General features: G+C 45.2%; 3 protein-coding genes and 4 long non-coding RNA genes across 17 annotated transcripts in view; 4 read left to right on the forward strand and 3 right to left on the reverse strand.

Moving 5' to 3' along the window:
* GPC3 (glypican 3) overlaps window positions 1-2830 on the reverse strand; it is a 148945-nt gene extending 146115 nt beyond the window's left edge. For 3 of the 4 annotated variants that reach the window (XM_083796866.1, XM_083796867.1, XM_083796868.1), the window contains exon 1: window positions 2519-2830. In XM_083796866.1, coding sequence (XP_083652992.1) covers window positions 2519-2702 — 184 coding nt within the window. In that variant the 5' untranslated portion in view covers window positions 2703-2830. The remainder of the gene's footprint in view (window positions 1-2518) is intronic. The other variant, XM_083796865.1, reaches the window with a different exon arrangement.
* Window positions 2831-16951: 14121 nt separating this feature from the next.
* LOC310880733 lies at window positions 16952-50518 on the reverse strand. The gene is made up of 3 exons (XR_014571870.1): window positions 50072-50518; window positions 24198-37967; window positions 16952-22075 (listed from the first exon to the last, which is right to left on the reverse strand). It is a non-coding gene; the product is annotated as an uncharacterized lncRNA (long non-coding RNA).
* LOC310880734 lies at window positions 47571-50650 on the forward strand. Its single transcript, XR_014571871.1, has 3 exons — window positions 47571-48085; window positions 49537-49578; window positions 50514-50650. It is a non-coding gene; the product is annotated as an uncharacterized lncRNA (long non-coding RNA).
* Window positions 50651-55687: 5037 nt separating this feature from the next.
* On the forward strand, window positions 55688-82917 carry PHF6 (PHD finger protein 6). Of its 6 annotated transcripts, none has more exons than XM_083796948.1 (11): window positions 55688-55771; window positions 61123-61302; window positions 61502-61603; window positions 65202-65335; window positions 65653-65696; window positions 75028-75194; window positions 75370-75513; window positions 76735-76839; window positions 77660-77793; window positions 78412-78541; window positions 81800-82917. In XM_083796948.1, exons 2-10 carry the CDS (start codon window positions 61165-61167, stop codon window positions 78539-78541), a joined length of 1098 nt encoding a protein of 365 aa, XP_083653074.1. In that variant the 5' UTR covers window positions 55688-55771; window positions 61123-61164; the 3' UTR covers window positions 81800-82917. The 6 variants fall into 6 exon arrangements, with proteins under 6 accessions (XP_083653074.1, XP_083653075.1, XP_083653071.1 ...); XM_083796949.1 differs by having other exon boundaries at window positions 75031-75194; XM_083796945.1 differs by having other exon boundaries at window positions 55693-55771; window positions 78834-82917.
* LOC310880735 lies at window positions 82532-92560 on the reverse strand. Its single transcript, XR_014571872.1, has 2 exons — window positions 92149-92560; window positions 82532-89612 (listed from the first exon to the last, which is right to left on the reverse strand). It is a non-coding gene; the product is annotated as an uncharacterized lncRNA (long non-coding RNA).
* Window positions 91699-110642, forward strand: HPRT1 (hypoxanthine phosphoribosyltransferase 1). Of its 3 annotated transcripts, XM_083796950.1 has the most exons (9): window positions 91700-91857; window positions 94045-94151; window positions 95612-95795; window positions 101168-101233; window positions 102186-102203; window positions 104518-104600; window positions 106897-106943; window positions 108990-109066; window positions 109702-110642. In XM_083796950.1, exons 1-9 carry the CDS (start codon window positions 91705-91707, stop codon window positions 109747-109749), a joined length of 783 nt encoding a protein of 260 aa, XP_083653076.1. In that variant the 5' UTR covers window positions 91700-91704; the 3' UTR covers window positions 109750-110642. The 3 variants fall into 3 exon arrangements, with proteins under 3 accessions (XP_083653077.1, XP_083653078.1, XP_083653076.1); XM_083796951.1 differs by lacking the exon at window positions 102186-102203 and having other exon boundaries at window positions 91699-91857; XM_083796952.1 differs by lacking the exons at window positions 101168-101233; window positions 102186-102203 and having other exon boundaries at window positions 91699-91857.
* A 14440-nt stretch (window positions 110643-125082) lies between these two features.
* On the forward strand, window positions 125083-139647 carry LOC310880831. The gene is made up of 3 exons (XR_014571943.1): window positions 125083-133586; window positions 134708-134900; window positions 135026-139647. It is a non-coding gene; the product is annotated as an uncharacterized lncRNA (long non-coding RNA).
* Window positions 139648-142694: the final 3047 nt, after the last annotated feature.

Here is a 142694-nt window from a genome sequence, read left to right on the forward strand (position 1 = left end):
CAGAGTGTCACCAGGAACACAAAGCAATCTGAACAGCAAACATGAGAGAAGAAACAGACCAGGAAAAAATGGAAATTCAAGTTGTTATTTCTACATGAGAAATTATGCAGGAAAAGACAAAAGGAAGAAGAAAACAAAGACAGGCAGTGTAAGAAAAGAGAATTTAGCTATTATTGAACGTGAACAGCCGAGGCGGCTATCCCGGCGCAGAACCGCACGCTGGCTCACGGGCTGGCATGAAGTCTCAGCTGCAGAAAAGCCTATAAAAAGCACTCTCCCGTCACCCTGCCTTCGCTGCCCTCCAGCATAAGACGTCTCACGGAGCTCGAGCCGAGCTGCTGGCATGAAACACATCCTCCCACCCCTCCGAGGAGCCAGCCACAGCTGACAGACGTCAGGTCCTGCTGCTCCCTGCCACCATGCAGGCGTGCCAAAGCGCGGTCCGGAGCTGCAAAAACCTGGACCGCTGGCTGCGGTACCAGAGGAGACCGAGTCCCTGCTCGCTGCCTAATGCACGCCTCCAGCCAGCATTTCTCCCGTAGCATTAGTACCAGTCATGAAACAGCACGACACTTCCCTTGCTTTTTTTTTTTTTTTCTTAAATTAGGAGTATCGAGCTGACACAGCTGGGCTCCCCTATGAGAGCGCTGTGCCGACGTCCCCCCCAGCCCATACACCACTGATCCAGTAAAATGAAGCCCTGTGACATTTCTCCTGCATGCGCTGCAACTCTGCTATGTTTCCTAGACTTACACCTTCAGCCACAGCTGCTCATAATGCAATACGTGGGTACTAGAAGTCATGCTTTCCTGTTTGTGTTAAAAGATAAAACAAACCCACATTTAAAATAAGTTGTTTAAACGCTCAGTTTCTCCAGGCTAATATGATCTATAGGCAAAGGCTCCCAGAATCGATTCCGCGGTGATTTGTGACTGGGAACTCCAGAACTTTTTTTAATTGACAGATGTATGAAAGAAATAAAGCACTAAACTGAAGCCTGGAAAATAGTTCTTGAGTGATGCTCCCCTATTACTGAGATTTATGCAGCTGCTACTAGGAGAAGCGAGTGCTCTGAAGTGTAATTACTACACAGAGTCATGCAAGACGGGCCAGACCCAAGGTATAAGCAAGCAGTCATTGCTTTAATTATGATCAAGTTTATGTACTTAAGCAAATGCAAAATCCACTTTCAATTTGAAATGTGGGAACTTTATCATCGTAACAAGCTGGAGGCATTCACTTGCAACACCCGCCCTGCGAGGGGACACGGAACCAGCTACCCATGGGCTCTGTGATGAGGCGAGGGGGCTCCTTTCGCCTCCCAAAGACCGGGGCAGCAGCTGGGGCTCCTAGGGAGCCTGAGCACCGCTGGAGAAGCAGGAGGCCCAGGCGAAGGCACTGCCCCTGCAACCCCGCGGCAAAGCCTGCAGCAACCCCGCGGGAGCATCCCCGGCTGCCACCCCGGCGCCTCGCCCTGTGACACCACGCTCAGGTTATCTAGGGATCAAAGCAGGCGTTCCACTGCTTCCACAGGAGCAGGGAAAAACACTTCTTTGATTACAGGCAACAGAAAGCGTCATTTTAACAGCAATAAGAGGAGCCCTGTCCCCTCCCTGCAACCACCTCATCTCGAGGTTATTTCCAGCGCTGCCTCCCTCCCTGCTGACCGGGGCCCTGCGGGATGCGGAGAGAGGAGACGCAGCTCCTGCTCCCAAGGGAGAAGTAAGGAAAGCGTCCAAACCGTGGGAAGGGGGCACGAGGACAGAGGGACAAGGGTACTGAGAGAGACATCTAAACCCTCCCTGCAGAGCCAGCAGCTGTAGGTAAGCCGAGGCATCGCTATGGATGGCAGGACTGGGGACGGGCACCCACAGACACCCCGCACAGTGCCACCCCGCAGCTCCCTTCACCTCCTGCGCTGCAGCAGGGGCTCTCACACGTCGGGGCTGCGCGGCGCCGACCGCAAGGATGCTCTTCAGCCCGTGGCTAGGAAGAGCAGCCAGTGCTGGCGGTGATCTCACCGCACCTCCCCTGCCCCTTACCTCTTCCTTCGCACCCTCCGATCCCCAGCTCCTCAGGCAGGCACCCTCCGCTGCGCAGCGAGCCGAGCCCGGCAGCAATCCGGGCAGCTCCGCACCGCGACTATCGCGACCCTCCCGCCCCGTCCGCGCACCCTGGGGACGCTGACAGCCCCCGGTCACCAAAAACGCTGAGAATCCAGTAATTTCGCTCACATCTCCGAGCGGGAGCGAGGCACGCTTGCCGGCAGCCCCGCAGGTGAGGCAGGCGCGCAGCCAGCACCCGCACGGCGCCCGGGGGAGCTCAGCACCGCGCTGGCGGCTCGGCCCCCGAGGGGGCACCGCGCAGCCCCCCGGCACGACCCGACCCGACCCGGGGTGGGAGGCAGCGCCCGCCCGCCCCGTCCAGCCCGGGGGCTGCACGGCCCCAGGAAGGGCGCAGCGGGCACCGGCGCTAGCCGAGCCGGGACGCCACGGGCAGCGGGAGGGGGGAGCCTCACCTGGCACGGGGCTCTCGGGCACCCACTTGGCTCCGGGCTGCAGCACCTGGAAGGCGGCGCGCACCGGGCGGCACGAGGCTTCCCCCGCCGCCCGCGCGACCCCCGGCGCACTGAGCAGCAACAGCAGCAACAGCAGGAGCAGCGGCAGCACCGGCAGCACCGCTCGGCCGCTGGCCGACATCATCCCGGGGCTGGCAGGGGCTGGCAGACGCCGCCGGCCGCCCCGCCGGGACCGGGCTGCAGCGCGGCGGGGCAGCGCGGAGCGGAGCTCAGCCCCGCGCGCGCCTTCGCGCGGCGCCCCGCCAGCGCCGCCGGCGGCCCCGCCCCCGCCGCGCGCCCATTGGCTCCCGCCCCGCCGCGCCCCGCGCCCATTGGCCCTCCGCTCCGCTCCTGGCGGGAGTCGCCCCGCGCGCGGCGCCGCCCCGGCGCTGATTGGCCCCGCCGCGCCCCGCACCTGCCCCGCGGGGGCCGCCGCCGGCAGCAGGCGGGCGGAGGAGCCCGGTGCCGGGCGGCAGCAGTGCCCTGGGGGCAGGGGGGTGCTGAGGAGAACCCCGAACCCCCAGCAGCGCCTGCTCGCCTGCAATGTGAAGGGAGCAAAGCGGCCGCGCGAAGCGAGCAACGGGAAAGGACAGCGTTAATTGCACGGAGCAGTTCGTCCAGGCCGCGGCCGGGCTGCTCAAGGCTGCTTCTGCAAAATAAAACTAGGAGCGAGCAAGCATAAGCAAAAGAAAATAATAATAATAATAATAAAAAAAATCTCTTTAAAATTTCCGGCGCGAATACACGATCAAATTATCGCTGATAGGTTGCCACCAGCTCTTTCTCACGCTGGAGTTTTGAAGAGGGATGAAAAATGAAAGTCCGACCTGAGCGTTTGTTCTAAGAAAACGCCTGCCAGGGAGAGATTGTTAAAATATATTATGGATGTGAGACTAATAAGCTGGAATGTGCAACGTGTCTCGTTGGTTAATGGATTGCCTGAGCCCGTTGCTGTCCACAGACTGCGCTATTTATTACAGGTTTATTGTGGCTGGTAAGCACGTCTGACAAAACTCCCATTAGCCAGGCAGCACAAAGTCCCGCTTTGCAGGAACTCCGAGGGAGGGACCCAGAAATTTCATTTTGCTCCCAGGAGCAGGTGCTCCCCGGTGCAAAGCGCGCCCGATTTCAGCAGAGCAACGTGTGTGCGCGTGCCCAGTGACACAGGTGATGATTTATCCCCCACGTGCTCTCATTTCTCCAGGTTCTTTCAATGAAATACTGCCACGCGAGCGATGCCTCGCAAGAGCTGTGCTGCTCTGGATAGTTAACATACTTTTTCTGCATCTTCTCCATTGACTCAGTGACGGATTTGCTATGTTTATGCAACAGGCTGGGTTTCGGGTACAGTACTGCTTTGGGTTAGGAATCAATTAGGCTGAAATGCAAAACACAAAGGCTGGTATTTGAAGCACTCCTTTATACGCGCTCTTGCAATCTATATTATGTTTATGGGCTGAGTAACAGTTGTCTAGAAGGCATTCAAGCATATCCTGTATTCATCTTCAAACCTGCTGTGCGTATTTCATTTAAGTACAGCAGGCTTTTACTGTTCCAGGTAAGTACACAGATATTGTCAAGCACGCCATTATAGCAAAGAATTATATACAGTGCCAAATAGGCAGCATTTAGTATCTCTGCTAAGACTAGGGAGTGCTTTGAGATTTCCAGCCAAATTAGAAAACAACATTACTGCTCTTTACTGGATCTGGCTTCACAGTGGGATCTGTCATTACCTTGACAATGACTCCCTGCAAAAATAAAGTTTATTTATCAACAAGGAGGTATATCAGAAGGGAGTTAAAGCTTGTGGAAACGTACAACAAAACCTAGTGGCAGCTTTCTTTCAGCGTCTGTTTTAGGTTGTACCCAAAGTTTGCCAACAGAAGAAAAAATCTCAAATTGTAACTAAAGTTATTCTCCAGTGCAGCAAGAGATTTTCACTCATTTTCTGCAGTTTTCTCTCTGGCACTACTGACTTTCCTTGGGGTGATAATCCCAAGAATGCAGCTGGACGGGAGTGAATCCCATTCCATCCTTTGACCCAAAATATTACCATGCTCTGTGGTCCTGAGCCCAAAGGGCACCCCACACCCCTGCAGAGGCATTCCTCAGCAGCCGACTGCAGATGCTCTCCCCACCACAAGCACTGCAATGGCCCAGAGAAAGTCCAGAGCTGTTCCCTGAGCGCTGCACAACCGCGGGACTTGTCCTTCCAACGTGTGAGGGTTTGTCCTGGAGGAGAAAGCGAGCGACTTGCTCCAAGATCAGAAGCAAAGTCACCGGGTGAGTTGGCTGCCAGCAGACGTAGTAAGAGCCAAGTCGTTGTCTCACATCCAGGATGATAATTTCCCTTGTTACAACTGCTCACACCATAAAAATTTCACTTAATCATCTACCTGCCTCAAGCCTGTAAGTAATGAGAGGCAGGATCATGTGTAGCTGATTTTATCAAATGCTCTTACGAAGCTCTCCACTGGGAAAACTCTGAATCAATTAAAACACCAAGGAGAGATGTAGGAGAGGGATCCGTACTCCCCAGCAGATGCTCGCCAGGTTCTCAGCGCACTTCCCTCGCTCTTCCCCTGCCAAAGGGATGAACAAGCTCCAGCCCCACGGCAACACAGCCGCCTGAGCCTTGCCTACAGCAGAGGAAACCACCGTGGGGCAGGGGAGAAAAGAAGAACCTGTAACATCTCTTGGCACATCTCCGTGTTTTCGGCACATACTGGGCAGCCCATGTGGGCACGCTGTGGCTGGGTTTTCTCACCTCTGCTGTGATCCCCTTGTGCTTACTCTGGCCCAGCTGCCTCGCTTGAGATCTTGAATGCCCTGCTGAAACCAAGAGCTGCAGGTGCTGGCAGCTTCTCTCTGGTAAAAATAACCCTTTCCATCTTATTCTGCACCCTGCAGAAGCTGCATTTTCAGGGGTCCATAACCATTTGTGGAGGAGGAGAAGGGAGAAGCTCTTCGTGATATAGCAGTACTCACGCGTTGTTTGATGGAAAAAAGAAAAGTGCATTTGCCACGGGGCACTGGGAGGAATGATGGATTGCCAGGCAGCAAACATCCCTCCCCTCTTTGGCAGGATATTGTATTCCTTGTACCATCCAGGTATGCTGATAGATCCGTAAAGCATTAGCCTTTCCCTCACCCCAAAAAGCAGCGGCTGATAAATCACAAGCTCGGTGGGTTTGTTGGGAGCAGATCACACAGCAGAAGCAGCGAAGCTTTCAGAGAGATGCATCACTCGAAGACGCTGCCGATGCCAATAGAGCTGTACAGCAGGAGTGCCCAGACAAATCACTTTACCTGCCCAGAAAAATGAGACTCTTCGGAGCTGGAACTTCTTTCCAGTATGTGCCAGTTTCAGTCGCACACGCATCAGAAATGCCTGCCAGAGCCATGGAAAATCTCTGCCTTCAGTCCTGGGAGTCTCCCTTATTTACAAAGAGTTTGAAAAGTCTTCTCTCCTACTGCAGGACAGAAAACTTTCTGAAACTGCAGTAGATTTTATGGGAAAAGATCCCAGCCAGAACCAGACCTTTTCACACCAGCTCTTTACCATGGATAAGGCACAGGCTTTGCAGGGGGCAGCTAGGTTCACAGCTAACCTTCCAGTTACCTAAGAATTTTGCATCCTTTGTAAAATTAAAAATGCGCAGGCACGGCAAATGTGGCTTAAAAGCCATCTCTTCTCCAGCTCTCCCAGGGCTGAGCACAGGGCACAAGAAATCACTTTAGACACAGCCCTGCAGAGGGAATGAAAGCAGACGAGATGGGAGAAAACTATTTCACCATGCACTGCTGCCTCTGCTGGGAACACAGGGCAGACACCTCTCAAGCTGATATTTTCATTTATCATCTCCCAGTGATTAGTCAGCTGAAGAGATGCCGCCAGGAGACGGCACAGAAGGGATCAGCCCAGAGCGCTCACCTATGAAAATAAAGCAGTGCCGACAATTCCCAGCCCAGGGCTGTCACGCCACGGGCAGCCTGCTCGCCGGGGGAGCTGGGCTGCAAAATTAGAGAGCACCGCTCTGCACCAGCCCTGCTGGCAGCTTTGGGACAGGCGTGGGAGGCACTCTGGATTTAATTCCAGCAAAAAGCTGCACTCCTGATTCCCCGCTCCAGCACAGGCTTAATAGCACAGAGCAAGCTCTGCCAGCAGCTGAAGCAACAGGCGATGCGACCTACAGTCCTGTTGCACCACTGCACGACTGTACAACAAGTCCCACTGCACAACACGGAGAGCACACGCTTCGAGCTGGGATTTATAGCAGAACCAACAGAAGTTATATTGGATATATAAATTGCTCCCACTCTGAAGGAGGCCACAATGTATTCAGGTGCCTTTCCAGGAACACTTTTTTCCTATGCCGAGGCACCGCAGTAAAACCTGATTTATGCCTTATTAAATTATTTTAATGCTCAATATTGTATGCAAAAATTCTGTGAAGAGATATATTAGAGGAGTATATCTCCGAGACTCATGCAGAGCCTGTCTCTGGCCACATGTTAATGAGGTATCAGAAGTATTGGGGGTGTAAGAGCAAGCGGGTGACTTTTACACCCGTTAACTCAAGAAATTTTAGGGGTGCAGCGGTCCTGTCCCTCACTGACACGGCTCAGGAATCATTTGCTGGAGCCAGTAGCTCAGCACAAGGGAAGGACAGCCCTGCCCCACACCACCAGCTGCTCCCTTCTGCTTTGTCCCTGCTCCAGCCCCACCGGTTTTGGAGGCCAGGTCCCTGTGCTTATCAGGGGCTTTTTGGCTGCATCCGTGGCTCTGTCCTTCCGGAGGTGATGCCAGCAGCAGCCACACATGAGTCCCGGTGTGCTCCTCCTGCCTGGCCAGACTGGGAGCTCAGTGCATTGGGCTTCTCGTCATTAGCATCCCCGCCTGCATCTGCGAGGACAGTAATAAATCTCAGAGTGCTTTGCCATTAAGATTGCATCCTTCTCACGCAAGCCAAATAATCTAATAAGACAAAGCAAGATTTAGCACTTGCCTGTTTGAAGGCATTTTCCAAACATCAACTAATTATCCTGCTGGACACTCAGACACGTTTCAGAGGAAGCTTCGCCCTCTGTAGAGGAGGACAGCAGAAGGGATTTTTTTAAAAAGGAGCCTCACGAGGCATCCACATTTGTCTTATTTCCCATCAGTTACAGTAATGAGCCAGCTTACATAGGAAGATATATTTTGTTTTTAAATGCTAAAACATTTCTATACACAATGCACACGTATGTCAGGCCTCTCAGAGTTCTTTGAGGGTTGGGTTTCTTTCTATTATTGCCATTAAACATTAAGCAGAAATTGAGAAGCAGCAAGTGGGAAGCAGAACTAGGTTCTCCTGACTCCCCCAGTCTCCACAGACTTTCACAAAAGACTCAAACCCACACCTATGCTAAGGGTGTCTTGAGTAGAAATTCTCCTTGAATGCATGTCTCTCCTTGTGTGCACTTTTTGGGGACAGGAGGGAAATAAAGGGGGAGCGAGCTGCTGTGTTCAGTCGCCACCACTGCTCCTTCTTGCAGCTCTGGTGTCGGGCACTTCAAAGGTTTTCCCTAAACCTAGGGATTAATGCAATTAGGCTAAAACTCCACTTTCACGAAGAAGGAATAAAGCTGTTGACAAACAACTCCGGAGGGCTTGGCCAGCAATGGAGAAAGCAAATAGAAACGAGGCCCAGCTTGTTAGTGCCGGTGCTTTGGGGTGGTTAACAGCAGTCTCGTGGAGGTGTGGGGACCCAGCCAGGAGCACCTGGTGCTCCGCTGCGCAGACGCAGACCCAGAGCCCTAAGACACCGGTGAGAAGCAGCTGCTCGCACTGAGGCACCGCTCGGTGCGCATCTCCGGAGGAAACCCAGCCTAAGCGGCACTTTAGGACTTCATTTAAATCTTAGTCTAAGTGCAAGCATTTAGAAATAGAAGCGACCACGATTCAATGGGTTTGTTTTAGGAGAAACTGAATAATTTAAAAAATACATGCTTAAAGCCAAGTGAATTTTCCTCCCTGTGCCCCCCTTTCTCTTTCTGCGCCTTCTCCAAGGTCAGCGGTACATATCCTGCTGATTTTAGCGGGGTGGAGCAATCATCCTCTCAAGCATTTGTCCCAATTCATGACTTAGGCAAGAGAAATTACAGCAGGAGGGAAGATTTTAGGGAGAAAGAGGTTTGGCTGAGCTAGGAACCACTCTCACACGTGAAAACGGTTGAGCACAGGAGGCTTAGAATTTAAAAACCTCAGTGCCAAAAGAGACCAACGCACAAGAGATGTCTCTGCATCTTCCAGGGGATTAACATCCATTTAATACCACAGAGAAGCTGCATCATTTAGCAACTTCTGCCAGTTATGGAGACATTCAGGTTCATACCTTTCAACAAGCCTTTGACAACGGGGAAGCTGCAAATTCCCGCTACGTTTGCTCAGGCTGCTGCTGAAATGCCCGAAATCTCTGAGGTCCTGAGAACATGAAGATGCAACCTTCATTTCCAAATGGATTTCCACATTTATTAGATATTCCTGGTAGAAATGTATGAGTAACACAGATCCAATTAGTTCATTTAATAGTCTTGCATGATGAGATTGGCCTAACTGTCTGAGCAGAGGATTTTGCACAAATGAAAGAGCATTCCCATAAAATTGAAAATGTAATTTAGCAATTTGGAAAGAAAATCGACAATCTTTTGAGAAAACTAATAGCTTTTTACTGTGTAACATAAGCTCAACTATCTAGTGTGGGAAAAACATATAAAAGAGACAACCCTACCACTAAATGTAATAATAATAAAACCACCTCAAATTATTTCTCATTACCTCTCTTTGTTCATTTTCAGAGTCTCCAAAGAAAGGACTGCATATACTTCTGACTGACAATCTCAACGATTCCTCATACAGTTGAAACTAGCGTGCCCTCTGCAAGTTCCCACTGAAAATGAATTAATTAATTCAAAGCGTTGGGAGGGTTATCGATGCAGCCACCCAATTTCATCCCCTTGCCTACCTGCATGGAGTCATCCAGACTCAACCTGAAGACAACCTGGGATGGAGAACTGGGCTCTGCCTTCCCCATTCTTCCCCTCCGGTTCCCGCGCCCCCTGCTCTCCTTCCCCACCGGCGGGGTCCTGCCCGCATGGCCCCTGCACCTCCTGCCCTTTGCTGCTCGGGTTCCTCTCCAGAAGGTGCAGGATGCAAAGAGCAGAGCGCCCCGGCCGAAAGCACCCCCGTTGCCTTTAGGCTGCACGCACCGCAGCGCTGAGCAGCCTGAGGGCTGTGTACACCCCGCGTCCCACCTCCCCCAAATCACTCGCTAGCTTTTACTCCTCAGCCAGGGCAAGATGCTCCGAAAGACGGCTCCCCAGTGAGCACTGGAGAGCTCAGCTCTGATGAGCCGGTTTGCAGCACTGGGTATCCGAGGATGAGCGCTGCCCCCGGCACGCGCACCGGCTCGGTGATGCATGGAGCTGTTTGGCTGACCTCCCGACTGGAAGCAAAGTGCTTCAACAGCCGCTGAGAGCCACGGCTGGAGGCTAAAACCATGCAAGCAGTGAGAAGCAGTGCGGAGTGAAAAACTCTGCCAGTGTTTCTGCACGGGATTTTGGAAAGACCTGCAATTTCCTGAAAATTAATCGCATATCTGTCCTGTTTGGGTTGTTCGCAGCCCTCATCAGATCTTTCTTGAATGCTTCTTGTTTTTTTCCCCCCAGATTACAATGACAGCAGAAATCCAAAAGTTGGTCCCACAATGTGTATAATTACTTATTTCGGAGAAAGCCTCCCCATTCAGTACCCTGCTTGTACAGGTTATGTCTGCAAAGGGAATTAATTAACCTAGGCAGCTCTCTAGCACGTCCGTGAACCCACCGCAGCCCGTTTACAAACCTGCTTAGAAATGCTGGCTTTGCAGGCAGCCAGTCGGCCATAAATACAGCTGCAGATGGAATCCCTGAAAATTTAAATGGTAGTTTTGAACGAGAATAACCTGACATTTAATTCTGGGACAATAGCGAAATGTCAACATCTGTTGTGGAAGCACGGAATAATGATCAGCACCGCTTGCAGCCTTTAAGTGTGCTGCGGCACGCCGCCACACCGGGCAGCAGGAGGCACTTGGACAAAACAGCGCAGAGCTCGTGGCCTGAGGGAAAGAGAGCAGCAGGATCAGGCCCTGCTCTGGGCAGCTGCAGTTCAAGGCTAGAGAGCCCACGGCTGCAGCCAGGGCCTGCCCCACCTGCATCAGCTGGGTCACCGTCGTCTGTAACTGCATCGCCCACAGCCTGCACGGAGGAAGTCTGTAACTACCACGGAGACCTCAGACCGTCCCCTGTGACTTGCAAGAGCTTCACTGTGATATAGTCGGAACAAACCGAGGCTACCTTAGTATTTAATTGTAAGTTTGAAGTCTTTTACAAATGTGTATTCAAGGCTTTCACCTTTTGCTTCCTCCGATGACCAAGCACGCCGATTTCCATAGCCTGGTAGCTGTTGCGATCTTGGTCTGACATCTCCTAAATGAAACATCTCCCCTGTCACGGGGTATGGTGGTGGGGATGAGGCGAGACTGTACAAAAGCTGATGGGAGCAGCTGGAAACTGAGTCCCCTGCCCCTCAGCACACAGCAGGGGATGCTGGCGGGCGTCCTGAGCTTTGTTGCTCAACACCTCCACATCACAGACAGAAGCAGCCAACAGCCACCAGCGCACAGCAAATGCAGCAGCCAAAACCAGCCTGGAAACGTAGCAAGTAACGGTGCATTTTGGGCAAGACACCCGAACACCTCTGCACCACGCAGTGCTGGCCGCAGGCAGGGCCAGGTAGGTCCCTGTGTTTGCAGGACTGCACCTGGGGCTCCCCCCGTGACCCCTGCAGCAGCGAGAAGCGTCAGCTTGTCCCAGCAACAGGACGCTGGGATTGTTAAATCACCTCTTCCCCTCTTGGCTAAAAGAAGCCAAAGCACCACAGACTTGGTGCTAAGCGGGTCTTTGAGCTGCATTTTGAGCCAGGCCAAACCCTGAAGCACTCAAGGCCATCAATGTCATAGATTTTTTGATCTGAAGGAAAGTTACTGTAAGTAACCATTATGGGATGATGTTAAAAAATGGTCATTAAGCCCAGTCATCAAAGCAGTGGCACATTAGCAATGCTAGCCTGTCTGGCAGGCCATAAATACACAAATTGCCCTGGTTTTCCCCACTCCATGGTCACGCATCTACAGGTTTTAAAAAGCGATGGTCTCCTTGGAAATCCTACACTATCCTGGCGGATTCCTTTCTGCTCAGAGTCGGATCCAAAAAAGCACTAATCACAGCAGCAGACCTGACACGCAGCAGAATTGTCGGGTTTAACACATCTAAATCCCGCTAAAACAGAGCGGGGCCCTCAGGGTTCAGAAGCAGAGCAGCAGAGCCGACTCAGTCTCAGCACTTTGAGCCTTTAACCCTGGTTCCCCCAACCCAAATCCTGGCCCTGCAGAAGTCAGGGGAATTTTCTTGTTGACTTTCAGCCCTTGCATTTTGCCCTAAGGGCAGATTTCCCCTCAAAAGCTTTCCTGCACTCGCACCAACACCACACAACTCTGCAAAGAGATTTGCTGTGGATTTCCTTGGATTTGAGGCTGGTGTCAGGTCAGACCCTGGCACAGCAGCAGCTAAGAACCACAGGAAATCGGTGCACAGCACCCGTACGAAGAAACAGTGGAAATGTCACTCTTGTACCATAAACCAGGAATGCTGCAGCACGGACTGCAAGCCAGGTGCTAATACCCAGGAATTCCGCTGGGTTTTGGTTTTGTTTTGTTTTGGTTTTGGTTGTGGTTTATTTTTGTTTGTTTTGTTCCGTTCTTTCTCATCCACCTAGCTTATTTCTGTGCCTGCTGGTTCATGATTACATGTTTAGCAAGGAGCCGACTCGCTGCAATAACAGCAGATTTTCAAATCAGTGTTCCATGTGATGGGGTGGCCAGGATTTTGGGGCAGAGGGAGCTTTCCTTTGAAGTGCTGTTTTAACCTCCTGCTACCAGAGTGGCCAAGAAGGGGAAGGACTTTTCTCTGCCCAGCTCCCAGCTGCCAGCACCCACTGGTGGCAAACTGCCCACAGAACAAGGTGCTGTTGGGCTGGGCCCAGTCTGGGTACCGGGACTGCCAGGGACACAGAGCAGGGCGACCTAAAAGGGATTCAAGACTTCATCTCAAGAGCTCGCAGCACCCTGCAGAACATCACTTGTTTTTCTGCCTTGTTGTTAGCAGGATAATGGTGGGACCCCCTGCCCACCTCCCTGCCCAGCGTGGCTCTGCGCTTCCACTCGTCATGCACAATGGCAAGAAAAAGGCAAGGAGAAAACAAACCTCTTCCCCTCCTGGTAGAAGCCCAGCAGTTCAGTAGCAATTACTTAAGTCCCTCTGGAAGGGAAAAAAAAAAAAAAAAAAAAACAACTTTTTTTGGAAAACACACAGAGAGAGAAGAAAGTTGCCGTCAGTCAGCACAGCACCGGCGGCTGCCCTCCTGCCCCATCGGCACCAGCATCCCCCCAGCTCCCGCGGCCTCAATCCTGGGATTTAGGCAGCTCACGTCAGGGCTCACACTGGTATAACTACGGGGAGACCCAGGCTCGAGGAGGTCAGATTAAATGAGGACGAGCGAGGACAGGGTGACCCTGCCGCTTGTTTGTTCCATCCCCTTCCCAGCTTACAGGGCACATTTCTCCCACAAAACTGCAATGGCTCAACCGGGTTGAAGACAGTAGCAAAATATTTAAACTGGTAGCCGCGGTGTTGTCCCAAACACCTCGCACAGGAGTGAGAAGTGAATTGAGAGGAAAAGGGAGCCTACCAAGGGGACAATCTGCTTGGGTTTGGAGCGAACAGCGCATGCAGCCCCACAGGGTTTGGGGAAGGACGGTTTCTCAGCAGCTGACGACTACAAGGGTTGCACTTACTAACAGACCAAAAGAAAAACCAAAACCAAACCTCTTGCAGACCTTGTTCCTGTGGCTTCACTCTGTGCTGGAGGCAGCAACGAGCTGCTTGCAAAGGGACAAATATTTCACCTTCACACCCCTATCAAGTGAAGTTTTGAAAAACCTGCGAGAGGCAGAAGATTTATTTGTACCCTTGGCAAGCAGGATACATCCCACTGAGGGAGTTTCACACTGTATCTCCTGGCTGAATCGTTCCCAAGATAACTGATAGGGACATGTGTTTTATTGCAGTCACTATGACATTTCTGGCATTTTAAAATTAATAATAACTGGTAGTCTTTTCCCTACCAGCGATCACTCCACTGCTGGGCTTGGGCTTTATCCTCCTTTCTTGTTATTCTGCCACTTCTAATAATATGTTAACAGCTATTTGCTGCTCTAACACTGAATCATGAACAGGAGGATTTCCTCAGCCCCATAAATCGCTGTCTGCCCACTCAAGCTGCCTGTGAGAGTGAAGCACGTTGTTCACGCAAGTGAGGAAGGGTTTGGAGAGGATCAGTGCGAAGGAGTTTCCTCACAGCCCCTCGTGCTTCGCCTGCCCAGGGCACTCACCACAAAGCCTCCAGCGTCTCCCTTCAGCACCCCAAGCATCCTCGCACTGGCTTTAAGGCCGTGAGTCTTAAAACCGTGCATATGATTTGCTACACTGACAAACTTCCTCGAGCAGGGGTGATTGCGATGCTTGGATTGATTTTGCACACCCAGGCACCTTCTTCCCCGCCTGCTGCAGCAGCCTGGAGCTGAGAGAGCTGAAACCCAGACGGGTGGAGGTGCCCGGCCCTCCCCAGGCAAGAGCGAAATGGGCTGGAGACGATCAGCTCTGCGAGCTGGAGAGGATTTCTCGCTGTATTTTATTTAGAAACAGCCTGCCCTCATGTGGCGAATGGAAAATGAGGAAACCGAAGATTTTGGAATAAAACTGTGCAGCGAGCGTGCTGGACAGGGGACCACGAGCACCAACCGGCCACAGGCAGCTGCCCCTTGGTGAAAGTCACAGCCCCATCACCTTCAGCACAAAGCTTTCCCTCGCTCATTTCTGTGCCTGTTTCCCCTCCTGCGCAGCACCCTTCTCTCTAACATCCCAGAAGAGCCCTTGGGTGCCCAGCACGGCACCGGGGCCATAGCACCCGTCCCATGCCCACGGCAGAGCCACAGCCCCACGGCCCCAGCCCCACAGCACCGGCCCGGGGAAGGCCGCACAGAGTCGAGGCAAACCCTCGGAAGTGGCAGAGCACCGCGGCTCCAGCACCCAAAACGGGGGAAAGCCCCATTCATGTTCAGCGTAAGGGCAGAACTTGAGGTATTTTTTTTTACCAGACACTTTTCGTAACGCTGTCCACGGGAGCGCAGACTTGGCTCAGGAAAGCAGCCACGCTCCTGTCACAGGCAGAGGCTTCTGGGCAGACTCACGGAACAGCCTTTGCTTATCATGACAGGCGATAAAAGCTTTACCCAGAATCAACATGATCCAGAAGTAACAGATGCGAGAAGCCTCCCACGGCAGCACAGTCCCCACCCAACCAAATCTTTTTGCTGTCAGTGAATGTGAACGAATCTTTCAGAGCAGCGCGCAGAACAGCCGCAGCTGAGGCAAGACGCAGCAGCGCAGCAGGACGGGGCCAGACAAGCAAGGTAGGAGCAAGCACTGCGAGGCCAGGCTGCAGTATCGAGGAGCAGAGTGCACCAGCTGCATTTCAGCAGCTGGGACAGTAACTCGGAGATGCTGCAGGGCCAGGAGTGATACAGCCTGCAGCCAGCCCCGACACGAGCACCAAGACGCTCGAACACAATCCCTTGACACGCGAGCAGGGCGCATCACAGCAGCTCCCACCCCTAGGAACTCCTCGAGGTAACATGCCCACGCGTGGCACCGACAGCTTGCGCGTCTGCACGGTGGGACCCCAGGCGTTGGGTAGGACGTAAGCAAAGCGGGTCTGGTTCTGGTAGTGAAGAGCATCTCGGCCGTGTGGAAAAACCTAGAGACGGCCCTGCAGCTGGACGAGGAGGCGAGAAACCCAGGTGCAGAGCACCTAACCCCAGGACCAGCAGGGACAGGAGGGTCCCCACGCTGTCACGCCAAGAGGAGCACCGTGGGCTGACGCAGAGCCGCAGAGGTGGCATCTTCCCACCCCTCCCAAATCCCCTCGCTTTACCCTCCTGCTTGCGAAGCTCCTTGATGGCAGCCGGCACAACCAAGCACCAACAACCCGTCCCATCTCCATCGCACTCTCGCAGCTTTGGAGCATCCACGGAAACACCGAGTGGTGACAGCCCACTAAAAAATGAGGGGGGAAATGAAATAATGGGGGGGAATGCAATAGCATTAGTCTAGATGGCACTCTTTTTTTTTTTTTTTTTTTTTTACAGCCTGAAAATGCAGCAGCAGGGGAGTTTCACCCTAACACCCACTTTCTACCCTGGCAGCAGCAGGTTTTTCGCAGCGCAGGTCCGATGGGCAATGCTTCCTGGGGATGCCTCGGGAAGGCTGCACGAGCAGCTGCCTGCAGGATGCTCACACAGGTCTAATTGCACACCAGAGAAGCTCAGGGGCCAGATAATCCCTGTCTCTGGCCAACAACCTTCCAGCAGCTGGAACAGCATCGCAACACAAAATGCCCAGGAAAGAAACTATTAAAGGCAGCTCTGCAACCCTGCCTGCACCCGAGCGGAGGCTCTAATTCCATTTTATCTGCCTGTCATCACCTCCTAAAACAAGCCAGGCCCGTGTTTTAGTTGGAGAGCGCGGCGCAACTGGGTAAAAGAGGGTTTTGGTACATAAAAATAATTCTGAACGGGTCTGTTTACCACGCACTGCTGCCCTGGGAATGGCCCATCGGCTGGGCTGCGTCAGTGCGATACCAGGAGTTAGCGCGATGCTGTTTTGCGGCATTTACTGCGTTAATAACGTTGCACAGGCAGGTGGCAACGGCAAGCAACGTCCTTACCTTCCCCGCTGCTTCCACGCAGGCCTGTTGGTGGAAAAAATGCGCTCTCCCGATACAGCCCCTACTCCGCCAGCTTTATGTTTAATTTCTTCAGAGTTAGGCAAGGCTTTTACTGCAGGTAACACACTGAACAAGACTTGTACTTTGGAGATGAACATTTAACAAGGTTGTTTCTAGGGGACCGAAATTAAATAATTGTGGAAGTGCAAGCACATTTCCAGAAGAAGCAATAAAACTGCCTTTCTGTTTTCAGATGAAATCTCCCCAAAACAGAGGGTGAGTAGCCATCTCGCACTCCTTTCAGCTACTTTCCATACTGAACATGATAAAGAGATTTTATATTTTTTTAATCAATAAATTAAGCTCTTTCATACGTTACTCTTGATTGAACCCTAGTGTTTAGATGCAGCGTTCTTCACCTGATTTACAAGGCTTTCATAGTCACAAACATTATGGTAGAAACTGCTCCTTTTTTTTTTTTGAGCAAAACAAAGACTTAGGGTTTTGCATAAGCCCAAATAAAGGGCAAAGACTAAATTCTTTTCCTGTTGTTCTGTATCCTTTTTACTCCATATCAGCACAAATCCAGATTTTTCATCAGTCAAACCAGAAAACTTCAATCAGTGCAAAAGACCCTTTTAATTAAAAGGAGAGAGGGAGGGGGAAAAAAAAAAAAAAAAGGAAAAGGAAAGGCTATTTTGGCCAGTCCCACAGGCAGACCACGGTGAGCAGCACCAAGGGGCGACCTCGCACCTTCACCAGCTGGCATCCAAAGGACCACTACCACCCGGCACCCGTGCCCAGCCCCAGCACGGACACGGGCTGCAATGTTCAGGCCACTTGCAGGGATTTAAGCGCCCATGAAAAATGGATACGAGTGGACATCCTGCGAGCTGGTGCTACGTAGGAAATACGCTTTTGTTAACACAGCGCTGATGAGCATCAGCACGGGTGCTGGAAGGAGCGAACGCTGCTAACAAACAAGGAGATGTCCAGCTCCGGAGGGGGGAAGGGGGCTGGGTTTTTAGGGCAGGAAGATCCCAATTTCATCTTCATTGCTGCAATGAGGCTCCGAGCAGACAGGCGGGCCAACAAAGCGTGCCCTTTGAAGTCCCAAGAGATTTGTTACTTCTTTCAACTTCTCAATCCGTCCTGCCAGCCATTTGCTATTGCTCCAGGGGACCTACTTGGGAGCCAGACTTGGTGCCTCCGCCAGCAGAGAACAGCGCAAGAATGGCACTTTGCACCAAAGAGCCTATTTCCATTAAAAATAAATAAATCGCTTCACTCCAGCTCCGTATCACCAGAGTAACTAAATGGTAATTTCCTCTTCTATATGACTTTTTTTTTTTTCTATTATATGTAAAAGGAGCACTGGTGGTTTCCTTTTTTTTTCTTTGGCTCTGTGCTGCCAATCCCCAGATTTCATAAAATCCTTCAGCGAATGAAACATGCCTTCACAATCGATGCTTCCAACGGGAAAAGAGAATTAGCCAAATAACTGTCAACTTCTGATCCGCCCGCGCCAGCCGGAATACTGACCGCAGGAGTACGGTAACTTAAATCAATGGGTGGATGCAGAAAGTCAGCGAGCGAAGCGTGTCGCCGTGGTGCTCCGCCGCCGGTGATTCGATACCGGAGAGAAGCGCAGCTGGGGAGGGGACCGAGGACGGAGGCGACGCAATCGCTTTCTCAGCCAGACCCCCAGCTGCAGAAGGTACTTTAAAAACAAGTGGTATTTCAGAGGTATTAAGAATGATTTTAATACGCTTCCTTTAAGAGAAACGACAAGTACCCACGGGATGCTCCGCTAGATAAACACTGATTAGAGCTGGGAATAACCGCTCACATATTAAATAACAGAAAACGTTGAGCGGCAGGAAGGAGACTGAAATAATACGAAATATTCCCACTCTGCGAAAACAGAGCCAGCACTCGGATGTTAGAAGCCCTCTGAAGTTTCCAGATCGAGAGCTGTCTCTTTCCACGAGCAGCCCTCGCGCCTGCGTGCGCCCATACCTATTTATAAACTTCCAGTAAAAAGCGGCCGGTGCCAACTCCCGCCTGACGTCCCGCTCCCAGAAATAGCCGCGGCGACAGCTCCCGGACGGCCTCGGCCCTTCAGCACCGATGCCCGCATGGCCGCAACGCTTCTCGTGGAGAAAAATAAACAAACCCGTCCGAAAAGCAGCGCGGCAACCCTGCGCCGGCTCCGGGGCAGCAGCAGCAGCACACATGTGGCCGGGGGAGGTTTCACCACTTCCCTCCTTCGCTGCAGCAAAGCATTGGGGCGCTGCCCAAACGCCCACGCCTGCAGCCCATCGTTGCGGCCACGCTCGTGCCATCGCGTAAACCCTCTGCAGCCCCTGCTCGCAGCATGATCGTCCCCAGCAGCCTTAGGTGATACCAGCGGCATGCATTTGGCCTCCAAACCTGCAATGCGGATGTCCTGAGGGTCGGCCCTCCTTGCCACCTCCCTGGCTGGCGCTGCCCGCGGTGGCCGAGCAGCAGAGCCCAGCAATGAGGCAGCTCGCTGCCTGCGGGTGCCGGCGTGCAGGGGCTGCTCCCGGCAGAGCAGAGGATCCCACTTCCTCCCGGTGCCCGAGCCAGCGTACAGCTGCGGAAACGTTCTGCTCGCCTCGTCTAAATTTCAGCGATTTGAGCGGCAAACTTCACACAAACCACGCAAATCGCAAACGGCAGGCTTGTCATTCAGAACAGATTGGGTGGATGCTTGTCGAAGAAGCAAACACCTACGCTGTTAATAAATAGCTGTCACAAGCAGCATCAGGCAGCAACAACGAGCACCCCCCTTACCCAGGTAACTCGCCGGCTGCTGCCGAAGCCATCAAAGACCTCGTGTTTTTTTTCGGTGCCCATCTGGAGCTCTGGCACCGACTCAGCACGAGACACCGTGCATGTCCCCCGCTGCCCCGCAGTCCCCACGCCAGCTCTTTTATCAAGCATAGGCTGTACTGAGTGCACCGCATCCCTGCCGGTGTGAGCCCAGTTCACCCAAAAAGCACCCGTGTGCCCATGCAGGACCTGGGTCAGCACGCTGCAGCACGAGAGTGCTGGGCACTGCCCGGGCACTAGCAACACAAAGGCGGCACACCGCTGCGACGTACCCTGGAGCGCCTCCCAAGAGCGCATTAATGCAGTAACAAACCTCAGTTTCGTTCCTTGCACGAGCACAGCCCGACGCTTTTCGCCCGGCTGGGGTACGATGCGCTGGGGTGAATCACAGTCAGCACACGCTCCAAGCCATTTTCCCTCACTGTCAACAAGTGGAGCAACAAGAACGGCTCTACACTCGGGGAACATCTTTTCCTTCTGTCTGCACGGGGATTTGAGGTCCAGATTACAGCCCTCTGAAGCACAAGGAAGATTACAACTCGGCCTCAGATTAGATTCTGGTGTATAAAACCACCCAGCACCACCAGCTGCAAGGAAACCCTCGCAGGAGCTCTGCGATGGCACTTAAACTAAGCAGGAGCTGCTCTGCTCCAAACCTCCCCTCCGCAGCTGATTTCTTCTCCTGGAAATTCAAGAGCTTCTGGGCTGCCAGGGCTTCCACACCCACCTGCTGCTCCCCAAGTCCTGCAGCCAGTCCCTGCCACGTGCAACAACCCCGTCCCCAAGCTACTGGCTGCACTGGCCACAAACAAAGCCAAGCCCGCAAAACAATCCCCTTAGATCAAGGTATTTCAGTACGGAAGGAGGTTACCAACTCATTGGTGCTGCCAGTTCTGTGGTTCCAGATCATCTCAAAGAAAAAAAAATCCACAACTCTCCCATAACATGTGAACAGTTATAACAAGGCAGAAGAAAACCCAGCTTGTGGACATCAACCCTCTCCCCAGGACACTCCAAGGCACCTGTTAGCAGAGGAACCCCCAAAACCATTCCGCACGCTCCAGCACAGCCTTGATTTCAGCAGCTCAGCCCTCCCCTCCCAAACGCACCACCAGAGGACATACCCACCCCCAGCACCCCTCCTTGACCTGCCAGCATCCAGACCTCGCTGCTTGCCCCAGCAGCAACAGCCCCACAGAGCAGCAGAGTTCAGGCTGCTACATCCAACCTGCTCCCCACGAGCGGCTCGTGGCTTTTTGGCAGCCTCTGAAGCTGGGACAAACCAAGGTCTCCCCCTTCCCAGGAGCACTGCTTCGAAGCAAGCTGCTGCTCCACTCCTGGCTTCAAGTCGCACCCGGGCAAAGGCAAAGAGAAAAAATAAAAAAAAGGGTGTGGGGGGGCTGGAGTGTGACTATTGCTTCAGGACAATTCACTTGAGGATGCCCTTAGAAGCCAGCAAAAAGCATCTCCCATATCTTTGTTACTTGTCTACTGCAACCACATTGGACTGAGACAGGTTATTATACAAGTTTTATTTAAAAATCTTTTTATTTAGTACACCATAGTAATTTACATGTTCTTACAAAAACACTCCCCAAACACCCTTCCCTGGACCACTGCAACTGTCCAGGGATTCCCCCCCTCCTTTTCAAATGATAGACAAACCTTATTATCTGGAGAAGTTTTCTCTCTTCCCATCCCTTTAAGCTGTGGAGTCACCAGCAAGCCATTATGCACATTACTACAGACTGCTGTGAGAATTGATTACTGACAAAAGCTATGTTGTCAGCGATGAAGGTCTTGCGGTTTACAGATGGATACCGTGCAATTTTTCTCCTACTAAACTAATCAAAATTGCATCGTGATCCACCCGACAACAGCAAAACAAAGCTTACCAAACTGGCAAACGTTAAGCAGCGCAGCCTGAAGACAAGTCCTCCTTTCCTCCACAGGCCGGGACAAGTGCAATACTCTACACATAGCTACAAGTAATGCAACAAATCCCCACCCATGGAGAAACCAGCGCAAGGCATCTTCAGATCTTGACGGAAAAACCAGAAAGCTTCAAAACCCATTATTCACCACAGATTCACCACCACCACAGTCAGTTTTGCATGGATTTGCACAGCAATTTTAGTAAGCTGGGATGCAAACCTGCAAAACTGACTGTAATCAGTACCATCTTCTCCAGAAACTGCCACTAGCTAAGATGCACTTTATCTAGCAGTACTGTAAGTGCCCACATTACAGTAGGTCCGATTCAAAGCTACCTGCACTATGAGCACTTTGATACTGCTAGGACAAAACTATTTCCTGAGCAATTGCCTTCAGCGAACAAATGCTTTACCTAAAATTGTAATTGCTGAGCTAAGCCAGATGGATGCGTGGTTTTGGACGTGCAGGCAGCAGCTTGTGCCAGAAGGAGCATTTAGGGCAGTAGATTCTACGCTACTTCACTAACTGCACTAGATGCACCTTAACACAAGAACCATTTGTAACGCAGCAAAACAACAGTCCCGGTTACGTCTGTGCCCTGCTACCGTCACTGAATCGCCACAGTAATGCCAGAAGTGCTTATACTGCAGTAGATCCTAAACTCTACCTGCACTGTAAGCACTTTTGCACAACTCAAGGCCCATCAACAGATAGGAACTCTTCCACTTAAAAGGTCTTCTCGTTTCAGCGCAGGCATCGCAGAAGTGTCTTGACTGAAGCACAGGAGCCGGCGGTACCTGCCAAGAGAGAAGACCAACATTAATGTTGCATGACACGTATGGATTTGCTACCCGATTTAGTAGAGCTTTTCTTAGGGAAGCACAGATGGCGGAGATCGGTTCGAACTTTTGGGACCGCAGTCAGGCAGAGAGCACACCAAGGGAGGCAGAGCTTGCGGCTAATTCCCACTGAAATTACGGTGAAAATGGCTTCCTCCGCCGCTTCCACCAAAACATCCCGACTCCCTGCCCCGCACGCCAGCCCTGCTCCCCGACCTTCCCCCGGGGGCTTCACCCGACGGCGCAGGGCGAGCTCCGCGGGGTCTGCGCGCTCCAGACGCTGCCGCAGGGCCGCACAAAGCGCCGGGCGCTCCTCGTGGGAGCTGGGGGGGGGCCATTTCAATGGGGGGGGGGCCATTTCAAATCTCCCTCCGCAGCCACGCTGTCAAACCCCGGCTCAGAAGGGGCCGCCCAGGGATGCTCCGAGGCACCGGGACCCCCCCCCCCGCCCGGTGCCCCAAACTCGGCTCCCTGCGGGGCTCCGGGGCTTTGCTCGGGGGGGGGGGGGGGGGGGGGGGCCGGGCGGGTACTCCCCGCCGGTACCTGCCCGGCGCTGCTCGGGGCCGGGGGGGGGGGGGGGGGGGCGGCCGCCACGTGCACGCGGCCTCCTTCCCTCGGGGGGGGGGCCGAGGCCCCCCCGCCCGCCCCTCGGCCCCCCCGTGCCGGCGGTGGGGGCTCGCCCCGCCACGTGCCGCCCGCCCCGTCCGGGGGCCGCGCGCGGCGATTAAAGCGCCGCCCGGAGCACTGTGGGAAATGCAGTCCTCCATTCAAAGCCCCAAAAACGCGCCAAGCCGCCCGCCCGCCCGCCGCCCCCCCCCCCCAGCCTCGAGGCCCCCCCCCACCCCCCACCCCGGGCAGCCAGCGAGCGGCAACCCCCCCCCTCAATTTGGACACCGGGAGAAAAGCGGGGGCCGGGGCCCGCCGGTAACTCGCCCCGACGGCTGCTCCGCGCGGCCGCCCGCGGCCCCTTTGTCCCGGCCCGACGGGGGCAGCCCGGCCGCCTCCCGCCGCGGCTCCCCCTCCCTCCCTCCCTCCCTCCCTCCCGCCCCCGTTCCCCTGCCGGCCCCGCCACCCCCGGGGCTTGCCTGAGCGCGGCGGGGCCGCCGCCGCCGCCGGCCGGGCGCGGAGCGGAGCCGATCGCGGCGCCCCGACGGCGGCTGCACCGAGCGCGTGGTCCGGCTCCCGCCCGCCCCCTCCGCGCGCGCGCGCTCAGCTCGCTCCCCCCCCCCCCCCCCTCGCTTCCCTCCTCCCCTCCCCGCCCGCCCTCCCGCGCGCCGCCTCCCGCGCGCCGCCTCCCGCCCGGCCGCGCACTACAAGCCCCAGCGCCCCCCGCGCGCGGCGCATGCGCCCCGCCGCCCCGCCCCCCCTCCCTCCACTACTCCTTGCCGCCATGTGCTCGCCGCGCGCGGCCCCCTCCCCCCACGCACCGGCCACGCGGGGGCGGCGCGCGCGCGCACCCCCCCCCCCCTCGGAACCGGGGCGCGGGAGAACGGCACCGGAGGGGGGGGGGCGGGTAAAGAAGGGGGGGGGGCACAACCCGCGCGGGGCGCCCGGCCCGTAACGCCGCAGCCCCCCGGGGACCCCCCCCCCCCCCAAGTTTCGCCCTCCCGCCGCGGCCCCGTCCATTGTTGGAGGACCGAGCACCGGGGGGGGGGAACCGGGAGGGGGGCACCCGGCGGTACCGGCGGCCGCGGGAGGCGCGGGCCCGGGCGGGCGGTGGGGAGAGCCCCGAGTACTCCTACAGGTGGGTGGCGGCCGCCCGCGCCCCCACCGGTGCTGCCGCCGGGCCGGGGTCGGTGTTGGGGCCGGGGCGACCGGGCCCCGCTGCTTGTCCCCCCCCCCCCCGCCGCGGGCACCCAGAGCGGCGCTGCCCGGGCGCGGGAGCCGCGCGAGGAGGGGAAAGAAAAGAAGAAAAAGGAGGAAAAAAAAAAAAAGAAAAAAGAAAAAAAAAGACTAAAATCAAAATAATAAAAGCAAAACGCGCGAACGCGGGGGGCACCCCCCGGGTCCGCGCCGGGGGTCCGCGGAGGGAGAGGAAAAAGAGCGGGGAAGGAAAGGGGCAGAAAGATAAACACGGTACCTTTTAGCCCGAGCAGAGCCCTGGAATAAAAAGGGTTTTACGAAAGTGGCGCGAAGACAATATCATGTGATCCCAGCCCAGGGCGGCTCCCTCCCGCACCGACCAGCCAAAAAAAAGAGAGAGGAATAAAGGGGGGAAAAAAGTACATCCGCTCCCCACGCCATTAGCATAATTAATTGTGTCCTGCAGCTGCAGCCGCCGCTCCCCGGCCAATGGCAGCCGGGCGGCCCCGGCCTCCTCTTCCTCCCGCCCCGGGGGCTGCGGGGCGCCGCGTCCCGTCCCCCCCCTTGCCCCCCCCCGCACCCGGCCGGCCGGGGGCCGAAGCTGCGGGGCTCGGGGCCGCCCGCGGGTGCCGGGCCGGTGCGGCCGCGCACGTGGCCCCGCTTTTCGGGGAGCTCCGCTCCGCGGCCGAGGGGTGCCCCTCGCCCGGCGGGGGCCGCTCCCCCGGGGGTTGCAGCTGAGGGCTGCTCCCTTCCCTTCGCCTGAGCCCCCCCCCCCCCCGAGGCCGGGTGTCCTCCCCGCGGCCACGCGTGGCTCCCCGGCACCGAGGGCCCGCGGCCGTGGCTCCGTTCGGCCGTTTTGGGGCGAAAAGCCCCCGAGGCTGCGGCCGCGGGCCCGGCCCGGCCTAGCGTGGCCTAAGCGGCGGCGGGGCCCGGGCCGTGGTAGCCCCCCGGCGGCGCCGCCCGCCCTGCCCGGCTCCCCCGCGCCTCGCCCCGGCGGGGCGACCCCGAGGGGCCCGCTCGGGGACGGGGGGGGACCCAGGGGGACCCCGGCCCTGAGGTGTGTGTGGGGGGGACCCGCGCCCTGGCAGGCCGGGGAGAGGGGTCGGCCTGCCTTGGCGGGCGGCCCTCGCTGGAATGCTAAAAATGCGCTAATTGTGCCCTGCCAGCGGCCGCCGTGCCTCAGGGCTTAGAGGTAACCATCTCTGGGGAAATAAAAGGCGCCTAGAGATCGATAGCCAACGGCCCGGGCCCGCTTCTCGCCCCACACCGCCGCCACCCCCGGCCGCTGGGTCCGGCGGCAGCTCCCGGAGGTGCCTGGTGCGGCCCCGCTCGCTGCTATCTGAAGTTGGAACAAAAAGGTCCCCATGGAAACCGGGCAGTAATCTATCAGCACCGCGTTCGGTACGCGGCGAGAAAGGGGCTTTTGTCCCGCCTGTATTTACTGCTGTTTAATTTCTTTTTCTTTTTCTTTTTTTTTTTTTTGAAATTCCACAGCCGAGTTCTTCCACGTTTTCGGGGAGCTGCCCGACCTCTCTCCCCGCGCGCCCGTGTGCGTGAGGCCTAAAACAAAGCGACCATGTCAAAAGCGCTCCTCGACAAGATGGGAGGGCTCTCTGCAGGCACAAGTATTTCGGAGGCTACTTCATTATTTCTTCCAGAAACAGCCAGCCGTTCCTTCGTCATCACTGGAAACGCTCCGTTCGGATCGGTCTTGGCGAACTTCTGTGGTGTGGTGTCTCCGGGTATCGAATTCACCGACTTCTGGTTTGGAGCTGCGGGGACATTTTGTGTGACGGAGGGCTCGGGAAGATTCAAAATTTAAATTTTGCCCTCGTTAGCCAAAGTACCTTCCTGAAGTCCCGAGTCGAGAACGACAAAACAGAAAACAAAGCTCAACATTAAAGTCAATAATTTAGCATGGGTGTGTAAACCTGCTATCAGTGCCTCCGCAGAAATAGCGTAGAGCATTCACATGCAATGAAAAATACAAATGTTCCAGAAACTCGTGTATGCACAACAGCATGGAAAACATTCCCAAATAAAAGAGATTCCAGGTCTAACTCTGTAAAAGAAAACTTTTTAAAAACTTGTAGCAAATAAGCACGAAACACGTCACAGTACTAGGAAACTTCCTTGTATAAGAAAGGAATCGTATGCTTTGATATTTTTGATTGCTTAATATGCAACGTTGGATCGTAACTATTACTCAAATGTTATATAAAGAGTAAAGTTATGTATAAGTGTAGCAGCTTTTACTCAACACATGGTGCAAATTGATTATCTCTTTTCTGTTGGTGTAGAAATAAAGTAGTCTTTCAACAAATAGAGTCTGAAGATGGTGAAATAAGTCTACATGAAGTGTTACACAGATAAGATTAAACGGTATTTTTACATCCTCCTGCTGACCTTTGACTTGTATTTTTGTGTATCTTGGAAGGGAGTCTTGGGGTCTGCAAATACAACAGTTGCTAAAAAAAGCAATAGTCAAAAGAAAAAAAGTGCTGGAACATTTCTTAATATTTTAAAGGATATTGTCTAGCTAAAGTATTCATCTGCAGCAAGTTCTGCACTTTGTTGATGGTCTTTTCAAATGCACATGATTTACAGCTTATAAGGTAGCGCTTGTATAACGCGTTACTTCTTGGGGTAAGATTTTGTTCCAGGTTAGGAGGAACATTACGAAGACTAAGTGAGGTATTTCTATATAGAGACAGAGAGAAGAAATGTTTTCTTGAAAATCACTTTAAAAATTTATGGTGAAATTACATTGCTCGCTCTTTTACTCTACGTATATGCAAGAATTTGGATTTTTTTTCTCTAATTGAATCATGTACATGCATACTTGCCGAGAAGATATTTCTGTTTCCTTCGTTGCACTTTTCTTCTCAGTGTTGCAGATAATTCTGTTCTATCTCATTATGGTTACTGATTCATTCATGCTCTTTAACAGCTATGGTCAGGGATTGCCTTGGACTGCCTCTTCCACTTCTGTTTCCTTCAAGAATTAGAACTATTGTCTGACCTTTTTTCATGCAGAGGAAAGCTCAGTGAATTGTGCAGAGCTATCTGGATGCATGAAAGAAAAGAAATGAAAATCAGAAACAAGAGGGATGCATCTTTGTGAAACAGAAAATTATTTTTCAGAACAAACTATTCAAAGATACATATGAGTTGATGTATGGAGAGACTTCTGACAGATTGATAAAATCTAAGTTATTTTGTAAAACTCTAGGAATATTTGAAAGTCTTAAGAAGGAATTCCACTAAAGCTGCAAAACAACAGAATGAAATCAGTACCCAGAAATCATTTTACAGACAAGTCTGGAGTCTCTCAGATGTAATATTTCATAATTTTGGAAGAGAATGTTCACACAGAACAGGTCATCTTAAAAAGAAAGAAAGAAACAAACAAACAAAAGGAATATTTTAGAGAAAGTACTTTAATCATTAGCCACAGAGTTACTCTCCTGATCCTACAGTGATGGCTAACTTTTTCTGAGAATGCTCACACTGTCACAAGTTTGGTAAATCTTTGCAGGAGTAGATTTCCGTAAAGATTTGTCTTAATTTTGTGTTCTGCACACTTTGGATTGTTCATATAACTGTGGATTACACCTCATTTCCTGCTAAACTGTCTTTGTTTTAAAGCATTCAGCTGTAAAATAGGTTGAATGAAAATTATTCTTTTGAGGACAGACAAAAAAGAAATACTTGGAGGTTATGATTCAAATTTTTCCTCAGTGTCAATGAAAAATTTAACTCAAGTTTATTTTCTGAATAATCTCTACGTATTTGCACTTCTGTATGAAAAATAACTGATAGTAGAAAAAGGTTTTATTGCAAAAAATTTCACACCTTTGTCACTGTCTTAGTAAAACAGATTTGAAACTGACATTCACCTTTCTATTTATTGTACTTCATCTGCGAACCTTTAAAATAGAAAAATAAGCTATGGCTAACCTAAGTTACTCTGCATTTTCGTTATGTGAAACATGTTTATAAAACCACTAAACCCACTCCTAAATAAGGCCAATCTACATATAAAATGGCAAATTATTTGCATTGGGAAACAAATATATAGAAATGACATGGAGTTTGTTTAATTCTATTATTTTTTCTTCTACAGTATTGATTGCTGTGATAAATAATGTAACATTTTATGTATATCTGATATGCTTTAAAGGATTGCCGCATACTAATGTCTCAAAGCTGTCTTTTTAAGAGCTCTTTGACAACTCATTATAGACATGTTTATTAAATCAAAATGTAAATATAAAGAATAAAAGCTCCGTCTGATATTTATTTCCATAGTTCAGTAGATATGTAAATATGTTAAATTCTGCATTTAGCTTTCCAATCCAGGCTGAAATTCAATTTCTCTGCAACTCTTTTATGCAATTTCTATAGATCTTGATTCTGTGAGTTGCTTCCACTTTCACTGAGATCAGGGGAAGTTAAAGAAACTCACCCTTTCACGGTACTGAGTTCTTCATGTATTCGTTCTGGTTTCACATGGGTTAAAGCCTGAAATTTGGATATAAGTTGTCTACTGGAAAGTCAGTTACTTGCATGAGTAAATGACCCAGGTTGTGTTCACAGGATAGGGCCCAATATAACGTTGAACTGCTATATTGAAAATGCTTCTCAGTAACAGGTTTTGCTTTTTTTTCACATCAAAATCAATTCTTTGAAGACAAGAGTTTTGAATTCACAGCCAATCTGGCCATGTATTTTCTCTTTCGGATTCTCAATAGATAGGCTTAGTCTTGTTAAACACATACATCCTCAGATACATATCCTTCTGCCATTTTGGTAAGTTCATGGATTATACCTTCCCATATTATTTTGTTAAACTCCCTGTGGTTTGAGACTTACCTTTCTCATCAAAAGGTATTTGTTGTATTACTGTTTCTTTACTTTGTTTCACTCCAAATGTATGTATTCTTCCCAGGCAGGTTCCCAATTTTGCCAAATATCACTGATATTTTGATTATTTGCACCTCTAATGACATTTTATGCCATGCGCATAGCCCTGCATACTAATTACAAAGTACAGTTTTCTATTTTGTAACAGTGCACAACTTCCCCTTTTGTAAATTGCTTAATATATTTTATTTCTCCACAGCCGGCAATCAGAATATCTTGTGAGCTGTCTAGATTTTGTATAAATCTTAATTTTCATAAGAATTAATATTGACATTAGAGAGAGAAAATATTACCCACGATGAGCTACGTTTCTCAGTAAGTGCTCAGGCCCTTAAAACTCTGTAAATAGCTTAAATGGGGGCTGTATAAATTTGCAGTCCGTGAGAACTCTGTCTTGATGAGCAATCATCTTTCCATCAAAATGAGTTACAACGGCAGGTTACACCGAGACTGATGTGACACTTTATACATGCACTGGGCAGCTCACAGACACGAGCAGTCCTACTGATTATTCAGCCTACTCCAAGGCTAGTGGGCAAGGTCAGGGCAGACTTTGGTCCCAGTCCTGCACAGAATTCTGTGTGCACGCTTAACTCCTCCTTCGAGTCAGTGGAGCAGAATAGTGCAAGTTTAAACTTCTTCACAGTGCGTAAACTTAAAAGTATGCTCAAGTCATTTCTAGATGAGACATGTACTTCCAAAATATACTTCCTTTACGCCACGTGACATTTTAGAAATGAGTCGATAAATTACTGTTTGACTATAGGTTACACATAAAATTTATATATATATATTTGAGCTTTGTTACTCTCTTACTGTAGGATGTGATGTGATATTGGCTATGTTTTTATTTGCTATCTACATATATTATCAATGTTTGATGTAAGGACCTGACGAGAAGACCCCAAGACCCAAAGCTTGTCTTCCTCTTCCCACTGTGTCATGAAGTCTAAATGTTGTTCTCTATCCAGAAGCTCCTTCTCAGGTAAAGGGAACACATTCACCTTGCCCCAGTTGGTCAGCTTATATACACTCTAGGAGGTCAAGCTAATGCTAGATTCTGAGAACGGTTTCTGACAGCCAGCCTCTGAAAGGAGGCAGAGGTACAGATATTTGAACATGTGAGAAACCTGGCAGCATGCACACACATTGTATAATCATGCACAGTCAAAAAAACAACTGGTACTTTTTTCCGACATTGAATTCCTACAGTTGTGTGCAACATGCACTGCTAAGATTCTTCTTTCTCTTTCTTCTCTCCCTCTCTCTCTCCCTCTGAATAAATATTAGCACAGTGCAGACAGAAGCTCTCAGGTTGTCTGTTTAATGTACAAAACTTCCATCGATGCTGGGCAGCCTTTATAAACATCTGAAACTGCCAGGTGCACCTGCTTTGCGTGGTACCATCAGCACCCAGAGCATCCCTGAGGCCCTGTTGCTCTGTGCAAGATCATTCTTCAAGGGCTCTGACAATCAGCATGTCTTCAGGAGCACTGACTGCACGACAGCAGACATCCTCGATAGAAATCAGTGTATGTAGCCATTACATTCAAAATCTTGTCAATTAGGCTGAGCTCCTCAGAGCAGGGTGGTGCAGGGTACTTGTTACATCCATTTGGGAGAGGCATTTCATTATGTAGCTTCTCAAAGTTTCCCTTCAGTGATTTCCATTCCAAACGTTCGTGCAGGAGCAGAGCAGCACTCGAAGTTGTCGCTCAGAGAGCCTGTTGCCTCTTGCAGTAGCACTGTGGAAATTCAGGGAAGAGCTTAGCTCACAGCGTAGCTAAGACACGTTGGTTGAGACCTCAGGCTGACTAAATAACGCTGGGGTCTAGTCCAGCCTGCAGAGCAGCTCAGGATTAGAAGGGCATAAAAACAGCTTAAACCTGCTGTATGTTCCCAGAGCTATGGCTAGAGGTGTAACAACCTCACCTCTCGTCCTGAGGCAAGGCTTTTTTTCAGGGAATGTGTTGTGCATGCTCGAGGTCCTTACTGAGAACGTATTGACAGTAGCGTAACACGTTTTTGGATGTGCATACTTAAAGGATGATCCTGTTACTCCGTGCCCCAAATTTTCTGCTCTAAAGGAAAAACATGATAAGAGGTAAACGAGCCCTAGCACAAGGAAGAATGTGCAGTCTAGCTGAGCCAGTGGGAAAAGGTGCTTTCTTGAGGGATGAAGTCCACAGATCCAGCCAGCCTGGAAATGAGACTAAGGGTGGATAAATGCTGGAGTTCACATGCAAATATTCGAGATGGTCACGAAAAATAATATTTTTTTAAAAAAAAACTTTCTAGGAGGGGAGCTCTTTACCAGAACACAGTGACAAAATGTCTAGGGGAGGAGAGGAGGCTGGAATTCCCCCGCAAGAAACGGTCTCAGCTGCGAGAAACTCCAGAAAGCAGCTTTTCCCCGCTGCCAGCACCAGCCAGCCTGGCTCTGCCCCCAAGCTGCAAACAGGTCGAAGTACATCGCCGAGCAAGAAACGGAAAGGCTCTCCAAACCCTAAATAACACCCACCCGCTTCAAGCAACGGAGGGGGAGAGGGGGACGTCTGGGGCGAAGGCAGGGGCTGCGGAGTCCCCAGCCCGGGGGTGCGGGCTGCCACGGGAGCCCAGGTGCCGGGGAAGGGGATGGAGTTTTGCCTCCGGCTTTGCCAGCCGGCTGCGGCGAGGGCTCGCAGCATCTCCGCGGTGGCACTCCGGGATCCGGCACCGCAGCGACAGCTCCTGTGCACAGCCGATAAGCTTGGCCGCCGGCCACCGCGATAGGCAGGCGGATGCAGTGCCCCCCGCGCCGGCAGCGCGATCTCCCCGCTCCCCTTCTAGCGGGGGGTACAAAACCAGCCCCTGCTCCAGCAGATTTGCGAGACTCCTCCGCGAAAAAACCTGCCACGGTCGCTTTTTTCAGAACTTCAGGTTGTTGGCCGTGGAAAGACAGCGCCTTCCCTATGCTTGCATGACTTCACTCCCGCTGTATAAATGAAAACTATTAACTTTTTCCTGCGATGCAATTTCATTAATCAGAATAGGACAGAGTACATGGAATTGGTGTGGATAAAAGGCAGTTTTTCATGTAAATTTTGTATCTCAAGACACCAAATTTTGTTAGTGTTTGAGAACAGTTTACTGCGCACCTAATTACGTTAAATTATCGTCTGCTTAAACATGAGCCATATGCAACTAGTTGAGGCAAATTTGCAGTTTACATTTCAGAGCTGTCGGCTTTGCAAAAATAAGTGAAAACATTCAAATTCTTGTGATTCAGCCCATGAAACTGACTCATCACACCATCCCTTTAATAATGTTCCCCACCGTTGTTTGCAAGGATAAAAGTTAAAATTACAGCCAATGTACAGAAATTCTTGGAGGCCATAACCCTTGAGAATTTACACTTAAATTGAGTTAATAAATAAGTCATCTAGTTCCCAAGTCCTCCTATTATATATGTCCTTTAGTTAAATCTTACAGAAAAAATTATACATTATTTTCCTTAGATTGTCATGGAAACTATAGGCAAATTCTGCAAGCACCTAAACACGCACGTAGCTTTATTTACGTGGGTAAAGTTACTTGTGCATGTAAATATTTGCAGGATGAAGCTTAAAAAAGTATTTATCAACTAAAAATATTGGTAGGTATAACCTTCCCTGTTCAATTAATTCTTGCCAGTACTGATTAGCAAAGACATGGCATTCAGTAACAAAAATGCCTTCATGCCATGTAAGATAGCGAGAGATTTGTTGACTTCTGCCTCCTACAGGATTGAGGTAGAAAAAGAGGAAGTTACTACTACAAGCATGGCTCAAGATCAAACCAGACATTCTCCAAACTACTTCATCATTGCAGCTACATTTAATTTTCACAAAATATAACACTCTGACATTTGAATCTGTCACAAATATTCTTCTCCCATGCTATCACTAGAAAAAAACTGAAGAGAATTCAAGAAAAAAAAAAAGTAATTGAAGAATTAAGGGTTTGTATTAAATATATCAAAATGCATTAGCTACTGATTCTGTAAAGCTTCAAAATGGATTAATTGAAAAACCTGAGGAAAAACAAAAAGGCACAAAATTTAAGGGCAGATAGCAAGAAAGCAACTAGCATGATAGGGTTTCATTCAGATCAGCATGTGGCCTCATGTAAACTGAAATTCTTAAAAGATAATGGCAGCAACAATTATTAGCACTGAAATCATATTTGTCACCCAGAAGATATCTGTAGCGGTTCTATGAGCTCTGCACAGGAGTGAAACTCCGAAATACATATTATACAAAACAAGCTCCATGCAATTTCAGCTAAGAAATGCATTTGAGGTACCTTGTGACACGGCGCTAGGTCATGACCTAGGTCTTGAGAAGCCTGAGTTAGTAGATGTTAGTTTTCGTTGGGGCTTTGTTTACCATGGACTTAGACATTTTGTATTATTAAGAATCTGTGGCTTATGAGGACATTCTATTTATCTTACCAGTCTTTTTTGATGGAAATGCCTGAATTTTCTTGGAAACAGGGATTTTATTGTGGATTCTTGGTGCCCCTTGGAGAGGCTTATTTTTCTGGACAATAGTTTTCCTCAGTGTCACTACCCTTTTGATTTCCCAATGGTCACAGGCTCTCAAGGTCGTGCAAAGTGCATCCTTTTGTTATAATGGACCCAGAATTTTGTATAAAAAGGCAGCAAAAAGATCTCTGTTTAGTGATTTAAAGTATATTTTTCTGCCATGTACTTCTCCAGTAGATTTTGGCTGTTCTGCTTAAAAACTGTTAAACTTAAGAAGTTTAAAGACAAATTACAAGAGTACACTCAGTACGTATATATATATATGTAATTTACCATGCATTTCCATGTAAAACAGAAATGCAGATTCTACAGCAAGATTTTGCACATGAACCTCTGTATAACTTAAACATTGATTGTATCAGTGATATTGCGTCTTACACATACTGTAAAATATAGCATTAAAACAATATGCCTTTCTGTTTTGTTTATTTGGATTTAAGTAGACATTTCCTTTCCTTTCTAAACGACTCATTTCGATAGATCCTATTCTTTTACATTCTTCCTGAGGAGTGCTGCATTAAAAAATGTTGATCACCACTACTGGCTCACTGAATTTTTTGATGGTGCTTGGCTTGCCTAGAAGATAAATTGTTCTTCTCAGCATTAACCAGAAAGAACAAACCTTTATGAAGGCTAAACATTCATTGAGAATAAAATGAATTCTAACATGATTTTTTCCCTTGAGGTCTGTTTGTCTTTAAAATCCCTTTTGGACATTTGTAACATCAAGCCTTGATTAAATGTGCAAAAATACATCAGCCTTTAAGACTGTTTCGATTCTTAAACTTTTCTTTACTTGTCATTACAATATTACACAAAATCCTATACAAATTTATTTTCTACTTTTTTGGATATATTAAATCACTTCACAAATTGGTTGAAAACATGACCAGGAATAAGTACAGTTTGTCTCCAAAATGTTGTAGTCTGTGTGATGTGCCTCAGGGCTCAAGAGGTCACTTGTAGGTTTGGGCTCTTTACTAAGTTTTTGGAATGCCTATTAGACTGCAGTCCCTTATTGTGCTGCTTGTTCCAGCTTTTGCATAATCAGTTTTAGAAGCATTGTATAATGTATTCTTACTATAAAATCTACAACAAAATATAATAGTTAAAAAGATCACGTGCATCAGCAACTCAGAAATTATTGCTTTCAGGACAGTTTAATTGCCTTTGATTAAAATTATGATTTTACATATGTCTGTAACAATGACCACCATAAAATTTATCAGTCCTTTTGGCATTGTTCACCAGAAATAAAATTTCACAATCATTTTGATTACTAATTTATACAATTTGAAAAAAAATATATTTTTTAAAGAAGTTACTTCTCCATTTTCCTTATATAAATGTAGACTTAAAACTACAGACATTTGAACTGTATTTTTTCCTCAAAATATGCTTTTGCTTATGTTTTTTTTCAAGTCTCTAAGAGAAAAATCAGTTGATTTGACTTCTGCTTACAAATAGTATTTGACCATTTTCATTGTCTCAAGTTGCTCTGCAAGCACAGCACTTTAATTTTGCTATGCAAATCTCTGAGTAATATTTATACACAAACAAGTGTCCTAACTGCATATTTTCCCTTTACATATTTATATTAAAAGATTTTTTTTTAGAAAAAAAAATAATTATGTTTTGCATAAATTACCAGGCAATGCTCTGATACAAAGTCTAATAAAGTCAATGGAATTTTTTCTCTCCACTGATTTCAAATTGAATTAGAAAAAGTCTTTGAAAAAGACTTTAACAACAATAACATTTTTTTTATTTTGTATAACAATATATGACATAATAGTTTATTTTGAGAGACTATCACGCAAAACTCACACATAGTTTTATTTGTCTTTATTTTTTGTTTGCAAGGTATGGCTATTTTTCCATGTTTTGCAGTCCTCGAAGGACAAAAACGCTCCTAGCTTCAATAGCAGCTTTGCTTAATTAAGAATTTAGGACCAGTCATCTTTTTTTTTTCCTTTTTTTTTTTCTTTTTACTTGAAATATTTTCAGGTCAAAATAGATTTTAGTAGATCTCTAATTGAACTCTTACATGCTCCTATTTTCTAGTAAAGATAGAGTTAGAAGGCAACAAAATCTCTAAATCCTCCAGTCCTGACAAATCAGGTTATTTTCCCATCTGCTCCTATTTGCTAGAATAACTTTTTAAATCTCCCTCTCTGATTCCCAAAGAGCAGGCAAAAGGATTTTCTTTGCCTCAGAGTTACATATTTAATATGTGAAAAGATAATGAATTCTTAAAAGATTCTTTTTCACATAGTTTTTTTTTTTTGTGGAGAATATGGATTTTTCTTAGAAACCCAGATTCCTTTTTAGTTTAGATCTTTTATTGAGCTTTTGGATGATGCAAGACATAGGCATAAACAGCTACACAAAGGAAACTGGGATTTTATTGTGCATTCCTGGTGCCCCTTGAAGAGCTTATTTTTGTGGACAATAGTTTTCCTTCGTGTCACCACCCTTTTGATTTCCCAGTGGTCACAGGGTTCCAGGGTCGTGAAAAGTGCATCCTTTTGTTCCTCCCAGCCTAAAATTCTGTATAAAAAGGCAGTTAAAGGACCCTAAAGTTTGTTAAGGCATGGAGGGTATTTTGTGCAGCAGAACTTAAGTTGCATGCTTTGGTAAAATGTAGTTAAGATTAAAGTTGAGGAAAGAAGATATCATTAAATAAATTGTTAGAATATCCAAACATTAACAAATATCTGCTCATAAAGTCACAGAATTAGTCCTGGAATACCTCTTAGCATTGAAATAATTAAGGATCACCAGACAACAAAAATCCAACATTATTTTAATATCTAGCTATAGTTAGATTTTTTTTTAATTAATTCACTAGTGTCTTTTTAAAAGGGCTTTACTAGGTATTTGCAATTTTATTGAGAAACACTCAAAATTGTTATATTTTCTTCCAGTTAAATCATAGCTCTTAGGGACCCTTTACTCTTTCAAAAAGACTAATGAAAACTGAATATCTGTTAGGAAACTTAACAGTTTTCCAAAGTCCATCTTTGGAATTTTTCATGAAGGAAATACGCACATTTCTTATAAATGTGTCTCTCCTTCGTAAAATAAAATTATTTATACTAAGTATTGTTGGCTTTAAAACTATATCTTTTTAATATTCCTGCATTGTTGTTCCAGTTTTTATACATGTTTCTATTACAAGATGACTCTTTACAGAGAAGATACAGCCCAGTGTCTAATTGCTGGAATTTGTGGCTTTACATTATCATGCCCTGAATAAAATCAGTACTGTAACGGAAGAAAGCTGGAGGTTGATCTCCCCTCCTGCCTCCATGTTTAAGTAGTCTGAAGTAGTTTTAAAGGTCCTAGTGAGAGCAACAGCAGCTACTGGGTGAAAAACTCTGCACAAAGCTGGAGAAGTCTTGGAGTGGGGCTGTATGAGATGGGGAAGTGATCAAACATGAGGTTGTATTGGGAGTGAGATGGGCTGGAATGGAGGAGAGTCGTTCAGGGATACTGGAGGCTGAGATAAGACACCTGACTTGTTTATCGATGCTAAGCGCTGGACCCTGTGGTGCAGCATCTGTCTTCTGTGCTTTGGGAGTAAGACTGATTACATCCTATAAAGATAGAAAATTAGGTATTTCCCAATGTAATATGTCCCATTAAAAGTGTATTATCTGTAAGCAAGTGTTGGAGTTCTGTTTAGTTTCCTATTGAAAAAAAAAAAAATTTGATTTGCGAAACTTGAAAAAATCTGATTCAGAAAAGGTTCATGGCACTTGTCAGGGGATTGCCTCATGTTCTGATTTTCCCTTTTTAGCCAAATTCTCATGAGGCAGGCAGAAGCATCCGTGATGCTCTCTCTCTCTCTTTCTCTTAAAGTGTGCATCAGAATAAAGACATTTTGCTTACAGAAGACAAGAACAGGATGTGTTTCCCAACATAAATATTGCAGTTCGCAATTGAATGCTTTTTTGTACTGAAATATATACCACAGCTGTCTAAATCTTCCCTGGAAAACAAGATAGAGTATTTTTAAGATATTTTATGGCTCCCATATACTCCCTCCCCTTCAAAGAATTCAACCCTCTGTTCTCAAGTTGCGATGCTGATTTTTCCAAGACCAAAAGGAAGGCACCTGGAAACAGAAAAAATAACCCCTGAGAAGTGTTCCATGTCCAAAAGACACCTTTGTTCTTATTGTTCAGATTTCTTGTTACCTTGGAAATGGAAGGTGTTTCTAATTTACCAGAACTAAATTAAACCAATTTCTCTATCAGCCGCTGGAATGCTGAAATATTGGCTGCATGTAATGCCAGAATGGTGAGTTACCACTAGACCAGTAAAATCAAAATGAAAAATGAACTTTGGGGCTAACTATGGTTAATTTCTGTTTCATTCAGTGCTCCCATTTAACACAATGAAAGAAAGCTGAGAGGGAAGGATTATTTCAGTAAATATTTGTAGGTTTGGCCTTAGCTCAACACAGAACAATCACTCACTACTTGATGCAAGTTGGAGGTCCTTCATTCTATCAAGCTGTTAATTCCATCCTTGACTAAGTAAATGTTGAGGCTGAAACAGAAAATAATAGCATATCTGTCACACATTTCCATGAGATATTATATATATACAGGACAAAACACCACCACACACAAGAAAGGCACATATAAAATACATTCTAAACAACTTATTTAAATTTTAAATATTAAAATTAAATTTTTAACATTTTAAATATTAATTCTATAATCTCATTTTAAATCTGTGTATTATATTAACTAACATTCTTTATTGCATATCTCAGAAATATATTTTATATTAGTTGATCTGATGAAAATCAAAATAAATTTAAGCTACTAGTACGAAGAGCTGTAATTGCTTTCCTGTGCAATTTATACACCTGTGGAAGAGCAACAGAAGACATTTCCTCTTCCATTAACCCCGTCAAAAGCTTTGGCTGGGTTTTTCTCCAGGAGGATGGAGTGCAGCTATCTCTACTGCTCCTTTGGACACCTGTGTCAAACAACCAGTACAACCCCCTTCATAACATACAGTACCAAACCTCTCTGTGTACTGGGAAGTCTGGGAACCTGCACAACAGCCCAGCTCTTCACAACTCTCATTTGATAGCGTCAGGTGAAGGATGCTTTCCCAATCAAAACTGCTTCTCCAGCCCATTTCCAGTTAAAAAAAAAATTTGGTGGGTTTGTCGACAAAAATATATCTGAGTTTTAATGTAACTTCTGATAGGACTGAAAAGTGATAGACTAAGTCCAGACAAAAAAACAAACAAACAAACAAACAAAACCACAAACACCTTGTAACTAATGAAACATTGATTAGCAGCAGGAATTGCCAGAGTGAACAGCTGGTTTTCAGAAAGAGTCTGAATCATGTTTTAGTAGAAGAATACAATGGGGAGAGCTGTTACATGAATGCATTTGGAGGAGGATGAGAGATTAACCAGCTGGTAGTAGAGCAGCGTGTGGTACAACACCCCAGTGCCAATCCCAAAGACAGAGTAAACCATCTCGTAAACCCACGCTGGTTTTGTTTTCAAGTATTTGAAAAGCTGACAGGATGGCACAGTACAATGGAAAGTTCAAGCTGATTTCCTAGGTGTCGGGGAAAGGTGTGCAAGAAAACTCATCCACCTTGTAAAAAGTTTTCAGGGCCCCCGTAACTCTAGGAAATGTGCTTGTCCTGCGGTTGCATTTGTTTTTCAGATGATTTGCAAAACATAATTCTCCAAGCAGCTCTCTCAGGGAAGATGCAGTAGGTACAACCACACAGTGAGCTTGAGCTCTTATGGACTGGAAGACCTAGAGATGAATGGTGTCCATCCATACGCGTAGCTCCCTGACCTTCAGAGCGTCTGTTCAAACATCTGCAGCAATCAGATTAAGAATATGAACAGTATGCAGTAAAATAATATATTTATTTTCTGTATCTTAGCTTCCTATCCAACATTCTGCTTTCCTAAATACTTTTCCAGATGTAATTAAGATATCCTAGCTCAGGTAAGCGCAGCTTTGAATCTCAAGGGTAGTCACGGTAAGGTGATGTAAACATATGCATTATAATACAAGTTGAGATGACGTAAACATATGCATTATAACACAAGTTATTTGAGATGTTTTTGAATTCCATTTAATTATTTTACAATATTACCCAAAATATGCTTTTTGTTTTTGTTTGTTTCTACTGGTGTCTAATATCCACACTGAAATTCATCATAATACGCACTGCTTAGTATTCAAATATGTTTGGTCTCAAATGAAATTTCAATAAAAGCAGTTATGTTATAATGTTTCAAATATGTCTCAAAAAATGTAACTTGATAATTCAGAATCTCTTACATTTTATCCAGGATAGACTTGTGCCATGTGCTACCTAAAGCTGCAGGAGAAATTGGTTGTGATTCAAGCAATTTTTATTAGTTATACTAAAAGCTTTAATTTTCCTGTCTTTTCTTGGCAGTAACTCTCAATGCATCATTTTATAGCCACAAACCTGAGAAGATTCTTGATGAATGCTCAGTTCAGAACTTGGAAAAGCTAACAAGTCACTCAGTAGACTTAGTGAGTGGGCCTAATTTCTCAGGAAATTTAGCATCAGACAATCTTCATGCCATCTATATCACTTGTAATGTCTGAGCACCTTCCACTGAGTACATTAAGCAAAATGACTAGCATATCTCATATGCGGTTCATGGTGCAGATATAAACTGTGCATTAAGGAAGAGTTAATAAAAGGAAAATTAAAGCAATTGGAAACTTTCTCTGTCTTCATGCAGTCCTAAACTATTCCTCCTCCTCCTCCTGCTATATGATTTTGGTCTGTGGTTTTGGAGGTTTTTGGAGGATTTTTTTGGTGGATATAAACGCCTAAGACAATGTCACACTTAAATTAAAGACATCATTCTTCTAATGCTTTAGAATTAAATTGCCAATTTCTTGTAAATGCCATTTACCTGACAGGTTTCTTTGTCCCTGAAAAGAAGTACTACCTCTGTGGCTGCTAAGGCTGCTAAGAACTGGTTTCAGAAGGACTTTGTGTGCAAAAGAGGAGGGAATGCCACCTTGCTTAGTGAGGATTCTTTTTTTTAAACCCCCGTGAATGTCCCAGTGGCTGTGTGTGTGACAGGGATGCAATACTATTCGTGTGCTCTGCTTCCTTCAGAACACTCCAGCTCATGCTCCAGCTGTGCCAGCGAGTTCAGGAGCCAGCAGGACGCTAGCGTTCTTAAGATGCTGGGACCAAGGTTGGTCTGGATTGCAAGGTTGATTACAGAGGTTGTTTGCAGTATTCTGAAAAGTTGTTTAATACGCACTTTTTTTTTTTTTCCAGAAGAACAAGCTGATGATCTGCTTTGCATTTTCAGACCACACGACTTCAGTCCGGGTGCTGACTGACTTGAGGAGTGACAGCCAAGCTCCTTCTGATGGCTTGAGTCTTGAGGCCCCTTGTGCCTGCTAACCCCATTGCCTTCTTCTACTCAGTCACTTGGAAACAGAGCTCTTGTACTCCTCAAATTGTAACATGAGATATTTATTTTCACTGTGTGTTTAGACATCTTCTGCTGTTTACAAATACCCTCTTCCAGAGCCAGCAAGGGCAGTTGAAGATATTGCTGCCTCCAGCTTATTATCTTAGCCCTTTGCCAAAGACTACTGACCCCATTGATCTAAAGATAGAGTAACTCATACTGTCCTCATTAAGAAAAGTCAGTTAATTACTGTGCATATATGGGCTCAGCTAATCTGATTCAGGTGAAAGCAGGCGAGATAAGGGGTTTATTTGAAATTGGTGTGCCAGAAGAAGTGATGCCTGTGCCTGGTGGAAGAGGCACGTTGGGGCACGCTGTCAGCCAGCACTGGCGCTTGCATGGTGGCTTGGTCCAAGGGTCCAGCAAAGACAGACACAGCAGGGGAAACAGTACCAGGGTGATGGGCAGTGCCAGCAGTGGGTTGAGGGAACACCTGTTTTTTTAGCAGTTTAGATGCTGATCCATCAGTATAGTGGATTTATTTTTATTTTAGTTCTTGTCTCAAATATTTTCTGGCTCACCCATGTTTCCAAAGAGCATTTGCAATAGAGAATGATGAATGTCCTAGCCAAGCAACACAAAAATGTTTTTCTTTCTCTTCCGTCTTGCGATGTTAGAGCTTTGAAGCAGTGCTACCAATTACAAAAACAGGTGATTAAACGTGACGTAGTAAAATGTCCGTATTCATGGTTTGCCATCCATTCTTTTTTGCAGCTTGATTACTTGTTCGAAGTGTTTGTGTTCCTCTTGGTAAAGTTTTGCTCTGTTCAGTGCTGTCAAACTGGAGTAACTTTGATGACAGCAGCATTCCCTTAAACTCGCTGTAGCTAACACTGATTCAGCTAAAGCACTTTTGCTGTGTTACAAAGCACTCTGCAAAGAGCTTCTACAGCGTGCCGTGTGCTCTCCTGCACAGGGCAAACTGTGGCCTCATTCCAATTTCTAATGATCGCTTACTAGTCTGCAAGTGTAATTTGTTATAGTTGGAATTTTTGATCTGTTGCTAGAAAAGCTGTCTAACCAAAGAAAGCGTGCAGTTTGGAATGATCTTAATGCCAAAATATAACAGCCACTTCAGAAAGTGATCTCCTTGCTCCATGCCTGGAGACATTTGGAAAAGACACTTCTAGGAAAAGAGGAAATATTGAGGTAAAGAAAGTATGGGAGGAGGATGAAAAAGAAAGAAAATCAAGAAAAAGACAAATACACCTACCTGAGTGCTTCTCTCCTCTTTTTTTATGCCTAGGTCAAACTTATCTAAGTCACAAACAGTCACCTCTTATCAGAGAGGTCTAGACCCCCTCTGTTCCCTTCTGCAACGTCCTTGTCATTAGATGAGGAGACTCCACAAATGCAGGGGCTGATTGTGGATACACCATGTTCTTGCGAGGTGGTGATGGGATTATCTGGCATGAGAGCAGACACATAAATACCGCTACATAGCACAGGCAGATCTGGCAGCTTCTGATGCGGTGGTAGGACTGGTAGTGTTCTTTACAGCCATGTTCAGTACTGCTCTTTGCTCAGTCATACCCAGCTTTTGGCTTATCTAAATAGATCTCTGTCTTGAAGCAGTTATGCAGCTGCTTTGTACTGTTCCCCTACCCAAGCTGCAGGAAACAATGACTTCCTCTGAGACCAGGCTGAAGCAGGAAACCATGAATTTCTCCTTCCCTCCTCTCCTGCCCCCCTACTTACCAGTTTAGCTCAGAGGTATTGTATATATAAGGTAAGAAAGTCAATTTTTAGTGCAAGCCTGGGAGGACAGGCTGCCAGTCCCAGAGATGGAGGCTGTGACCAATGCAGTTGCAGTAACAGAGTTAGGGAGATCAACATCTTGCTGGAGAGCTGTTGGAAAATCGGTGGAGCAATGGCCAGGTGGGTCCTGCATCAACCATACAGGACTTGCACCACCTCTGGAGCCAATTTACCTTAACTGGCAGGAACTTTAGGTTTTGATGGTAGGACTCAAAACTGTAGATCATGCTGGATATTCAGCCTCACACACATGAGCATGAGAGTGATTTATTTGACAGATATCCAGGATTTTGAGATCAACAGTTCATTTCCTGTTGAGGTCCCTCTGGCATATCAGGTTGGCAGAATCAGGTTGGTGCTTAGGGCAGTTCCCTTTCTGCCCAGTGCAGTGTTGAAGCAGGATGGCAATACAAAGGCTGGTTCTGTCACTCTTTTACAGTCTCTTTCCATCTTGCAGCTGCTTATTCCTGCCCCGAATGCTCACACATGTATGGGGTGAGTTGGTTCACATTGGTGACCTGTTAGAAAACAGCACACCTCCAAAGGTAATTTTAGATCAGTGAGCTGAACTGGCTGACTTTAGCATCAAGCAATGCCTGGAGTCTGAACAAGGAAGGATACTGAAAAGTTCAGCTTATGGTGGTGGTTGGAAATCAGAAGTACTCCTTTTCCTTATACAATATTGCATCCTCAGCATGTTTGAAAATTCAACCTTCAGCGTTTAGTTAAATGCAAATGTATTGTTTGGTGTTGGTTTATTTGATGCACTGGAAGTCAGCGTACTTTTATTATGAAACAAACGTGTCATGGCTTATTGTATTTATTGGTAACGTAGTCAGAAATTCTAAGTTTCCAAAGTTTGGAGTTGAGTTTTTAGGTATACAATTGGAGTGATTCAAAGCTTAACATTATAATGGACAAATAAATAGCATTTACATTTTCTTTTTCCTTCCACCCTTCCTTGTCTTTTTTTTTTCTTCTTTCTTCCTTTTCCTTTTTTTTTTTCCTTTGTACAACTGCATTTTTTTTCTCACTTGTTACATGAGTGCACCACTCTTGCAAATTCCCATCTAGTAGCCCTGAAGATGATGGCTCCTCACTCTAGACAGCCTGCAAATTTCTGTTACACACAGTCTTTGTGCACATCTGTCTTGTTCTAGAAGGACGACTTTAGGTGAAGTTGTCATTTTCTTACGATCAGTAAGATCTTCGCCTGTATGTCTTCAAGCTCTTTTCTAGGTTAGCTCAGTTGCTGACCCCAGCATAGTGGCGAGCTCTAAGATACCTGTTCACTGGAATCCAGACTGAAACAACTGCACTGCTGTCTAGCAGCGGTTAGATCAGGAAGATCAAAACCACATGGTGGGGGAAAATAGGTTCCATGATTATTAATCCTCACTCAACGGGGACAGAAGTTTAGGACTTCAAACTTCCTTCAATTTACACTGACCCTCATCTAATGTCAGTGGAAAGTTTACATGGAAACCAAAGTAGAAGACATCCTCTCTGCAGCATTTGTTTTTCAATTCATTTGTACTCATAACATATTCTATTCATCCTTGACATATAATAAAGCATCTCTGAACTCATTACTGCACAATTGCTTGATTTCAGTTCAATGAAATATTACAGCTTTTATTATCATCTAGTAATTACCTTTCCTCATCTACAAACATAAACCCTGTGTCAAAGATCTTGTTCACATCTATTTTACACTGATTATAAAATTTTAAATGATGCTTAGATTATCCAGTTTTGAGAACAAACTTTTACCATAATCCTTTGTCTACATATTTCACCCCATGCTGTTGTCCCTATGGGACTTTAATGTGGATCCAGATAAAATTTGCTATATTTGTAACAGCAAGTAAACCGTGTTTCATCTCCTCGATTCAGAAGTTATGGTGCAATGAAACATAGCTGAACAAGTGGTCCTGAGTAAATGAGGTACTTCAAATTTTCCACTCCTACAGACTTTGACTTGTGTTCTGATTTTGGATTTGGTGTTATGCATTTGGAGATACTATCAAAGTTCCTACAGACATTTGCTGCTCTTGGAAAACTTACATGATTCTGCATAACTGTGTGTCTGCTCAGTCTGTATGCAAAGAAAGGACTATGACTGGAATATCAGGAATCTTGTAGGTCAGCATTAAAGGGCAATTATCAGGGTTACCAGAAGCAGTATATATTGCCTATTTATGCTACGTGTAGCTTTTTAGTAATGCACCATAATAAGGTCTGACACCTCCACAGTTCTTAAATAGCACTGAGCACCTATATCACAGCAGAGTTCCATATAGTCAGATCCCAGCACAAATGTTAAAACAAAGAACCTTTGAAGAGGTTGAGTGGTGATGAGATTACATGAAGAAGTGACTTTAGAGCAAACATAGTTTGTAGTCCTCTGTCCATAAATGTAAACATTTTAAATAAAGGTTGTATAAAGCTTACTTTATTTGAAAACTAAGTTTTGCTTAATGCATGACTTAAATACACATTTTTTTGGTTTAAAAACATATACTTCTAAAATGTTTCCTCCAACAAACTAATAACATACCAACAGCTTTAATATCACACCAACAGCTAAAATACAGCTAAGCTCCTGTCCAGTTTAGTTAGTATGAGGTAACATTGCTAATACACTTACTAAGATTGAATACAACCCCTTCGGTGGTGCAAGTTTCCTACTGCAGGCTCATATGAGAACTGCAAAGAAAGGTATTCAAATATAATAATAATTATTCAAATTAAAGTGTAAAGATATTGTTTTTTGTTTTGTTTTCATTTGATAGGAAACAAATTCTAGGAATGGACAGAAAACACAGGGAGGAGTTATTTTCTCCTAATTGCAATGCACTGGACTTTTTTAGTCAAGCCAATCAATCTGAATCACTGATGTTTGAAAAATTGGCTTTAGAGAGAGCAAAGAGAGGGGGGGAAATCTACAATATGGCAATTACAACAATTCTAGAAGAAGAAAAAAAAGGTTCAAAAGGAAAGAATGGTTTCCCAAACTCATTGTTCAAGAATATGAACCTAAGTTAGTAGGTGCAAAGATAAACATTTCAAAGGAGGAAACAGACGGGGATTCTGCCTGCTGTGGAGCTGGTAATTTAGATGTTGGAGCTGAAGAAAGCTTAAAAGAAACAGAGGGTCATTGTGCCTGGAATGCAAGGGAATTAGCAACAAGAAACGCAGCAGACCGGCTGGGAAGAAGTCTCCGAAACTCCTCCAGTGCTGCTCAGTGCAGCGCTGGTGCAACTCAAAACTACGCGTCAAAACCTACAAATAGGCTTTGAAAATGCTGAGCAGGAACAGCTAATTGCCCAAAAAAAAAAAAAAAAAAAAGGAGAAGAAAGGTTCACTGCAAAACTGCCCAGTTAAAGCAGGGTCAAAGGACAAGCTTTGAAAAAGATCTCAAGCTTCAAGGCTGAAAACAAGACTTACGTGAAAAATCAGGAAACTTAAGAAGATTTAATGAAGAGTTGCTCCAGGCAAAAGGAGAAACTATTAATTTAAATCCAAAGAGCAAAAGATTTACAACAAGACTCCGAGTAAAGTTAAAGCAGCAACGTGAGCTCGGAAATAAGACTCGCATAGAAAAGGCGAAAACACAGGAAAATAAGGAGCGAGTTGGAAGTCGTTACGAGCAAACTAAAAGTCGCAAAGGTCCCGCATGCTTGGAACGCTAAAGCCTTAGAACTGCTTGGGAAACGTCTGCCGGCCCCGCCGCGGGGCGATGCGCTCGGTGCCTCCGGGGTAAATATCTTCGGAAGCGAGCAGCTGGAAGGGACCCCGCAGGGGCAGCAGCCACCGGGGCCGCGCCGCTCACGGCCCCGCCGAGGTGGCGGCCCCGCAGTGCCGCGGCCGCCCGGCAGGGGGCGCTGGGGGCGCGGAGCGGGGCCGGGCCGAGCCGAGCAAAGCAGCCGGGCCCCGGGGCCCCAGCTCCGAGGGGTTTTTGTGCCATAAACTCAGGGGCTGCGTCTTCTAAGGAAGGGGCGTAGAAGCCGGCCATTTGTCTCCTTAAGGTGCTCTCTGCAGCACGGCCTCGGTTGTTTAGGAAAAGATTTTAGAAGTCCGCTCGTTCGAAAAGTCTCTTGTAAGACCCTGCGGGTTTAGCAGCGAGTTAAGCAGCAAGCTGCTCCTGTAAAAACCACCACGAGCACCCTACAGCCTACTGCTAGGCTCGTCCAAGACGGGGGGGAAAGTTCAGTTGCTGGCTGCCCTCACGTCCAGCAGTTTGTGCATCCCCTGTGTGCACCTGGGCGTCAAATGGAGATGCGAGGTTTTCGCAGCTTCCCTCCCCAGGCCCTTGCTCTCCCAGGGCTGAGAGCACCAGCGGGACAGCCGGGGAAGCAGAGGGCTTGGGGGCTCACTCCCTGTAACCACCCCAAGTTTAATCATCAGGGAATGCCTGAACCGCCCATGCTTCCCCAGGCCTTGCGCTCTGTGAGGAGGTGGGTGCTTTAAAACCCGCCAGGGCACCCCGAGCCCCAGCAATTCATATTTACATGGGTAGGGGGGGGCAACGAGGGGTGGGATACATTTAAAAATTACTCAGTTCAAAGGTATTGGCTAGTCTTTGCCTGTCTGTCAGATCTGAGTGAGTGGATTTTCATGGAGGAATTTCATGGAAATTAAATCTCTACTGGAGCGATCCATTCAACTCCTAAAGCTTCAGCCCAGTTTTGTATCCTGGCTGAATACCCTGCTGAATAGCTTGGTGGGGATGCAAAAAGCCACCTTAAACTAGGGATTTTTTTTCTGCTAAATTGACTTCAAAGTAGTAATTAAACAATAGCTAGCTTAAAGAAAATCAAGTTATAAGAAGCTACAGGACCAAACTACGTTATAAGTTGAGGGTATGTTTTAGGGGAGGGGGGCGGGGTGTGTGATGTTCAGACTTGCAGAGCGACTGGGAAGAGTCAAACTGAGAGAACCAAAAATGGGTACAAGAAAGTAAAATGAATCGCACATATTCAAACATTTTTTTCCAGCTGTACTACGGTCAAGTCCAGAACTGAGTAAATGGCTGCAGAAGGAGACTGCAGAATGGTTTGGGATACTCTAAGCAAAAGCATCCAGTTCAGATGCCAAAGCAGCTTTTTTTGGCCTTTGTCCTGTCTTGTGTTTGAGGCTCGTCTTCCCCATGCTGCTCTGCACAGAGCTGAGTGCCGCACTGCTCAGTATTCATCACTTCTTTTGTAAAGCAAAACTGTTTGTGGCCAAGAGCATCCTTGCAGCCAGTCTTCTCCCTTTTCGTCTGCCTCCCAAAAACGCAGTCCCAACTGCAGTCATGCCTGTGTATTGTGTTGATGATTTAGAAGCACATTTGACTTGAAGCTAAAACAAATGGAAACTAATCTTCTCTCTGACTTCTTTGGTAAATACCGCCGAATTCTCTCTTCCCTCTGCACTGAAACTATTTAACTTGCCTCCTTTGCTTGGCCATTTACTCATTTCAGTCCTTGGGGTCCTTGTTACCACATGCAGAATTTTTCCTGTGCTTTATGTTCTTCCATCATGCCTGTTCTGGAAGGAGAAACCTGCAAGACTGTAACCTAATTTCATTTTAAACCTCTTTGGAGTGATTGATTTGAGGGCTTTCCTTGGTTGCTTAAATGCTTTTGTGGCTTTATTTCCAGCTATGTAGAGGTTGTCACCGAATTAGCTAACAGAAAAAAGGTGAGATAAACACATATTTGGCACTACCACAGCTGCTAGATTTTTAGTGTTTACAGTAAAGCATACTATTTTAAAGTGAAATGTCCGATATTGCACTTAAATCTAATAAACATGGGTTTTTCATACTTCCAGGGAATTTTTGATAATCCGTGGTCAGGTTCAGTCCCTGGAAGGATGGCAGTGTGCATTAGCAGAGAATCTGATCCATGGGTCATTAAAATAGTGTCCATCTTTGAGTTGTGTCAAATGACACCATGTTAAATGGCACTTGAGATAATGACTTTATAGTCTTACTAACACTTACTGCAGTCCTTAGGCTAGACTATCAAATATTCCCAGTGTCCCAGCTGTCATACTGTTACTGCGATAGTTACTGCTAGAAGAAAGCTCATAAAATATAATATGCGATTGTTACATTGCTTTTCAACTGTCACCGTTTATTTGCACTGAGAATTGCCTTTCATTTTTTTAAACCTGAATTTAATAGCTTGCTGAGAACTACAGCATAGCATCCCTATGAAATGATAAACTAAAAACTGGCCAAAACTGTTTGATGGCAACTGTAAAATCCTGGTGAGATTTAGCCCCCCCACAGACACTCTCATTGTTACAGGCCTTTGCTATACCTCTGTCAGAAGGCTGGTTCCTGCCACGCAGTAGTTCATGTGATAATTAAGTTTTATCCTAAGATGATACAAGAATACGAAGGCAACGCATTAGCGTTTGACAACTCTTCCTAAGTACTGAAATGGGAAAGCACTTTGGACAATACTTAGGTGCTTCCATCCTGTTGGCCGTGTGTTTAATGGCAATACATAATGACTGTTCAGTAGTGCTAGTGTAATTCATAGAAAGTTCACAATTTCAGTTCAGAAAACCATACATGCTGCAATAAAACACAATAGCAGAGCATGTGTTTTGTTTACTGCTTTTCTGTCTAGCTGTTACGCATCATTCAAACAGACAATGTTGCTGGAGTGTAAAGTAACTGAGAGCTCTGCAGGGTGATTTATTATCAGCTAAGCTCGAGGCCAGCAGCGTCTGTGACAAGATCTGGCAACAAGTCAGTCACATCTCATTGTTGTGTGGGATACTAGCGCGTTGATCACTGATACTTTCTGAATAATCAGGCATCTCATCTTTCTCCAGGGGAGAGCTTCGGGATCTCAGAATGCTACCTTGTATGGCCAGGTGGGTTTCCAAGCAATAGACTGTCCTGGTTTGTAAACCAAAATTTTCTTACTGCACTTCAAATAATAGCCTGAAAAAGTGCCCTCCTGCAGTCGTGTCACACCCAGCTAGGACCGGCTGCCGGTGAGAGAGAGTTCCCTCCCGGCAGCACGTTCATCTTTCCCTGGCTCTGGCAGTAGTGCTGTTCTGAAATGAGACAGATCAGGTTGCTGATCTGGTTGAAAACTAAAAACTACCCCTCCCTCCCCTCTAGTTAATAAAGACACAGGTGATGGTGCAACTGCACTTCCTCTGGCAGTCAGAAGGACGTAAATTCTTTGTAGGAAAGGACATTAACGATGCACGTGCAAGAGTCATCTGCCCGACCTTACACACAGTGTATCTACCTCTTTTGACCGAGCTTGACGGAAACTGTGGACTGTTCTCTGACTGTCATAACTCTGAATGTCATTCTAACACCCATATTTTACATAAATTTTGCAGTTTTACTTGCCTAGTGCCGCTATTCCCAGAAGACAATCTTGAAAGCTGTTGCTGGTACTCACAAGCCAGTGCTTCCAGTTACCAGATGAACAGCGATTCCTAATGTGGAGACAAAATTATCAATACTTAAAATTTGAGAGGTCTAGGTAACAAGCCTATGCTAACCAAAAGAACATTCCTTTCAACCAGAAGCTAACAGTCTGTAACTGTCTCTAACTCCCCACCTCTGAGCCAAGGTAACACTGGGTGTCCCACTGCTATAGACTCCACCAAGAGCCATCTCTCCATATGGTCACGCTATTTACTGTTTGATTCCTTCTTGGAATTGTGGCAGCTAGCAAGTTCCTTAAGGAGTCCATCCCCAGGATCCCTAGCAGGGATGGATATCTGACTTTGTTAACATTGTTTTTTCTCAACTTATTTTTTTTTTTCCCTCCTGAAACAATATACAGGCTGTCTCTCTGCAATCACGTGGCAGACGACAGGGGAGCAGAGGGGAGGCTGCTGCCTGAATGTTCTTTCACTAGGATCACAGTTGATGATGCTTCTGCCTGACCTGTCCTGAACGGTACCTGCGTTACTAAATGCTTGGAGTCACCAGATCTCTGACACCAAGAGGTGAACTGTGTTTGTCCAGAAAGTTTTGGAACTTGTGGCCTGTTATCTTTATTGTCCAGCTGTAGAGAACATATTCTAGACAGTTCTAGCACTTCAAAAAACACTAGAGCATGTTAAATCCATATCTGCGAAATCCCTCTCTAGATGGGAAACTGAAGTCTACAATCTAAGATTTGTTTATTTATTTTTAGGAAGTGATGATGGTTTTAACAATATATTGAATACAAAATAAGGAGAAGATATTTTCCGTCAGCCACAGATGGCTTGAAACAATAGCTCTGACAATAGCTCCAAGATTCATCCAGTGAACTTTGCCGGTGTAACTCATAAACTTAAAGATGGTTATTTAAATTAGAGTATCATTAGCTATTTCAATGTTAGCGTGTTTTTCGCATTAAAAAAAAAATCTAGTTAAAATACTAGAACATAAGTGGTTCTAATGTCTTTCACTGATCATTACATTTATCTTACCTCTAGCCTCAACAGCTTGTATGTTCCAGTTACTGATTGTAACCACAAACATCTGTTGTGTATTTAAAATAAGAGTGCAGTCTGAATTAACTACACCATAAATCAAAACAAGTATGATTTGTATTAATCCTCTTCAGATGTATTTTGTTTGAAATTGTTCTATTACTTTTGGAAATAAAATCATACAAAATCCAGTGTTCTAGATATTAGAACTGAAGTCCACCTTGCTAAGCCACATGCAGGATATTTATGTTTAATGCAGTCCTCTCCTCAAAAAGAAGAATCTGAACGATGATTTATTGTTTGATTTATTATTTCACACTTCATAAATGATGTAAAACCTTTACTACTTGATGGCATTTTATCTTTTTAGTTGTAACATGACTGACTGGTAATGCTCATCTCCTTTTTAGAATCAGTTTGTGAATTCTACGGGAGCAGGAACAACTTAGTTGTTTGTAAAATCCACAAGGCACCGTAACACAGGTAAGAAATCTGGTAGTTAGTATGTAAAAATATTTTCTCTTAAATACTTGTATAATGTAGCAGGTAGAGGCCCTAGAAAATATCGGGATGCTATTATAACAGGCACTGTACAAACACATAGAAAGAAACCACTCCGGCTCTTAAGCCTTTGCTGTCTGTATGGACAAGACGGAGAGAAGCAGGGAGATGAAGGGACATTCTTCTTGAAGAGATGTTTGGCAGTGACTTGCAGCATGCGATTCCAAATATGGGTACGATACTATGTGAAACCTCAAGATACGTAATGTTTTATTGATCCCCACAAGGACAGACCTGGACTTAGGTCAGTAGAAAGCCCCTGTTTATGTCTGAAGAGAGCACTTGCCACTGTTTTGTCCTAGAATCACCAGAGAGCAGAACAAACGTGGCACAGAGAAAACACATATACGGAGGTGACTGAACACAAAAATAGCATCCTTATGGATACACGCTGTGGTGCACAGACCTCTAATACCTCTTAGAGCTAACATGCTGCTGTATGGGAGTGTTGTGTAAAGCTGTGTGCTTTTAACTCAATTAATATAAATTGAGTAAGAAACCCCTATATTTTGTAATCCTGGAAGATGACAGAGCTAGTTCAGGATTGTGGGCACACTACCTTACACCTATCTTTACACTAAAATAATGAGTGGTAATACGGTTAAGGCTTCAGTCACTATTGGCAACATTTGTTCTTTTGAAGGGCATTTATGGGGGCTTATTTTGTTTCATTTTAAGTTTAAAGCCTGGAACCTTTGTGGCTGCTTAGAGGATCAGAGATTATAAGACTAACAACCTTGAAAAACAAACAAGGAAGCAAAAAAAAAAAGCAAATGCAATGAAGTATCTAAGACATATCGGGGAAGACTTATTCCAGAGTTTAAAACTGAGCTGCTGTTTTATAGTAAAAGCACAGAGGAGACTTGTCTGTGGTGTTTTGGGGTAGATCTCAAAGCTCGTTAGACACCAGTTCCTTTAGCACAGGTCTTTGAAGTCCATATTTGGCTACCAACTAGGGTGTATGGTCAACATTACTCATCATTTCTAAATTATATTTTAATATCCTTTAATTGAAGAACTTTTTTTTTCTTTTTTTTTTTTTTTTTATTCCTAGTAAACTAGAAATGGTGGTGTCTGCAGGATGGCTAAGCAATTCAGTATTCTCTTTTACCAGGACATCTTCCATTCATTATCTTTATGCTTTATTTTGATTTCTCTCCTGAATCCTTGCAGTCATTTTTTGTGGATCTGCTAAAGCAAAGCTGGCAGTGCTTGTCTTGAAATCTTGTCCTGTAAACACACTGCCTTTGTAATAAGGTTTAAACCACTGTCCAAGTACAAAGAATATGAGGGTTATTTGGAAAAGTGGCTGGGGTTTTGGTTGAACTCCTGGAAGCCGTGAGCGTTGAAGAGATGATATGGGTCTCACCTTGTTTTATTTTCATTACACCTTGTACATAAAGCCAGATGCAGAAAGAGGTAAGATTTGACTTACTGCACTTGTTTGGACTATACTTAAATCACGGAGCAGAAATACAGCAGCTCAAGACGTTTTTTTAGAGGATTCATCATGTCTCTAAAACGACTTTTCTAAAATAGCTCCCTCTGGTATATTCTTACAGAGCTCATACAATGTTTGGGTTTTGTTTTAATCAGGCGCTGCTCTGTGGGAAATAAATGAGGTTTTATTTCCCATCATTTTAACTAAAAAAATTAGCTGCACACACTGAAGTCACTGTGAAATGTACTCCACTACAGCTGGGCTATAGAAAATCGAAAAAACTGATCATGTCTTTGATGAAAGATGAATGGTTTCTATATAAGTCTGAGGTCTATAAAGCAACTGGATTAATGCTGTATCTGTGAACAAATGACAAGCTCTGTTTTGTAATTTCGGTCTTTTTAGATTCTTGATTATGACATTTCTTGTTCTCTTGAAATGGAAGAAAGTAAATAATTGAGTTTGTGGGTGATGAGCTTGCCAAACACAAGGCAGTAAGAAGTTCTATAAGCTCCTGTAGTGGTTAATGCCTGCTGGGCTCCTTGCCAGCACGGTCAAAATATTTTAACATAAAGTTAGAATCTCCTTATGCTGTCATTTGGCCACTGCAATCGACTGGCTGGCAATAACCTGGCATTAGTAATTACAAACACAACTGCAATACTGCTACACGTGACCATTATTCATGGAATCTCTGGCTGTAAAAAATCATGATGATAAAACATTAAGTCAGCTGGATACGCGGTTTCTAAAACTCATTAATTCATTTGCCTTGCTGAGCCTCTCAGTGAAACTAAGTATGTCAGAATTCAGTATTCATGTGAGGTACAGCATCCCTAGAGTGCTCTTAAATGCTGTGCTATAAGAGAATAAAGCAACTGGCTATGTTAATTTTAAGTCCCTTCAGAAAGAGAAGAAAATAGACTAGTGCTTGGAAAACCAGAAATAACATTTGACTAAACATCTTTATCTGAGAATGCCCACAAAATAGAGCCTTTTCCTCCCTCAGGCACGCCACACCTTTGGTTCTCAGCCTTTTACTGGAGCACGAAATCAGTATGGTCCTCCACAGAAAGCTTTTCTACCTAGCTCTGCAGGTGCCGGAGCTATACAGCAACATGCTGCATTGCATATATTGCAACAGGAGCCAAATCAAACCACGATCACAGTTATCTTTATTGTATGTATTTTTAAATTTTGCCCTCTAAAACTCCTTCACTCAAAGAAAGGCAAAAAACAATGCCAGAGGGAAACAAAAACAATTGGCCTGGGAAGGAAGTACTCACTGAAAAAATGTCTTTTCAGCCAAAAAAAAAAAACAATTGTCTTTTTTTTTCTTCCCCCAATAGCTGATTTTCAATAAACATTCATTGAAAAGTAAAAAACAAAGAACACCAAGGAGAGAAGAAAGCTTTTCCTCAAGACCTGCAGTGTCTCTGTTTTCTGGAACTCAATGAAGAGACAACTCCTTATTAATAAAGTGCAAAATAGTGAGAACAAAATAACAAGATGGCAGAATAGTTTCTGTAGCGATAGCAGCGTAAATCTTCTACGTATAGTGAAGTAAAATGGCAGTACCGTGAATATTTAAATGTGTGTCCGTATTTGGGTCTCTCACCAAGTGTGATGCTCATTGGGTCAACGCATTCAATATGACGATCGATTCATGGGGACAAAAAGTACCATTTTTGTTACTTATTCCATTTGGGAAAACAGGTAATCTCCTGCAATCTGATTCTTGCCTCATATTTTTCTATTTAATTATTATAACAACTATTAGCTCTTTAAAAACCAAAACTAGAAAACTTTAAATATTTTAGCAACAGTAAAAGTGTGTTATCGGATTGATTTATTCTTACACAAGGATATTCTTGGAGCAGCTGCAACTTTTCCACTAACACTCAGCACAATATCGGTGTTTTAAGACCACTACTCTGAAAGCACAACAAATCATATTGGAGAGGCAGTTTTGCTGATACAACCACCCACAATTTTTTTTTTCCACATAAAAGTTACCATTACCACAAATTACGGTTCTCTGTGCTGTTGTGTAAGGTGTACCTGTATACAGTGTGTTATGCTGCAGCACGCACTTACAGCTCAGCTCTTTTAACTACTGGTGACGTTTTTTTCACCTCACACCAGCTCAAAGCCAAGCCCCGCTTTCTGCAAGCACGCTGCACGACTGGCTGCCAAAGCTGTGAGTTTGTCCGACGTGAGCGGCTGGAGGCGCCCACCTGATGCTTTCGGCCCATCTTCCCCCAGGTCCTGCGAGCAGGCACAGACCCGAGAGGGGCCGCTGGGGACGGAGCGTTACCTCACGGCGCCCCTACCGTGGGCTATGACTAAAAAGTGGGGCAGAGGGCGGGATTCGAGCCAGTGTAGGGCCAGCCAGGGCCCGCTAACCCCTCAGCGGCACCCTCGCAGCCCCGAACCGGCGCCGACCGCCGGCCCCACGGCCCCTCCGCCTCAGCCTCCTCAGAACACCACCCCCCCCCCCCCAGTCGGCCGTGCGCATGCGCCATCCCCCGCGCGCGCTGCCGCCCCGCCGCTCTGCGCACGCGCCAGCCTCTTGCCGCGCGCCCGCGGCGCCCCTCCACCGCCCAACGGCTGCGGGTGAGCTCTGCGCAGGCGCGGAGCGCCCCGCCCCCCTGCCGCCCTGCCGGCTCGTTCGGCCCCGGGCCCGGCGCAGTGAGCGGGCCGCGGGAGGAAGCGGGGAGGGGGGGGGGAAGGGAGAGCGGGCGCGCGGCGCCGCGCGTGCGCAGGAGGCCCGGCGGAGCCGGCGTGCTCCCGCCTCGCGCGCCAATCGGGCGCCGCCCCGCAGCGTCGCGCCGTCTCAGCCCCAGCGCGCCGTGCGTGCGTGCGTGCGTCCTCCCGCTCGTGCGTGCGTGCGTGCGTGCGTGCTTGCGCTCGGCGGCGGCGGCGGCGGCGCAGCGTCCCCTGCCCCGAATGAAAGGGCCGGTCCCGGCCAGGCAGCGGCCCTGAGCGACCGGCGGCCGTGGGGGGCGGGCCGCGCCCAGCCGCTCCTCTCCCCGCCGCTCCTCTCCCCGCCGCCACACCCGCCGCACGGGTGAGTGCCTGACTGACTGAGGGACCGACTGAGGGACCGAGCGCCCGCCCGCCTTCCTGCCCACCCTGCCGCCGCTTTGCCGCGCTCCCGGGGCAGGCGCGGCGCCCCCCGGTCCGCCTCGCCTTGCCCTGCCCTGCCCGGCCCGGCCCAGCCTGGCCGGGCCCCAGCCGCCCGCCCGCCCCCGCGGGGTCCCGCCGCTGCCCCTTCCCGGGGGCGTTCCCCCCCCCCCCCCCCCGCCCCGGGCGGCAGCCCCCTGGCCCGGCCCCGCGCCCTCCTTCCCCGGGATCCGCGCCCCCCCACCCCCGGGCCGCGCGTCCCGTTTCCCTCAAATTTGGGGGAGGAAAGGCGGGGGGCGCCCCCCTCCCCGAGGGCCAGGTCCCGCCGAGCCCCCCTCTCCCCCGGCAGGTCCCCGGCCGCAGGGCAGCTCTCCCCGCCCCCCCCGCCCCGGGGCAACGGGGCCGGCGCTGCCCCGAGCGGAGCGGGCCCCCCCGGGAGGCGAGCACCGGCGGTGCCCGGTGGGAGCAGCTCCCGCTCCCCGCACAAACTTCCCCGGAGCTCCCTCGGTGCTGTCTGCCAGGTCTCCTTCCCCCCAGGCTGTCTCTGCGTAACTTTGGGTTCCCCGTTGCCTTAGCGTGCGGGCTTTCCAGCGCTGGGCCTTCCCCGCCCCAACCCCTTTGGTACCCTTTTTTTGAGGAAGTTTGAGGGATAAGTTCTTAGCCTGCTTCTGGCGGTGCCCGTAGGATGCTGTGGGAACGTAACTTTTGCCTAAAGGTTTCCATGGGACTCGCGGCTTTCAGTTCTCAGCTCCAGACGCCTCCAGGATGCCTCCCTCCTCCCCAGGTTCATTCCTGGCTGCAAAATAATGCCCCCAGGGGTGAGCGATTGACCCTAGAAAGTAGAAAGCACTTGAAAGTTTCCTGAACAGAGAATCTGGTATCCAGTGAGCATCTTGCAAAACCCTATGTCAGTGTTTTCTGCAGCTTCTCCTGGCAGACAAAATCTCTTTATCGTGCCTAATGATTTTTTTTAAGCCTATATGTTTCTCTTGTAGGTTTGCATTGGATGCCTGATATTTTTTGACATGCAAATTCAAATCCTAAATATTTTTTTGTGATTTTGTAGTCGTACAGGCCATGCAGCAAAACAGAGTTGATATGAGAAAGTACAGCATCTACCGATTGCTGCCCTTTGTTGGACGTGCAAACGGGGGCTTGATTTCTGAAAAAGTGCAATAGCTCTTGAAGCATATTCAGGCAATAAATAGAAATAAGAATCCAGGTTACTTTCTGTTCTTCGGTATTGAGCAACGTCTCGTACACCGAGAAGCCTCCTCCTTTGCCTGAGCTGTTGAACTTGCACTTTCTTTTATGTTCCAAAACCTGTTGTCTGCAAGAACCCAGTAAAACAATATGCGAGCTGTAAGAGTTTGTGAAACTTGCTTCTTTAAAGATAAAACAAAGATGCTAGTGGGCGAAGCATCGTGTTGAATACATTAAGAAACATGAATGCAAATGAACCAAAATTTTTGAGTGAAAAAATCAGTGAATGGGTTTCTTTTTTTTTTTGGTGATTTTAGAGTAGGTGTAACGTTTCCTTTTTAGACCAAGTCTGTGGACAACATACCTGTATGTAATAATCGATATTCTGTGGTACTTGTCCCATTTTGGTGGAGGTAAAGCATAATCTTCCCAGTCAGTGATTCCATAGTGCACCGCTTTCTGGGAGCCAGCCTACGAAACTTTCTCTGACAAAGCTGACAGCCACGATTTCTGTCAGGAGTACGCTTAAGCACCGTTTAAGTCTTATTCACTAGTTTTTTGTTTTTTTTTTTAAACATAGAAAACAGAAATATTGAGGTGTTTTAAAGTTGCATTATTTTTCACGGTCCTATGAAATGCAGCTTGATGCTTGACAAACTGGATTAGTTGTTCTGGGGTGATTTAACTCAGGAGATGAAAACAGAATTTTGGGTGCTTGCTTTCAGAATTCTTGGTTTATAGTATAGCTGTGTAACGTTTTTATCTTTATCAGGTATTTTTTTAATGGACAAGATGAGTGCATTTTGGCACAAAGGGAGGTAATCCCAGGAGTAGTGTTTTCTGACGTTTATGAAAAATCCCATAAATTAGGGAGAGATCTACAAATAAAACGCTTCTGAAAAATTTCTCATACTCATTTTTTTTCTGCAGTCTTTCTGAAGGTCATGTTAATGTCTAGTGATCCAGAAAATACAAGTGCAAATAATGCAGTATTGTGAAGAAAACTCGTAGATATATTTGTAAAATGCTTTCAGGTTGCTGTAATCTAATGGTGAAAAGAACATGTGTTTCCTTTCTGGCCTATCGTGGTGCTTGTTGGTCTCCTTGTGTTTTGAATATTTTTCAAGTGTTATTTGTAATAGAATAATTATTTAAGAACATAATGTTTGCTAATTAACAAGTAAATCTTAGCATTATTTTTAACTTCACTGTGAGCCTTAAAAATCTAATTTTGCACAAGTACTTGAAGAAGTTTGGCTGTGTCAGGTTGTAGAAGTGCTGTAAAGACGTGTCGTCCCGCGTCTGCTACTCACTGCAAGGCGTGAAGCTGGGGGCAGTTGGTTGCAGTCAGCCCTGCGAAGCTGCTTTATAATCTCGTTTCATGGGAAGTTACTATTCTTATAAATTAAAGATGATGAGAGCAACTTGGAATTTTTAAATTTTGTTTTTTAAGTTATTTCCATCTTCTAAAATGTGAAGTCAAGTGGAAGGATAGCTATTATTTATAGTAGTAATTCTTACTAGAAGAGAAAGTTTCTGTTAGTCAGTAGAACCCGTACATGCGTTCAAGGAAATTTCTCATCTTTCTGCTAGGAACTACTATCGTTGCTGTCAACGTAGCGATAATATAATCCAAATATAAAGTGAAACAGATACAGTCATGTGGGTCTATCAAGTTATTTATATCGAAGCAGAACTTCTTGCATTTTAAATTACTTTAATATATTTCTAACTCATCACTGCATGATTTATGTTGAGCTATTGAATGTGACCTGAAAACAAACATTTTTTTTTTGAGATATTATTTCATCCTCATCTTTTGTAGGTCTTTTTTCTGCTTCCAAGTATTTTTTTTAAGTTTTTAAAAAAATAAAAAACGTTCTGAAGTCTGTGTTTCCTTCCTTCAGAAACCATTCCTTCTTTCTGCTCAAAAAGGGATTACAGAATTGTCTTGTCTGTTTTTTTTCTTTAGAAGAATACAGTATAGTAATTCTTTTGTGTTAACACTTAAGGACTCTCTATTGCCACTGCAAAAGGGTGTGACTAGTTTATCCAGATTGGCACATTTTTTGTGCAAATCAGCAAGATCTGAAATCTATGCATTCTTCCTATGAGTATGCGTCACCAGCTAGTAAACTGCTTTCCAATTATAAAAGAAAGCGAATGAAGCTGTTGATAAAGCAAAGGAATGGATCCAGCACAGGCGCTACCTTTTGATGGATGAATTTTGTAGTAAACGTTGCACGGCAAGCACTTAAAATTCGGTCTCTGGAAATCGATGAAAACGGGAGAATGAGACTCTAAAATGATAGTCTTTTACGAATAGTACGTGCCAACAGAAACTTAATAATAATCCTCTGCTTTCAGTTGTAGAAGTAGCGAGCGATACTTGCGTTACGAGCGTCTGACAGCACTGCGAAGCTGGCAGGTTTGGCTATGCAAATTTCAAAAAAAAAAAGTCGCACATTTTCATGCAGATAGCCATTATAGCATTGTCCAGATGTATGGCAAATCTGCTCTTCTGACTAGTTTTCCCCCCAAAAAAAATACCAAACTAAGCGGCGGCTTTTCCTCTTAAGATGAGAGTGATGTAGACAAAAGCTGAGGAGGAAACCTTTGCTGCAGTTGTGCCGATTCTGACAGTAAGGCTCCAGTCTCCGAAGTAAAAGGTTGCAAACGAGTCTTTTTGAAGAGGACAGTATTTTATTTCTTGAAAGATGTAAAAGCAAATGAACTAATTAATCCCGGGCCAAGAAGCACATACATCTGTTAGGTGTCTTCACTTCTGAACTTGCAGTGCCTGCCTCGGGGGAGTGGAACCGTAATGATGTATTTCAAAGTATGTTGCTGGTAGCATTGTGAGAAGTTTGAGGTTCGTGTTGAATTTAACCTTAAGTTGCTTTTCTTAGATGATGATAACAGCTCTCATGTGGTTACTGAGAACTAGTATGATGCTGCTAATTTAACTACGGGTCTTGAAAAGGTTTCCATTGCAGCCTGTTAGTCACAGATCCTCTAAAATTTTGTCCTTAATGCTGTTTGACTAGCCACAATGTGATCTATGCGATACCTAAAATGGTAACGCTTTATCATCTCATCACTACCCTCCTTGAAGGGTAGGTGCTACACTACTTCGTGAGCTTTTAAACTCAAAACCAGTTCCGGGTGCTAAGCTGGACTCTTGAGTTTTATTTTGGTTCTGTGTTTGTTCAGTGGCATGAATTTTATTGCATGCGCAGGTAGTAAGTATGTTTTCTGCAAACTGCTTTACTGTAATAAATAAATAAAAGAATGGGATTAAAAAGTTGTGGTTACTTTTTCCCCCAGAGTCCTTATGATTGCTGTTCTTGTTATATTTTCCATTTATCTCATCTTCCCCTAAGGTTTTTACATGTCCAGAATTTTATATTGATGTTCAAACTTCTTGCTTAAAGGACTAATTCTGCTTCCTGATACAATTTCATAAAAGTAGCCAACTACTGCCTCTGCTGGGTGCATGTTTGTTTGATTATATTGTAGTAAACTGAGAGGTAGGGCACAAAAATCATTTTCAAACCACCAATATTGTATTTATGAAGCTGTAAGCTAAATTGCCCTTTGCTGATGTTAACATGTTGATTGCACTTTTTTTTCTGTAGCATTGATACGAGTGAAGTGGCATTCTAAGGTCATTTAAAATCATGACAAGCTCGGTTGGACAGAAAAAAGTCTCTTCAAGACAAAGGAAGTGTGGTTTTTGTAGATCTAATAAAGATAATGAATGTGGACAATTATTGATGTCAGAAAACCAGAAGGTGGCAGCACATCACAAATGTATGGTAAGTAATCCATAGGAAAAGGGAAGTGAATGTAGTGATCTAGTGGAAGATGACAAACAAATTTAAAAAGAAAAAATAACCAGCTGTGACATTGGTAAAATGATTAATTGCTCTAATTTGAAATTTTAGTGGTTTTCAAATGGGTAAATGTTTTATATTGTATATATTTTAAAATTAATGTTTGGTTTTATAATTTTAGCTGTTTTCATCTGCACTGGTATCTTCACACACTGATAATGAGAGTCTGGGTGGATTCTCTATTGAGGATATTCAGAAAGAAATAAAAAGAGGCACTAAATTGGTAAGTCTCTGTTTTTAGACCTTGAAAATGAAAGAATACTTCCTTACCTTCTAGAAAGTTTATTGTGAAATTGTTCAGTGTAACATTTTTTGTTTTAAAGTGCTACATTTGTGTGAGCTCTGAGGTAAAGGACAGAAGATGGTGATGATGAAGAAAAGTCAGTATTTTAGGAAAAAATATAATTAGATGTGGCTATACTCATATTGAAATGAAATCTAAATGTCAGTTAACCAACCCTTGAAGCATCTTTATGAAACGATCAGAAGTAGTTTATTGCAGTGAAGTCCCGCTTTCATCTAAACTTTTTTTTAAAGAATTCTTGCTTAATCATGGAATTATTCAAAAATAAATCCAGAATTACTATTTTTACAATCACTTTTTTCTTATTGGCAAATATAGATGGTTGTAGCAGATGTGCAGTTTTTTCTAAGCTAATTTGAAAACTTTCTTTCAGGGTATGCCTGTTTTTCCTTTTAATGGGCTGCATATAAAAATAGCATTTACTAAATTTATGCTTCTAATCCAGTAATTTCTATTTATATTTTCTTCTAGATTTCAGAATGAAACCCACGCTCTAGGGATCTGGCAAGGCTAATACTGTACCTTTACCACTATTTGGCTTTGCTGCCAAAGTAAGATTTTAACTACCAAAGAGGCTATTGCTTCCTTTTATATTGATTTAAAAGTGGGGCCTGTGAATATTGACATCCTGTGAGGTACAAGGGTACAATAGTGATTACAGCTCTACCAAATTGATGAGAATTGGGCAGAAATTACTCTTTTTATTCCCAAGAATCTAAGCTAATTCATTACTCGTTTTTCATTTTCTATTTTCAATATGACGGAGGCCTTTTCAAAATGTTTTTTAACAGATTATCAAGTCACTCCTCAAGTTTATTGTTTTCAGCTTAATTATTTGTCAGTCTTACATATTTTCTAGCTTTTTGACTGAGAGTAGTCGTATGTATTTGTATGGAACTACAGTTATATAACAGCAGTCTGATATTTCATCCATTATATCATTTATATCTTTTCCAGCACCTAGAACTTTATTTGCTCTAGTTAGATGAAGCATAAAGAAATAACTGTTCACAGATAATTCGCTTCATGATTAGGGACTTTGAAAGAATATGGTAATAAATAGAAGTACAGATCACAAAGAAACTTCTTGATTCTTGGGTCTCTTAAATGTTTTTTTAAGGTTATTTATTTTTATGTCATTGGTGATTTCTTTCTGTGTGCTTCTGAGTCTATGTTCTTTCACTGATGCGACATCTGAATAAGTTCTTTGAGTTCATTTGTGTGTATCAGGCGCTTTAACCAGATCCAGGTTTTCTGCAAAAAGCTGAAGAACTTAAATTCATAGGCCCAAGATGTTCCCTATTCGGAGGGAATTTACAGGATGATTTTGTATATTAACATGGGTGTTGAAGTAACTGTGCTTTATCTCCGTCTGTAGCCATCAGTAAACTACTGCTCTGACACCCCCACACACACTTTGACTTGTATAGGAAGCTTAAAAAGCTAATTGTTTATAGCTAGCCTAAATGTGCTGCTACAGTCTGCTTTCTGTTCTAGACTTTTTTTGGGGGGGGGGGGCACTGAGCAAAAATAGCTCAGTGTGTTGCACTGATTTATATGGTTAGCTTGCGCTAAATTTGTCTGCAGGCAGATTTTATGTAGTTGCCCTCCTTCAGTAGATGCTGCTGCTGACCAGGTATGCACTGAAAATTGAGGCCTGTTCATTATTGAAGTGATAATGACTGATACATAAAGTGTTCCTATGGTAATAAATTCGTCTGAGAAAAGTTTGTAGGCTCAAACCTTAATAGGCCAGTCTTACAAACTCGTTAAGTCTAAACATTGGGGAATACAATCCACTGATGTTTTTATTATTTCTGCTAGCTGTGCATGGATGGATTTTTTTTAAAGAGATTGTCTATTTTGCAGCTTGTCAAACTTCACATACACCTGATATATAACTTGGGAATTAATTAATCCGTTAACGGTGACCATTTGGACAGCTGGACTTGTACCAATGCAATAAATATTTTATTACTCCCAGGAAATATACACCAATAAATCAGTATAAAAATTCCTGTGGTCTGTTTTGTTCTTACAGATACATCTTGGCATTCTTGACAAGAAAGTTCAATTTTTGTCAATTTTCTGTTTAAAAATACTGCACTACTGACTAAAATTGGTTGGATCAGTGTAATTTGAACCTGGGCTTTTTTTTTAAAAAAAAAAAGAGCTTTGATCCACCATTATTATATATTAAACTTACAAGATAAAATACCCACCCAAATTAGATAAGAACTAGGGAGCAGTGTACGACTACATGATTTAAGAGCTTGGAGAGGAGTAAATGGATAACCCAAGGCTTTGACATATTTATTGTTCAGTTAACTTTGTTAAAATTGAAAAATAGAGTGGTGATACACACCTTTGATATATTTATTTTGCGTATTTTAGACTAACAAGAACTTAACTTAGGTAGTGGGATGGACAGAAACCACATTCTACAAAAGTATATGGTGGGAGTATCTTACATTGTACATTTATGCTTAAGGATTTGGAATTAGTTGTAATCTTATGGGAAGGAATGGGAGGATAATCAGGATACAAGCACAAAGCTCCACTTGTCTATGGAGAGGAGTTCAATGGGAAATTCTGATATTTTGGAGCAATATTATGTCAGTAGAAAATAATATAGAGAAAAAATTGCAGTAATACCAATTATTTCTTTTTCTAACATAATATGAGGAAGTCAGTGAACAATTTAGATGGCGTATTCTCAACAGTAATGCAAGTCTAGTGTGAGAACTAATTACTGGGAAAGAAGACTAAAGTATCAGGCTTCCATTTAACCCTTTTTGCAATAAAAATAGAACAAAAATATGTAGTATAAATGTATGTGTATATATATATAAATATATTTTATATTATATATATAATTATATATAAATATATAATATATAAATATATATTATATAGTATAAAAGTATAAATGAAAGTTTTGTTGTATTTAACATACTTTACTAAACTTGATGTTTTAGAAATAAGACAAAGAAATAACTATGGAAAAATGAGGAAAAGTTAGCTGCTGCATCAGTATATCTTAGTCTGCAAAGTTCATGGCAAATGCGTTTCCTCTTTCTACCATTTTTCTATGCTACCTTGAGAACGTAGTTCAGAATTAAAGAGGTAGAATTTGTGTTTTTACCTCTTCTGAAATGGTTGGTACAAACATTGGGGTGGGAGATTTAGGTGACTGTCACTTCTATGAAACACATCGTATTCTACAAATCATTTGTTTTTCCTCATTGAATTGGTAATTAATTTATTTTGATTACTGTACTGTTGCATAATTGCAACGAATTTCTCCTTGATTTTAAAATAAATGAAGAAAAACCACCTGGGAGCAGGAGGAGTGGCAAGAACAGTTCATTACTCAGCAGTTTCTATAACAATATTCCTGTCTGTAACCCCTTTTGTTTTGTCACTGGGAGTGACACTGGAAGTATCTATATTATTTTTAAACTCAGACACATCGACTCAACAGTAACATGAATTATGCTTTCTTTTTTCTTTACAGATGTGTTCTTTATGCCATTGTCCTGGAGCAACCATCGGTTGTGATGTGAAAACATGTCACAAGACATATCACTACTACTGTGCTTTGCATGATAAAGCTCAGATAAGAGAGAAACCCTCACAAGGCATTTACATGTAATTATTATTTATTTACTATTTATTTTTTATTTACTTTTGTATTTATATTTCATGTTCTTTGTTTTTTTCTTAAAAAAAAAAACACAATACCCTTTGAATCTAACCAAAACTGTTACAAAAAAATCTAATGATGATTGTGGCATTCAAAATAGTGATGTGCTAAAAAAAAAAAAAAGCACATTTTCACTGCAAGTTTTGTGTATCAGTGAGTCTTACAAGTGAGCGAAAAATGTACTGGCATTTAAATTTAAAAGATGAGTAAATAATCTGTGAATCGTAACTGACTTGACAGTTTTCAACTACTTTGTTTATAGGATTTTATGTCGAAAACACAAGAAAACTACGCATAACTCTGAAGGTAAAATTATTCAATATAAATTTTTCCCATTGTAGAAAGATATTTTGGTTAAATTTAATTTTTCTGGAGAATATAAATGTTTTCAGTAAAAATTAGAACTATATATTTTTGAGAAATAGTGAGTTTGGAAGCCCATCTGATTTCTGTATTTTCTCTAAAAAAAAATAGTGAGGTAGAGAAAAACCCTAAAACTAAATTTCAGGCTGTTCTAAGATAAGATATTCCGTCAAAATACAGTATGGGTAGAAGTAATGCATTCCTTTCTAGGAAGAAGCTGGCTTATATTTGTAGCTAAATGTTCACAATATTTACATCTAAAATTCATGAAATTTGTCAGGGAGCAGTTGACTTTTGCCACTTCTAACATTCCTAAGTGTACACCATTTTGTTGAACTATTAAATACAGTTTAACCCTTCAAATAAGAAGGATCCAATATTAAATAAATGGGCTTATGATCAGATCACTTGCAGATACATTGCTGAGTAATAGTCATAAACAAAAAGCTGTATGCATACATTAATAAAAGCTGCGCATCTCTGCAGAGGAGAGTAGTGAAATGCACGAGGGTGATATGCCACAAAAGTAGATAAATTGTGTGGTCTGACAAAATTCCAAACTAATTTTCAATTTTGTGTTTATGCATTTTTTTTCCTTTTTACTTGTTTACTACCATATCTGAATTTGGGTAAGCAAGCATTTGTTAGTTTACTTTTGCATTACTTTCAATTGAAATGTTGCAGATTTAGGTAGTGAGGACTGCATTTAGCGATAATAAAATTTCATAAATTCAGTCTCTTTCTGCAACTACATGCTTACGGTAATATATTACTTATTCTGTGGGTAGCGTTAATGGTAAAGTTTGGGTGTTACTTCAGTGTTCAAAAGGATATTGAAGGCAGTAGAAAATCCCAAAGTAAATCATTTTTTTAGTCTATTTAAATATTGTAGTGTGCTTTGTATAACACATTTTGTTCTGATCGTGCTGTTAGTAGATTGAAGCAAGGAAAGCAGTATATATGTTAATATGGCCGTATCTCTTTGAAGAATTATCTTGTAGTTTGGGACTTTGTTTTAGGTTTTGTTTTGCTTGTTATCAGAAACAAAAGACATTTGAGTCCAAAGACAGGCACTGATCTCTTAAACTGGTACTTAAACGTAATATTTTATACTTACTGAGAAATGGCTCATACTGGCATCTACTGAAAAATGCCACCATTTCTACATGGAGTCCAATGCCAACAGATTTTTTTTTTCCTGCTTGAAACTCCTTTCAGGATCTGAACTTGTGCTTTTCTTTCAGAGTTTTCAGAAATTATCTCTAATTGTACAATGTTATTCTCTAACGGTAGGGGCTTTTAAATTTTATATGGATGTATTTGTATGAGAAGACACGGGAGAAATTGCTACAGTAGGATAGTGTTTTTTTCTTAAATGTTGATAGTAGTTTTTTAAGCATTAAATAAGGTTCATCCAAATAAACTCAGACTGAGAGGAAGAGGAGGAGGAAAAAACATCATTCAGATGAGGCCAGAGAACCCAATATTATCTTACTTAGAATTCAACTTTGCACTCCACTCTTTTTTGCTTAAAATATCTAGTTCTGTTATGCTTTATGCTTCTAGAAATACGTGTAGCTATTTATTTTCTGGTTTTGTTTAGTATCTGTCTGAGATTGTAGCCTGGTGCTCTTTCCCAAAGAGTAAGCTCTCTTTTTAGACAATGCTATTTCAGGAACTTACTATACTATACCTGTAAAATATTATTACTTACAATCTTAGATTTGATAATACCACAATCGGGGGATTTTTTATGCTGGACCTCATTTAAATAACAGGAACTAAAAATACATATTGCATCTGTCTTAAGGAAATGACTTACGGAATATTATAGCAATGGTATTGTGCTATGTTGAAAACTGATCGCCTTTAGAAGATAGAGAAATCTACGGGATGGTTTTCAGAGTTCAAGAAGAGACTCGAGAGGCTTTGTTTCTTGATAATTAAATACTGAAGTTTGTTCAGTGAAGTGGTAACTGGAAGATGCTGGATGGTGAGATTAGTCAGAGATGAGCTTTGTGTATGTATCTTGTTGGTTTGTTTCTTGGGGGAAATGTGCATCTCAAAGAGGAATTTAAATGTGAAAGAATGGTGGTTTGTGAAACCAGAGAAGACTTGCAGAGAAGAAACTAGCCAAGGATACTGGATGCTAACATAGCACCTTTGCTTCATTTTCATGAATCCTTGCTTACAACAGAATAGTTAAAGCAAATCAGTGGTTATGTCACTCAGTGTAGATGCATGGGGACTGGAGTCTCTGAGTCTCTTTTAATGGAAACTTATTGCTTCTGCTCTGGAATGTTTGTGGGTTTTTTTCCTGGTCAGTGTAGAATGTCTGGATTTGTTTCCTCTACTCCGTATCTAGATTTAATTGTTGCAGTGCAAGTATTTTTTTTCTTACGTCACTTGTGTTAGAGGATGTCTGTAGCGTTTTTAGGAGTGTTTGGTTTGATGTCCTCTAGAACAGTATTGGTTTTGGATTTATTTTTTTTCCTGTAGGTAGTACTGCTGCTTAATAGTGGGATTTCTCCTTCGCATCCCTCAAAAACAGGTGCTTTTGTAGCATCTTGGCTCACGTCTGAGATGTGGTTAATGTAAGTTTTGTTAGAAGCTCTAGTTCTTTTCAATAAATTAATAAAAATCTGCTAACAATTTAATACCAGTTAAAGAAAATTTGGTTGAAGGACCTATGTAGGAATTAAAAGTTACCAACGTAAAACCTAAACGAAAAAAGACCTCTTAAATGTTGCCTATTGCTGTCATGAAGTTCAAGTGGAGCAAGAATTCATCAGACTAAGTATCTCCTGACTCATCAAGACAAAATTAATGAGCAATGGGAGTTCATTTTCCTTTAATTGACAGGAGTTGAACTACCTTCTGTTTTGTTTGAATAGGAAAATAGGAAACATGGCAATAAAGTAATCTGCTCTTAGATTCATTATCTGTCTTGACAGATTGTTGGTTTTGTCTAATTTATTTGAACGGCCTAGCCTTCAGGTGACATAGAACAGGAAAAATGCATTTCACCTATTTTTTTTTTGTTATATTCCAGTGTAACTCATTTGTGCTTTGTTCCCATTAGCTGGTAAAAAGAACAGTAAAATCAAGGTACTCACGCTTTGTTCTTGGCTTTGGCTGTGATGCGAACAAATTTCAGAGGAGCAGACCAAGTTGCTGAAGTTTCATGTCTGCGTTTTTGTCCTGCTGCTTATAAATGTAACTGTTTTGACCTGAACTTCAAGTAATAGTTTAAATCTTAATCTCAGCAAGCCCTCTTAAGTATTCGGTACCTTACAAGTTAAAGAAATTGGTACCAGTGCTTTCAGACTAGCAGAGCTATTAGTTGAATTACAGTTCAGTTTGATACAATTGCATTTCTTCTTTTTGAAGAGTAAAGTATTGTTGAACTAAGGCTTTGGACTTGTTTATTGGAATTTATTTCTATGTACTAGAAATAATCATTGAGAACTTAAAAGTTTGTTATCTTTTATTCAGTTCCCTACAGGTGGGCCTGCCCTGGCCCTTCTGTATTTAAAACAAATTCAGCTGATCCAGAACAGTTTATTATAAACTAAGATAAGAATATTTCATTCTGTTACATAGTAATAATAAAATGAAGAATAAAGATGACTGCCATGTGACTACTTAATGTTTAAAACAGAAGATGCTTGGGACTGTTGGGTCAGAAAATAATGTACGTAATTCCTATTGTATCTGTACCCAAAGCCTTGGGGAATTATGCTTCCACAATAGAAATGAGGACACTTCGTGTCTCAGTATCCTTTTTATCTTATTCTAAAGATCAAACTTGAAATCCGTGCTTTTCTCTTTGCTCAGTAACTGGAGTCAGGATAATATTCCTCTATGAGACCTAATTACAGACTGCAATCTGTAACAAACAGATTACTTTTTCAAAGCGTTGTTTAAGCCAGAAGGTGACAGCGAAAACGTCCAAAACCTTTTGGCATTATGACTAGTTAAGAATCTCATTCATTTTAAGGTGCTTTAATCAGTCTTTCTTCATAGTTATGTTTTCTTTAACAATGTTCACAGCATAAGCTTGCCTACCATCGCATGTGCTAATGCAGTCAGGTGTAAAAGTTTCTGTAGTGTTGCAGTTCGGTCATTTCAATTTTGCTGGTGGATGGTTTCACATTCCTTGTAAGCTCTGCTAACTCAGCCTTCTTGTTGTCTGTATTATGGAGAGAGCTGCTCTGAGTATGGCATCAAATGTATGTATAGCGTTACAACAAGAACGGGTGCTCCAAGTAAAAGGAGAAAATCTAAAAGTAATGTGGTGAAAGGTATATACCATCTGAGAAGCTGCCCTGTGACGTTTACATTTTAGTTTTCTTATCTTGGCAAGCCTATATTCAAATAGGAACTTGGTCAGTTAATTAATATTTAAAAGGTTTATCAGACCGGTTGTCATAAGCCTTCTGATTATGCAGATAAGCGAAATATATTGTCTGTCTTTAGTATCTGCCAACAATTGTTCGCTTGAAAAAGCGTTTAGATTGTGTGGTTAAGAAGGACTATTTTATTCATTTTCTATGTTAAATGTACTTAATTGAAGAAACAATCTTAAGTATTTCATAACATAGATACTATTCAGCCAAAAATATTTTTGGACAAGAAGCATCAGTTGCATAAGGGTATCTGGTACTTTTGAAAACAAATTAATGACTAGACTTAAGGGATAATTTGTTTTTTCCCCTCCACTCTTATTTCCTCCAATTTAGATACATGTAATCTAGTCTTTCCGTTTTCAAAAAGAAAATACCTAAGAATTATATTCAGCATTTTGATGCTTAATTTCACATCATTTTCTGATGTAAGCTACAGCTGTTTCACAACCTGTTCACTTGAACCTGTATTTGCTTGCACATGTTTTTGAGCAAATCTCTGGTTTTTATTACTACTTAAAAATGCATTCACACTTTCATTATTAACTACTAGAACAATAAGGTTTTTAGATTTTATGATGTTTCATTTTAAAATAATTATGTTGTCACATGAGGTTCATTGTTTTCAGCCATATTTTTAAGGACATCTTACTTTAATATGCTACATTACTTTTCTTTTTCTGATATTCTATTTCTCTTCTAAAATTCTGTAAAGTTGATTTTGTTCTTTATAATTTTAAGAGCTTCTCTTTTGTTCTAAGTGCACTACAAAACTTAAAGCATATGCTTGTTTTCAGATTTACATAACAGCATGTCTAAGACACTTCGGTATTCTACATTTTGGCTTCTTTTTATGTACAGTCCTACTTGCAAATGTGTATTTCCCATCAGTTTTGTTTATCTTTCTTGTGCAGATGTAGACCTTTTGCTTCTGGCTCACTTAGTCATTGTTTAAGATAATGTAGCAGGTAGATAGAGTAGTATTAGCTTTTACTGAACACATCCTCCTTTTATTTGGTGTTTCACAACCATTAAATCACTTAATTCTTTGTGTCAGCTTGCTTTAACGTAGCTTTTGGAAAAGGGTGATTCCTGGTGTATTTCAGGCTCAAGCAATAAAGAATAGATCAGTGATATCTGAACTTCCGTGTCAAGTTTTATTTTAAGCAGCAGAACATCTCGATCCTTTTTCCTTCTAGTCATGATCAAAAGAGAATTCATAGAATTCTCTCTGAAGCTGTCTTTGTGTTAACGGTTTATAAAATACAGAATTTTGCTCGTCTTTTTTTTGTGGTACTTCGTACTGCTCATAGATTTCTAAAATGCAAATGTGGGGCTTGTTGTTGCTCATCTTTCTGCTCATCCGAATTTACAATATCATTTTCTTAGGTGCTTTTGAAAATGTAGAATGTTTCCTCTTAATAACACTCCCCCCCTTCTGAGATCATATTGCATATTAAGCTTGTTTTTTCAGGTATATTGTTTAGGGAGTTCTGCAGAAAGCTCATAAGATACCTCCTTTGAAGAGTTCAGATAAAGTCGTATTGAGAATATTGTGATGATTTTTAAAAGTCAATGCAGTAGTGGGATACGGGATGGGGGCAGCTGAAAGTGTATTTAGGGAGTCTCAGGGGATTCAGAGGATGGGTGATATCCATGATAAAACTTCATCTGGTCAGGGAGGAGTTGAACAACTTTTTGTGTTTTCCTTAGTTCAAGCTGACATGAGAAGTTGGAAACACCCAACCATCAGATGCCAGGGAAACAGGGTAAGCTGGCAGTGGGCTTGAGGGGAGGGATAGGGCACGAACCAAACTGTATATTAAACAGTAAAGACCATCCAAGGCAGGTTTATTTTTAAGCTGGTTACAATTCTTTCTCCTTGAACTGTTGCACTTATTCATAGTGCTGTTAAAATAGATAGAAACTTTAATGTTTTGAGGTATTCATCTTGCAGGTAGATGTGGTAGTGCAGGTCCTTACGTTTCAGGCGTGTTAATCCGTAGGTTCATGTCGCTTGTAGTATGGAGACCTAAATCTGCAAGGAATCTCATTTACTTTAACGGAGGGGTCATGTAGTGTCTAGGTTTCAGTGAACTCTGAACGTTTTTGGAAGTACAAGCTGTGAGGGCAGGAAAGGGGTTCTCCTTTGAGGAAAGCTGTGCAATCTTGATGCTTTTTTATGTTATACCAGAAATATCTTTAAGAAATGCAAGGTTTATGTTTCAAATCTTAAATATTCTAATTAGAGATTAAAAATAGCACTTAATAACTTACTCTGTAAGGAAGCTGTAAAAAAAAAAATTGGCTTTGGTGTGTGCTTGGTTTTTGCAGTTAAGCTCCATTTCCAGTTCTGAGAGTATGACTACAGAGGGTTTGGGATATGCTTTAATGCTTAGAAAATAAGGGTGGACAAAGGTGGAAAGCAGCATGGTTGACAGGATAGATAACAAATTGGGGGGGGGGGGGGGGGGGGGAACAGAGAATGTTGGTGAATGGACTTCTGTCTGCCTTATGAAATACAGCACGAAAATCCATGTAATGATTTCTGGAAGGAATACTTGTCTTACAGGCCCTTATTTAAAGGGTCACCAATTTAATAGTCACTTTTTTCTAAGGCTTTTTTTCTTTTTAGTAGAAGAGCCATCTATGGTTTCTTTAAATGTAGAAATATTCATGAAGATTGACAGATTTTTTTTTTTAATATAGTAGGGGGAAGTTCATGTATATGACGAGGGACAAGATAAAATGTAATTATTTGAAAGAGCTTTTCAGGTTGTAATAAAACTTTCTATATGCAGTCTGAGAGGTATGATATCTAAATTGCATAATCTTGCTTTGGGAATTTAGCAACTAATGTTAAATGAAAAATAAATTTAGATAGTAAGTTATGAAAAGGAAATGTAAAATGTATTGTTTCGTTAGATAATCCCTGTCATCATGTATTTTATTATACTCTATTTTGAGTAGAGTAAATGGTGGTACTCTTGTCATATCGTTAGAAAATAGGATGCATACTGCAGCATAAGAAAGTTGTGGTAGATAGGCTAATTTAGTTTAGTAGTGACTTGGGAATATGTGTATATAGCTGATTAATCTGTCAATTTAAGTGAAAATAATTTGCAGATTTGTATGAATTTCTTCTCAAATTTTTGCCTCCTTACCACACATCTGTGTAGAGCTTTGGGGGGAATTAAATTTCAGTATAATATGTTGTGATACATTTGGATTAGTTTTTTCTTCTTTATTAATAAATGTGCAAGAAGCTGAAGTTATTTCAGGGATCAGCAGCAGATGTGATAGACTAAGTATAATAAGGTACACTTGTATGCAAGGCCCTCAGGCCTGTAGTTCACTTTTCTGCAACTAAAAGTTTGTGGCTGTGGAATATATTCAGGGCTTTGATTTCAAACTTCTGGGCAGTTGATTCATTGTTAATCGTGAGATAGAATGAATAATTTGATTTGTATGCAATAATGGATAAGAAAGATGATCTCTGTCGAAACAGCTCTTAGTCTCAAAGTAAGATGTCCTGTCTGAATTTGAGACCAAGATATAATGGTGATAAGTGCCCTAGTGGTATTTAATAATAATACCACAGTGGTTAAGTGTCCCGTTAATGTCTAAGCATAGTTGTTGTGGATCACCTATTAGGATTTTGTTCCATGTTGGGACTCATACTGATGTTTATAGCTTGGATTTTGAGATTTATGTAGCAGTATGCGTGCATGTTTCTTTAAACAAGTCTGCTGAAATAACTTTGCAGTTTGAGCAGGGGTGGATATTGCATATTAAAAGAAAAAAGACTGCTCCTGTGAGCTTTTGATGATCAGGAAAGTTGTTAGCAATCAAGTAGAGCTGGCTATTCAATATTTATATTCATAGTGGAAATAACCTCAAGAAAGTTTGCAGAATTGATCTTTATTAACTGTATGCTTTTGAGTAATCAAAAGAGCACTCTGCTGTAGTCACAGAATATTTAAGGTTGGAAGGGACCAGTGGAGATCATCTAGTCCAACTCCCCTGCACAAGCAGGATCATCTAGAACATGTTGCGCAGGACCACCTCCAGGCAGTTTTTGAATATCTCTGTAGGAGGGGATAGTACTGGACTACAGTTCTGTGTAGCAATTCAGCAGCTGGCCTGGCATTTTCAAAGGAATTTGTCAGACCTCTTTAGTATATTTGTATTAAAAATATGCTTTCTTATATTCCTAATGGTCTATAAAGGCTCCATCTGGGATTTTGTCAGTGTGGATGATTTTCTGTAAAGTGGCTCCCTGCTTTTAGCTGTAGATGTAAAAATATGCTGTAACTAAAATGAAATTTTAGATTGGTTTCATGGAAGCAAAATACATTTCAGTTGTTTTAAAACTCCTTAATATTATAGCCAAAATGGGTAATTTCTTTTTTTAAAGTCAAAAGACATCAATAAAGCAAGGTGAGAGGAGTTATTTAGAAACACTGGCATAATATCAAGTGCAATTTACACTGGATGCATCTTAAAAAAAAAAAAAAAAAAAAAGGTTTGTGGCTGAAAACATCTGTTGGTTGTATTTTCAGTGAGGGTGAATATATTTATCTGAAGCCATATTTTGGTCCTGAAAGCAGGAGTTGTATGAAAGGTTAAACCTTCATATGTTATGTTATAAAGATGCAAAGCTGTGTGATATGTATAAAGAAGTAAATAATGTTTTCAGGAACTTGCATGTTTGTAATAATCGTGAAAAAGTTACTATTTTAATTTCTGGTTATTTTTATTTCTGAAAAATACAGAAAATACAGGTTGTTTTTTCTTGTCTGTTTTTGGTTTTGTTTTGCATAAAATTTTTGAGAATGTTATTTGATGATGTTTTCTAACTCCTAAAGCAGATTTAGAAGAAAGTATCAATGAACATGAGTTGGAGCCTTCACCTCCCAAAGGAAAAAGGAGGGGTCGTAAGGGAAAGCCAAGAAAAACAAATTTAAAAGGGCAATCAGAAGACACTAGATCCACGTCCTCACATGGCACAGACGAAATAGAAAGCAGTTCCTATGTAAGCAGTAAATATGCTAAACTTCTTAGAAGACAGAATTGCATATTTCTTCTCTGCAAATATAATTTTTAAAATTTGTGTCTGTCTGAGCCTCCAGCTGGTGGCCACAGGCTTTTAAAATTGCAGCCTTATTTGTAACCCAGCAGTATATTTTAGTAAAATGTTTTTCTTTCAGAGAGACAGGTCTCCCCACAGAAGCAGCCCCAGTGATACAAAACCTAAATGTGGATTCTGTCATGCAGGTGAAGAAGAAAATGAAGCTAGAGGAAAGCTTCATATATTTAATGCCAAAAAGGCTGCAGCACACTATAAGTGCATGGTGAGTAACAGTATTGTTGTTATTCAGTTTATTACTAATTTTGACTAAATTGCTATTTTAGGTTTTAATGTGGTACCCTTATATGTAATTATGCATGAATATTGTCTTTGTGTTGATGATCTCTTTAAGTGCTGAAGTGTTGTGAAGTGAGCAATTCATTGATTTTTCACTGCAGGCAATATGTGCATAAAAGTTGGCTACATGCTAAGAGAAAGGATTAGTTCAGGGAGACTCTTTAGCATTTAAAAAAAGTTCCCTTAGCATCTAAATGCATACACAGTATTTAAAAATGAGTGAGAAAATAATTTTAACTGAAAGAATCCACTCCAAAAAATAAAATGTAAGTACCTTTACTCCACAGGCATTGAGACAGAATCCTGGAAGAATCAATGAACTTCATTAATTTTCTGACCAGTGGATTCAGGTTGTGACACAATTAGTGTGGGGGACATGGAAGTTCTAGAAAACCCTTGCCAACTGTCAGCTTGAAAAGAATCTGTTAATTTCAATGAACTTGTGCAAATTGTACTGTCCTTCACGTAACCAATTCTATGAACGAAGTAGTGCTCTGAGTAACAACCACAGTATTTTCTGTTGTACCTCGAAAGGAATAAGTAGTCCAGACAATCTGTGGAATATTAATGGTCCTGCTACAGCTGGCCTAACTAAACAAAGATCTGGTGTGTGCCAGCAGCCTTGAGCATTAGAGTATTCTTTGCTGTTTTGTGTACCTGAGCTTCAGTTTTAAGACAGTTTAAGTTGACTGTACAAGAATGGTGATAGTAAGGATGATGCTTATGTATTCCATTGTCATACCTCAGGGTTTTTTGGGCATGTTGACACTGTCTGTGCCATGAATGTGCTGATTTACCTCTATGGCACAGAGAAGGAACTGGAATATTCCTGAGAAGTTCACTGGTATAATTAATAATATTGGTCATTTATTACTTTGTATTTTCAGCATTGTAGTCATTTTTCGTCTACTCCTTTTTCATTTAAAATACCTCTCTCCAAGATAGCAAATGTAACTAAAGCAGTCAGGTGGGTATCAGAAAGAACACTCATCATACTAATCTCTACGCAGCATGGTATTTCATCCTCGTTTGTTGGTAAAGCACAATCTGAGACAAATGAATACTGAACATCCCTTCCTGTGGTTCCTGCACATAACTTATTTAATGTTGGTGATCTGAAATTGTTTTGTATTTGCTTGTTTTACAGTTGTTCTCTTCTGGCACTGTCCAGCTAACAACAACATCAAGGGCAGAGTTTGGTGATTTTGATATCAAAACTGTTCTTCAAGAAATCAAGAGAGGAAAAAGAATGGTATGTATCTGCAGAATGTAATGAATGTGTTACTGAATCTACTAAGGAGTATATAGGTCTGTCTATTTGCTTTTGTGAAACAATCTTTTCCATCTACTTATGACAAAATATTTAAATGTGTTGCTACTTTGGGGATAGCTAGACAGATAGGAGTCACCTTTAAAATACCACGTGCCCAACCACCACCAATTTATTTATTTTTTTATGATGGTGTACGTTGTAAATGATTACTAGCCTTCCTGTAACTGTAAAAGGTTTGTATCCTGTGTGTTACTAAAAGTACAGTGTGTAAAACTACAAGTAAACTTAGAGAATACATTATTGCAGTGACTTCTTTCCAACTGGTTTGATGTTTTAATTGAAAAAGCATTAAGGCCTCACAGATGGGGATGTTGGTAAAATGTCACGTTGCAGTTTATTAAAATTACACTTTTTTAAAAGCAGTAAGAACTTTGTAGGGATTAAAAAACAACTATATTGTTACTTAAAAAAAAAAATAGGATTTTTTAGTATATCAAAGTTCTTTAGTATATCAAAATCGATTGAGTGCGATCAAATAATGCTTGGCAGTGCAATAACACATGCTACTGTACAGCATATTTCAGTGCAAAGGCTAGGTAAACCTGGCTGTTCACGTTTTTAATAGGTTTGTGTTAAATGGTTTCTGTTTTACAGTATTGTTGATTAACTTTTTATTGGAAGGATGATGTGCCAGAGAAATTACTGTATTCCAAAAAGATAGTCATAAACATGAGGAACACTAAACTGAACAGAGACCGAAAGGGTAAATAAACAGTGCCACTCTTCTTTCTCTTAACAGAAATGCACACTTTGCAGCCAGCCTGGTGCTACTATTGGGTGTGAAATTAAAGCCTGCATAAAAACATACCATTACCACTGTGGAGTAGAAGACAAAGCTAAATACATTGAGAATATGTCACGAGGAATTTATAAGTAAGGACCTATGTACATCTTGAGTCTATAATGCAAGTGAAGATATTTCATAACATTTTTTCTGCCAAGCTTGGCAAATCAAGATAACAAATATTCCATTAAAAACTATTTTTTAAGCTTAATAATTGCAAAATATTTTGGTTACTGTAACTTCAAATTTCTGTACAAGTGTAACAATATGTGAGTGGAGAAAATTATTTGACTCACTGTTTTCCTCTTCGATTAATCTGTATTTTCTATTGCGAAAGCCCTGGATAATTTGTTATGATTGCTCCGTATGGATAAGTTCTGTAGCTTATTTTGGTTCTTTTGGACCTTGTAACTTTTCCTTGCTTGCTTGGTGAACTGCAGCTGTTGTTGAGTTGCCAGTGTTGTTGTGCCCACAAGAGGGCATTCTGCGAGCAGTGTATCAGCAGTTTTTGAAAACTAGAATTGATCAAATCTTGCTGGCTCCTCTTTACCTCTGCCTTGTTTTCTTTCTGTTTAACTGCTGCTTGACTGAAAAACATGAATGAGTTGTTACCAATTTTCCTGTCGCACTTACCAAAACTAATTGAGAAGAGATTCTTTTTTTATTCTTTCAGTAAAAAGTCTTATCTGTTTCTTTTATTGTGCTAGACTCTATTGTAAAAACCATAGTGGAAATGATGAAAGAGATGAAGAGGATGAAGAAAGAGAAAGCAAAAGCCGTGGGAAATCAGGCACTGACCATAACGACATTCCTCAGCAGCAGCTCAATGGAAACTAGGTATGGAAGTTACTCCTGACAGATCTGTTACCAAGACTGAAACGCAATATACATTTAATGTAGTTTATTGCAGTGAAGTATTTAAATCTAGTGTATGCGGATAAGTAGTTTTTATTGGCATACTGTAGAAAAATGGGGAGGATACGTTGGTTTTTAAATCTGGCTGGCTTTGTAACAGTATAAGAAGGGAGGCCCTCGTTTCTATCGCTAAATATAGATGTGATGTCAGAGCTGCAAAATGCTTTTCTGTATGACTTTAAATTTACCATTGTTTTCATCATTTTTTAAACAGGTTCAAGGGACAGAGTTATAGAACTGGGAATGGCTAAGACATCATAACTACTAATTCTTTTAAATTGTTTTCTAAATTCAAAAAAGGGTTAGTAATTTTTTACTACCCAACTCTGTTAGAAATTTCATTGAACTGCCTGAAACGTTCATGTGTGTGAGCCTTCAGTAAGTGGCAGAGTTTTACATGTCAATATTAATGTAGTTTGTAGTCTGCAGTGTCTGGAAAAAAATGAAACACTATATAAATGATATGTAATATGTACAGTGTCAAAAGTTAAGGCAGACATTGAAATGAAGCAAGATCTATATTTCTGGACTGAATAAAAACCTTAAGATTTGGAACGTGTAAGTTGTTTAGTGGATTCATGCCAAGAAGGAAGGTCTTAGCTAGTTTAATTAACAACATGGACAAATTCATGGTGGCAACAAGCTGGTACTTTGTGAATTTTGCATTTTCTTCATATACAAGTTATGGAGGCCATACATGGGAAAGCCGCTCTCTGTTTTTGCTTGCAAAGCACACAGTAAAAAAGGACTCAGTGTACACCGAAGCACGCTTGAACATTTCAGGTTGTTCCTGTTGTGATTGCTCATTCCACCCAGCATTGTTTGCTGGAGATTTACTTGAGCAGCTGTTGGTTCTGAGCTGTGAGCTTTAGAACTCATGCCAAAGGGCTGTAGTTCATTCTTTCCCCAAGGACCCACCTCTTTCAGTGTCCCTGATTTACAAAGAACACTTTACTAAGTGTGATTTAAACCTTACTATATAAATGCTCGGACTCTGCAGCCCGATCTTTCTCTTCAGAGAGTTACAACTCTTAACTCACTATGGAATTTAGCCACCATATCTGACGTCCATACCTCAAGTGTTCTATGTTGTGTGGAACACTTCATATTTTGTCCAGAATATGCATAGAGGTCCCATATTCTGTAAGAAGAATGAGGAAAGAACCTTTTTTTTTCTAGATTGGTATTTATTTTTTAATCTTATGACCACTATATGAGAAACTTTGCTTATCATCCTTATTGCTTTAGTGATTTTTTTTCCCTTCTTTCTGTCAAGTCAACAAATCATATCGTGGAATTCTACTTGCTGGAGCTTGATGTTCCTTTAGGGAATAATCAGATCTAAGTTATACCAAACCTAACAGATCAGTCCTCTGACTGCTTTCAAAACACCTTGTCATTTCTAATGGCTATTAGTTTCTTCAATTGGTCTGTTAAAGCACATTCTCAGACTTAAATAAAACCAAAAAGCTGAATCTAGTCCACATGTTTGTCTGTTGCTATCACATCACTGTATTGTTTGTTTAGGGTTTTGACTTGTTTCACTCTGAACTCCCAACAAAACTTCCAGATTTGAAGGAAGGAAACAAGCAAAATACACTGATTTGACTATAAACTGCTACAGTTCTGTGATTGGTATTGCAAAAACAGTTCATTTGTAACATGAGTTTCTGTAGCATTTTTTACTTGTATTTTTAAAAGATTTAATGTGTGTCATTGTCTTCTTATGCATTCCCTTAATGTCTTGAGGGACTCAATTACTGTATATTAGAGTTTCTAACATTTTACCTGTTAGAATTCAATCAATTCTGTTTGCTTTCCTGGAGAATAACGCAGTTTTGGAAAGAAATATTGCTGTGTACAGAAAATACTCAGTTACTGCTCTAAACATGATGCCATTGATCATTTTTATTTTGTATTTGTAACTTTCAAAATTAAAAGCGTGACTTGAATTGCAATGACAGATCGATTATTGAAATTGTCTATCAAGGTGTTTTGTTTCTTCTAGAACATGAACATTTTTCAGCCACTCAGAACAGTTTTAGAATGCGAAATAACATCCTTCAATGTCTAAATTACTTCTAGATTTGTGCCTCAGACATGGCCCTCCCATGGAATAAAGGCACTTTGTTTGCAGCTACTGTATTTTTAACCAAGGCTGGATGACAGGTGCATGGGGTAGATCTGCCAGCATACTGATTGTACTTGAGACTAAGCTCTAATTTATATTGTGACAGTTGCTTAGTATAAAGTATAATATTCAGTCCAGTAATTCATCTGTTGTGAAATAAATTACCCCATTCCATGCTTCTGAGAACCAGAACAGCACTTTACCTTTGGGTAGCAGAAAAGTAAGTGGCTGGTTACCTGTTACCTCCTTGTGCTGAGATGGCCTGACTAAACTGTCATTAATTCAGAATTCATGGAAACAATGTCAAAAGCAAAAGTCTTTTTTTCTTATGAGCCTCAAATTTGTCATAACTTGACTTCAATTTATGTATGCTGGGTAAAAGTGCCTTACAATGTAAAAATTGTATTTATATGTTCCCAAGTAGCATTACCTGCTGGGGAGTAATTCTGTCGTGGTGTTAATATTTAGAAGAAATGTACCTCAGCAGTGTATTTACTGTACATCTCTTATGTCCTTAATTGTAGTTTTAAAAAGCATGACAATGTATGATAGTATACAACACTTACATATTTTTTTTAAAGACAAAATACTGCCATTACTGTCTTTTTATGTGTATTTTAGCTTGGAATTTCAGACGGTCTGTCTGAGGGGGGGTTTTGTTTGTTTGTTTGTTTTTGGTAAAGCAATGTAATCTTTGCAAGCATATATTGGAAGATTATTCTGGAGCATCTACTGCCTTCCCAGAAACGTTAGAAGTAATGCAAGTGCTCTGTAGGTGGGATAGGTACGTTTAAATTAGCTAGGTAAATTAATGCAGTCTATTTTTTACTGAGATGATTTTTTTTGATAGGCACCTTCTGTTTTCATCTCACAATCGGAGAACTCTTAATTTAACAAAACCTGTCTTATGAAACTGGTGTCACTATTTTTTTTTTTTTGGCCTTTGGGTATTTCTTTTGCTCACAAGAGTAATGTCTGCTGTTTAAAGTCTCCTGGAACCCTCTGGAATGGAGGTTTCTCCCCAACTCACTGTATCTCTGTGTTAACAGATCTGCGATCGTGCTATACCAAGAAAGGACTGTACCAAGGAAGGACAGGCATCAGAAGGGTATTGTTCAAATTACTTGAGGATACAGCTGGTGTAATGCCAGAGTCCCAAGGCATGATCAAACACCATAGCAGTAAGCTGTGCTATCACTCCATTTCAAGGAAGGGCAAAAGGCCGGTTCAATACCAACATCTGTGTAGCTAAGTAGGATGAAATAGATTAGGTGACCAAAATATCTGCTTATTCAGCAGGTGTTGATCCACAGGAGGTTCTATGATAAAGCTCCAGTAGGAGTTGTACCAGCATAACTCCTGGAGGGCAGCAATAAGTCCACCATCTACACTCCACAAAGTCTGATCTTTAGGTACAAAGAGCTGTGCTGATCTAGAACGATGTGATTAGACTGAATCTGACTCTAAATTTCTGCTATTAGTATACAAGCAATGTAATATTAAGTAAGAGGCCTTGCTTCTTACTGCTGCCTAAATGAAGAATAACTTTACACTGAAGCAGAGTGAGAGATGAAGGGGTGATAATGTATTTGAAATATCAGACTTATCTGGCAGGTGATAATCAGTTCATTCCAAAAACGTTAATGTGCTGAATCAGATTGACAAGAAAATGAATCCTAATTAGTTGAAATTAATCCGAAGAGAACTGAAAGTACATCATAGCAAATAGTAACTCTTCTTCCACATCACAAGGAACAGATTCCACTGTATTAGTGATGGAGGTTTATTTAAAAAAAAAAAAAAGAAAAAAACAGAACACAGCTCTTAATTTATATACTTATTGAAGCAGATTCTATATATGCATATGTATGCACATTCATTAATCAGCAGTACATCTCAACCCTTAAAAGATCCTGGAGAACTGTTGCTTGTCAAAAAGCACTCAGGTTAGGCTAACATTTGCAGCTTTTGCTCTAGCATACATTTACATTAGGTGTAAAGACAAGGAATGTGTAAAAGAGGGTAAATGCATTCCTATCTACAATGTTATGTATATTTTGTTCCTGTTATATTGGCTTTACTTCCAAAGTTGTAGTTTGCAGTATTAGTTTCTTTTTATTGGTATCCTTGCATATATATATATTCAATAAATGAGTTATGAATTTCATATTTGCATATCTGTCCTTTTTCTGAAAGTAGAACTTTAAAACTGACACTTTAATGCATAAAAGCAGTATTCCCTGTTGATGTTAAAGTACCACGAAAGTTTTACCAGAAGACAAGTGAGAGTGCATGCTTACAGTATGCTACTTACTCGGTGGTAACTCTGCATATTTGTGCATTGTTCTTAACTTTGTGTAATGGGTAAGCTGCTTTGTATTTACCGCTTGTTAATAATGTGAAGTGGCTGGCTCACTAAATGTTCCCATTCTCACCTTTCAAGGACTTCTTGAAGGCTGTATCATAATAATTTAGAGTAAGATAGATACAGAGAGCGCAGAGTGTAATATAGTTATGTTGCAGAAGAGCAGATAGACTCAGGATGCACATTAGAACCGTATAAATGTGGTGTAAGAGAGCAGCAAAATGAAGGATTGCTTGGAAGATGCTTGGTTTTGTCCAAATAAATCACTGCTGAGAGTGAGAGAGTGAGTGAGCGTAATATTCAGTATTTAAAGTGTCAAGAAATGTAATGGGGAAAACTTTAAAATAAATGTGTTTTTTATTTGTTTGTTTTAAAAGGAGCTATGTGCTTTTATGTCGAGATGTTGATTTAATTACTGTGGTAGGTATTTACTGTGCCCTGGGAAACAGTATCCCCAGTCAAAACAGACTTATTCGTCAGGAAAAAAATTGTCATAGATCATCTTCAAATAAGAGTTGCCAAATAATCAGATCTTGTTGATGGAGTGCAATTATTAATACTGTGATTACATACCCATCTTTGCAAAGGTTCCCTGAAGAGGTTAATTTTAAGTCTTTTATTGTCAAATTTGATGTTTGGAGCAGTTCACTACATGGTGTTCGATGCCATGTAAATAGTTACCGGATAGATGTTTATTTTATGTGCTGTATATTTTTGTTTTTCATTGTCAGCTGGAATCATTGAAAGAGGTTCAGGATATTGCTGAGGAGCCTTCATCTTTTTTGTGGATGTGTCTTCATTGTTAATAGCTGGTCACTGAGATCTTGGAATAATGACAGAGGAATCCATAGGCACAGGAGCAAATGGCTTTCGTTGTCCTCATGTAGCGTGATGTTAGGGCAGAGTGGTGAGTACTTCAGTGGCTCCTGTGTCCCCACTTAAATGAGCTCGACTTAATCTACCATATGTAAGAGACTTGCAGCATAGGCAAAACAAAAATAGTTATCTTTGTGCCTAGATCATGTACCACATATGGTAAATGACTTTCAAGCCTTAGAGACAAAAGAAGGATGCTGTAAAGTCTCAAGTCTCAGCTTGTGTTTCTGTTTCCACCTTTCTGTTCAGACCTCTGGGCCAGTAATTTAAACTGGAAAATTAATGGAACAGAGAAACTGTTTGTGAGCCTATAAAAGAAAGATCAAATTGTGTCAGACTAACGTTGCTCCTTCTACACCCAGATAACAAACTTTTTGAGCAGAGGAGAAGCAGTGAACACAGCTTTACTTTCATGACTTTTCATAAGAAAACATGGGAATGTGGTCAGAGACCAATTTAAAAACAGAGGTTTTGAAAACTTGCTTGGAAAACAAAACTTGCCTGGAAAACCCTACTCAGAGTTGTGAATCATTCACAGACAGACTGCAAGGATATACTGAATGGGATTCTCTACGCTTCTGCTCTGACTAGGTATTATTTGCTATTTCCATTAGTGACTTGAATGGCATACGCTGGTAAAATTGTAAGGAAGACCTATAATGTAAGCTAACAGTTTTGAGCTAACTTCTGACCTTGTAAAATACAATTACAATTCAAAATGAACTTGATAAGCTCAAAAGAGTTAGAGTATGATTCAGTAAATCCAAAATGGATTTTACATATGTAACTTTTTGCACTTCCAAAGTAATAATCAGCTGAACAAAGAGAATAGGACAGGACAGGCTACTAGAGTAGCAGTGCTACAGAAGAGTACTGTTAGGGTTATAGCCACTCACCAGCTGAATGTGATTCAACGATGTGCTGGAAAAAAAACCAACAACATGTATGTTGCGGAATATATGAACAGGAATGTAGTCTGTAAGATGCATGTCTTGGTCCTTCTTCCTTAGATGATAGTAGAACACCTTTCTGGGAACGTGGTATCCCGCTGTAGGCACTGCACTCCGTGGAAAATGTGAAGAAAGTGGAGATAATCCAGAGAAAAGCAATGAGAGGGATGACAGGATAGAAAATGTGCCTTGTTTTAAGGTGATGAGAGAGAAATGTTTTTCAAATCTGTAAGAGAGACCGGCAGAGAAGAAAGAAAGAAACAGTTCTCAGCACTGCAGGTAGGATAAGAAAAATAGATTAAGTTGCTGCAGGAAGCATTTAGCTTAGACATCAGAGTGGGTAATTGTCCTTGGTAGTAGGAAGAATTAAGCTCTAGCATACGCTTCCTGGGGAGATCGTGGAATCCCTGGAATTAGATTTTACAGGGAATATTTGTAGGCATCTTTTGGGGCTGGTGCAATTGTAGGTTGGAGGTGCTGGGGATAAGGCTAATGGAAATTCCTACCAGCTTTTTTTCTTCTCCCCTCCGCTCTAAGGCCTTCTGCAAGGGAGTTAGAACCACTTTTCTGAAGTAAAACTTTGTACTGGCAGAGGTCCTGAGCTTGACCTTAAGGCTCACAGCCACATATTTCCTTTTTCATAGTTTCATTTAAAATAGCACTTGTGGTAGCAATAACATGCTCTTGCGGAGTGGCACAGGTCTGCATGGTTATGAACTTTCCGACACCACCCAGCAAAAGGCATTATCCACTCCTCTGTTTCAGATTTTTGGGAGTACTTCATTACTCCCAAATTCCTGTTTGAATGTGTCCAAAAACTTCAATACATGTTTCTAATGCACGAAGTGTACTTTATACAAATGTGAGGGATTATTGTACACAACTTACTGATTTTTCTTCATTGTGTGCACATGGACTCTGTGATGATACAGAGTTGGGGGTGACTGATCTGTTATCCAATCTTTACAGAATTAGGGCAGCAATCTTCAAATCTTACACTGGTACCCAAAGAAAACACGTGCTCCTGCGGAGACTCCAGTCAAGTTCCTGCCTGCCAGTGGAGGGCATTACAGAGGCTTGGGGCAGAGGGAGGAAACTCACTCCCTAAGCATATACTAAAAATAGGTCAACGCAGTGCAAACAGCTTTGCTGTGAGAACTTCCTTCTGGCATGCAGCCATGCAGCTGCCTTATAGTTTTGAGCCTAGATACCTCCAAAACAAAACAAAAAGTTGCTAAAGTTAAATGCAGTCAGCAGTGCTTATAGTCTTGATATTCCCTACAGTGCATCAATTTTAGTTTCTTCCAGAGTGCAGGTAGCTTACTCAATTTAAGTTTAAATGTCTGAGTTACACCATTGTCAAGACTAGTGCTGGCAATCCCTGAAGTCTGCCAAGTTCAAAGCAGGGAGGAGGCCCTTAATCTAAAGTTGAAATACTCGGGTGACATATCCAAAAAGTTCTTTCCTGTAGAGTAAAAACTGCAGTAGCTAGGTTGCAAAAAGTTTTTAAACTCTCCAAATTGCTGCTAACTAAACATCCTTAAATCCTGACACGACAGCATGAAATGGGAAAGTCAGTTCCTTAAATTAGGTGAGCTTAAAAAGAATAAACTTTTTTACGCAGGACTCCCTGGACAGTTGGACTGAAAAATAGAAGTGATTCACTCAGGTCTTGGCGCCTACAAGTTTCTTGGTTTCTGCCATATTTTCCAGTGATTTATTTGTGACAACATTTTGCCCCAAAATAAATCACGTCATGCCCTTCCATATGTTTTGACTGTGAAAATGGATGCTTCAGTTTGAATACCAAGCTTCATTGTTATTTCTTTCAAAGGCTGTTGATCATTTAGATGTAACAAGCTTCACATTTTCCTTTATCATGATTTCTTATTTGCAGCAAGAATATTTTCCAAGGTAGTAGTTAAATCCCTCGATCATTTTCAGCTATTTCACATAAATCACTGAAAACATGGTAATTTCGCACACTGTGTTTTTTCCTCCCATTTTTTTTATTGTCTAATGCTCAGCTTATATTTGAATCTTCTGTATCCAATTATCTGATTTGTGTGGGAATTAAACGGAAGGTCAGCGTCATTGTACTTCGCGTTCTTTTTAAACTCATCAGTAGCATGACCACACTGGTTGGTCTGTAAGTTTGTAATTTAAGATGTGCCTGGAAGGGGTTCAAAGCGACAGGAGCTGTAGTCTGTCTCACTTCCCTTTGGAAAGCCTTTCTGATACTGTCAAGCAATATTTACATCAACAGGGAACTGAATTCTGGTAAACTTTTCCAGACTCCAAGTAAACCAAGCAATCTTGAGATTTAGATAAACCTTGGTGAATTTAAAAACTTGATGATATCACTGTCTAAGACTTAGACAGTGCCCATCAGACATTAGATACTTAGACATTAGCCCATCAGATATTACAGATGTACGTTTTGAGGAAAGGCTTTCAGTTAATAGATGAAATTAAGAGCAGAGTTTTACAAAACTGCCATCTCTGTTCGGTACTTCATGGCATCTTAGATTTCTGCAGGTAGAGGTACAGGTGCTCTGTTCTGCAATTAACCTGTACTGTTAATTAAAATGTAGTGTTTGCTAAATATGATTAGTGTCTGGAGCCAGGTAGCTTGAAAAAGCTTCAAGATTATTTCTTTTTGCCAGGACCATCAAGTTTTTAGCCCTTTCTTTAGAGGAAGGCTTTCTTTAGAGGAAGGTTCAGAGGAGGTCCTATTTCCTCTGTCCTAGAAGAAGGGCTATTTCTCCCCTTAGAATGGGGCTGGACAGTCCTTTTCAGAGCAGTTCCCATCCTTGTCTCATAGGGATTTTTGAGGACAGATTTCTGAAAGGATTTTCCACTGGGTAAAGCGGGATCCTGAATGGGTGATAGATAACATATAGGAATTCTATCTCCCTACTACCAGGTTGTTTATCTTGAGATCTTAAAAATGCACTTATTTCCCCTTTTAAGTGTAAACTGAGTTCTTAAGGCACCTTTTCCACGGAAGTATCTGACTTTGCCCTTACTGCCCATCTCAGTCTTGCACATTTAACCCAAATTCAGATTCAGGGTCTGGTGTTACTCCTAGAACAGCTCTTAATATTTGAGGATCTGAATGCCTATTTTGCCAGCTTGTGCCATGCAACTCGAGAGGACCTGCAAAGGGGAGGGGAGTCCTGATGGGCAGCTCCCTCCCAGCCTGGCACGCGCTTCGTGTCTCTGCTTCCCTTATAATCTGCCCAGAAAAGATTTCTGAGATACTTGAACAGCTGCCACAATCTATGGGAGGCAGCAGCCTTGGCATTCGAGCTCTGCCACCTGATGCCTAGTCTGTACTGAGACAGTGCCAGCTGGATCTGCAAGCCTCAGCGAGTACAGCCTTCGTCAGCGAGTTACCTGATCAGATTGCTGCCTTGGAGTCTTTTGCTGGCCTTCCTCATTTCTTCTCCCCTGTTGCTCAGATAGCCTTACCACCTCCTCTCATCATCTTTTGAGTTTCTATCCTCACGTGACAGCCAGGTAAGCCCATTTGTCCATGCTGGTATCAACAGGTTCCAGATTTTTTAAAAAACAATCCTTCTGTCTGGCGCACAGATAGGGAGCCTCTAGTGACACAGCTAGTCCTCTGCAGCCATTTAGAAATGTTTCTTGAGGGTTGCAGGTAGGTCTTGCACTCGGGTGCCTAATGAAAGCAGATTAACCTGTATATAACCTGTTCATTCCTTCGAAAGCAACTAAGCAAAGTGGGGAATCCCATGTCTCTGCCCCACTTCTGTGTTCCTGACAGCAAGACCTCCTGCCAGCGCCAACCACCTGTGTTTGGAGTCAGCCAGCCTTCCATTCTGACTAAAGTTGAAGGTACAATACAAACTGTTGGCTAAAATAAGCTGCTTGACTTCAGCAAGCATGGTTCCCACGTACAGCCCTTCTCCCAGAAGGCCATTTACACCCGCGTGATCCCAGGATTTTGCTGCACACGCACATTGTAACGTGGACGTCTGTCCACCCAGTGCTCCCTGAGATTCCTGTAACATCTAATTCCAGTTAAGCTGGCAGAGTAGCCTGGCTGCCATCAGTCACATTAATTTGATAGAGCGTCACATAGAAGCTGCTGGGTTCCACAGGTTTCTGTAAAGGACTCTATTGATACAAGTGCTGATGAATGAAGGGAACAGGCCTTGTTACTGGCACGGAGAAAAAGCACTTCTCAGTAATGCTCACTGCATAGTGAAGGAAACAATCTGGGTTTCCTAACAGATCTTGTCCCTGCTCTTTGTCCTGCTTTTGCAAGGCAAATGTCATTTCGGTACACCTGGCTTCCTCTCCTATTTGAACCATAAGGCCAGAAAAATAATGTTGCGCAGTTTAAATTACAAGTAAAAGTGGAGAGATTTCTCTGTGGCCATGATGAAGACAGAACACTTGCATGCTAAACTCATATTTTGGTGAACACTATGTAACATTTAGTAAAATATTCCTTTCCAATTTTCCTCTTGATTAAAAATGTTGGTGCTTATCTCAGGATCACAGTCTGATATGCCTTGAATTCTCCATTTTTGCTCGTTTTGTCTGCACAGACAAATTTCTGGTCAAAAGTGAGTCCTGCTGGTCTCAGTTGTTAATCTGCTGAAAAATCACTGTGCTCTTTGCTTTTTTAGGAGGCTTGTCCTGTGAAAAACAAAACAAAACACAGATAAATTCCGCTGATTCCTTCTGAGTCACCCAGCAGCAATGGCAAAGCTAGGAGAAAAAATGGGGGGCATAGAGGGATTGATGAATGGACAGTGAGTGACCTGAAGATCTCACTCAAAGGATGGTATTTCAAGTGCAAGTGTCTCCAACTGATAAATGCTGAGTTACTGTCTCCAGGTACCCCACTGTTGGGGTATCGTGGTTACCAAGCAAGGTTTTAGTAAGTCTGTTACAAAAATTACATACAGCTGACATTCACACAGGCCCTGATTTGCCAGGCCTGAGCTCTAAGGTATTCCTGGATGGTAACACAGGGTAGAATAATTTAGAAATCAGGAAACTACTCAGAAACAAACCATTATTTATTAAATTATTTTGCCCTCTAAAAGCTGTGCGTTCCAGAGAAATCACAACATTGGCTCTCCAACCTTTTTGCATCATCTAGCTAGAAAATGTGCAGCTTCCAGATACCGCCAGATCACCTCCCTTGACCCTGCCCTGGAAACATCAATGGCTCCCATACCAACAAGGACAAAACTGGTCATCTACTAAATCTGTTGCTGATCTGAGCTAACCAACTTCCTGTAATATCAGCAAATGCTTTTGTAAATCTGTTCTTCCTTCCGTAATGGGGTGCCAGCAGGAATGCTTGGGATCCAGAAATGTGCTGGTTGGCAGGAAGAACAAAGAAATTGCTCACCCAGAAGGGCAAAAAAGGACTAATGCTTTTGTCCGCCTGGGAGAAGTTGCACAGAACTTATGCCAACAACTTTTGCGTGTGATCAGAAAGATGCCACTGGATGTTACTTTTAATAGTAGCCATTAATATCAGTCATTAATTAGAAACGTCTTCAGTAACTAGAACAAAAGCAGATCCTGAACCACTCCCGTGGTTGAATAGTCTCTTGACAGATGCTGCCCACTGTCCAAAAATGTCAGGCGCTCTCTGAACTTGACAGGGCAGCTGCTGTTTTTCCCAGCCTTCTGGAAATGGGCCAGCTATGACATGTTTCTGATCTTAGTTAGCTGCTGGGTGTATTTCATTCTGCTGCCCTAGGCAATTTGATAAAGGCTCCTTCCTCCCGCTCCAGAGCTAACCCACCCAAACTGTAGCTGAACACCTCGCTGCAGCAAAACTGCGCTCGCTAGGGTTCGTGCCTGTTTGCTGCGTTAGGACCCGCTTAAATTGTTTCATACAAAGGAACACTCAAACTGATTCCTGAGCCAAAAGTAGTAATGCTAGGTGTACATCAGGAATTGTTTGCCATGAAGGAATATTGCCATGGCACTGTATGAATAAAGTACTTTTTAAGAATCATTATCCATTTCTTGATACGAAGTCTTTATGCAGCGTAAAATAAAACTTGGTCTCCACCCTTGCAGAAAGCAGAGGAATGCCTTCAGCTGATAAATTGCTTAAGCTAGAATATAAGAAGCCATGAATTTCCATTTGCGCTGCTGCATTGCCCTTAATTCCGGACCTACCGAAAAAAAATGACGCTTCTGTTACTATTTTTTTTTCCTTCCCATATGAGACCACTGGAGCCATCCAGGCATTTCCATTCTTTCTTATAATTTGACTTCAAGACCCAAGTTTTTCCTCCAGGCGCTTAAAGAGCCAGACAGCACCTGGAGACACGGTTCAGCCTCACCTCCCATCCAACGGAGACGCGTTCGGTAAGAAACCCCAAGGAGGGGACGGGGTGCGGGGGACCCCTTCCCATTTGTTCCCCCCCCCCCCGTCCCTTTGCTCAGTGCAAAAGCAGCCGCCGCCAGCTAAATCCTGCTTTTGGGCTCTGTCGGTTCCCTGCTCCTGTAGGCGTGGAGCGGCACCGGCTGTGCCCGTGCTCGTGGGGGCACAGGTACCCCGCCAGCCGGGCGCCCCAGCCCCAACAGCGGCAGGAGGGGGGCTGTGGCCGCCGGCCGGGGGCTCCCCCTGCCCCGGCCTTCGGGACGGGTCCCCCGTGAGGACCGGCACCGGGGCGCCAAGGGCCGCGCGGGGACCGGGCCCCCCGGGGCGGCTCCGGGCCGGGCCTCCCCTGGCGGAGAGGGCGGCGGCGCCGCGGCCATGTTGAGGGCGGGGAGCGCGGAGGCGGCGCCGGGGCCGCTGCGGGGCGCGGCGCCTCCCCGCTCCCCGCCGCCGCCGCCCGCAGCAGCCCGCAGCCGCCCCGGCCCCGGCGGGCCGCGCCGCGCCATGGCGACCCCCAGCCCCTGCATCGTGGTGAGTGCGGGCCCGGCGCCGCCGCCGCCGCCGCGGCCTCCCGCTGGGCCCGGCGTGCGGGGACGGGGGGGGGGCAGCCCGGCGAGTGATCGTGCAGGGGGCGGCCGGAGGCTGCGGGGAGCCCGGGGGGCGGCTGCGGGGAGATGGGGGGCGGCTGCAGGGTGCCCGGGGGCGGCTGCGGGGTGCCCGGGGGCGGCTGCGCCCTCCCGGCCCCGCGGGGCGCTCCGCGTGGAGGCGCGGCCGGCGGCGGGGCAGCCCCACGCGGCGGGCAGCCGCCGGGCCGGGAGTCACCTTGAGGGGGCTCGGCCGCCCTGCCCGGCCCCCAGCGCCCCTCGGCTGCCGGCGCGGTGTGCGCCTCCTCCCCGGGGTCCCCGCCGGTGCCCGGCCGCCCCCCTGCCCGCCGTGGGGGGGGGGGGGGGGGGGGGGGGGCGAGGGGCCGGCAGTTTTTTTTTCGCAATTACGGGGCGCTGCTTCGGCGGTTCGCAGCGCTACCGTGGTTGGGAAAGCCGGGGTTGCTGCCTCAGAGAGCACCCAGAAATAACTTCCCATCCGATACTGACCCGGCGTGGCACAACTTCCTATTCCTGTTGCTCTTCGGAGCGTGCTCGGGAGGTACCGCTCTGTGTAGCGAAACCCAGGAGCGCGGCGTAAGGAGCTCAGACACCCAAACTAGGATGCCTTTTGGGGGAGGAACGTGCTGAGGGTATATTTTTCATCGTCACTGTGCTCTGCTAAGAGTCTTACTTTTTTATTATTATTTTTTATTTTTTTTAAACCCAGCCCCGGGTGCTGTGAGCGACTGCGGTACCTTGACACACATGTGGTGCCTTGCGGCCCACGGCGATGCCTGCCATAAGGTTGTGCCCGCAAGTCTGCGCAGCACTTTCTGGGTAAAAATCCATCTGTAGAACCCGTAGAACAGCCCGCTCCGTACCAAACGTAGCCTGCAAGGTTTAGGGGACGTTTTAGGTGTAATTATGGGGCTGAACCGTAGGAAATTTCCGTAGCTGATGAGAGGGACCTATCCTGACTTGCAGTAACGGCAGGGCCCCCGATCGCGGGCTCGGTGCCTGGCCTGGTGTGAGCAAGGGTTGTGCAGGGGCTGCTGTGGCTGGGAGGGCAGGCCTGGCTCCCGTCTGAAATCCTCCTTACCGCTTGCGCAACCAAAAACCATGTAAACAGTTGGCTGATCAGAGGCAAGGTAAGTGCTTCCTTGGGCACTGAAATGGAAGCGTCTTCTGCGCGGGCAGCGTAGCCGAGGTGGATGCTTCGAATGCCTGCCCCGGTGCCCTGCCAGCAGTAAGCTTCGGTGTTCCCTCGGAAGTTCTTCATTTCACACCGAGTAGCCTTCAGCTGCATAACCAACAAGTGAAGCGATTAAAAATACATCATCATTTTCAAGTGGCGGCGGGGTTAAGGTTCAGGGGAAGTTTTTCTTGATGCTTTTGTGACCATATGCCCTGAACCTCAGCAGTGGTTGTATAATTATGTACGTAGGCTAACCCCTTGTCCTAATTAATACACGCCTGCTAATGTTGCAAGCTGTTTCACATGGAGAATTTGCCCGTGCGGAACAGGTTGCTGAAGCAGGGCTTTAATTTCTGATTCTGAAGGTCTTGAACCTCCACTGTTCCCAGATCGTGTTCTGAGAAGGCTTGTTTCATAGGCACATAACTTGTCCCGTTAATGTAGCTGTCTTGTCTTGTTATTGACAGCTGGCTCGTGTGTTTTGTTGTGATTTGGTGTCGTGGAGATCTGGAAGATGTCCCTGTTACAAGGTCTGCTTGCTTAGTTGCAAAGGCAGGTTTTGCATTACACTGCTGAAATCAAAGATGTTGAAAAGCTAAAAGCTGCTTGATTCTTTTTTTTTTTTTTTAATGAAATAAGATTATTTGAGGTGTAGTAATTTCATTTTCCTGCTCTCCAATGGGGGGAAATGTTGTTAGGGCTTGAAATCATTTCCCCTCCACATCGTGCTGAGCAACAGCTCATGTAGCATTTCAGACGACTCTTGTGAACTGTGGGTTCTGCAAGCTTCCACTTCATGCTCTGTTCAGAAGGAAAATAAGGTGATGCCAACGAGCGTAATGGATTTGGTAGTTTATTGAGTAAAGCAAAGGATTGGCAGTTTCTCACTACAGGCTTTCTATACGACTTTGTAGAAATCTCACCTTATTTCCTTTTCAGATTGGCGATGATGAACAAGGTTACGACCTGGACTTGTTCTGCATACCTAAACATTATGCAGATGATTTGGAAAAAGTCTATATTCCTCATGGGCTCATCATGGACAGGTTTGTTTGACTTCAGACAGTACACTGCTCCAGCTGATTCCATGACACTGGAAAAAACAATCTTCCAGTGATAGTTTTGCTGCCTGGTGACTGTCTAAACAGATTACATTTAATTAGAGACTAAGAAATACACGTGTTAATTAACTCTTTCTTGTTTGGCTTCAAAGAGTTTGTACATTTGCAGTTACGCTATTGTTTGGAAATTTGTCAATTCTCAAAGAAATTTGTGGTACGTAGCAGTCTGCGACTTTCTTTACAGTGTTTCTTTGATGTTTTACTTTCTTAAAGTAATTAGAACACATTACTTTTGCTAGTTCAATCTAAAAACAGTTACAGTCTCTCAAACGTCTTTAGGATGTTAATAAGAGTAGATTATTAATCACATTATGATAGACTTTTTCATGTTCATGTGGTAGATAACTAATACCTGATTTTCCCCTACTTTCTGCGAAAGACATTAGCCTTTGCAAATACCAATCTGTCACTTGTTGCTGAAATGTGTGATTTGCTGTGGAAGTTTTATCTCTTGTGATGAGAAATGGGTACATAAGCCTATAAGGCGTTTTTGTTTTACTTTGTGTTTGATAGTTGCCTAATTCCTTTTAACAGAATGAGCAACAAATTCAGTGGAGGAGTTGCTGGAGACACAGAACCACTGAAGAGCGGTTCTGAGTTGATCTTGTGAATGGGAATGCTTCTAGATTTTGCATGGTGCTGTTTGATTAGATTATTACAGTATTTATAATAAAATGTTTTTTAACTTTACACTGAAAGACCCTATATAGGAAAAAAATTGGACGAAGTACAGGTCATAAAGTAATTGATGTAAAGTTTGTAATGGTAGGCATTCTCTGAGAAACCTTCTGTCAGCTGCTACACTGTAAATACATACCATGTTTGCTGAAATAAATTGCAAGATAAATTTAGAAACAATGATCACTGAAAAACTGTTCAGTGTTCTCTTGCTCTGCTTTATTGGCATTATATTTTGCAGTCAGGACAAATTTCTGGCACTCTAGTTCAGCAAAACATAAAGCTATAGTTGATAATTTGAGAGTTTTCTTGCTCCTCCGTTAGTGAGAGCTGCTGTCTTTTTGGTTGTGTTGATTTATTTTGCTCTTTGCATGGAAGCTGAACCTATCTTTGGAAGAAGAAAACACCCTTACGTCTCTTATCTGACGGTAAAACAATTCAGGGTGTTCAGATTTGCTTTGGCTGAGTATGATGTATGAAAACAAAGGAGTTTGGCAGTGTTACTGTTAGATTAACCTTGGAAAGCAAAACTTTGTTGACCAATAGTGGGTTAAAGTGACTGAAGTGGTAGGCAAATATTTCCGAGCAAAATATGCTTCTGAGTTTGCATGTGTTTGCTGTTGTTGTTTGCAATAAAAATACTGCTGCTAGAGTAAGCAAATTAAATGTGTTACGACAGCTAACTCTCTTTTTTTTTTTTTGTATAGGACAGAGAGACTGGCACGAGAAATTATGAAGGGCATGGGAGGACATCACATTGTAGCTCTCTGTGTACTCAAGGGTGGCTATAAATTTTTTGCTGATTTATTAGACTACATCAAAGCACTGAACAGAAACAGTGACAAATCAATCCCCATGACTGTAGACTTCATTAGGTTGAAGAGTTACTGTGTAAGTATATCTGCAATATCATGCAATTTTTCTATAAATTTGACTTAACTTCAAATTAACAACAGGGATGATTTAGTATCGTCACTAAATACTGCAAAAGCTTTGCCTAAGTACTGCCTAAATTGTGCTAATTTTATACAAATAGTTAAGAGAATTAAGAGGAAAAAAGTAGTCACAAGCTAACTTGTTCTTTGTCTATCTTATATGATCTGGTTTCTTTCAGACTTTATCTCCTCAGCCCGGTAAAATCCTTATCCAGAGCAAAGAGACCCTTTCCACGTCCTTTACTTCTTAAACACTTTCCTCTCTGCCCCCTATCCCACCTCTAAAACTGTGGTTCTAGAATAATACAGAGGATAGTCCTGCAAATCTTATTACAAAAACTTAATTCTAGGAATTTTCATGTGGTTTAGACATCATTCACCAGATAGGAAGACTTGAAAACTGCGAACATGGTTATACTTGGGTTCCCTACCTCATCTTTTGCTTGGCTCAACTGAACAGTGAACGAAATGAATCGCATTTGGCCTTGAGGAAATACTAGATTCATAAAAACAGATTTATGGTTGGTGGCCACTGAATATGGTGCTACCTTTTAAAGACTAAGTGTAGGTTGCCTTGGTTATATGCTTTTGGAAGAGAATTTATTTTCATTTTGAACACAAGGATTTAACTTTATAGGGAAATGGAGCATGAGGTAGTATGTAGTATTTTTATAAGGGAAGCATTAGATTACATTGTGCAGGTCAAAGGAGGAAGCAGATGTATGTTAGTACTGCATGCTTCCCGAATCAGCGACAGCCTAGTCTTGTGTTTTCAAGACAGTATTTGCAGGTGATTTAGATTTCTTCCATAAGATCATCTGTAGTGTGGAAATAATTACGTTTTTTGATTTCAATTTATGGTGTCAAAGTAAATTGCTTCTTAAGGTCATGCTGTTAGTTCTGTGTCTCAATGACCATGTTTTCCAGTCAGTAGTATAAGCTACTGGTCGTGGTTGTGGAGGAGTGCCTGTTGCAGTAGAAAAAAATAGATTACTAAGCTGGAAACTCAACTTCATCATTCATTTCATTAAACCAGAGAGAGGGTTATTTGCAGTTTTAGGTTGGACTGTAGAAGAGCTTCATAAACGCGTTGTTGCTGTTGAGCGATCTGTACCCATTTCACCTCGTAGCGTGGCAAAGCTCAGACCGGAGTCAGAGTTTGGCCAAGCCTGTTTGCAGAAGAGCCGTGCCGGCTCCCGAGGTGTGTGCGTGGTGATGTCCTGGGGCTACCTGGAAACCACCGTCGTGTCTGCAGAGCGTGCTGCAGTGACTCAGCTGCACGCTTCAAAGAGAAGGCAAGGCCAGGCAGAAAGGGACATGCCAGCCTTTCGTTACATCTTGCAAAGGGGGAGCTGCTTGACACGCTTTCTTTCTGCTCCCCGCAAAAGATTCAGGCTCCCTTGACCAGTCCATTCAACCACAAAGCCACCACGTGCCCACATACGCTGTCTGTAAAAGCCACAACAGAAAGGTGAATGCCGAAAGGTGAATGCCTCTATTAGAGGATAATATTTAAAAGAATAGGAAATGATGACTCCCACCTTTTTGGGGAGGAAATTTGTATTTTCTGCTTTCTTCAAGGAACACATCCAATAACTTTGTTCACTTATTTAAAATATAAAGACTACACCCTTTTTGCTCTCTCCACCTTCCAAGTAACTTGGAACAAACTCTTGGATAAGTGTTGTGAAACACCTGGAAAAAACACTATGTTGAAGAGCAAGGCTTATTGTACAGCATGTTTTCTTTGTTCATCTTTATGCGTTAGGCATGTTTTGGTTCTGCTGCTTTTATTTTTTACGTCTGTCCCCCCCCCCCCCCCTCCAAACTATAGTGCTTTTATATTAGTAGGAAACTGAACAGCAAAATAATTATGGAAATTTTAATTCTCTTTTTGTAGTAAAAAGGAGTAAATGAAGAGAAAAGCAGAGAAATGTACACAGAAAGGAGTCTAAGCAGAATGTTCTCCATGAGGTGTTGCCTTCAGGGTTTTGGCTTCGTCAGCCAATTCTGTAAAGGAATGTTTTCTTGTTCTATATGACTGAGGAGCTCCAGTTACCTGATGGCCCCACTAGCAGATTGTTACGAGCATTTCATTTCTGTCAACTCTCTGAGGTAGTTGTTAATATCCAGACTTACGTTCTTTAGATTGCATAACTTGATAGACTGGGTAAGACTGTCCTAACACAAACATGCGTGTAATTGATTCACTTAGTTTTCCATTATTAATGGTGCTGGAATGCTAAATCTGCTCTGTAGTTTTTATTCGTGCTTTACTAAATGGAGGAGTCAGCATTCTTAGTGATGGGAAAACCATCACAAACCGTAATGGACAGTTGAAAGTAGAGCTAGCTCTCTTGTGATTGTTTTTGGATGCAATTACTAGATCACGCTGCTTGCCTTTACAGACTGGGTGAAAGATGTTAAAAATACCATCGTTGCATAAACAAAGCAGCTGAACTCGTATAGTGGTTCTAAAATTGATGCAATTGATGTTCTATTCTTATTTGAAATTGATCATTTAATATTTGTAAGCTTATGGGTTATTTGTTTCATAATGCAATGTTCATACTATGATTGCACCCAAAAATAATTCGCTAAGAATACTGAGATGATGAAGCTGTGATTAAATGTTGCTTATAATTCCTGCTTTCGGAGTCCTTACAAATGAGTTTTAATGATCTGGCAAGCTGTTAAGAAATGGAAAGATGGTGTTTGTGAACAGAACCAGATCTCTGTATTCCTGACAAATAGTTTATTTTTCTTGTGCTAGAAGAATGGCTTTTCACCAGCTTCCTGCATGTAAAGTTAGAGTTGAGCAAAAGTTGCTTACGTAGTCACGAAAGGCAGCCAAAAGACAATGGATGTGTTGCATTGTCACTCAGGAAAATAGGGCTTTTCGGGGGAGTACTGCAGCTTTAAGGCAAAATCTAGTTAGGCTGGTTGAGACAGTATTCTGAAAGATCTCATGTTAACTGAGCCTTATAGCAAATACCAGGAGGAACTTAAAATGCCTTGTCAGGGGTTACGATCTTGCAGTGCGTTATTGTTTTCCAGCAATGACAATGAGGCAGTGAAAACAGATCGAAACAGTAAATCTCTAATGTGTTAAATCACAAAGCATTAAAGTCTTACCAGTACTGAAATCAGAAATAATGCTCCTGAAGATAATTAAAGCATTGCTTAATTATTAAACAAAGTTCTTTCCAGTGGAAATCAGGTTAAAACCAGTGTTGGAAATTCGTTAACCATTTTTAATCCTTTAATTGCTCAGAAACTGAGTACCTGCATAGGAATGTAGGTTTATATGCCAGGGAAGGTTTATGTTTTGTGTTAAAAATTGTAGCAATTTGTATGGTGCTTGGTGGGAAGGAGAAGGAAAGATTTTGTTGGTTAGATTGTTTTTCTCTGCTGATCCTTATACTTGAATATGTATAACCCACAGGGCTCTACAGTGATCTGTAGTTTTGTGGTGTTATTGTTTGATTATAGTGTGTTGCTTTGTAGCCAAAGAGATCACCAGGAAACTGATCTGCGTGCATGTGCTGAGAGTACTGGTCTATCATCTGTGCATGTCATTTTAATGGAACAAATATCTGTAACATCTTTTTCCATCTTCCTTCTGTAAGAAATGGTGCTTTTTGCATCCTTCCATGGAAAAAGGATGAAATTCTTACTAGTGTAGGAATAGATAAGAGAGAATCCTGCAGCATAAACAAGGAAAAGCTTAAAAAAGCTGTCGTTTAAGATAATTTTAAGATATGATGAACACAGGAAATGCCCCTTAGCGTTACAAATACAGTGCTTAACTGAATCACATTTTTGTGATTAATCTAAGCAGTATCTCAGGCATTCAGGAGCAGTCTGCTATCTACTGGGTCAAGCAGCAGACATTTTGGACATCCTATTTTTGGACTTTTTCAACACAGTGGCATTGGTTCTGTTCACTATAGTTTTCTTTAAAACGTGGGGTAAAACCGTAAAGGCGCTTTTTCTAATGATTTGTGCTTGCCTTTTTTTTTTTTGATGGTTTGTCATGGGAATCTAAAATAGAAAGTATCTGTTAGTCTCGTTATCTGCTTTTCCATACCTAGAGCTGTCAGCACTTCTTTATCCTAGAGCATTGACGTCACTGTCCAAGGGATTTTAATACATTTTCTCTTTACCGTAATCCCAGTGTTACTTATTGTGTGCTCAGCGTGTGTTTCGCTCTAAATCATTTACCCCTTTTTTGTGTGTGATAACACTTCTAGTTTTTGTCTACAACTCGTACAGTATGAATATGTGTGTCACTGAAAACAGGAAGTTGTGCGGGGCTGTCTGTCTGTTCCCTTGTGGTCCCCTCTCTATTGTAGCTGCCATTTTGGGGTTTTGGGAAGGAACTGCTGTTTTGCTGCTTGTCTGCACGGTTATGCAGTAAGGTTGGGCTTCAGATTGAAGCGGCAAAATAATAAAGGTTTTCTAAAGGGAATATACGCGCTAAGGAGCTGTGAGAATGAAGTTTGAAAAGTGGTATGACCCTTAAATGATTAAATTGTAGGATAATGACATCATCTGTAAGTGGCACAGTAATGAGTATAGCACAATGAATAAGAACTATGGGACAATGTCAAGGTTTAAAGTCAGCTGAATGACTTTAAATAAACTGCAGAGATCTGGAGGCACCCCTAGCAGTTGTTTATAACTTCCTTATATAACAAACAGTTCACTGATGTTTATATCAAAGCCTAGTTTTACTGAAGCAAAATGCCGTGCTTTAGTGATAGGATTGTGTAGCCGTGTTGCTGTTTAATTACCACAATGAGTAATTTATTACTGTTTGTAAAATAGGCAAACCCAAGCTTTTCTGGCTATTCTTGTAGCTTATATTTCTTGTTCTTAATCGTTGCCTTGTTTGCTGGCTGTTTTTATTGTTGTTATGATTGATTATTTTTATTCAGAGTAAGGCTTTCTAAGGCATCAAAGGTTAAAATGTAAATTACCAGCTCTATAGCAGCATACAGCTTGGAAACTTTTTTCTTTTTTTTTCCATATCTTTAATGAATGTGTGGGAAATAATATTTTTTTATATACCTATGTATATATAATGGTCAAAGATGAGAAGTGGTGCCTGTATTTATGCAAATGTTTTTTCAAACAATCTTTTATCTGAAATACCATCTTTCAGTTTGATCACTTGTAATTTCTTAGTTAATAGATGTTGCTGGTGCAATGTTTCTGAAAGCTTTGGTATTTGCTGGTTATGTACTTTGCAGTTTTGATATTTATTGGAAGAAAAATTACTTTAATTCTGGTAATGCTAATGCTTACCCTGCTCTTTCTTATTAGAATGATCAGTCAACTGGAGATATAAAAGTCATTGGTGGGGATGACCTTTCAACCTTGACTGGAAAGGTATGATGGCACATTGTATGTTTAAAGCAAACCCCCCAAAAAAATCCTAGAAAAAAAACCAACAAACAAAAACCAATAAACCTCACCAAAGAACCAAATAATTATAGTTTTAAAAAGAAAAAAAGAAAACGGAAGTGTTTCATTTAAAATATTCACCATTGTATAGTGGTGGGGTTCATAAGCCCCACCAGAGCCATCAGTTTAGTTTGAACTTCATAACATATGTGTGTATATTCACTGTCTTCAGTATCAGCAAGTTTTAGATTTGTTTTTCTGCATTGCCTGAGAAGAAGAGTCTTGTCTTGGTTGTTGTTAACAAAGTACCTTTAAAAGAGGGTAGCGTTACTTATTTACTGTATTGGTGTTTCACTGCAATAGTGAAAGGAGTTGGTACTGTCTAGACGTGTAACTTGCAGGCCTAGGTTAGGGAGTAAGGGTCCTGTTACAGGCAATGAAGAGAAGGAAATGCAGAGAATGTAAATTGGGAATCTGCTTTTCTTCAGTGACTGTGTAGAGATCACTGAGCTAGATACCTGTGGGTAAAACACGGATGCCTCCTGTTCTGTCAGAACACATTGCTTTCCCCTTCTGATTACACATAAACAGTCTTTGAGACATGTCCCATTTCAGTGTAAATGACGTAGGTGTGACAAAACACTACATAACTTTATAGTAGGACATTCTTTGCATTATAAGAATTCAAAGGCCACTTTGTACTCGGCATGAGACATTGAGGCAAGTCTCATTGCCAACTCATTGTCATTAGAGCATCAGAAATGTTAACCAAATAGAATTCACTGTTACGTGTCCTAACATACATAAATAATGGTACAAATATTTAACTGCATTGAAAATTAAATTATTAAGTTATAGAAGACAATATATGTAAGAAATGCTGTATTCTTTAAATGCTAATGGATTCTTCTTGTCTGTTTTTTTTTCTTTCCACCAGAATGTTTTAATTGTAGAAGTAAGTATTATGTTTCACTTTGAAGTTCTAATGTGTGACTGGTAAAAGAGCTCAGAAGTTGGTTTTAAGTCAGAAAACCTACAGTTTCTGGTTTCAAGGTTTTTAGTTTCTGATTCTAGGCCTGAATTTTGCAAGTGGTCTCTGAATTTGAAATGACCTGTGTTTTGAATTCTCACATCGCATTCAACTATGCCAAATTTAACAAGGAAAATATCTGTGTAAAACTGTTTGCTGTTTGCATTTGATTTCAGTTTTCTGTGATTGTCAATTATTAAATATCATGATTTTTTAAAAATTCTTATTAAAAAGTAGCCTGAGCAAAGTGATACTAAGCATGTTATTGTTCTGAGTTTATAACAGCAAGCTAGGAAATTAAACTGAAGGGGTAGGAAGAAGTTCCTAATATGAATATCCTAAAATACATGGGAAAACAGAGCTAAGGCCAACATCTCTGTATACAGTTTCTTTAGAGGCATGGAGAATGTTGATTCTTAATTTGCATTTTGATAATGCTAAATTCCCACTTCTCTATATTGTCGTGGTTCTTTGATACTAGGTACAGTACACTTCAGTCTGATTTCCTAGTAGGTACTGTTGCTTAAATCTTGCTTTCATACCTCTTCTTTGATGAACGATGTTGCTTATGTTCAGTAAGTATCACTTTTACAAAGGATGCTCTAGAATAAGATCGCCAACTGGAGGATGGCAAAGCAGAAGTACTAAACAGGAAAAATGAATGTGCAAAGTAATAATGTCTTCAGGCTCCAAATAGTGGAAATGGCTTTGTTCATAAGCAAAGAAACAGCCATGGCAACTGATTCAGCAACCAAATGAAAGGATGTTTCCTTCTGTCATTAAATGTGTTTTTTATGTACGTCTTTTTTTAGTTTGAGAAGGTTATATTATTCCACAGGAAACACGTTCAGTTCTAAAACTCCTACCAAACTAGTATGTATACAGCAGTCATCTGTGTGACCGGTGGCGTCCTTTGAAGTGTATTTTGCTTCAGATAGGCAGATGCATTTAATTATGTATCTGCTCCATTTCAGATGAATGTATGTCTTCAAAGTCCCAGGCAGCTAAGTAGGTTAGTTTCTCATCTGTTCAGTGAATCATCTCTCCAGTGCCTTGTCTTATACATTGTCAAATATGAACCCTTTGACCAATCACCATTTTAACTGTCAAACAGTGTAAAAACAACAACAACAAAAAAACCAGCACGTATTATTTTAGGCACCAAAGCACTAAGGTTTTCCATACAGAATCCCTTTGATGTATAAAAAAACAAACAAAAACCCTCACGTAATGGAGATTTGCCTCCAATAAACAGAAAATCAAGCAATGCAAAGTCACTAAAACTTCTATTTTGATTTTAGAGCATAGAGGTAGCTGGTTTTGTTTGTACACCAACTTTTATTTTTGTCTATATTTCTGTACATCCTTAACTTGAGTTTATAACCATGAGTGAAAGCATTAAGTGTTAAAGCTATTATACCTGATGGGTGCTGTGTTAATTTTTATTTATTTATTTTAACTGGGAGTCACGAGAAAATAACCAGAAATCAGGACATTGCTAATTCTGTTATCTACCTGTTCACTTCAAATAAACTTGATTTCAGGTCAGGGTAAGGACTGTCTCTCTAGAGATCTTACGAGTATGTCAGTCCAAATGGGGTGTCCATTTCTGATGCTTCAGTTGTAAGCTATATATATATATTTTTCTGCTTTTATGTGCAGGGGATGGGATTAAAATGCTGTGTCAAACATCATTTTAGTGTATATAAATAGAAACTTTAGAACTGCACCCAGGTATTGCCAGTGCAGCTTCTTTGTCTTTTGGATCTTTTGGGGTCTGTAATGTAAATTGCACTTCTTTTTCCTTTAACTTCATTAATGGGTTGTTCTGAATATTTTCCATTCTTATTTTCTTTCTGTTGTATACATCTGTCTCTGAGTTCAACTGCAAGACTAACGTTACATTTATAATACTAGAATTAAACATTGTCTGTCTAATAGCTACAAGGAACACAAGCCATAAAATCTTCAGAGGAAGCCTAGAAGGTCATAGTTCAGTAACTGCTTTCAAAGTAGTAGTTATCCACAACAATTAAGAACTATTGTTGACTGTTGTGATCACTTTACTGAGCATAATCGCTTAAGCACAATATAGTGGTACGTATCACCAAATTTGATTATGCACATTATTTTGTCATATTTTCATGCTATTATGGATGAGCAATTTCTGCAGTAAAAACTTGAAAATGCTACTCTGACAAGTTTAATATTCTCACTTACGTGACATTTTTATTTCCAGGACATAATCGATACTGGTAAAACAATGAAAACATTGCTGTCTCTACTTAAGCAGTACAATCCAAAGATGGTGAAAGTAGCCAGGTAAACTTTTAAATGTGATTATTTGTGCTGTATTTCACCTTCAGAATGACACACAGTGGGAAAAAAAAAAGATAATATAGAATACATTCCCATAGAAGAGAAACAGGAAGGAACATTTCTGCAGGAGTCACATACGATGGAGTTAGAGTTTAGTATTTGTTTAAACTCCACTTCTGCGTGTTGTGGGAGCGTACGTTCATTAAGGCTAACAGAAACGCTCTTCTTTCCAGCCCTATCGCTTGAAAAATTTCAGTGCATCAGAAAGGGATAGCTTGTGCGTGTTCAGTACATGTGTTGCCTTATATTCTAGTAATATTTGTGGGGTTTTACCACTGATCTTTAACTTAGGTTTAGAAGTATATGGAAGAATTTGAATCTTCTGGGCTTAAAAAAAACCAACAACCTCTCAAGGTGGCAGGGGTATTTTCAACACAAATTTAGTTCATAAATATAAACTTTTACTAGAGATTGGGATTTAAAAAAAAAAGTAAGTGGTTGACATTTATGGACATACAGGATCTGAACGTGTTTCTGTTTTCAACTTCGTTTTTTTTCAGCAGTGTACCTGTGCAATGGAGACCTTTGGTCTGCCAGCTTTAATTGTAGAATTAAATTAGTTTGCACTAAACATTACTGTTTATATAGTGTATATAGCGTAGCTGAGCCTCGGAGGTCATTCTGTGAGTCACCCAGCCATATGCTCTTTTAGGCTTTTCTACTTAGTTGCATCTTTAATCAATTAGTTTTGAAACATTTTCTAATTAAATAACTTACAATTAGTAAGAAATGTTGAGGGTAATATTAACCAATATCAACATTCCTCCTACTTCTTTTTAAATTGCATCTTTTACGCTCCTATGCTGTGATTGTGTATTTTACAATAAAAGCATAATGATTGCTGGGGATTAGAGATAAACCAGAGCTGTGTGTAAAATCTAATCAGTTGTGTTGCCATAACAATGTCAAGGCAGTTGTTAGATGTACTAGAGCAGCTCTTCTTGCTGATAATGTGAGGGTGACCTGCTGAAGGTGAGTTTGTTTTTTTTTCTCCATGGCCTGCTTAAATGTACCAGATTTTAAATATTTGTCAGTGAATAGTACCTTAACGCTACAGTGTACATCGCAAGTAGAATACAGAGTGAACAAAGCCTAGCTTCCGATTGTTTAAACCTGTTGCAGTTTGAGTCTGCCAAAGACCTGAGCAAGTAACTGTGGTCATGCTGGATAGCTTTCAGTGTCATGCTCTTAGGTAGTTCACTTGCCTTTCTTTTCTTAATTTTGTTTTCTTTCTCTCTGACAATTAAGCAGTTGTAGCAGGGAGATGTGAATTAATGCTAATGTGATTTTGGGTTGGTTTGATCAAGTTTTACGCCAGTACTCAAATTAAGACTCTCAACTAGAAGTTTCAGAAACTGAATGTCTAAAATTGAAACCATGAACGTGACAAATGAAGTCCCACCTTCAGAGGTAATCAGAAGGGGAGGAGGAGGTCTGTGCTTAATGCACAGAGTTATGTTAGTCCGTCTTTACATTCAGCCATCGACCACCTCTTCTTTTCCTCCCAAAGTCTCTATATCTCAAAGACAGCCAAATGTCAGGATGATGGGGTCATCTTCTTAAAGTGTTCAACTGAATAATGAGTGAGTCAAACTAGCAAGGTATTTCGTTCTGCTGCAGTACCCCCAACTCCGTATGTCTGTGCTTTTTACACCTCTGACTATAAATTCTGTGAAAGTGGAGCTGGTTTATATCAGCTTATGATCACCAAAACCAATTACATTTTCTTTATGGGGGTAATTAGTACTACCAGTGAAAAACAGCTGAGGACATGTTGCACAAGTGCAATTGAGGTTACATTTACCCAGCTGAACTTTTGCTTCATAATACTAATGCTTTTGAAAAGAAGTCAGCTGGTCTGGCTAGATCCCAGGTTGTCACCTCTTCACCTGTGAGCTAAACTGATTGCACCTGAGATTTCTAAAAACACACAAAACCTCATTAAGTCACTTTTGGCAATGAAAATCCTTCCAGTAAAGTATCTCACAGCCTCTTTCCTGCAAACATTTTGTTTATCCCTTAGGCTGTAAACCATTCATGATTCTAGGAAGTTTTGAGTTTCTCTTTATGATCAGCTGCACCTGCAAATGAATAATACGTTTAAAATGTATATAGTTATGCTGTCAATATGCACAGGTAGTCTCACTGATGTGGAATTCAGCCGATCTTCATAACTGTTTCATATATTTGTACCTGGTGTTTTTCCATGTTTCAGCTTTACATTGTTTTTATTTGACAGTTTGTTGGTAAAAAGAACTCCTCGAAGCGTGGGATATCGGCCAGACTGTAAGTGACTTTTTGACAACCATTATCAGTTTTTAAAAATCTGTTGTATATATGTTGATATATTGTGTACTCTTTGGTCAAAGTCCAAGGGTGTTCCAAGTAAGTTTTCATGAATGGTTTTTGATTTATTTTGCTCTTATTTGGGAAGATTAAATATTTGGAATGTATTTTGACAGAGTTAATACAGATTTGGTCTAGTCCTTTTTTTCTTAACTTCTTGTGGCATTTTATTATACAAATAGGAAACGTTGATATTTTGGTCCAAGTTAATCCCTCTTCACATGGAAATTCTCCTAGCTTGCATGTTAATCAAATGGTTTGGTCAGCAGAATCTGCTGGATTCACCTTTGATGCTTTTGGCAGTGTTCCAGGTGCCTAAACATAGCCACCCAGTGCCACTCGGATGTCCCCTGAAATGTGAGGGGACCACACAGGGTAACAGATCTGATCAAAGTTTACAGTGGTAAGATGTTCAACATAGCACAAACCCAATCTTGTTTAGGCATCTGGGTTGCTCCTGTCGTGTCTTCTTGTCTGTCCCAAGACCATAAAGAAAGGAGTAGCATCCAGAGCGCACAGAGGTGTCAGTAGTAGCCCCTCTTGGCTTGGAAAGGGCTGTGTGTCTTATCCCTGTGCCAGAGACTGATGTCCCGTTCATGTGGACTGTGCACTTTCACAATGGAAGTGAAGTGAGTTTAGCAGAATTGCGTCCTCTTCCCTCTCCTTTCCAAGTTTGCACGGTATTCTTAAATTGAAATTTCTCAATGCCTTGAAAGCTTAATTCAGGTGTTTCCCTCACTCAAGGATGCCCCTCTTTCCTGAGATCTTATTATGGGCTTAGCTGGGTTAGCGGTCTGCCTTTCTGAGCATCTTGCAGCAGATGACTTGTTTTGCCATCTGTCCAGAGACGACCTGTTCAGTGCACAACACGTGAGCTCTGAAAGCAAGAGACAACGCAGCAGAAATGCTTGGGCCTGCCTTTTATCCCTCTATCATGAGGTCAAGTAGACTCTAAACATTGCCTTATTTTTTCCAGAAGCGTACACAGTCTTTCACTGGAATTGTGTGATTTATCTCCGTTTTTTTCGTTACTGAGCCTCACTGTAAGCAGGGAGAGAGAAACAGCACAGCTCGGGAGTCTTTCATTTTTAGCATGAGGGGAGAAAGCCTTTTGGAAACATCCCCTGGTTGTCTTACAGTGTGTGTGGATGGCTTGGACTGATACTTCTTGAGCATCCAAGGACTGTCCTGCTAGAGCCATGCCCATTTGGACAATCTGTGGAACAGCTGATGTGTTTTTTTAGGCAGCTTCTCTGGGGAAAAAAAAATGAAACAAAAACACAACGACAAAAAACCTGCCTGTTTCTGAAAAGCGCAAGTGACTCCATAACTAAGAGAGCACCCTTTGCCCTGTGGTCTTCACTATTCTCTCCACCAAGAGCTCGGCACTTACCGCATGCTGCTCTGCAGAGCTGTCCCGCAGCCGCAGCGTGTCCTGCTACACCAGGTCGTTGTCCGCGAGCAGCCAGAGGGGAGCGCGTTTTGTTTGGGCGCTGCCTCAAAGACGAAGGACTGGTTTCCCTGCAGTAACTCTGGCTCCTTCTGGGGCTCAGGTGATGCCACGCTTACCCTCCCAGCTCTTCACAAAGAGTCCTGTCGGACTTGCACATCTGTAGTTTTGAGGGAGCTGACAGCTGAACCTACCTGCTCGTTATCCCAGAGGTGGCCTTGCTTACAGCTGTGCCCAAGGCGAGGGCACACTCACACAGGTGCTGCCTTTTGAATGATACTGTGAGGGTGACAACTAAAGCAAAATGAAAAGCTACTGCTTGGGAACCAATAAGTAAATCTATTTCATTTTGTTTTACTTCAATTAAATCAACAAAGGAAGTTAGAACTTTACGTAGCTTGAATATTAATCTCGGGATACTTGAATGGAAGAAATAAATTGTTAGGATGCTTTTGTGTCTATAAAATTCTAGATTCTCTGTAAAAAAGCCTAGGAAGTTAATTTCTAACATACTGATGACTTGTGTTCTTTTTCAGTTGTTGGATTTGAAGTGCCAGACAAATTTGTTGTGGGATACGCCCTAGATTACAACGAATACTTTAGAGATTTGAATGTAAGTAACTTTTCCCGTATGTTTTTGTCCATTTAAAACTAGGGAGGAGGAAGGAAGGGAAGTCTCCTCACATCACTCTTTCTTCTCTGTGTAAATGACAGCTCATGTGCAAGCCTGTTCCGTTAGTGGTGCAACGACGAGAGCAAAGGCTAGAGCAGCACAACAGTGTTCCGGAGCTCATATGAAACTAACTTTTGTTTTGCTTCATGCAGAATGGAGGCTACGCTTCTCCTGTCAGCTTTGAAATAATGTGGCAGTCTGTATGAAGTTTCTCATCTTACCAGATATATCTGCAAGAAATAAGTGCATTTCCTTAGTTACATCAAAATTAGAGAGGGAAGACCTTGGAAGTTGAGATGTTTGCATTTCACGTTAGGTCATTATTAATTCTTCATCTGGGTCTCACTAACCTTATAACAGACAGTGGGTAGGAGAGGGAGGAAGTCCAATTTTGAGATTTGTAGACAAAAAAAGGCTGAAGTTTTTCTGCATAAACAATATCACAAGGCTCTTCGGTACTGAAACGTGTATAGCCTGCATTTATTTTTTTCAGAAGTGCATTATTGTATACATCTGCAAACAGCAGTCTCCTACATTACTTTCTAACAGGAGCTTTTTATTTTGTTTTGTTTCAGCATATCTGTGTGATCAGTGAGACGGGGAAGCAGAAATACAAAGCATGAAAGCATAGTTCAAGTGCTCTGATAGCAGAGCTTTGAAATGTTTTGTTTACCGAGTCCTATCTTTCACAGGCTTCAACTCTGGTACACCAGCTAAAATTGTAGAATTATCCAGCCCCATTGTCATATGCTTACTATAACTTATTGCATGTACAATATACGAATCTTGTCTTGTTCATTTATATTTTAGAAATGTAAACAATTAGTGCAATTCTGCACTCCTTATTTTGATTTGCACTATGACTCTACCGACTATTGCTGCCCCTGGTTGGGTTGTGCTGTTTGTGAGCTCCGGAGTCTAACTCTTGCAGTGGTAAATTGCTTAAACCTCATCAACCCAGAACTGAAATAGTTCAAGTACTGTAAATGTAAAACATTTTATGATAGGGAAGTCTATTAGTAATATTTTTAAAATCTGTAATTTAAGTTTTATATTTTAATGCACAAATGTGATTGTGATTAATGGATAGTTGCACCTTTGGGTGTTATAAAACATGAGGAGCAGCCAGTTACAGTATCTGTAATCTCCAAGGAGCTGATTCAAGTCTCCTGGAGTTGCCTTATCGCTGTAAAAGTCCGGGTAAAAAAATATTTTTTTTTCTTTTCCTTTTTGAGCTAAAAGGAGATGGAGTGACAAAGCAGAATGTTTAAAATCTAGTTTAAGTTGAGCTGTTCATTTCTTTTGGATTTTTTTCTTTAAAAATACCCATCAGATGGTGAAATTGCCTTTTAAATTTAAACAAGTTTAATATATTTTTGAAAAAGTATTGTAATGTTTACTTTATAAGATCTACAAAACTAAGTACTTTAAATAAAGGCTGTCTCTTTAAAATAAGCCCCATACATCTATGCCACTCATTCTGTATATTAAAGTGCTCTTGAAATTTTGTTCTCAGTAATATTTTTCATAAGTGTTTCTGACAGTGAAGGCAGACTCTACATTTATCTTTGTAGAGCCTTTAGTCAATATTGTGCCATCTATAAGAGATGATCAAGGCCTGAGGGAAAGCTATCGAAATACTTGCATAGTCTATAACCAAACTGGATTTCAGAGAAAATGCTCTAAGTACTGTCCCGTGTTCTGTTTTGGCAAAAATGAAGAGTGAAGAATGTATGTTCATTTAAAAATATACAGGGGTGGGAGGGAACGCACAGCCATTTTGTAAGTAATCGTTTGGTTTTGTTTTATTAACATCTTGTTCATTCTGAGTTTAATTCTAAACATGGCAGCCCACCTCACACCTTTTCCTCCTGCCGTGGTGTTCCATCCCTTAGCTTACACAGTACCTACCTGTACTTCTGCACATGGATTCTTCCACTGCGTGCTAGGATTCAATGCTGGTCAGTGCTTAATACATAATTAACTTTCTGACAGCCTGTTTTTAAGATGTTTTCTGGTTTTGAAGTTTGGGTTGTGCTTTTGTACTTTTCCAAATACTGCACATCATTGTCTCTCCATGGTGTATTGAGTTACAACTGTAGTAGTTAGTAGCAGACCTAAAATACGAATAATTTACATAATGTAATTGAGACCAAATGACCGTGATGTGTTGGAGATGTAAATTTGTATTTGTAACTCAAAGTTCTCATTAACAAATACGATAACACTGGTCGTGATTACACTATACTCTTGCAATGATCCAGGTTAAGGTTAACGTTCCAAAGAGCTTTTCTAAAAGCACTACAAAGACTGTATTTCTCAGTGTTTGTGTGTATGCTTATCAAGAACCTGCGCTGTACCTGGGAATCCCTTTTGGAAAATACACGGTGCATGTCTAAGAAGAGGAAGCACAAATGCAACACGGAAAAACATAAATCCACTTAAGAATTGTTACATCCATTCAAGTGTTCATTAGGTGTGGTTGAACTTAAGGTCTAATTATAAAAAAGTACTGTTTTCTCCAGCTTTCTTAATAGTTCCTACTTCACAGTGGATTTCAAAATTGATTGACGCCATCTGGACATTACACTAGAGAGGTGGCATAAAAGTACCTATTCACATGTGAAACAGTAAGAATCGATGATGTTCAGTATCTTTTAGGACTAAACCCTTACGTGAGTTTGTCCTGTAAGTTTTCCTATCTTGGTTAAGACCGATTCAAACGCTGTGATTTGGGAAAAGCAGGAGAGGTTGAGTTAGTCATAACAAGGGGTTTATCTTCCAAAACATAACTGGACCAGGGAAACTACCAGCCTTCGGGGGTAGGGGTTCAAACTGCATGAACTTGCAGATAGTGTAGTCACAGAAGGAACTCTGGCAAGATACTCCAATCGGACCTCTTGAGCTACGCTAACCACAGGAGTGAGGCTGCAGGATACAGGACTGTCTTCTAACAACGTTGGCTGTGTCTGATAGAAAAGTTAGATACTCCTGAAAAAAAAAAAATTACTGAATGTGCCCACGTTTCAAATACTGGGGAGAAGGTACCTTTGTTTTTTTATTTTTTTTACCTTCCTTCACACGGATGCTTGTCAGATGAAGTCTATCACCCCAGAGGGTTTCCTTATTCAACAGCTTTTATTAATGCCTATGAAAATTATTCAGAAAATAAATGTCCTCCTCTCCTGCCCTTGCTAGAACAGTCCTAACCTGTTGCAGCTTTTTACAGAAAATGTTTGTGTACTACATGAAGATAAATTTCCACTTGAAAAAAGTTGAAAATGCAATTGTTACTTCTTATTCAGTAATTTTGGTTAAAAGACTGGGGTTTTAGTCACACCTTTGCAAGTTAAATGCAAGCTTTTTGCAGCCCAGACATACGTTGTTAAAACATTATGAAAGCACGGAGAAAATCTTGTATTTGAATATTTATGTGGCATTTGAAATTCATTATAGTTCCACATTTTATGAATCACAAATGTACACTGGAAAAATAATTTTGATTATTTATAGGCTTTAATATACTGTTTTACCGTGTGGCATCTGGAATTTCTGCATGTTTTGATTCTAGTCTGTCGCAGACCATTAATGCTGAGTGACACGGTACCAAAGCGGGTAGCTTTGGTCAGAGCATCCATCCTCCTTGCTTTACATTTGCACAGATCCAAATCTAAGGGACTCTAGGCAGAGCTTGGAGATGTGGTAAAAAGTTTTTACGCAAACTGTGCTGACAGTTCACTTTTGGGCGGTTTGTTTTGGATTAAAGAGAAATCCCATTTTGGAAAATTTAGACAAATGAGGATCTTTACATTGCCTTGTAAACGTATATCGTGGCTGATGGTGTGTTGGTGGTGTCCCATTGTCTATTACGCTCTGGAAATCCTGTCAAGCATGCACTGATCCAGCAGTGAGGACCTGGAACTACATACGGGGAGCTGGTTACATTAAAGGACTGCTTTTGCTGTGTCCGACTGCTTTTAATTCCCATTCAGGTTGCACCTTGCAAGATCAGATCTCACCTGTATGTGAGTACCTTATAGCAGATGAGACGTCATGGTATTTTTTTCTTTTTGTAGTGTTTGAGTGCTTGAAATCTTTAATTTCACAAGCAGGTTTAGTTCAGTAACTATGCTGATGGGAAAACAGCAGCTTAACTCTGTAACGTGCCAGTCCCCAGCAGGTTATCGGTGCAGACACAAAGTGAAGAGGCCAGGGCAAGACAAGCACGAAGGTTCAGCATGGCGTTGGCAGTGAGGATTTCTGTCTCTAGAAAGGGTCCACGGTAGCAACTGCCAGGTGATAAAAGCTGGTGCAAGGTTTGTGTGTGGGGGTACATTTGAATGGCTGCAAGCATTGCTTCTGGAAACACTCTTCCCTCCCATCTGTTCTGCTCTTAAAACACCAACTGGTGAGTGGAAACATCTCAGAAGGTGAAAATGATGACAGAGGCGCTAGGAGAGGTAGGCCTGGTAACGGTGAGTAAAACAAGAGGCAGGTATCCATCTAACATGGTTATTGGGGGTGTCTGTTTGTAGAGACTTAATTTAGAGCTTCTCCCACAATATTTTGCTATGCATGGCAGCAAAGAGAGCCTATTTCACTGGTTCCACCCCTGCCTCACATTCTCCTGAGGCCGCCGATGCTGGCCTGGCTCTGGGTGTGTGTGTGTGTGTGTGTGTACACACTTCTGAATGTGCACTGCAGTGTATTTCTTAGCTCCTTTCCCTTAAATGCCTTGCCCATTTTCTCTCAGTCACAAACTGCACCAAACCCAGCAGAGAAGATAAACTATGCAGCAGAGATATACTTCCCAGTGTAAACTCGTTATGCTTGCACTTAGAAAACCAGCTTGTGCTTTCTAGTAAAAGAATAACCACCAAAAAAAAAAGAAAACCTTGCTTGCGGCAGCTGTGTCTGTCTTCCATACACCCTAGTCTCCTCCTTGCCATCGCAAATTTCCTAGCAGTTGGGCACACTCAAATAATTTTTTTCAGTATGAGGAAACCGTTTCCTCTCATCAAGCATAAGCCGTGAGAACTCCCGCTCAACAGTTTATAAATGAATGTATGCTCGATGTGAATTGTATTTTGAGTAACCTTCAGTAGTCTGTTACTTGAAGAGAACATAGGAATGGTTTTACGTGAGAAATTCCAGCGAGCAGTGTACGCTTATACTTTGCTTCAGAAATGAATGGATTGGAAATGGTATTTGGCTTCCATTCGGTGAGCTTGCTGCCAGGAGCCCCTGCGTCCTCAGGGCACCAGAGCCAGCGCTTGCTCTGGTTGTTGCACTCCTGCTTCAGCAAACTCACTGCTAGGGCAGGTGAGCAGGGCTGGGTTTGCCAGGTGGTTGGGACCTTTCTTGTTTAATTTAACCTGAGGAGATTTTTGTCCTTCTTGTGGGTTTGCATCACTGGTACTGGATGCTTCCCACTGGAGCCAGCTGCATAATGTACACTGTGTAGCATTACCTTACTTAGCCAGTTACTCTTGATAAAGGAGACATATAAAGTGTTTCCTCCCTCACGGTGCAAAGAGCGAGACCTGAACTTATTAACATTTAGCACTGGGAGTTGCTGTTGTGCAAGGCACTGCACAAACGCACTGAAGCCAGTCCTGGCTCAGAGCACACTGGAGGAAAGATGAGGAAAAGCAGATGAGGTGGGTGGGCAAGAAGTGCAAGGAAAGCAAGATAGTACTGGATACCGCAATGAGCTGCTAACCTTTGCCAAAATTCCTTTTGCATCAAAGGAGGTGAGCAGGGAAACGCTGAAGGTAGATAAGGTGGCTTTTCGGGTTGCTTTTTCAGTGTTTACAGGAATCTGCAACACCTCATTTGGCTCCCACCGTGCTGCCTCTCTAATGGCGGTGCCTGGTACTGCGCACCCTCACCCTGACTGTGTGGGAGGGTTTCGGTCTGGGGGAAATTAAAGAGACTGGCGTAGAGGCATGTGATTAATGAGCTTCTCTAGCATCTGCCTCCTAAGCCCAGCAGCCACACAGAGGTGCAACGTGCTGCATAGATTTACCTACCACAAGGAGCCGCAGCCTTTCAGCTGGCTTGTAAAATCCCACCGAACCCAGTAAGGAAACCCAAAGGCTTTTCCCCAGTAGCGGTCACAGATGGTCCTGCCGCAGCAGAATTCACGTTTTAAAAAAATCCTACACCTCGCTTCATCCCGCGCAAACAAACGGAAGAGCTGCTTAGCGCGCCGCTGCACCACGGCGTGTCCGCGCGCCTGTACCCGAGCTGCCCGCGGCGGGATGAGGGCCTCGTCGCCTCAGCTCAGGCTGGCGACGCTCTGCGAGGGCTTCTGGGGCTCACCGGCAAGCGGCGGCTTCAAGGCGACCTGCGAACACCTTGAAGACAAACTTTTACATCACGAGGAAGAAAATCGCGGGGGCTCCCCCAGCCCCTTGGCCGGCACAGAAGCGCGGCTGGCCGCCCCCCCCCCGCTGCCTGGGCTCTCCGCATCCATAACCAGCACCATCCCGAAGCTCCCGGCGCAGAGCAGCCGGGGGCTCCCGAAACACCGCTGGGAGCCGCCGCCGCCGGGAGCATCCCCGTCCCCTTCCCCGCCGCCCCGGGAGCGATGCCCCGCTGGCTCGGTGTGGCCGCTCGTTTCGCTGCTCGCCCGCTGCCCCGCTGCCGTGCTTCTGCTCTCCTCTGGCTGCTGCTCGGTGTGCCTCGAAGCGGCGTTTGAGCAGGAGCCCCCCCCCGCCAGTGGGGTGGCAGCCTCTTTTTCCAGCCGAGCAGAAGCAACCGGGACGCAACGGAGGTCTACAGAGGAGTAAACCCGGTTTTAAACTCTTGCACTCCGCACAGAAAATGCTAACGACGTGAAACGTTTTTAAGCGCGTTAAAAATCGGATGTAAAATTAATAGAAGTATAGAGACACGAAGTAATCACTTCACTGACCAATCGCCCTGTAAAAGCAGTTAGTCATTAAGCTGTTAGCCATTATCCCTGAGGGAAAGCAGTATTTTATGTGGTGATTAAGGGCTTGGCTTGTAGAAAGCGGGACCGAACTGTTTTACGGATGCAAGTGAAGGAACGCAGATGCCCGACGTGAAGCGGGCTACTTGTGCGTGCAAACGCTCTGACTCCCACCCGCTTGCAGGCACCCAGCGCTGGGGGAACAGGTCCCACAGAGGCTTTCGAAGGCTGCTCCTAATCCCACTCCCCTCACACCTTTGCTGCGCCAGGAGAGGTATTCACGTGCCGGCAGACAGCTTGTGCCGATCTCCCAGAGGTGCCAGCGCCCGCCGCGCAGAGCAGGAGCCACCGTTAAGCTGTAAATCAGCAAGCCTGCATTCCCCCGCCGTCCCCCTGCCCTCGACTGTGATTTATTAATTCCTAAAAATAGCTGAAAAACCAATGCTCTGGGATACACGGGGACCAGCACTCCCGGGAGCGCAGGATTTGGGGCTGCTGCTGCACCATCACCTGCAGGACGTGCCACCTCGCTCCCACCGCAGCAGCGGGATGCCCCAGCAGGAGGGGACAGCCCCAGGACCCCACAGAGGCCACGCCGGCTGTCCCTTGCTGCCACCAAGGCTAGGGAGCCCAGGGTGTGACGTGCCAAAGAGCAGAGCTGGGGAACACCCCTTTTTCCCGGGGCTCGGCTCCCTCCGCAGGAGCTCTCTGCCCCAGGAACACGTCTGTGCCACCCACCGAACATTTCCCGGTGGCCCAACTGCCACCAGGCACCACGGGGAGCGCCGAGCCCTGCTTTCTGCACAGCAGGGACAGCCCCCCCAGGAACCCTGATGCTGGGGAAGGCATTGCATGTGGCTGAATAAGGATACTCCCTCAGGGGCTGGGGCTTCCCCAGGAGCACCTTTGTTCCCCCCCTCGTCAAACCTTCCCCTTCCCTCCACCCCAAGGTGGTGGCCAGCCCTTGTATCCCCCCCCCCCAGCTGCCAGAGACAAGCCCCCAGGACCAGCACTACCCCTTGTCCCTCTCCAGCGCCCCCCCCCCCCCCCAGGCCTCCCTTACTCCCCCTGTGAGCAGAGGGGTGCCAGGTGTGGCCCCCTCCCCCTGCACCTCCCCAGTAACGACACCAAGCCCTCGTTCGTCGCTGCCTCCGCAGTGGTTTATTGGTGTGGGCGACGGGAGCCCCCCAGCAGCAGGGCGGAGGCACGGGGAGCGGTGCCAGGGAGGCACCCCGGGAGCCAGGGACCGATTTCCAGCCTCACTAAAGCAGCAATGCAATACTGGAGAGCAACAGGCAATCCCCAACTCCAGTATTTACGTGCTGCTAGAGCACTGCTGACAGCTTTTCCATCCTAGCACCTCTCCACAGCCTCCAGATCCACCCCCTCCTCCCTCCCGGGACCCCCAAAACTAAGGGGCAGAGTACCTGGCCAATCCTTTTGCTGGGGCAAGGGCTGAAGAGCGGGAGCATTACCTTGAACAGGGCTCGAGGGGTAACACGCCAGCTGGAGGCATTATGCTCAAGCCAAGATCAAGCCATCCCCGCCCTGAAGAACAAAAGGAGCTGCAAGTCCTTCTGCCCGCAGGGCCAGCCCCACTGAGACACACAAACGCAGACTCACACGGCATGTATTTGTAGCTGCAAAGATGTGCACGTCAGCACCGAGAAGACTTATCTACACATACCTGTTCAACTGAACTAAAGAGATACATGGGAATGCGTTAGCTTCCACATCTATGATAACCAGAAGCTCACTTTCTTGTCTTATCCTTGAGGTAATGAGGCAGCCCAGAATGGTCTGTATCTCCTTGTCCCTACAAACCATGATGTGCTGCTACATCTCCTCAAAGCCCACTGAATGTTGACATTCCAAATGGTATTTTGATTTTTTTTTTTAAACCATGATATAAGGTACTGAAGAACACTCTACAATGAAGACATTTAACGTGCATGCATTACCACCATGGGACTTTTTTTTTTTCCTTCACAGGTGCTATCATAAAGTCTGTAACTATAAAGAACAAGCAGTTACACAGTGCAAACAAACAAACAGAAATAAGCCATCCCTCCCACCCCCCAAGAACACAACACTTGGGTCTTGGCAAATCTACGCTTTCAGATCTAGATCTGCTGCTTTTGCTGCTGTAAAGATCCTGCAGACCTTTGCAGCCTTCCAAACGCTCTATTTGCAAGTGTCTCGCTGTACCTTCCTCTTAGGGGCTGCTGAACATCATGTGTTTTCCAGGACTTGCAATGCTAGTGTTTAAATACACATTCCAACAGGGCAAACCTATTAAAATCTCCTTAAACTATTTTGACTTTTGGGAAATACCTTTTTTTTTTAAAAAGTTTTTTTTTAAAGTTTTTTTTAAAAGTTTTTTAAAAAAACTATATTATGCTCATTTACTATTTGAATGGATAAATCGTATGCAACCAAAAATTAAAGATACTCTGAAACTTCATCACCTCCCCTCCCTGTACCTGAGCAGAAAGCTAACAGCGCAGGGCAGCGAGCAGCTGTAACTCCGAAGCCCAGAGCCGCCAGCGGCCCTTGCAAGTACCCACACAGAAGCCGTGCAGATAGCCTGACATTTTTGTGTTTCCTTTTGACTTTTTTTCCAGTTATGTGACAACTTCCTTCAATTCATTTTCTTAAAAAGCAGCATCACAAAAAAAAAAGAGAACAATGTCAGAAATGACGCAATTAGTTCAAATCCTCGTGCCGTCCCTTGCAGTGAGCACGCTGGTTATCCGAGTTCCCGTTTGTCCACCTCTCAGTAGTCCCTGCCTTTTTCGCAGACTTAAAAATAGGAATTTCAAAAGGTTTCAGGACCTGTGCCAAATTATTTCAAATTTTAAATTAAATATTTGCCAATGCATTTTTTTGCCAACAATTATTTTTTCACCCACTCCAGTGTCCTCGATACCGATAGCACTAGTTCCAACTCTATAAAGAGCAACTGCTATTTACTGCAAAGCAGCTGACGAGTACCCGAAGTTAAACCTGTACAAGCTAATACAAAACAACCCCCCACATAATTTTACCTTTTTTTCTTTAACAATTTGACATGACCGTACCTGTGTAGTCTTATTTCTTTCATCTCTTCAAGTGGCTCAAAAAAAAAAAGCAATAGTAAACAAGTTCAGTTTTAGAATCTCTTCTGTGTTTGGGGTTCACCTTTTAACAAATTTCTATTTATATATATATAAACAAACATAAGATACGCATGTATACATACACGTGTATACATATATAGATAAAAATAAGAAAGTTTCTAGTCTAGTTTGACAAGGGGGGCAAGAGCTCTTCAGCAAGGATGAGTTTCCCCAAGTGAGGTTTCAATACACGCCCAAAGACGAGCAACACTTACACTGACCACTGGGCAACTGGAAATTTGGGACAGGCAGTGAAATATGTATCTGAGAAAACGTGTGCGTTTTTGACATGAGAGAAGAATGACATTAAGCAATACAAAGCTCTGTGTTTGAATCACCTCATCTCACACTTGAGCTTTTTTTCAGAACGTTTCAAGCTTGCTTTGTGCCCTGGGTTCTCACTATTAAGTCAGAAGGACGGCAGCCGACCGGAGTTTTACCTTGACCTCTCCCGGAGGACCTGCGCTGACCCGGAGGGAGGCGGATGCTGCGAGCGCCTCACAGCGGGCCAGACTCGGGTGCTGGCACTTACCTTCCCAACTCACCTGCGAGCGCTGACGCCTCGGCTCCTTCCGCAGGCGCCTCGCTTGGCGCAGGGCAGTCACCGCTCCCGCGGGAGCTGGAAGGCAACACAAAAGGTTTACGAAGCGCTCCTGCAGGTGCCGTGCGTCGGGTGGGGGCACCAGGCTGCGGCCGTCACTTCGCTGAGGTCACCTCGCCGCATGAACGCGGCAAAGGTTTGGGCGGGCACAAAATTAGGGGGGAAAAACAAACAAACAGACACCAAACAAACAGCTTTCCGCCTCCAGAGTTGCAAGGGGTGTGCTTCTTGGAGACTGCACACAAAGTGCACTAATGACCCCAGCTAATGACCCAGGTGCTGCAGGGATGCGGGTGACACCAGCCCTGTGCAGCGGCGGTGCCCTGCTGTGCTGGCAGCCCCAAACACCGAGAGAATCACCCCCAAACGCTGCATCTCAATGCAGAGGCATCGCAACACCTCCGCTGCTGCCACCGCCAACCAAGGGCTCTGCGCCTGCAGTTCACGCACCAGCTATTTCTAGAAATCGAGACTTCTACCTGTCACATATGTAAGCCAGCCACCTACGGAGGTTTAATTAAATCTTCCAAATAACTGGGGAAATCGAACATGCAGAAATCTATTAACGCAGTTCACAAAACAATGCAACTTCTGCTTGCCGAAGTATACTGGGCAATTAAGTAAAAAGCACCCCCCTCCCCTGAAATCCTAAGCTCAAACACACAGAGATTCACCCTGAAATACAGGGATCCCTTAAAATGTAGCTTAAACCCTCCTTACAGCACTATAACAAAATAAGAAAAAAAAAATGAAAAAAAAGTGTGAAAGAGCACCATGGGAAAGGAAAGGAAATAAATATATGAGCCCATGACAGGACAGATTTGCATACATGCCCTCACTGACTCACACACTCTCCAGGGCTAGATAAGCTCAGAGACACGTAAATATTAAATATTTTCTATATATACATTAAGAACAGAAAAAAAATAAAAAACAACTGTTATTCAACACTTTTTTTTCAGGATACATGCACAAATAAATACTGAAATCGTTTTTCTCACTTAAACGAATTAAAAAAAGCATTTACTATTTTACAAAAAAAAAAGTCATCTCGTTACAGCTGAAGGTCCCAGGCATTAATTAGCGAGACGCTCACAGTTATAGTAACAAGACGAAAACAAGGGGGTGAAAACAAGTACCACCGCTGAAACACTTCGTGTCTGACTGGATCTGAAAAAAATCACACCACTTTCGTTCCTGCCTTCGTTTGAACAACGAAATTTAAACAAAGTCACGTATTAATATTTACAGATGTGGCTAATAGCTGGAATGGGACCCGCCGTTTGACCGACAGCCACCACATGTTTCCAGCTATTACGTTTCCGATACGACCCGACTCGCGGAGCGGCCGAAGCGGAGCTAAGGCTGCGTGAAGAGCGACGACGACCGGGCAGCATGAGCAGCCAGACGCGGGAGCTGCACGCAGCGAAGTTACTTTCATTTGTACGGGTGCCTACAGCGCATCTCCTCTCCCGGGTGCGCAAATGCCACGCGAAAATCCCTGCTACAGGTGTTTCGCTCAGCTAAGGCTTCTTCCTGGGCCACAAAAAAATTAATGCATAAAATATATACATTTTAATCAATGTTCACGCGTCAAACCCGCGTGAGAGCGGGTGATTTCTCACGCGCTTCATTTAAAATACTTTTTCCCCCTGACTAATCTGCTCAGGAAAAGGGTCAGAGAAGCAGCTTGCGTTTCATCCGAGTAACAGCCTAGGAGAGCCACACGTGAGCTCCAGCAGCACGTACCTCTGCGTGTCAGCCCGCGCCGCTTCGACGCGCCCTTGCTGAGGGCAGAACACCCGGAGCCACGCTGCAGCCACACCGGGTAAATTCGGTCCATGTAAGAAACAAATTCGTTAATTTTACTCGACTCGAAACTTGACCCAAACTCTGCTCCTAGCAGGGCTGACTGCGTTTACCAAGACGGGCCTGGTAACAGGAGGGAAAGCTCCTGGTGCTCGCAAAGGCCTGCAGGATCCGACTTCAACTTACAGTGCTCCAGAAAACCAGTAAAATCCACAGTAAAATTCCAGGATCCACAGTTTTTTCTCAGCACTGCTGAGGAGAAGAAAAGTATGATGCTTCTTGTTACTTCCATTTTTTTTTTGCATTGTCATCTCATCCAGTTTTAAACAAGAAGGGACAGATCTGGAAGCACGATTCCTATAAAGTTTATTTGTTAAGAACAGAAAAAAAAAATATTGTTTTGTCAGATGGACATTAATTCGAACCATAACAAGCACACAGTAAATTAGTTGGTTTTTTTTTTTCTTCTGGAAAAAAAAATATATATTTGGGTCATTTTGCCTGAAGCATTACTTAAATCTTCCCTCTCGTATTTCACAAACGGTTACTGCCTTAGCGGCTCAGTTTTACTGTATTTCCCCCCAAAGCGGGTTAGCAGAGCACAGGCTCTCGCAGTCGACGGCGAGCAGCGGAGCTCTGCGGGCTTCTTCCGAGCACGAGATGACGAAACTCGGCGGAGGGTCCCTCACCTACCTACGCCCGCACGCGGCACGCGAGCACAACTTCTCGTCGATTTTTGAGCCGCTCGTGTTTGAGCCACGGAAAAGGCTCGGAAAGCTTTAAAAAAAATAGTAATAATAAAAAACCAACAAACAAACGAAAAAAGCCCAAAGCCATCTCCGAGCCCGCCCAAACGGTGCGGGGCGGCTGAGGGAGCGCCGGGGCTGGGCCGGCCAGGACATCCCAACGGCCGGACAAAGCCGGGGCCGAGCGGGTGCGCGAAGGGAAAAAAGTCATAAAAAAAAATAAAAATAAAAATAGACGGAGAAAAAGGAAAAGCTGGGTCCTAATTTTTCGGGTCATTTTGACTCGGTTCGATCGATTCTTGTTAATTCATGCGCCCAGTATTTTTAACCGGTGCCAGTTTTTCTGTGTTGGAACACTTCAGGCTGCTTCTCACGTGCCGCCGCTCTCTCCCCGGCCCCCCCCCGCGTAGAACCGACGTGGAAACGAATTCGGGGAGAACCGGGGGGGGGGGGGGGAAGGAGTTCTCCCTTCAGCCCCCCCGCACCGAGCAGCCCCCGCCGGGCACACACCTGCGGCGGGGCGGCCCGGGGGGGTTCTGTCAGGGCCGGCCGGGGGGGGGCTGCGGTGCCGTGACGGGGGGGTTCTGTCAGGGCCGGCCGGGGCGGGCCGGGCGCGCTCCCGCCCTAACGGTCCTGCGGCGGGGGGCCGCCGCCCCGCCCCCCGCTGTCACTGCCCCGCTGCGTCACGGGGCCGCCGCTCCCCCCCCCCCCCTCCGTGACCCCCCCCCCCCCCCCCCTTCCCCAGCGCCTTTGTGCGGCGCCGCCCGCGGGATGGCTCCCGGGGGCGGGGGGGGGAGGGGGGGGCTGTTCGGTGCCGTTTAAAAAAAAAGGAGAAAACTTTTTTTCCACCCCCCCCCCCCGGCAAAGTGGCGCGACCCCGCCCCCGGTGCCACGGGGGGGGGGGGGGCAGCGCCCCGTTGTTGCAACCCCCTCCCCGGTTTCTGTCCGCCCCCCCCCCCCCGCCCCGCCGCCAGCGCGCTCCGGCCCCCCCCCGCCGCCGCCGCCGCCGCTGCCGCCGTGCCCCCCCCCCGCCGTGCCGTCGTGGGGGGGGGGGGAAGCGGGCGGCGACGGGGAGGGTGGGGGGGTGAGGGGGTGAGGGGCAGAGGCCCCCCCGCGGCGCCCCGTCCCCCGCCGCCCTGCCCGCCCTCCCTCCTCACCTCCGAGTCCACTCGAAAATGGCGCCGAAACCGAAAAAACTTCGCAAATTTCATTGTAGGCGTTTGCAAGGGCTGCTGGGAGCGGGGGCGGCGGCAGGCACCGCCCGGCGGGGCGGCGCGGGGCGGCGCGGCGCGGCGCGGCGCGGGCACGGCACCCGCACCCGGCCGGGAGCCGCTCGTTTTGTGTGTGGGGGGGGAAACCGACCGAGCCCCCCCCCACACCCCGAGCCCCTCCTCAACAGCCCCCGGCCGGCCGGGAGCCGCGTCCCGCAGGGCTGGGGGGGGTCGAGCAGCGGCAGAGCCCCGCGGTGAGCGCCCCGCTCCCGCAGGTGAGCGGCGGGGGCCGACGAACGGCGCCTTGTGAAACGCTTCCGATCCCCCCCCCCCCCGGTGGAAACGTGCAGGGGCGGCGCGCTGTCGGGTTTGCAGCCCGCGGGCACCGGTGGCGGCAGCGGCAGCGGCGCCTCCTCCGCCCGCCGCCCCGAAAACTGCGGCGGCCGCCGCCGGCCGCTCCGTGCCCCCGCTTCTGCACGAAACGCGGCCGCTACCGAGCGGTGTGGAGGGACCCCGCCGGTTAAACACACCGCGTTGTGCTTGCTGGGCGTGCGCTGTTACCTTCTTAATTACTCCTGGAGTTCTGCCTGCTCCTCCCTCCACCGAGAGTTTTCTCAGATGGCAGAAACAATTGGTCCTTCTTTTTTTTTTTTTTTTTATTAATTTTATTACGCTACCAGCAGAAAGCATCCCTCGTAAAAGGGGCTCTGCACATCCCATAAACCCGAACGGGACGCGTCCCGCCACCAGTCGCACCTCTTCGCCGAGGCGGCCCAGCCGCCGCGCTCTCTGCCCCTCTCCCCGGTGTCGCTGCCGCCGCGTGCCCCCCCCCCGCCGCTCGGCCTTGCTGCCCGGCTGCGCTCCGGTGTCGAAGCCAAAGGGGATCGAGTCGGGGTTTTTTTTTTTAAGCACCGAAGCCCCCCCACTCACCCCGAGCGAGTACGCAGGGATCCGAGCAGATGTGGCGGGGAATGAATGAGCGGGGAGATTCGCCTACCTCTCGCATCTGCTTGTGGGTGGCCTCTAATTAATTTGGCTTCCGGGCTCAGCCGCGAGGTAGAGGAGTTAGGAAGTCTGGCCAGGAGTTGTCTGTTTGAATCACACCTATTCTACAGAGAGCTTCAACGTGCAGCTCTGCCTGACCCGCACCCTTGCAAGAATTAATTAAAAAAAAAAAAAAAAAGAGCCCCACACTTATTGGAATGTCAAATATAAATGTCAGCGTTTCAAATGAAATGGTATCTTGGGAGGCTCCTGCACATTTAATCAGCCGGTTGCGCCATCTATATCGGGGACTAAAAAGCAACAGCGAGAACCACGAAAGGCACTGGCTTAACATCAGCAAAAGTGTTTGCCAAGCTCGGATTATGTCACCGCTTTATGATCTTGCTTTGTAAAGGGAGAATACTCTTGGGGAGAAAGGACTCGGCATGCCGGATCTACAGCAAGAGCAAAGAATGAACGCTGCTCGCGGGGACCGGGGCGGGGGGGGGTGGGGAGGGAGAGGGATTGCGTTTGCTGTGGTATTTCTGCAGATGGATGCTCTGCGCCCGCCTTCGTGAAGCAGAGATGCAGCCTGCAGATCACTCGGGCTGCAAGCAGAGAGCCCGAGCTACCCGCCGAGGCTGCGGGCTGCTTCCCCCAGCTGCTCCCCCATGTGCGCACCTGCCCGGGGCGCTGCCGCCGTCGGCCCCGCGGTGGTTTTGCTCGGCAGAAGGTGACAACCCGCCAGCAGGCCCGGTGGCTTCCCCTCGCCCGCAGGGTACACGCACCCGGCCGGGCTGCGGCTTGCCGAGCGGTCGGAGCTCGCTGCGGTGCCTTTGCGGAGGTGGTGGCTACGGAAAGCGAGCGTCCCGGCGCTGCATCGCGGCAGGACTTGGGCTCCTCGCAGCAGGGATGAGCCGTGGGCGCCTCTGCTGTGCTGCCACGGGCTCGTGGCGAAGGCAAGAAGCTTTATTTGGAGAGGCCGGCTCAGCGTCTCCAGTACCAGCCCGGGTAACAGGCTCACCTTTGCTGTTTTACAGATGGGAGAAAAATAAAGCGGAAAATTCAGATGTTACACACCCTTCAAGGACTGCTGGTGGTGGGACAGGAGGCGTCGAAGGGGACAAATGGCAAAAGGGAGACGTCTCTTAGAAAGCAGTCGCTGGGTTTTGGGTGCTGTGCTGCCAGCACAGCTTGCTCTCCTGATTTAGTGGAAGCCCTGCAGGGACCCTGCTCCCCCCAGCTCCCTGCTGGAGCAGCCTGCCCAACCTGGCGACTCGCCACAGATATTGGGCTTAATAAATGTCTGCTGCCTCTGGGCACGGGGGAGAGATCAGCCAGCCCCAAAGTGGGTTCCTGCACTGGGCTTGGCATGGAAAAGGGGCGCCCTGTTTCCATGGGGTGCCCCCAGGGGCTGTGCATGAGAGAGCGAGAGCAAGCGTGCATGGCCTCAACACCTCCTGGTTTACGGACTGTAGAAGGGACAGTTGTGCATTTTATTTGTCGCATGCAAAAAAATACAGTGCCCACCTTGAGCTCTCTGCTTCCTTCTTCCATAAGCTTCTTCCTCCAGTGTTTTGGTCCCTTGCAGCCAGACTGAGGGGTTTCTTTGTGTGTCTCCTCCAAAGGTTGTTTTCCTCTGACTGGTGGCCCTTTTGCACCAGCCTTGGCGTTTTGCAATTCCCCAGCTTCGTGCATGGTGTGGCACCGTAACCCCAGCCTTCCGTGCGGTGTCAGCGTTTGTGGTGGCCTCGGCTGCGAGCAGCAGTGTGCAAAATGGGTGTGGTGGCTGTGCCGACGGCTTTTTGGCAGCAACTCCTTCCTTTGCTTGGCTCTGAGGGTGCCCGGAGCGCAGCACTGTCTGGACAGGGATTTCGTTACCCGCCATGCAGACTGCCAGCACAGCCTTGTCATTGCAATTTGTCACACATGCTTGCTATGTGTTTAGTATCTCGCTGAGGGCTCATTCATCTGATCGCTGCTTGTCTGGTGCAAGGAGCGGCTTCGCGTTCGCTGGGTCCTCAGCCACCTGGACCCGTGCCGTGCTGTCACCTCAACCCGTGCTGTGCAGTGCCATGCCGTGCCATGCCGTGCCATGCCGCCGGGCCATACTGCACCCTCGAAGGCAGTGCTGGCCTTGCACAGCAGTGAGGTGTGACCCGGCAGTACAAGGTTTGCTACCATCACCCTCCCTTTTTCCACTAGAGGGGGTTTATTTTTGTAGAAAATGCCTATTTTTGTCGAAACAGTAATTTTAAGAGATTTTTTCGTTGTTCAGGGACAGCCTCTGGAAACCTTCTGCGAAGGCACCAACTCCTCGCTCCTTCCCTCCATGTCATCTTAGTTATTTGCTCTATTTATTTACTGCAAAATTTGCTGTTTTGCCTGACATTTTTCGGTTATCAAAATATTTTGATTATGTGCAGGGGAGGGGGCGGGTTGATAGTGCAGCCGACATTTCGGTAGAAAACTGCCTGTAAAATATTCTAGCTAAACTCAGGGCAGGGAAGAGTGAGAAACTCCAGCCTGCCCTGGACAAACCCGCAGCATCGCAGCTCCAGCCTGGGCCCACACAGAGCCCCAGGGAAGCCTGGACCCATTTCCCTCAATATTTGCCCCTTTTGGGTCCGAGTGCCCGGCAGGAGCGGGAACATCAAGTACAGAGAGCGCGAGGAGAGGCTCAGCGGAGGATGCGGCACTGCGTGAGACGAGACCCGAAACTGCTGCGGAGGCTTCGCGGCAGCGCGAGACGGGACAGAGGCAGGATACAAAAAGCAGAGCTCGGCGGGGCGGGAGGGGAGCTGCACGTCAAGGTCGCTCCGAAAAGGGCTGGCGTGCTTTCTGCTTTGTTTCCTCTCTCTGCGAGAAGCAGAAGTGCTCTCCGGAGGGCAGACGTGCCAGCGCCTTGGCCGTGGAAATGGCTCCCGCCTGCACCCAGCGCCAGGCAGCTTTCTGCCCTGCTGGGGGAGACCGGGCTGGGGCAGCAGGGGTTTTGCCTGCCCCGAGGCAGAGCCGGTGCTCGCTGCAGCGCTGTGGGCCCTGCTCCACAGGCACCCGGCCGTACGCCCAGATCCTTCCCCTGCGGGTCCGGGTCTGCCCTGCTCGATCCCCCCCGCCGCTGCCAAACCTGCGCCATCCGGGCAAATTCCAGCAGTTTGGGCACAAAAATCAAATCCATGGCAAGTGCCATTGGTGGAAGATGGACTGACCCGTGAATGAAGTGCAACCTGAAAGCGAAGCTATTCTCACGCATCCCAAATAGCACCACGAGATTACCCACTGCAGCATCTCTCAGGCTTCTGGGTGCAAAGCTGTTAACGGTTTTGAAGATCAATATTTATTCAACCGGGCTGCGATAACTTTGTCTGCTATTGCAATTTTCCTGTGTCTAAACATTCTCGTGTTATTTCCCTAAAGCCGGCAGGTTTAAAACTATTTCTGACTGGTGTTACCGAACTTGTAATTTGTCATTAATATGGCTTTCTGTCAGAAAAGCAGTACCGTGGGCATGTGTGTGTAAATATTGTGCTCTCCTGGCAAAGCAAAACGTTGTGATAGCATGATGTGTTATTTAATACAGAGCTGTAGATTAGGCAGGAACATTTGCAATACAAATCAGTCCTGACATCAGGCATTTGCAAAAGTCCTTGTTATGCTGATACAGTAGGAAAACTGATATTTTCAGTTGAATATTTTTTTTTGTCGTGCTCCTTGACCATCCCATGGACCACTGCCATATGACACATGCTATTAAATTATACCATCCAAGAGTTATGTTGTACAATTCACGGCAATAGCCCCAGGAGGCAGCCCTTAGACACATAAAGAGTCTGTGAAATGGTAAGTTAGTGGTTGTCTTTTGATGCCTTGGCTCTCCTCACAGGAAAGACAGCCTGGCTCCTGGCTTTTTACCTGGAAGACATTAATTCCTAAACGCCAGGTCTGAGGACTTGTGAAAAGAAAACCCAAGCAGCAAAGCCGTGCACCTCTGATAGCTGGCATCCAACCAGCTATTAGGAAAACACGTTTCTCTGAGATGCCGCTCACCCCATGGACTGCTCCTGGCCAGGTGCTTCCAGGAGATCCAGCTCCATTTCCAAAGCAAACAGGTCCGTGGCCAGCCCAGGAGCACCAGGAGGGAGCTGAGGAGGCTCCTGGGCAGCCCCTGCCCCCCAGCATTAGCTAGCATTTGTGGAGACCAAAACCTCCATGTGGCTCGGAGAGGGGCTGCACTACGTACCGCCTTGCGAACGCGCTTACAGCAGCGCCGTTTGGGACAGAAGACCAGACACTTGCCTGCCACATCTGGCCTAGCTCCAGTGAAATCTAATAGCAGCTTCATGCTTTCCATCAAAACTGCGAACAGCAGCATTATTCGTAGGGGAAGAAGTAGTATGAGGAAGCAGTTGCTTAACACCGTCCCTGGGTGTCTATCCTTGAAAGCCGCGGTCATTTCTGGGACCTGCCAGGGCAGCTGCTGCCGAACCCCCCGGCAGAGACGGCTGTAGGTGCTGGGGAAGGAGAGACGGGAGGGAATGCGGCGGAGAGGGAAGCGGCAGCAAAACCCGTCTCACCCAAAAGGCAGGGCGCCAAAACGAGACCACCCAGAACACGTTTAATTAGTGCTTTTCCTAAATGAGTGCTGCTCCCTGCTCTCAGCACAACATCAAGTCGAATGGGTGCGGTAACGTTGCTCTTGCTGCGAGTGGGAGAAAGAAATACGTGCAGGCAGCCGGGAAAGGACGCGGGCAGCGGCTGTGCGCTGTGTCCGGGGTGTAGGATCGATCCAGCACTGCAGAAACACGGCCACACGCCCATCGACAGCCGTGCTGGACACCTGGGTCCTGGGGCTGGCGGGGCAGGCGAGGTGACCTCCTTTCTGTCTTCCAGCCCATGATGCGGGAGAGGTGGCAATGGGATGGTCTGCCAGAGCCACCGCGTTTCGTTTGGTCCTTTTGCAAGACTGCGCCTGGTAGAATATTTCAATTCAAAAACAAGAACAACAACAAAAGGATTTCTGAATCTGGCTTCTGGAAAGAGGATCTACATTTCTGCACTTCTTACAGAAAAGAAATCCAATTTTGTTTTAAAGAAAGAGTAATTTTAGCCTCTTGGGGAAAATACCTAGCTGTAAAAAGGCAGAAGAGAAAGCCCAAATTAGTTTCATGATGTCAGTAAATGATACCATGAATTGAGAAATCCATGAGTTTCGCTGAAACCAGTCACGGTTTCCACCTCCCCCTGCCTCTCATCTGCTCAGCAACACTTCGCTCAGGCCTGGGGGGGCGGGGGGAGCCAGAGGAGTGCAGGGGTAGCTAAATATTTCCACATCTGGTTTGGGGAAGATTTGGAAAAATAATTTCACCATAGGATTAACTGCAGTAATGAAGCTTATTTGTTTCTCCCGCTATACTGCAACATCTCACAGCTTAGCTGTAGCCACGCTCCTGCTGCAGAAGGCAGAGCGCCAGGGGCTGCCAGGCCTGATGCTGTGAACTCACCTGCACCTCGGAGAGGAACAGGGTTTGCCTCCCGAAGAGATAACGGGGCTGTTCACGGCCATGGAAAAACGTCTGCTGTTCCATTTTATCAGCCTCTCGCTGGGAAGGTTTTGCCATCCAAGCCCCAGTTCTTCTGCACTTTCACTTACTGCAACACTGTGGTTTCTTGTGCTGAAAGGAAAGCAGCTGTTGGTGATACCAAAGAAAGTTAACATGGGAGACAACTGCATGTGTTTAACCATTTATTTGCATCTACAGAAAAGCTCCAAGAAAGCAGAGAGATCTGTTCCTGAACAACGAGGGATTTCTCTCAGGAGTGTACTTCGCCTAATGAGCTGTGCAAAGCCAAAGGGCTTATGATGACTCTTCACCTCCAAAAAGTCCCATGGTGTGGGTGCCAGGTGCACCCATATTGTCTGCTAAGGCTCTGTAGAGGTCTCTCGGATGCAGCATTTTATCTCTGCAGGGGCGTTGGCCAGTTTGCAGAATGCATAAGCAGCGGGTTCCTGTGGCTGTGCTGCTCAGGGGCCGAGGGGTGAATGCCGCCGGGTGCCTCTTCCCAGCCTCCTGCGGGCTTTTCCCTGGGAAAGGCCATGCCGAGGGAAGGCATCGGCGCACGACGAAACTTCTGGGCAGGTTTTGTTTTTTTCCAGCAGTTGCCGTCTGCAAGCTGGAGCCAGAGCTCACCTCCTCGCTGCCGCCTCTGCGTCCCCCGGGGAGGGCAGCGGGCAGGGAGCCACCGCGCTCAGGAAGAGGCTTTGTTGCGGAGCTCGGCCATTGAATTCAGCTGCTCCCAGAGAACCCCACGCTTGTTTCCAAGATTTATTGTTTGCTCTGGAAAGCAGCTCTGAGCCTGCGCACCCCGGGCTGGACCCGGACCCCAGGTGGAGATGCCCAGATGTTGGGGTGGTGGCGGAGAGGCCTGGTGCAGCGTGGGGCGTCCCGGGGTGCCGTGGTGGTGGCAGGAAGCAGGAGGAGGCTGCACGCAAAGAGTGACGGCATCCTTTTTTCTGTTGCTACACCCCTTCGTGTCCTCTCCCCCCTCCCCTGCCTCCGAAGCTCCCATTGCTCCAGGCTGCTCTCGCCGAGCCCCAGGCGCGTTGGGCGCACGGCCGACTGGCACCAGTGAGCAGGGCAGCCTGCGGGGACAGGGACGGGGATGGGGCCTGGGGCTCTGAGCTGGGGCTGGGGCTGCGTGGCCCCGTCCTGAACCAGGTTCCCTCCTGGGATGTCTGGGGGGAGGAGGCCTGAGCCATAAGCGGGCTTTACAGGGCCTCCGAGAGGTGCCTTGGCAGCTGTCGTGTGCTCGGCGTGGAGCGCAGCTCCCCCACCTCCCTCCCTGGCTGGCAATAACTGTTAGAAAGCAGCCTTGAAACAGCAAACGGCTTTCTAATAAAGCTGGCAAGTACTGCAAAGACAGAAAACGTCGGAGAACCGCACGTGATCACGGAGAGCAGCCTGAGCTGCCCTCACACCAGGCCTCGCACTGCAACGCTGCGGTGGCGCGTCGCCGCCGGTGGTGGCGGCCTGTTGCACGGGTACCGCAGTGTGAGCTGTGGAGGTGGTGGTGCAAAGAGCTGCGTTTTGTCTTCTTAAAAATGAATTAACCAACAGAGTGGCCTGTCTGTGCCCGTGTGTGACTATTTAATGAAGTGATCCATGCAGCACCAGTCCTGTTTGCTCAGCGTTCATCGTTGTTCTGTTGTTAGCATCACTACTCGGTAGCATTATTTTAAGCTTTTGTTTTGCAGGAACATTTCTGATGCTGCTTCTGAGAACGTGTGGATCCCATCTGGATCTGGCCCTGCCCTGCCCAGTGCAAGCCCAGCAGCACCCCTCCGTCTGGCCAGCAATGGGGACCTCTCCCTCGCCGCAGGTGGGCTCTGAGATGTGCTCTGGGGTGCTGCTGCCCCCGGGGGAGCAGGGGTGGCCCCAGGTTTTTGGCAGCCCCGGAGCGGTGCTGGAGCAGTGCGGGTGCGGTGCTGGAGCAGCGCCGAAGTGGTGCTGGCCGTGCCAGGCTGAGGACCAGCAGAGGGAGCACAAGAGTGCAAAAATCCCACCTGGGAGCTCGGGGGGAGAGAAGGGCTCAGGCTGCACTGGTGTGCACTGGTGTGCACTGGTGTGCACTGGTCCACTGCTCTGCCCTGGGGGTGGCAAATCGCCGCTCCATTCCAGAGCCGCAGGGCTCCCCGGGTCAGCGGGCACAGTGGGACCTACAGGGACAGCTCCCAGCAGCAGCGGCGATGCCGCAGGCTCGTTAGGGCACATTTTGGGTCAGATTTTCTGCCCCCTGAAATTACAGCTCTCTCCTCCGCATGTCACTGCAGCAAGCAGTGCCAAAGCTGTGCCAGGCGCTGGGGTGGTGGCAGGGCAGCTGGTGCCCCCCGGGCCGTGCACAGAAGCTTTCAGCATCGCTGAACCTATTTGCTTTTGGAGCCCGCTCTGTGAAAAAGACACCGTGGTGAAGTTCATGGGGTTGTTTTTGATGGAAAACTATATTTGAACGAAAACAGAGCAGCTATCCAATTGCAATCAAAGGACATGGCAATACCTGTGCTGCGGGCTGGTGCTGCCTTTCTTGCTGCAATTCTCTTTCTCACGGAGCCAAAGATACCACGAGGCTATGGTTTACACCGGGTTACTCACACCGAGGGCATCTGCTCTCAGTTAGTATCTTCATCCTTGCTGCCTTCATGCAACTGAAGTCTCTGGCTGCATTCGCAACACAATTCCTGCTTCTTCAGTATTTCTGTGTGGTGAATCCGTCTGGGAGTGGGAGCAGGAAGAGGGCAGCGATGGAAACAGGCCATCACAGGAGCTCAGGAAGGAAAAAGGCAAGTAACGTCCAATGCATCGCTGCTGGGGTACAGCACTGAGGACTTGTTTCACTTGCTTGCTGAAGAAGAGCGGTGCTGGGCAGAGCCGCCCTGAGCCGGTGCCACAATCGCAGCTGGGAGAATTCACCCCTCGTCTGTGCTAATATTAAAAACATGCTGGATGGTTCAGTTTTAAGCCCGGTTATCTTTCTCGCTGCACAGTTTGACACAATTGCGTGGCAGGATGTCTGCAGAGGTCAGATGGGAATAATAGAGGTGTTAGTCACTCCAGAAAAGGAATTAAATTGTGCCAGGGTGCTTGCATGGTTACTTCTGGTGCTGCTGTGGGGCAAGCTGCTAGGTCTTGTCTTGCAAAAGCGTCTGCATTTTTACAGGAAAGGATAGCTGACATTTTTCACATTTTCGGCTGCCTTTCGTAGCGGGGCAGCACGCCTGGGCAGCTGCTGTGGGAAGGGAGATGCCGCCTTGCACAGATGGAAAATAGGAGCACGGTCCCTGGGCTGTGTGTGCAGATGAAACCATGCAGGCAAAGAAAGAGGGAGCGAGGATGTCCTCAGCGCAAAACAAGCTGTAGAGCAGAGCACGCAGGCTCACCCTCACACGTCCACCCGAAGCTGCTATGGAAGGAAGGGACCGAGCAGACGCCGGCAGAAGGGAATGGCAGTTTTGGAAATGTGTGAGTCACGCTCGGGTTTGACATTCAAGATAGAAAGGCTGTGATGCGCAGGCTGGGCTGGTTTCCTCCGCGGCTCCTCGGCGGGCGAGGGGGCTCCAGTGGGTGCATCCTCGGGGGCCCGGCCCCACCACCCCGGGGCAGCCACACACACAAGAGCAATTGTGGCTTTCTCGCTGTTGGGCAATGAACGGGGCCTGAATATTGTTGTGGATTTCAATAGAAAATGCTTTCGGATTGAAATGACCTTGATTACAGCTGGTTGTATAATTTGTTGTGAATAAGGTTCTGTGCAAAGTTTGGCATTTTTTGTTTTCGTTGCATAATAATTAGTGATTACATTTTTCCAGTATTTATCCCGTGCTAATCTTGATAGGAGCCCGAAATGCCAGCAGCGAGATGACATGAGCCAGCATCCACGCAAACCAAGCCATTATTTGCTTTCTATAGGCCAGGAACAGCAAGCAACCCAGAATTGTTTCCCTCTCATAAACATACATCTCACTCATGTCCAGTTGGCTATTTTTAATTCTATTAAGGGATCTGCAAGTCCCCCTTGGGGGACAGAAGCAAATGGAGAGATAAACTAAACTTCGCTGTGCACTCTGTGAACAAAAACTTTCAGCAAACACGTATTTCCTTGTAAACCAGTTCATTCTCACAGTGTTCCTTGCCATCACTATGGGCTCATCGTGTTAGTAATGAAAATAAAGATGAGTTGTCCTTGGTGTTTATACCGACCACTTCCAGAACCAACCAGAATGTCTTTCCTTCTATGCAATTTCTGGAAAAAAAAAAAAAAAAAGTCAACAGAATTATTTAACATAATAATAATAAAAGACATTTTGTAGAAATTTCTTTTAGATTCAGTGCATCTTTTTGCACTGAAGTATGACTCTAAGGGCACATCTGGAATTGCACTGATTAACAATGCAAACTCTAAACTGGAACAAAAAACTAGATGAGCACCGCTAGGTCTTGTACTAAGCTGGAATATGCCTAATTTAAATTGTTTGGGAGGGGGTTTTAAATAAGCCACAAGAAAGCCTACTTTAAACCAACATGGTCGTGTCTGTACAGGAAGTTGCACCAGTGTATTTGAGCCAATGCAAATTTGTGCGCAGACAAATCCTGCGGGGAGGGAACGGCTGCGTGTGGCGCGTCCTCACAGAGGTTCACGCTTGCAGCATGCTCCACCTTTTGTGCCGACTGCAAGCCAGGTGAGCAACGACAGCTACGGCAGGAGCTTGAAAGAATGGGAGGTCATAAAGATTTGCCTGTGGCGATCAGTGGATGCGGGACAAAGAAGTTACTCCAGTAAGTCAGCTGCAGTGAATTCGCTGGCATTTGTGTGCTCTTCTGCCTCCTGCGCTGGGTCTCACTGAGCAGCAGTATTTGTAGGAATGCTATTCTTTCACATTTATAGAAACTTTATTTTTTAGGTGAAACATGATTTCTTCGAAGGATAACCCTGAGTTGCTGTAGATAACACCGGTAACTTCAAATCCCTGCTTGTGCTGGTGGGCTGGCTGACACGACGTTGACCTGCTGGTCTCTGTATGTGATCGGTTTGTTGTAAGGCACCAACAAGGCTCTGCCTCCTGCTGCTGCTCCGAACCCGGTGATGCAAAGGCCTCCAAGGAGCCATAGGAATGGAGGGGGGGGAGATGCTGGAGCATCTCCGAGGGGTTTCTCCAGCGGGGCACCTCCAGCGGGGCATCTCCCGGGGGCTGTGCTGGGCGACGTGCTCATGCTGTCCCAGCACATGCACGCACAAATGCACGCGCAGAGCTGGACGGAGGGCTTGCAGCAGCGCAGCGAGCGCCGGGCTGCCCAAGAGGAGGGCTCGTCCCACGCAGGGCTGGGGGACCGGACCCAGCCGGCTTCTCCAGCCCAGGGCCCAGGGGAGTGCAGGCCTCTCAGCTGTAAATGTTATTGTATATTTATAAACAAGACCAGACTGGAGGGATGACATGGCTCTATTTACCCCAGTGGCATGTAAAAGTAAACAGCCCGATGAGTTGATCATTAACTCGCCTCCCCTGCTTTGCTTTCGTGCCTTCTTATATGAATAGAAACATTCCCCCCCGTCTCATTTTGCTCTGTCTGTCTTTGTTTGCTCTATCTCCATGAGGGCTAGTTTAATAGCCCTCCTTGAACTCGGAGAAGGCTATCGTTTGCTTGCAGATCAAAACAATGCTGGCTGCCTTATATCTGAATCCCCCCCTAAATTCTGCTTTACAATTGAGATTAAAAAAAAAAAAAACAACACCCAGCTCCTCTCAGTTTCAGCAAACAAACGAGCAGTGAAACTTTGCGTGGTTCGGGACAGTCCCACGAAAACAGCGACTTTACTGAGAGCTTGGCAGCAAGCCAATTTGATGCATTAATCTAAAGAAATAAATCACATAAATTAGAGATAAGCACATGTTTCCCCCAAGCAAATAGAGGCCACTTGGCTGTGAAAGGCATGTCTTGCTCAAATAATGAGTGGGAGACTCTAATTTCTTGCTTGCAGTTGGTGTTTCTTAAGGGGCTTGCAGGCTGCGAGCAGAGGAGTAGCTGAGCGTTATCAGCCATCTATTGAAAGGCTGTGTGTCTCACACAGCTCACATAGCTAGCAGAAAAGTCAGCGTAGACTATTTTCCCACCCACACACTTTCACAAGGAGTGAGCGGCGCCACTACTGCACAGGTCTTGTAAAGGGTCAAGGATTTATTTTTCTTGAGTGAGCAACAGGCTGCTTTTCCACCAGCAATAATATTTTGTGACAGCGAGGCACCATCCCGAGGAAACGGTAGTCTCCGATGCAACGGGTGCCAAAAGTGCAGGCGTGCGGCTGCTCGAGCGCCCGGACCTCCGTGGCACGCCCAGACCCCTCCTTTGCACCAGGTCAGGTTTCGAGGATGCACCCGAAAGGGAGCAACCACCTGAGCTGCCGCTCGTGAAGGTGTGACCTGCCTCCCTCACGTCTCATCGCACGAGCCTGTGAACGAGGGCCTGGGCAACCGCTGGCCCTGCAGGCAGCTGCGGGGATGCCGCTTGGGGTGGGGGACGGGGCCCGACCGGCACCAGGCACCGGTGGTGCAGGAGGGGAAATTAGGCTATCAGGGTTACTTTACATCCACCTTCATTTGCTTTTCTCCTTTGGGCAGTGAAAACCCACAGGTCTGGAGAAGTCACACGGGCGAGATCTGGTGCCGACTTCATCCGCAAGCCCGAGCATCGAAACTTGGCATCAGCAGCGGCAGCAGTGTGCTCTGGTTAATCTGGAGTTCGGCTCCCGTGGCTCAGGAATTAGTTTCATGAAAACCTGAACCAGCCGAGCCAAACCTGTGTAAGTTCTAAATGTGCCTGACCGGGTCCCCACAAGCTTTCTAGCTTAACTCAGGCAAAATGGAGCGCCCTGAGATGAGCACCTCTTCCCTTCGCCTATGCACCAGCAGACGGCAGCGCTGCCGCCACGCACCTTCCCTAGATGCCGTGAGCAGCGCAGGGGATGCCCATCCCCGGCCTCTTCGTGGGTACCTGCACGGCTGTGGGGTTTGGGAGAGGAGACAAGTGGGAGCCAGCTGCTGCGTGGCGCCTGGGGAGCCATCAATTTGGCAGAGAAGAGGCCGCTCAGCCCCGCTGCCTCGCTTCTCCTTCCCCCAGCTCTCTTCTTCCAGGCCATATTGGCAGCTGGCTCGGCTCTCGCAGAGCTACCAAACCACATTTCATGAAGATTGATCACAGAAGCCATTGTTGTCCCGTGTTAAGCCATTTATTTGCTGGTGAGTCCCCAGGGTCCCTCCGGAGGGAGAGGGGGGAAAGTGGACAATAACGAGAGCGGGGGGACCCTGCCCGGCGCAGGCTTTCTCAGAGATGCGAGCCCCCGGCTAACCGCAGAGTGCTTCCACCCAGACACCCAGCTATTTTTAGCCTCACATTCACCCTGGGTTGCTGCTCGCAGCCCGAGCGTGCTCTTGGCAGACGGCTGAGCCGCGCAGCGATGGCGAGCAGCCCGGGGATGCGAAATCGGGGTAACGGGGCAGGCGGGCAGGCGGCAGATCCCCCAGCCCTACGTACACACGCAGCGCCCTGCAGGGCGTCCTCTGGTAAGGCTGCCGTGCTGCGCGTTGCTCTCGTGCACGGATCACGCCTGCTTTGTGCGGATATCAAGGGTAAACCAAGGATACGCGGGGAAAAACGAGGGCCTAAAGGACGGTGCGCCATCGCTTCGCTCTGCGGGGACTCTCCTCCTGCTCTTCACAGGACGATGCTTTGACCTCCTGCTCAGCGGGGCGGTCCCAGCCCCAAACCCAGTGCTGCTGGTGGCCGTGCCCCAGAAATTATTGGCTGCTGGTGCCGGGACGCAATCGCATCCTCCAGGGTAAACGGAAGAAGATAGAGAATAAATGCTCCATTATAGTGATTGTCAATGGAGACAGAGGTAATAACCGTAACGAATGGAGTCTCCTCTGGGGGAAGAGGAGGGTTTCTGGGCAGAGCTAGGTTTCCTTCAGATGCTGGCTATCCACCGAGCGGGCTGGGCAGTGCTCTCTGCCAGGGCACTGCTGGTGGACTTTGCTGCGGGTGCTCGCTGCGCTGTTTGTGTGCCTGGCTGTCTGGGCACACGGCGTTTGTTTCTGCTCCTGGACTGGGAACATATTAAACAGGAGACTGGAGAGCAGCAAATAATGAATACCACACTCTGGTCTGAGCTCTTGGATGAATAATCATTGGTGTTGAAATATATGAGACTCTGTGAGTCTGGGATCCAAGTATTTTCACCAATACCCAGCAGTTGTCCGAATACAAACAATGAATAAAATGAACCACAGCAAACTCAGATTGGGGAAGGGGAGTGCCGGTTTTGCTCTGTCTCCCCTTTCTGTCACCAAGCAATGGGACAGGGACCAGGCAGCCCCCTCAGCCTTGCTGAGGCCGTGGCATGTCCGAGCCATGCAAAGGACTCTTTGTGCCAGGCACCTCTCCCCGTGCTGCTCACGGGCTGTGAACGTGCTGGCTCGCGGGGCTCCTGGTCTCACAGGCATCACACCACTGCCCGCTGGGCCTGGGTCTGAGCGCCGTGCCCAGAACCAGAGCAGAACCCGTCCCATTAAGCAATAGTAGCGGTGGGTGCCACGGCAAGGCAGCTCGTGCTGCCTTCGACAGGCCTGGGAAAGGGTCCGCGGCCAGCAGAGTCTCCATCTCCCAACTCAAGCCGGAGAAGCGAGTTAGCAAAACAGAGACAGATGGCAGCGGTTGAACTCGGGTGCTTTTTCACTGCAGCCGCTCCTTTTTCAAGGCAGACACCAGGAGCACCCTGCTGGCTTGGCAGCAAGCGGGGCTCTGCGCGCCCTCGCCGCGCACTGCCCTGCAAACGGGGGTGCAGCGCGGCCCTTGCCGGGCTTTGCCTCTCTCCACCCCAACCTCCCACAGGCGGGGTGATGAGAGCACATTTACATTTCAAAAAAGTGTTTTGTTTTGTTTTGTTTTGTTTTATTTTTGTTTGTTTGTTTTGTTTTTTATAAATTGCTTTACAACCATCCCCAGATCCTCTTGCTACCCAGGCACAGAGCGGGCAGGCATCACAGCACCGCGAGCGTCACTGCCCTGCAAGGCTACTGAGAGAAGTTTTTAACACAGCTGATGCCAAGGACTGCTCCTCCCTGGGCTGGCCAGCAGGTACAGGGATGGTTTGTCCCTGCCACCGCCCGGGGCCTCCGCAGCGAGTGAGCTCTGCCCCGCAGTGCCCGCTCAGTGCCCAGTCCCTCTCCCAAGCCTAGCTGCAGCAGAAAAGGCACACGAGCAGAAATGCCCCGGGGTCAGGAGTCACTGGCACGTCGCTTTAAAAGAGTTTGGCTATTTTAAATGCTGACAGCGTTTGTCTGTGAGGCCACGAGCTTTTCACAGCCTCCCCCTAAAGCCACCTGAAGCAGAGGAGCTGGACGCTGGCACGGGCACCTCTGCTGTGGCCCAGCAGTGTCCCTTGTCTGCCGGGGACAGGAGCCATCCCCATCCACAGTGAGGAGCAAGGGGAGGCACGGAGAGATCTCAGCCAGAGATCTCCGTGAACTGCTGCCAGGTAGGAGCCTCTGTGCAAAAAGTTGCTGTTTTATATGGTCCGGGGTGACTCCTGGCTGTGTTTTTCTTGCCTGCGCTTGAACTAATGTTTTGTGCCAGTCGATATTTCTCTAGGTAGCTGTTCTGTGTGATTTCAGCTTATCCAGCAAACTTTTTGTTCAAACATCAGCTGTACTAAATTTGTGCAAAGCAATTCTCATGCTGTCCAGATGCCACTGCTTCTAAAAATAGTCCGGTCTAGTCCGTTTTCCCAGCTTCTTGCCTTTTATCAGTAATACTTTTAATAGTCTTTGCCATATTTTAAGAAGAGCAGTCATTTGTCCATGTCAGGCCAGCAATTACTGGGAACAAGAGTCCTTCCCAGTTCCCCCATACTGCCATTCATGCTCTTACACAAAAAAAAAAAAAGACCAAGACAAAACTGGGAGCTTCAGAAGCTGTTTTTGCACCGGAAAACAGAAGCTTTCGGTGCACACTGGGTGGGAGCTGCACCGCGTTGGGCTGAGCCCAGGCCTTCTTTGCGGAGTCCAAAACCTGCTGTGGGTCCCTTTCCTAGGGCTGAGGCAGCGTCTGGAGCGGGCGTGGGACATCCCTGAGGTGCCCTGGCACGGTGGGAGGCTGTCCGAGCGCGGCCGGGAGATGGAGAGCCATGGGGTGGGATTGGGACGGGGCGAGGTGGGACGGGGTGGGGTGTCAGGGCAGCGGCAGATCCCTCCCGCTGCCAGCTCAGCGGGGAAGGCTGCAGCGCCCGCCCGTGCCTCAGTTTCCCCATCTCCCGGCGGTAGGACTGCACCGTTTGAGAACGCGGAAGCTTTGTGGCTGGAGGTCACCGCATCAGCAACGCTTTTATGGGTGCCAGAGACAGATACTGTCTGTGATGTTATCTTGTTTGCTGATATTTTATTTCATGAAAAATTTATGCCATTTCAGAGACATTTCTGCAAACACAAGCAGCTTTTAAGGACATTGGCATCTTTTAACTATCCAGCAACGTTCTTGAACGTTGTGGCTTTTCCTGTGTTTATTTTTCCTCCTCCTGGACATTTTGCTCAACAGACGGGCTGTTTTTTTTTTGTTTTTTTTTTTTTCCTTTTGGCTCTGCCTGCCCACAGCCAGTGTCCCAGGAGGTGCAGCGCTGGTGGAGCCTGCGTGGGGCTGTGTTGAAAGCCCCAGGGTGGTCATGGAGATGCTGCAGGGACTGGGGGGAGATGCATGTGCCGGGGCAGCCAGCAGCCCTGCTCACAGCAGCAGCAGAAACAGAAACGCGGTTTTCCTTGGCGTTAAAGCCCCTCTGGCAGCGTCAGGGCCTGCCCTTTTCCAGGGCTGCTTTGCACTTTGGGGTCTCTGTGTGCCCCGCAGCCCTCCCAGCAGCCGGGGTGAAACGGCCCCAGGAAATTACAGACAGTCAGCCTGGAAAATCCCAGGGAGCTTGATTTGCTCACAGAACATGTTTGTGTAACAATACAATGGGGGAGCCCTATTTTTGGTACAATGCCTCGCTCCGCGTGCCAAGACGTGCTGATGCTCCCTGGTGCTGGCAGGCACCGGTGCGGCAGCGCTGGGGCTGTGCTCGGCTGCCCCTGCTTGCCCTGCAGCCCCTGGATGAAGAGCAGAGCCCAGGGGGCTGCGGGTGCAGAGGGGTGCCCCTGCCCTGCAAGGACCAGTGCTGCTGCCTGCAGGGGCTGAGAAACCTCGCAAGCAAAAGTTACTGGCAGCCAAGGTACGGGGTGTGGGTTTCCGAGCCAGCCTTTTGGGGGCAAAGTCTGAAGAGATCATTAAAAAACATCAAATAGTTCTTTGCCAGCGAACAGAGGGAAGTGGTGTGGAATATTGCTCAGGCTGCAGGGAGGACTCTGTTGGGCTCTGCCTTTTGGGAACTCCTTTGGGTTCGCAATGCTCCCCGCGGCTGCGCCATTCGCACCTACTTTTGCTTGGATCACCTTTGGAGACGCTGATGCAGAAAAGAGTTTTGCAGCACCCAGCACGGGCTGGTGAGGCAGTACCGTGGGGAGGCGGCGGGGAGCACAGTGGGCGTCCCACTCCAGCCGCCACCCAGCTCCTCTGCAGCTGTCCCAAGGCAAGGCTCCTTCCCGGAGATGCTGAGGCTAACCGCAGGGCTAATTTCAAGGACAGGTGGCTAACGAGCAAGCCCAGCTGCCCCCACCACCTCGGGGACGACCCCATAATGTCCTCAGCCAGGGGACGGTCTGCAACCCAGCCAGCTTCAGCCCCTTGGCATTCCAAAGCGTGACGGACCAGAGCAGTGCCCCGTCCATGCTCACGGGCTGTGGCACACGCTAACAGCCTGTCCGCGGCTGCTGCTGCCTGGGGATGTGGCAGGAGAGCCGTCCTCCTGCACCGGCTGTCCCAGGCTTGCTTTGGGCTTATTGGAAACATTTCTGGGAGATGCAGCACAGGCGCACCTGGAGAGGGGGGTTGGGAATGAATGTGGCCACCTTGCTTTGGCTTTGCAGCTGCACTGGGCTTCCCACGGGGCCGGTGGACGCCACCACGCACCCAGGTGCCTGCTCCAGTGGGCTGCCGGATGCCACCCCCCCAGGTTTAAAACCAACCACCTGGCTGCGTCCTTCCCCTGCACCAAGCGGGGACGTGCCCCCGCCCACCCTCCCTGCGCCCACAGCCTCCCAGCCCCGGCACCGGTGGCGCCAGCGCTGTGCCGTGGCGACGCTCTGGACCATTTTGGGGGATGCGGATGGGGCTCTCCAACAGGTGACGCAGCCTGCCGGGTCAGCTCGTGTGTGCACCAGCAGTGCCTCGCCGTGGGGAGACGTGCAGCTCCCCTGCTGGTGCTCATCCTGCGGGACCCCTGCTCTGCCGCGGGAGCCGCACGCTGCCCTTTATTCTGCTTCTGTCTCGGCGGCTGCTGGGAAGACACGGAACAAACAAACTGTTCGAACAATGCTTTCCAGGAACCGCTCGCTTCCTCCCGGAGTGCCGAGGTCGGGGTTATGAGCACCACACGAGCACCCGCGCTCGAAGCACCGCCGCGCTGGAGAGGTGAGCGGCCCCCCGAGCCGTCCT

The sequence above is a fragment of the Anser anser genome (genome assembly GCF_964211835.1).
Source record: "Anser anser genome assembly, chromosome: 13".
NCBI lineage: Eukaryota > Metazoa > Chordata > Aves > Anseriformes > Anatidae > Anser > Anser anser.

Bases quoted from the DNA above. Each gene is read 5' to 3' on its own strand.
- HPRT1 (XM_083796950.1), top strand. From the start codon at position 91,705: ATGTTGAGGGCGGGGAGCGCGGAGGCGGCGCCGGGGCCGCTGCGGGGC. The intron at 91,858-94,044 runs GTGAGTGCGGGC...TTTCCTTTTCAG, and splicing joins CCCCCAGCCCCTGCATCGTG to ATTGGCGATGATGAACAAGG. The intron at 94,152-95,611 runs GTTTGTTTGACT...TTTTTTGTATAG, and splicing joins CATGGGCTCATCATGGACAG to GACAGAGAGACTGGCACGAG.
- PHF6 (XM_083796948.1), top strand. From the start codon at position 61,165: ATGACAAGCTCGGTTGGACAGAAAAAAGTCTCTTCAAGACAAAGGAAG. The intron at 61,303-61,501 runs GTAAGTAATCCA...TTATAATTTTAG, and splicing joins CAGCACATCACAAATGTATG to CTGTTTTCATCTGCACTGGT. The intron at 61,604-65,201 runs GTAAGTCTCTGT...TTTTCTTTACAG, and splicing joins TAAAAAGAGGCACTAAATTG to ATGTGTTCTTTATGCCATTG.